We start from the raw sequence: 144,179 nt of genomic DNA, 5'->3' as shown, positions 1-144,179 counted from the left end.
AAAATGCTGACTCACAGCCCTAGATGGAGTTCAAGTAATTCTCCGTACAAAAACTGCCTGAGATGCTTATGGAGAAAGGTACTCCCAAGTTCATGGATGGCAGATAGGGGAAAGCAGGAAAAGTAATAGACTTGGAAATGACTTCACCTTAGCTTTTGATAGCTTTTTTTTTTTTTTTTTTTTTTTTTTTTTTTTTTTTTTTTTTTTTTTCCCCAAGGGGTTTCAAAAGCCCATCAATATACACATTTTATTTTCATGTCTACAATGAAGATAGCACTGTGGTCATCCAATACAGAAGAGTCATCTCCATCCTCTAACTTTTAGAGTGGGACTTGTTGCCAGTTCATTGGTTTATTTACTAAACTAGGCACAAGTAGAATTGTCCTTTACGTAGATGCCTTATGGCTCAGTTTTCTAAGATTTTACAATGTTTCAAACAATATACTTCCTAAATATTTTTCAAAAGTTGGTTTTATTTTTTTTTTATCTCAAGCATGTGTCTATCTGTCTGTCTGTCTGGCTGTCTATAGGTATGTCCACATGAGTGCAGGGGCCCTTGGGGATTGGATGCTCCCCTGAAGCTGGAGTTAAAGGTGGCTGTGCCCGATGTGGGTGCTAAGATGAATAATGCATGCTTTTAACTCCTGAGCCATCTCTCCAAGCACCCCCTAAGTGTTTTTTTAACCTTTCAGTTTAGAATCTAGGACCCACTTGTAGAAAATATGATATGTAAGGTGCAACAGATGTGGTTAATGTCTATAACACATGCATATAAAGTAAAATGAGGGAACTGGAGAGGAGGCTCAGTGGTTCAGAACATGTACTCTCCAAAGACCAGAGTTCAGCTCCCAGCACCCATGTCAGGCAATGCACAGCATCCTGTAACTCCAGCTCCAGGACTCTGCCCTGCACTCAAGCGCATACACACACACACACACACACACACACACACACACACACACACACACACATCATTTAAAAAAACAAATAAAGCAAAATGAAGCACACCTTTATCATTACTTCAGATTATTAAAAGAAGGGCAGAGGCATGCATGCAGTACCTGTACAGGCCATAAAACAGCATCAGATCCTCGAGAATTAGAGTTACAGACGATTATTACCTGGCTGTCAGCCACCATGTGGGTGCTGGGAACTGAACCTAGGTCCTTTAGAAGAGCAGCCAGTGCTCTTAACCCCTGAGCCATCTCTGCAGCCCCACAACCTATTAGTTGATTGAAATAAATGTTTTGAAGTATTATTTTAAGATGTGTTACATTCATTTATGCTGTGTAATATTTGTTTAATGATAAAAAGATGTGTTGCATTCTTTTATGTTGCATTTGTTTAACTCTGTAAAGCTGTGTTACTTTGCTTGTCTAAAACACCTGATTGGAGTGGTGGTGGCACACGCCTTTAATCCCAGCACTTGGGAGGCAGAGCCAGGCGGATCTCTGTGAGTTCGAGGCCAGCCTGGTCTACAGAGTGAGATTCAGGACAGGCACCAACACTACACTGAGAAACCCTGTCTCAAAAAACAAACAAACAAAAAAAAAGAGTAGTTTCTGAAGAGGAAGAGTTACTATTACTAGAAAAGTTTCCTTTTCATTTTGAATACCCACCTTGAGAATGATTTTAAATAGTGTTCATTTTGATGGCTCATATACCTTCTTGGAAGCTGTCTTCAAGGCAGTGTTTCTAGAGCATGTTTTTATGGTACTGCATGGCTTAGAAGCTGTTGTGACTTTATCTGCAGGACAAAGTTTACACTTCGGAGGTTGGAATCAAGGTTCCCGATACAGTCAATCAACCATAGTGAGTTCTGATTACCAAAAGTAAAAATTAACATGACATTCTCTTGTGATAACAGTGTGGTTGTTATTCTCAAAGACAAGTGGTAAAGAATGCTGCAGTATTTGATAATGCCATTTGGTAACTTTTATTCTGTCAGTACGGAGCCAACAGATCATTAATGTAGCCACTATTCCTAAGCCAGAACCTTGGGTAATAACTTGCAAAGAAGGAGCAAAGTCCAAGGGGCCAAAAACTCTAAAGACAGCTGAGAGGTTGAGAGACAAGAAACACCATTGAGCAAAGGTACTTTTCAATACATAAACAAGAGGCCAGCAAGATGGCTCAGGGGCAAAGGTACCTGCTACCAAGCTTAATGATCTGAGTTCAATTCCTGGGACCCATGTGACAGGAGAGAACCAACTCCCAAGAGTTGTCCTCTGGTCTCCACACACACATTGTGACACTTGTACACCCATACACGAAATCAGTCAATAAATAAAATACGAAAAACAATTGAAAATACTAAAGAAAAAAATATAAGGTCAACGGAGAGACTTGTGAACCTAAAAGTAAACAAGTTTTCAGAATTGGCAGTGGTGGTGCACGCCTTTAATTAATCCCAGCTCTTGGGAGGCAGAGGCAGGTGGATCTGTATGAGTTTGGGTCCAGTCTGTCTACAGAGTGAGTTTCAGGACGGCCAGAGCTACACACAGAAACCCCATCTCAAAAAACTTAAAAAAAAAAATTTTTTTCAGAACTTATAGGACAATGGAAATCTGTCTTAGTTACTTTTCTATTGGTTGTAGTATTAAAGCAACTCCACATAGTTAAAAGGGAGGTTTATTTTGTGGGGTAACTTACAAGTAAAGGGATAAATTACAGGATCCGGGAAAGGTGTAGTGCAGTCCAGCGGTGTTCTCTGGAGAACTCTGGTCAGTCTACATCCAGCATCCAGGATCCAGGATCCAGGAACCAAGAGAGCCAGCACATCTAGATCTTGGGTCTTAAGGGCTCCTGTCTCAGTCCTGCCTCGTAGGTGTGACAATTACCAGAAGCCTCAATGGGGGTAGTACTTCCAGGTCAAAGCTGAAACAGCTACCCACTACATCTCCCCCTTTTGTCTAAATAAGAAAGTTCTAACTTAATACAAAACTATATACAATAGGAATGATTATCCAATGTTGTCCAGGAGGAATAAGGAATAATGACCTAGACAAGATGGATCTACAACCAACATGAAATAATATCAAACAAGAGACACATACAAAAATCCAGAGAAGTCTGGAGCATGGGTAGATGGCACGTTACAGAGATCATTCCAAAAGGTGCCCTATCCTGAAGAACCTGAATATGGTGATATTTTATTTGTACTGAAATGTGATTTTATTTGTATGTTAATAAATAAAAGTGCCTCGGGGTCAGAGCTAATAGCAAGCCATAGCAGAAGCTGGAGAGTGGTGGTGCATGCCTTTAATCCCAGCACTTGGTAGGCAGAGCTAGTCGGATCTCTGTGTATTCAAGAATACAGCCAGCATGGAGACACACGCCTTTAATCTCAATACCAACCATAGAAGACCTGGAGGTCTGTACAGACAGGCAGTGACGAGGAGGTCATGTGGTTGGGTTTACAACCAATGAGAAGGCAGAACAGAAAGTCAATAAAAAGGACAAACACACAGGAAGTAGTTCTCTTGCAGAGAGGAGACACAGCAGCAGCAGTGAAGGGTAAGGTTTTTAGCTCTTAGCTATTGCTCTGACCTCTTGGGCTTTTAACTCTGCATTTGGCTCTGTGTTTCTTATTTAATAAGACTGTTCATCTACACCTAAATCTAATACTTAATATGTTCTAGCTAAGATAGAAAATTGCAAATGTAACTGTTAAGTCTTCAATCCCATCAAAGACCTGTGAAGGAATATAATAATCCTGAGAAATGGGAGAAGGACATAAGCAACTCCTACTACACTTTTCTATTGCTATGAAGAGACACCAAAAACAAGGGAACTTAGAAAATAAAGTTTATTGAGGGCTTTGTTACAGCTTCAGAGGTTATTCTATAACCATCATGGTGCAATGGTAGCAGGCAGGCAAGCGTGCTGGAGCAATAGCTGAGACTTACATATTGAGATAATAACCATGAGTCAGAGAAACAAAGCCAACTAGAATGGTATAGGCTTTTGAAACCTCAAAGCCACCTTTAGTGACATATCTCCACCAACAAGGCCACACCTCCTAATCCTTCCCAAACAGTTCCACCAACTGGGGATCAAGCATTCAAACCATCACAGGGTCTTTGCAACAGTAGGGATTCTTATTTCTGTAGAAGATAACATCTCAGCTTGTGCTGGACTCACTGAGGGAATCTCTTGAAATGCAGTTCTAAATCATTTTAGGAGTCAGAATCTGACTAGTCACTTGTCTTCCTGCCAAGTGATTCTTGTATACACCAGAATCCCAGACCCATCCCTCAGAACCAAGTCCATACTTCTAAGGCTGGTATTCAGGCGGTTTGTTTTGGTTTTTCACAATTCTTTATAGTGGGGGGATGCATGCCACAAAGCCAGTGTGGATGTCAAAGGACATCTTGCAGGAATTGATTCTTTCCTTCCATCATGTGGGTCCTGGGATTGAACTTAGGTAGACAGGCCTGGAAGCGAGTGCCTTCATCCATTGAACTGCCTCACCTGCCCTGGTCTTTTGTTTTTTTTTTTGTTTGTTTGTTTTGTTTTTGTTTTTGTTTTTGTTTTTTTTTTGGTTTTTCGAGGCAGGGTTTCTCTGTGTAGCTTTGCGCCTTTCCTGGAACTCGCTTTGGAGACCAGGCTGGCCTCGAACTCACAGAGATCCGCCTGCCTCTGCCTCCCAAGTGCTGGGACTAAAGGCGTGCGCCACCACCGCCCGGCACCCTGGTCTTTTGTAACTTGGCTCCAGCTCACCTTTCAAAACTTTCCTTCCACAACTGACCTCAGAGCTTCCTTAGTATGATGAGTCTAGCATCATTTTTCAGGTCATGCCCTTACCTCACTGCCTACTTTTCCCTTTAAATCCATCATCGTTTGCTCTGTAGCTTCAGGCAGTCTCTTTCAGCCCCACAGTAATTTCTCTTGCCGTCATTCCTCATATTACACTTGGACCATTCCTGAAACCTGTGATGTGTTATGAGATTGTGCTTTTTTTTTTTTTTTTTTTTGGTGTTTCGAGACAGGGTTTCTCTGTGTAGCTTTGCGCCTTTCCTGGAACACACTTGGTAGTCCAGGCTGGCCTCGAACTCACAGAGATCCACCTGGCTCTGCCTCCCGAGTGCTGGGATTAAAGGCGTGCACCACCACCGCCTGGCTTTTTTTTTTTTTTAACATATTTTCTTTCTTTCATTTTGTTTATTTATATTTTATGTACATTGATGATTTGCCCACATGCATGTCTGTGTGAGGGTGTCAGATCCCCTAGAACAGGAGTTACAGGCAGTTGTGAGCTGCCATGTGGTTGCTGGGAATTGAACCTGGGTCCTTTGGAAGAGCAGTCCATGCTCTTAACCATTGAGCCATCTCTCCACTCCCCGAGTTTTTTTTTTTTATTCTAGACTTTAAGAGTATAATAACATGGAGAGACAGAATAATAGTGGGTAGACAGCATACAGTCTGAATATGTTATCCCCTACAGCTTTGCCACAGTGCCGTGTCTGTTACCACAGTGGGTTGTTTTTGGTGAGCTTTGTCAGCGGTACTGGTGGAGATGTGCCAGTGGCCAGAATACTCTTGATTTTGAGCTAATTACATTGTTAGTTCACAGTGGACTTCTTAGTTATAAAGGTTGGAGCCACAAGAAGCAAGTTTAAAATAGCTGCACCTTGCTTTACTGTAATAGAGGGCACCAGAAGGGTGCTGTCCCACAAGAGCAAAGGATCTGTGTGTTGCCTCAAGGTTTACTCTGTAGCGTCTTTCTTTCTACTACAGTACAGCTGTATTTGTATAAAAGTGTTGTCTATAAAGCGGTGTTCAAAACACATCCTTAAAATACGGAGGTTAAATACCACGTAAGGAAACATATTTGAGTCTTTTTAAAATTATGAAACAAAAATGTGTGAATTGGGTTTACAAATATGAATTTTGATGCAACAAGCTTTATTGGCAACTCCCCATCTAATCTCAGAATAAAGCAGCTCTGTGGTATGCAACACAAACAGCAAATGCTGGGATAAACATCATCATTCTTTTTGTTTTAGACAGGGTCTCACTGTACAGTCCTGGCTGTCCTCGAACTCACTATGTAGATCAAGCTGCCCATGAACTCACAGATATACTCCTGCCCCTCTCTCTCAAGTGATTAATAAAGACATGCATCACCACGACCACATGGTCCTACTTTTAACTGTTGTATTTTATTTTAAGTTATGGAAGCATGGATACATATGTTTCACAGGGGGCTCAGGGAGAGAAAGGATTCCCCAAGGAAGAGGTCCCCATCCCAGTTGAACAGCAAGCCAGGACAAGACACCTTGAGGGCGTCAAAGACCAACCATACAGGAGCCTGGAGATCTCCAAATCTAACCTAGCCACACATCTAGAAGGTGGAGAGGATACTGGCTCCCTTCTGGGCGTGGGTCCTCACCCCTGACAAGTGCATGACAAGCCTCAGTAACACTATCGTAGAAGAGGGATGGATGCTAGGTCCCAAAAGGCTCCTGAGCTCACAGCCTCCTGTGGCTGCTGCTGTGAGTGCCTATGACCTGGAATCTCCAGGTAGTCCTTTAAGGCAGCACTAAAAGCTGGTGCGTGCAATAGCCAGAGCGTGCGCAGCTCAGGCTTTATAAGCGTGGGACGGGGTGGGCAGGGATCTCCGCTGGGAGAGCACCAGGCATCTGAGGTCTGTGTGAGAGGCTGAGCCCCAAGGGGAGGGTCCCAGCTGGGCTCTTGAAAGCAGCACAGACCCAATGGGCATGATCTTCAGGTGGGTGTTAGTGCAGGACACCGGTCGTGTCAGAAAGGGGTTGTGCTGGCTGACACTCCGCTTCAAAGGGCCTGAGTGGGCTGGGGGTTTGGTGATTTAAAAAGGAGGTCTGTAACTGGAGTCAGGATCGGGACTGAAAAAAGGAGAAGGTGACGACAGGACTATAGGAAGTCAGTCTGTCCCCTAACGCCCAGGTACCACAAGAATGGACTCCTAGGTCATGGTGGTGCATGTCTTTAGTCTCAGCACTTGGGAGGGAGAGGCATGCCGATCTCTCTGAGTTCAAGGTCGGCCTGGTCTGCAGAGTTCCAGGCAAGCCAGGACTACATAATGAGATGGTGGCTCAAAGAAAAAAGGTGTTGGGGGGGGGGCACTTGGGTTTAAATACAGGTCAAGCATGTAATAAGTGAGAAAATCCACAGAGATGATACCACTGAAAAACTGTGGCTGCTTCCCCGGAACCAAGGAGCGCACTCTGGCCGGATGACTGGAGACGTCCAGAGCCTGGATTCTCCGAATGTGTTCCAAAATCTTTTTTGTCTCCCCACATGGGTTGTGCTTGCTAGTCGTAGATCAGGATGTCCTTCTAGGTGACCTTATGTGACCCATCAGTTCAGGAGGGCAGATTGGGAAGGTCCAGGCCCAGCTTGAACTCACCTGTCAGCCACGGGCTTCTGTTGCTATCAGGAATACTCTCCCTCCCCAGGGTGCATCTCTTCTCATAGCTGGAGTCTATATTCAGGAGTGCGCTGAGGCAGCCCCCAAATGTCCCAGTAATCCGGTGTCATGGACATGGTACTGGTGCTGTGGACCGATCTACCCTTTACTAGATTTTTCAATATGGATTAATTATTTGCACTGTGTTAGCCAATATTTTACGCTGAAGAAATTTAATAAAATTTGGCCTATTAGCCTTTTACCTGAAAACAAAAAGAATTTATGTATTGCATCCTATGTAACAAAACTTGAGAATCATGCCTGTTGTTATATTTGGGGTTGGGAAAGTAATTGTGAAGGTTTTTTTTGGTTTTTTGGTTTTTTGTTTTTTTTTTTGAGATTTTTGTTTGTTTTGAGAAGTTTCTTTTAAAGGCTGTGTCTGACCATACTAGTAAAATGTAATTCTTGGACCCAGATTTGAGGTACTGTTAATTTGAGCTTTGTATGACTGTGGATAAACCGAGGCTCATTTCCTATTTCTGGCAGTCTTTTGATTTTCTTTGAAGTCTAATGTAAGCCTGTTTGTGAGAAAATATGATCATCTTCAAAGCTTAATTCCCTCGGTGCCTAATTATAATCAGATAACCATCCTCGGGGCTTTTATAAATGGAAATTGCACGTGTTTTCTTTTGGTAACCCAAGGTGTTGAAAAATGTTCTTCCAGCTTTTGCATAATACTACATTATGAACAGTTTCTTTCCACTTACAAGTCACAGTTCTGGATCTGCCAGTCAGCAAAGGAGCTGTGTGACATGGTTTCAGACATGACCCTTAACCCAAGGACTTTCTGTCATTGGGGCAGGTCAGACACAGACACACGGGGTAGTATGTGGTCTGGGACATCTGGATAAGCCTATCTGTGGAATGTACAATAACAGAATACTTCTCACTCAGGTGGGAAATCTGTGTGTTAAAAAAGGTATACAGGCCAGCAAGATGGCCCAGCAGGTAAAGAAAGGCATTTACTACACAAGCCTGGGGACCTGAGTTTGATCCCTGGGACCCACATAAAGGTAGGAGAGAACCAACTTGGAAAAGTTGTCCTCAGACCTCCACATGCGTGCTAGAGCATGAATGCACACACACAAATACATACACACACACACACACACACACACACACACACTATAATAAAAAAATTTTAAGTCATGACAATCTGGCCAACCTTTGAAGACTGAAAAGGCCTTCTGTCGGTACTAGGGATGGAGAAGGACTTTCCAGCTTTGGATTAATGGGTTGTAAGATGCCACTGAAAGCATTGAAAGAAAAATGACAGGAGTAGAAATGGCTTCAGGGGCTGGCTCTGAGTTAAGTTCTTGCTGTGAAAGTCTAAGGACCTGAGTTCAGATCCCCAGTACCCATATAAAACCCAGCAGTTCCAGCATTTATAACCTTAGCACTAGTGGGGCAGAGATAAATGGGCCTGTGAGGCTTGCTGGTCTGCCAGATAACCCAAAGGTGAGCTGCAGGTTCCGTGAGAGACACTGAGGATAACATCTTGCTGTTGCCCTCTCTGGCTGTCACTGGCCTCCACGCGTGCCTGCGTGGGTGAGTGCATGTACACGTGTACACTAAATGAATGAAATCTAAAAGCTTAGAAGGATTACCCAGGTTGCAGTACACAGGATTCCAGAGAAAAGAGAATTTAGTGGCAAACAGACATGCTCTTTAGAGTAGATGAGGGACAAGGAGATTAGCGCTCACTTATAATAAGCTGGTGGCTTTCTGAAAGCATAGTAATAAGCATCAATCGGTAGTGACTGATGTTTCAAAGAAAAATATACTTCAGGGCAGCTGGTTGGTTATGAGACTGTATAAAAGGGATTTAAAATCACTCTGAAATTTAATGTATGTGTTACTGGAAAGATGAATTCATATTTTAATCCGTTGGGTTTTGAGGTAGCTGAAAATTTACCCACATAGAAATGTGAAGCAGTGTTAATTATAAAATGATAGATGAAACTAAGACACAATGTAGTCACCCCGTCATCACCAACTGCCTGCTCTGACAAGTGTAAAAGATGCACTGTAAAACCAGAGGCACAAATTTAGTCTCAAGAAGGTTGTAACACGGGATGCCAGAACAGTTAGCAAGGAATACAGAGCATCTAGCTGTGCCAAAAGAAAGATTAAAAACAGCGCTGTAGAGGTGGAGGGGGATTGGAAACCCCAGACAGCAAGATAATCTTGTTCTGGGGATGGAAAGATGAGTACAAGCTAGTTGAACAAATATAGCAAGAGCTAACTGTAGAATCTAGATGGTAGGGGTGTGGGAACCGACTGTATAGCACGTGCTAACCTTTCTCAGAAGCTCGAGCTCTGTGTGAGCCTGCTGCCTGGGCTACCATTTAAAAGACTCATCAGCCACCATGCACTCGCTTGGTAGGAGAGCCTGTCTACTCAGTGGGCCTTTCTATCTGTAAAGTCCACAGTTCAGCCATGGCACGGATCTGAAATCCTAGCTACTGGGAAGGCTGAGGCATGAGAATGGCAAGTGCAGGACAGTCTGGATAACTTAGAACTTGTCTGGAAAAATCACAAAGTGGGCAGAGCCTGGGAATACTGCTCAGTGGTGGAGGGTTTGCCGGGCATAGGCAGGGCTCTGGGTTCCATCTCTAAGACCATCTCCCTACCCCCAAAAAGTCTCAAATGGTAGTCCATAGGACAAATGGCTCCTCTGCTCCCCAAGTAAGGCTAGTTTATGGTCACTGTGATTCTGACCGTGAAAACAGCAGTGTTTTTTATAAAACAGCAGGCTATTCTAAGGGAACTCATGATTTGTACAGCTGCCCAGTATTCGGTCGAAGTACGATCTGAAGATTACCTGAATCAGAAGTTCTTCAAAAACACATTAAATTCAAATTCCCACATCGCACCCTAGATCTCTGAGAGTGGGGAGGAATTCATTTTTTGTTTGTTTCATTGAGTGCTGGGAATTAAACCTATGGCTTCACACACATTGGGCAAAAGGCACTCTAGCACTGAGCCATCTCCCCAGCTCCTAAAGTCTACCTTTTTAAAATTCATTTTTACGTGTATTTATTTACTTGGGAGCAGAATATGTGCGTGCCATGATGTGTGTGTAGAGGTCAGAAGGCAGCTTGCAGGGGACGGTTCTCTCTTCTCACCATGGGGGTTCCAGGGATCAAACTCGGATGGTCTGGCTTGATGGCAAAGACTTTCACCTACTTTCCCACCCTGCCAGGCCCAGAATCTACATTCGAACAGTTAGTTCTCCCTACCAGTGACCCTTACCAGATTCAGATGTGAAAACTGATTGTATTTGGGGTGCCACCCCTGAACCAAGAGTCAAGAGGTCTCTAACTCTGGAGTCTTAGCTTTCCTATAAACTCTATGCTACTTGATGTCTCTAGAATTCATCCTAACAAGAAGGGAATTGTACTTGATACATTATATGATCCCTTTCAGCCTTAACACGTTCGGGGAATTATGAAAACTGAATCGTTTATATTTGGAGTTAGTTGAACTTTAATCAAGTGAACTAAAAAAAAAATGTTAAAATTTGTGTTCATTTAATTCAGCTAGAATGTGAGTTACTCATCAAAATAACTTGTAACTTGTAAATGTTTGTTTGGATTTTAAGGCTGAGCCACAGAAGGAGCTGCAGACATTGCCCACAGCCTTTTGGTGATTCATAGCTCTGTTTTCCTGGTAGTTCAGTGCTCATGTAAGCCAGACCTACAACAAGAGCCAGCTCCTCGGCATTCCTCATCCACTGTTAATGAGATCATTCTCTTCTTCCTCCTGTTTAAAAACAAACACACAAAAACCCTGACTTCTTTTTTCCAGGTCTCAGCAGAAGTCGTAGCAAGTTTTAAAGTTCTGTCGATAAGTGAAAGATGAAATATCTAGGCTGGATGTGGTGCTGCCTACCCTGTTAATCTCAGCACTTGGGAGGCAGAAGCAGGTGGACCTCTGTGAGCTGGAGGATAATCTGGTCTACATAGTAAGTTCCAGACCAGCTAAGCCATGGCTACGTAGTGACACTGTGTCTAAAAAGGAGAAGAGGAAGAGAATAAGACCAAGACAACGAGAAGAAATAATAATGTCTGGTAGTCTTTAAGTCATTATTAAACTTTGTACCCTCAACTACCTTTTCATTGGATAGCCTTTTTTTTTCTCCACTGGAAGTCAGGGCCTAATTTTAGTCTCAATATAAAATATTGTTTAAATTATTACTCAGGAAGATGGGGAGATAGCTCAGTCTATAAGGTGCTTAAGGACTTGAATTCCATCTCCAGAACCCACATTTAAAAAAATCTTGACATGGTGGTGCCCTTGTCATTGGAACTCTGGAGAACTGGAGACAGGTGAATCTGTGGGATTCATGACTCAGCAAGCTCCAGGCCAACGAGAGATTTGTCTTAAAAAATAAAGGGGATGTTTCCATATGGTTTTTCAAATGGCCTACCTACTACTGTAGATGCTTCCTAAAATCTGTACATATGTGAAAGGAATCTAAATGGAGTCACCAAATGATAGGGGAGGGAATGCCCCAACTAGACATCTTATGCCACCAAGTAAAACCTCCAGTGCCAGGAATGGGTTACAATTTGTTGTGTCATTGTCCAAAGGGGTCCCATGGAAACCCCCGAACATCACTGGCTGTTTCCAAGGCTACTGGTTACTCTCCACAACCTGATGATGAGGCCCTGTTGCTGAAGACAATACTTACATATGCCGTAGAACATAGAGAAGTTGAGCTGGTGCCTGACCAGAAGCTTTGTGCCTGCTGGTAAGTGTCCATGGTACTGGAAGATACTCTGTATGCTACCGAAGAAGAGAAGTAATCATCAATGTCTCCAAGATACAATCCCTGTGATTACAACAGTGACCTGCCTTTAAGATATATTGATGCAATAGAAGTACAAGTGTTTTGGGAGTAACCAACCAGGGGATTTATGGCCCACTCCGTGAGATAGAAACCATACCTGACATTGCTAAAGTGGCCAAGAACTTGAGACTAGATAGGTCATGGGCCTCAGGGAAAACCTACTACTATTACTCTTGTAAAGAAACATAGCAGTAAGCCAGGCGGTGGTGGTGCATGTCTTTAATCCCAGCACTTGGGAGGCAGAGGCGGGTAGATCTCTGTGAGTTTGAGGCCAGCCTGGTCTACAGAACAAGTTCCAGAACAGCCAGGACTGTTACACAGAGACATCTTTGTAGATTTAATTCTGAATGGTTTTATTAAAACACAGAACCAAATGCAGAGTTAAAAGCCCAAGAGGTCAGCGCAGCAGCCAAGAGCTGAGACTAAGACCGTCTTCTTACCCCTCGATGTCACTGTTATCCTTCCCCTCAGAAAGAGAGACCTACTTCCTGTGTGTCTTTTTATTGACTTTCTGTTCTGCCTTCTCATTGGTTGTAAACCCAACCATGTGACCTCCTCGTCATTGCCTGTCTATACAGACCTCCAGGTCTCTATGGTTGGTATTGAGATTAAAGGCATGTGTCTCCATGCTGGTGGTGTCCTTGAACACACAGACTCTGCCTGTCATGTGATCAAGATTAAGGGCATGTGCTACCACTGCCAAAATTCTGCTAAATGGTTTGCTATTAGCTCTGACCCTCAGGCACTTTTATTTATTAACATACAAATAAAATCACATTTCAGCACAAATAAAATATCACCATACACCTTCTCTTAAAAAACAAAAACAGAAAAAAGAAAGTAAAAGAAAAGGAGAAAAGAAAAAAGAAATCCGGCAATGAAATGGCTCCTGATGACATAGCCTATATCAGTAACTTGCTCAATCCGTATTAAAGAAGTTTCTTCTTGCAGTAGATGGGAATTACCATAGCGACTCACAACTGGACAGTGTGCATAGAGTGAACTTTGGAACACTCAGTCCTAAATGGGATGTCCTCATCAAAACCCTCCTGTTGGGGCTAGAAACAAACAAACAAACAAACAAACAAACAAACAAAAGATGTGAGTTAAAAATAGAGGACTTGCCAGGCATGGTGATGCACACCTTTAACCTCAGCACTGTGGAGGCAGACACAGGCAGATCTCTGTGAGTTCAAGGCCAGCCTGGTCTACAAAGTGAGTTGCAGGACAGCCAGGGCTACAAAGAGAAACCCTGTCTCAAAAAAAAAAAAAAAGAAAGAAAGAAAGAAAAAGGAAATGGCAGACTAATATTTAAGAAAAGGCTAAAAGACAGTATCAAGAGAATGACCAAAAATATCCAATCCACTGGAGAGTTAAAATAAGATAAAGCCCTGGTAAGGGCGTAGCTCAGCGTCCAGCACTTGCTTTGCATGTGGAAAGTCTGGGTTCACTGTTTAGCATTCAAGAAAGAAAGACAGAAAGAGAGGGGGTAAAGAGGAAGGAGATAGAGAAAACAAGGACACTGGTATTGCTGTTTAGTAGGTCACTGTGAACATTAAGTCTCTTAGAATTATGGAAGACAAGTTATCTTCACAATTAAGTGGAGATTTGAAATTTTTGTAAGTACAGATAACCTTTTTAAGAAGGTAGAAATAAGAAAGTATTGGTAGCCTTTAGGAAGGCAGTACTAATGGGCCATACTTTCAAACTTAAGAGATGTGGGGCTGGAAAAATAGCTTAATAGTTAAGAGCACTGGCTGTTCTTCTAGAGGTCCTGAGTTTAATTCCCGAGTTCAATTCCCAACACCCACATGGCAGCTCAGAACTGTCTGTAACTCCTGTTCCAGGGGATTCAACACCTTCTTTTTCTGACATCAGGCATGTACATGGAGATGGACATATAGCATACAAAACATCCATACACATACAATTTAAAAAATTAAAACTCAGAAAATATGAGCATACTTTCAGAGGAAGAGTAAGTGAAGAAAAATTTGAAGAGGAGAAGCAGTGTGGATCAAAATCCCATATCAAATCCATAGATGGAGAGATGATTTTGGAAAACCTAGGGCAGGCATCCTCTGAGATGGGAGGAGAAGACGGCCAATGTAGGGTAAATAGGAAGCCTTGAATAACAAGTTCAGACATCAAACCTTCTACTTTGGCTGGGAAAACAAAATCAAAACCTCCATCATGAGGGGACAGGAAAGGTAGATTGGGGTACTAACAGGAGGTTAGGAGTGAATTTCTGACATAGCCACTGTGAGATACAGGTAGGTGAGCCAACCAGCTGAGGCTGCGCTATAAATAATGCGGGAATTTCTTGGCAGTCCAGGAGCAGATTGGCAAAAACAGATGGCTGTGCTGATCCCAACTCAGGGATTGGCAGAGATGCAATGCGTTAAGGTCACTGAGTAGAAGAAGCTAAACACTAGTAAAAAAATAAATAAATAAAAAAGAAAGAGAAAGAAAGAAAGAGAGAGAGAGAGAGAGAGAGAGAGAGAGAGAGAGAGAGAGAGAGAAAGAAAGAAAGAAAGAAAGAAAGAAAGAAAGAAAGAAAGAAAGAAAGAAAGAAAGAAAGAAAGAAAGAAAGGAAAAGAAAAACAGCATTGAACAGTTCCTTTCCCAAACCAGACTGCACAAGGAAGTTTAAAACCAGCAAGGAGCTAACAGGCTACAGAGAAAAGGTCAAAGCGCCTGCTGCGTTTCAGAGGTCAGAAGGGCTTCGTTCACAGGAGGGAAAGCAGAAACTTTATCTAGAAGGTAAGCCAGAGGCCCTTCCTCACAAAGCCGGCCTGCAGCCCTCGAAAGTCTCAAGTCCCGTTTCAAGTTTTGGTGAGGCAGCGATTCCTCTGGCAGACGGGTTAGCAGTGCCGAGGAATCCCATTTTGTCCCCCGGTGTGACTCAGAGGGCCGTGGCCAGTTACCGCTCTGAAAGGGTGTCTATTTGTTTGAAACTAACCTACAGGGGGACCTGAGAACAGGGGACAACTCTCAGTCAGGGAGCCTCAATCTAACTTCCTGAGCCCCAGCGTAAGAAACAGCCTTGAAAGCCAGTTTTGTGGATCAGGCTGGCTTCAACTCTGAAAAAGCCAAGATGTACAGGCAGCAGGATGTTCAGCCCAGGCAATAAAGTGTGTAGGGAATGGCAGCCCCACCTTTGATGACTGGGAACAGGCCTCATCAACTGAGAATGACTTAGGAGTTTGGTATCCCTAAGCCTGAATCAACCTCCGGAGCCAACTATCTGTTGTAGAACACTCAGGCCCTGAAGCTACAGTGGTTTTCTTAACATTACTACAGCAACTCCCTCCCACCAGGGGGATTACTACTCAGGAGATCTGGAGAGTAAGTACGAAGACAGATCCTCTGTGCAGACCGCACTTGAGAGACATCCCTCCTCCACCGCTAACCCTACTAAAGAATTAGCCACAAGAGGGAGTACCATCTGGGAAGTCTTGGGAGGAGTAGAGAACTTGCCCAGCCCAGACTACAAAGCTAAATGTGTCCAGCAGAGGCTCCTGGCTCATGTGCGAAGTCTGACAATAAACACATAAAGAGAAGACAGATCTGGTGCACATCAGACGCTTTGTTCAAAACAGACTCAACAGCTTCATAAACCATAGAAATGAAATGAGTTCACAAGTTCAACTGCCCTCCCCCAGTGCAGCCTGCAGACAGTCTCCCATGTCCAAGGACTCAATGATTCAAATAAAAACAGGGCACAGTGGATGGAATACTACGTTCTAACATCCAGAAAGAAAGAAAGAAAAAGAAAAACAAACATGTCTGCAATATTCAAGAACCCTGGGATATTATCAGACCTAAGAATCCTTGGAACACAAAAAAATAAATAAATAAAATTTTAAAAAATAAAAATAAATGAAAAATAAAGGAAAAGAGAATCTATTCAATGAAATTATAGACAGAAAAGTTTCTAAAATTAAAAAAAGAAATTGGCATTCAAATTAAGAATCCTCAACAGACATGACCAAGAAAGACTATCTTGGCATATTAAAGACAAGATGTCAAAACCCAGCGAAGAAACAATAGTAAAAGCTGCACGGGGGGGGGGGGGGGGGGGGGGGTGGGATGGGAACTTACAAAGGAGCAAACATTAGATGTCTCTCCTGCAAGGCCAGGAAGGCATGGAATGACGTATGTCAAGCCTTTGAAATAAGTGCCTGCCAACCAGAATTGCCATCTACAATGAAGCTATCTTTCAAAACTGGAGAAATAAGAGCACTGTGAGGCAAGCCCAAAGTGTCTGTGAACACCGAGCCCGTGCTGCAGAAGACCGTTAAAGGGATACTGCACACAGGAGGAAGAAAGATGGCCTCAATCGCAAGAGCACAGGGAAGGGTAACTTTCTGCAGAGAAATCAATTAACAAAGGAGAACAGGAAAAATCCACGATGTTACAGAACCAGCAAGCTCCTGATCCTAACGGAGGAGAGAGAGAGCAACCCAATCGCCAGCAAAATGTTAGAAATCAGCAAGCATCCCTCAGTAACAACCTTACGCTTAAGTAGCCTCAACTCATCAACAAAAATAGCTGATTCGATTAAGAAAACTAGATCTAGCTTTTTTTCTCCAGGGCACCCACAGACAGAGCGTCAAAGAGTGGAAAACAATCTATCATGTGAAGAGAAACTGAAAACAGACTGGCATAGCTACTCTGAGACCTGATCAAAGTACATGTCCAGCCAAATTAGTGAGGAGAGAGAAAGAAGACTGTTCGCATTAATAAGAAAGGAATTCGTGAAGAAGATGCAATAATTATAAGCATATATACACTGTTGGGGCTTCCAATTTATGCCAACATTAATAAAAGACCAGACAGGTCCTAATATAACAGTAGGCGATTTCAATACTCTGCTCTCATCTAAATACTAAATACTAAAAGCCAAGAAACTTCCACTAAACTACAGTGTAGATCAAGCGGACTGAGCATATGCTACAGGAGACTGGACACAGTCAACAGATAAGGACAACAATCCCAGGGAACTCTCTCTTGAATAGACAACATTCTAGTCCACACAGTAAGCTTTAACAAATGTGAAAGAATAAAAATATTTCCTTACATCTATTAGATTCCAGTAGAATAAACTAGAAATCAGTAACAAGAGAAACTACAGGAACTTCCTAAATACTTGGAGACTGAACAATACACTCTTGAACTGAGTGGGTTGTTGAAGAAATTAGGAAGTTAAAATTTCCTAGACTCGAAAATGAAAGCACAGCACACTAGAACCTTTGAGAGAAAGAAAACTAAGGATGCTCTAAGAATAAAGTTTATGTCTACTGTGATGGCTACTCTCGGTTGTCAACTTGACTACATCTGGAATGAACTACAATCCAGAAATGGAGGGCACATTTGTGATCCAGACCTTGAGGCAGAAAGACAACATACCTTTGATCCGGATCTTGAGGCTGGAAGACACAAGGCTTTGGATCTGGATCTTGAGGCAGAATGACACACACACCTTTAATCCAGATCTCGAGATTGGAAGGCACACCTTTAATCTGGGTCACACCTTCTGCTGGAAACATATATAAGAACAATAGAAAAAGGAAGGGATTCTTCATTATTCGCCTGCTTACCCTCGCCTTGTCAACTCATCCATTTCTTTGCTGGTTTTGGAGCCTACTTCTTGAGGATCCCAGCGTAGACTGAGCACCTACTAGATTCTTGGACTTTCCATTCATGGCTAGCCATTGTTAGACTGCAGCCTGTAAATCATTCCAATAAGTATATATATATACTTATCATATATCATATATATATATATATATATATATATATATATATATATATATATATATAGAGAGAGAGAGAGAGAGAGAGAGAGAGAGAGAGAGATTCATTCCATAAATTCTGTGACTCTAGAGAACCCTGGCGTGCTGGCATACACCTTTAGTCCCAGCATGAATAGAAGGCAGAGGTAGGCGGATCTACAAGAGTTCGACGCCAGCCTGGTGTACAAAGTGAGTTCCAGAACAGCCAGGCCTACTCAAAAAAAAACCTGTCTAAAAAAATTAAATTAAAATAAAATAAGAGAGACCAACACAAGATCAAGCTAGCCAAGATTCTAACATAAATAAGATGGTTGCCCTACTGCCCTGCCCCTTACTGAGAAGCTATTGGCAATGGATAGTTGTTGGGGGAGGAAGAATCATTCCTTTTTGAAGAAGTGGCCGTTGGTGGCCTCCCCACATTTACATAGACAATACTAACTGGACTTAATGAGTTATCAAAAAAAAATTTTAAGACATGAAGTTGAAAGGGGAGCATGCTGGGGGGCATGGAGGAAGTTGGAGAAAACATATGATCATATTTTGTTGTAGACAGGTACACAGGTATGAAATTCTCAAAAACAAAGAAAGAGTAAAAAACAAATGGGGAAAAAAAATGAGATCCCATGATGCATCCAGAGAAACAAAAGCAATCCAAATCCCAAGGCAATAAATGGGAAGAAATACAAAGTAAATCTCGGGACAGAAATGAAATGGAGACTAAGAGAACAAGACACCTAACCAGAGGTGTGGGTCTTTGGAAAAGAGTAAGAGTGACAAGCCCCAGCCCAAGATAACCAAATGAAAAAGAAGATGAATGAATGAAATTCAAGATAAAAGAGAGGTTCTAACTCTGTCCACTGACATCCACAGGCTTCTCAGTCAGCATTTAAGATCATTTATTCCAAATAGTAAGGAAACAAATCTTCCACTCAATGAATGGGCCAATAAACTGAAGATAGCTCTCAGAAGAAGACATACAAGGGGCTAGAGAGATGGCTCAGAGGTTAAGAGCACTCACTGGCTGCTCTTCCAGAGGTCCTGAGTTCAATTCCCAGCAACCACAGAGCGGCTCACAACCATCTATAATGATATCTGGTGCCCTCTTCAGTGCAGGCATATATGCAGACAGAACACTGTATATAAAGGGTTTGGCATCCTTATCTATCAGGGAAATACAAGTTCAAACTGCTTTGAGATTCCATTTCACCCCAGTCAGAATGCTGCCATCAAGAAAACAAACAAAAATGTGCTCACAAGCATATGGAGAGAGAGGAATTGTTATTCACTGCTTGTGAGAATGTAAACTAGTAGAAATCAATGTGGAGGTTTCTCAACAAAACTGAATATGGCCCAGCTCTGTCTAGGTAAGCGTGTGAAGGACTCTTAATCAACATACCTGAGCCACACTTGCATATCCACATTTATGCTGCACTACTCACAGTAGATAAGAAATGGGACCAGCCTAGATGTCCACCAAAAGGTGAGTGGGTAAGGAAAGTGCGGTGCATATTAACAATGGGATTTTACTCAGCCACGAAGGGAAATAAAATCATTATATCTGCAGTAAAACGGATGGAGCTAGAAATTACATAACAAATTATCTCAGCTGTAGAAAGAGAAATACTGCATGTTTTCTTTCATATGCAGATCCTGTGTGTGTGTGTGTGTGTGTGTGTGTGTGTGTGTGTGTGTGTGTGTGTGTGATAAAGCTAGAGAGGACAGTGAAAGGAGGAAATTTTAAGGCACCATTGGTGGGAGGAGGGAATCGAGTAATAGAATACATGTAAGATGAAAGAAGAAGGGTAACTAATGAAGGAGAGGGAAGGGCAGGGCAAGGGCCTGGTGTAGGAAGGGAAGAGGACTGACGAAGGAGGGTTCCTGAAAATTCTGTGATGAACCCCAACTTTGTATGCTAATTTTTATTTGTTTGTTTGTTTTGAGACAGTTTCTCCGTGTAGTTTTGGTGCTTGTCCTGGATCTTGCCCTGCAGACCAGGCTGGCCATGAACTCACAGAGATCTGCCTGGCTCTGCCTCCCAAGTGCTGGGATTAAAGGCATGTGCCACTGTCACCCGACTTGTATGCTAATTTTTAAAACTAATAAAAATTAAGAGAAAAACACATACATTGGAAACAACTGGAAAATCTAGAAAAATGGATAAATTGCGAGGCACATATGATGTATGTTAAGGGGCTATTGACAGATTATACCAAACCATAACAAGCAACAAGAGTGAAGCAGGTATAGATAGATGGATGGATGGATGGATGGATGGATGGATGGATAGATAGACAGACAGACAGACAGACAGATAGATGTGTGTGTGTGTGTGTATGTGTGTGTGTGTGTGCGTGTGTGTCCAAAAATAAAATCTCAAGGCTGAAGGAAGTCTATCAAACCTTTAAAGAAGGGCTAATATGGGCTGGAGAGATGGCTTAGCAGTTAAGAGCACTGACTGCTCTTCAATTCCCAGCACCCATGGCAGCTCACAACTGTCTTTCACTCCAGTTTCATGGCAACACACCAATGCATATTAAAAAAAATATGTAAAATTATTTAAAAGGGGCTAATACCAATGTTCTTTCCTTAAACTGTTCCATAACACAAAAGGGGAAGGAACATTACCAAACTCCATCTATGAAGTTAGCATTACCATGATACCAAAACTGTATAAGAATATACAAAAGGGGCTGGAGAGATGGCTCAGAGGTTAAAAGCACCAACTGCTCTTCCAGAGGTCCTGAGTTCAATTCCCAGCACCCACATGGTGGCTCACAACCATCTGTAATGAGATCTGCCTCCCTCTTCTATATACATAATAAATAATTTAAAAAAAAAAAGAATATACAAAAGAAGAAAACTATAGACCAGTTTTCCTGATGAGCATAGACATGGGCAATTTCAATAAAGTACTTGCAAACCAAATTCAAGCATACCTTAAGATCATATTACACAATCAAGTTGATTTCATTCTTAAGGATAAGTGACTGTGAGTTCTTAGCCCTATATGGGACTTCTACACCAATTCTCTCCCCCAAGATTCAGGGACCATCTCCAGAGGAAGCAGAAGAACAGATGTAAGAGCCCGAGGACAGACAGAGAGGACTGCAGTAATTCTGTCTTTGGGGTATGACACGACCATCATACTTGTGTACTCACAGTAAAGGTGGTTACCCCCACAAGATCAAGCCATTGGCGAATCCGGCATGGGCAGGGGAGGGGCCTATTGAAAGTTGACGGCTACTAGGGGAAGGCTAGGCAGTTTTCTTTGGGCAACTCCTGGTAAGTTGCTTGGGCTCCACTAGATGGCCTCACACCAATGCACAGACAGGAAGTACTAATTAGGTTCAGTGGGTTATAAAGCAAAATGAAGACAGGAGTTTTCAAGGAAGATATGTAGGGAGGTCTATGGGGAGTTGAAGGAGATACTAAGTAGAGATGAATATGACCAAAATTCATTGTATACATGCATGAAATTCTCAAACAGTAAAAATATTATATTTAAAAAAAAAAAAACCCTATGTTCCGCCAAATTGGAAAAGCAAAATGGAGGCATTTTTATGCTTATAATCTAATAAAATTAAACAAAGATGAGATAAAGCATTTAGACAAACCTATAAGAAGCAATGAGATTGGACAGGCAGGAACGCATACTTTTCATCCCAGCACTTGGGAGGCAGAGGCAGGCAAATCCCTGTGAGTTTGAGGCCAGCCTGGGCTACATAGTGGATTCCAGGACAGCTAGGGCTGTTGGAAAGAGCCTGTCTTAAAATAAAAAGAAAAAAAGAAGAAGGAAGAAAAAGAAAGAAAGACAGAAAGAAAAGGAAGGAAGAAAGGAAGAAGGAAGGAAGGAAGGAAGGAAGGAAGGAAGGAAGGAAGGAAGGAAAGAGGTAGCAGCAGCAATGGGATTGAAGTAGATTAAAAATTTATATATAAATATAAATATGTGTGTGTGTACACACACACACACACACACACACACACACACACACATATATATATATATATATATATCCAGGACTAGATGGATTCACTGAAAAATTCTACTATTCTTTCAAATAAGAGCTAACAGGAAAAAGGTATTGTTTATTGTTTTGTCATAAATAATAAATAAGAAAATGTCCCTCTTGATTTTGGTCTCAGAATTTCAGCAAGAAGTAACAACCAAAAGAGAAAATGTACAAGCCAATAAATCACTCTTAATTTGAGCAAGGATGGCCTCTAAGTGGATCTGTGCTCTGCTCTGACAGTGTCTGCAGGGTGGTAAATCGAGTTCAAGAGTGCATAATTCTATTCCATATCATTAACATTTTTTTCTTTTTTGTCCTGATGGATGACTCAGGGTCTACAAATTAGTGTAACCATATTTCATGAGCATCTTAATTTCCAGTTGTTGTTCATACTGGTCAGTTAAATATTCGGGTCCAGATTCAGTTCCTGCCCCTAAGTTTTGTCACTAATGAAGGAATTTGACATATAAACTTATTTTTTATTAGAATCTGCCCCAAGAATAATGAGATCTAAAGAAGCTAATGAGAGATTTATATTCATTAATAAACAGTAGCTTCTAAACCATTGGGTTTGCTCATTGATTTATTCTGTTTTTTTTGAGACAGGGCCTCTCTGTGTAGTCTGGCTGTCATGGAATTTGCTGTTGTAGACCAGGCTGGCCCCGAACTCATAGAGATCCCCGTGCCTCTCTGCCTCTGAGTACTGGGATCAAAAGTGTGTGCCACCATGACAGTGGTGTATTTTTATAATTTTTATTTAGAAAGCGAGAGTCGTGTGTGTGATGTGTGTGAGTATGTGAAGGCACAGCAGATGCATGGAGGTCAGAGGACAACTTTCGGCAGTCCATCCCCTCCTCTCACTGTGGGTTGCAGAGCTGCACTCTGGTGGTCAGACCAGCACAGCAAATGCTCTAACTTGCTAAGCTAGTCCACTGGCCCTAAGCCATAGGTTGTTTTTTGTTTGTTTGTTTGTTTGTTTGTTTGTTTTTCGAGACAGGGTTTCTCTGTGTAGCTTTGCGCCTTTCCTGGAACTCACTTGGTAGCCCAGGCTGGCCTCGAATTCACAGAGATCCGCCTGGCTCTGCCTCCCGAGTGCTGGGATTAAAGGCGTGCGCCACCACCGCCCGGCCATAGGTTTTGTTTTAATTATCGCACAGAGGGAGCACACAGCCCTAAATCACAGGATTTGAGGGATGATGTTTATATACTTTTTCTTTGTATTTGATAATTCGGCAAAAATAAAATTTATATGGGCCCTATCCTAAGTTCAATGTCTGGGCTAGACAAATAAAATTAATAATCTCAAGTTGTTAATTTGATTATGAATTACTTGAGCCTTAATAGTGTCTTGTGTGTCCTTCCGTCATATTTGGTTTTAAGGAGAGGATCCTCTGTCATCGGCTTCATAGTCACACAAATCATCAGCTGGTAAATAAGATTTTTCTGGGTGCCTTCTCGGCTGCTTGTAAAGAATGAAGCACCCTTAACAACAACACTAACTTATTTTTAAGTCGTCTATCTGTACATAAACAAGCAGCTTGTCCGTGGCACTTGCAGCAGAAGCAGAGGGCCTGTGCGGTACTCAATGCGGTCCTCAGCTACAGCTCCCTGAGCGCGTCCATTCCCTGGGTTCTGGCTTGTGTTTCGTGCACAGCGGCAAGCGTTATCGAAGTTTGTTCTTTCACCTTGATAGATGAACTTTGGGACCAATTTGGCACAGGATGCTGCTTCCTGTGGTTTCCATCAGGGACTTTGTGGCAGGAACTAAGTGAAAAGCTGACCAGGACTATTTTCTGATTGCTCTTAGCCCCGCTTTGGTGATCCCCCACAGGCACCGATCTTTTCCCGTAGTCTGCTCTGGATCCCACCGTCCACACGGCTCTCTCTGGCCACTGCGGGTGTGTTGCTGCCAGGTCCTCCTCTTGCTGCTGGAACTTTCTGTCTTGCTCCTTGCCCTTTCAGGGTCACTTCCTCCCCATCCTCCCAGGTACCACTGTCTTAAAGCACTATGCCAAAGACGGAAGTGCTCCTCTCCCGTACTTACAGCATCTTCGAACTGGCTGCCTGAAATCCCCCTCCCTGGTTTTCTGATTCGAACCCAAAGTTGTGAAGCCTGGTATTTCAGTTTTGTGGGGAGCGGAGGAAGCCCCGAGTGAGTACGTTCTAAGCGCATGTGTATCGTGGACAGGGGCAAAGGCATGCTGAGTACTCTAAGGCCTCGGACCCATGTGGAATTGGCAAAGCTGTTTACTCACACGGCCCGTAGAGCAATGGCAAAGCGTTCCTCCGGAGTCCAAGCATGAGTGTCTACGAATGATTGATCACTGTGTGCAAAGCCTGACAATTGTACCTCCCTCCTCCCGGATGTTTATAGACTGCCTTCTGGGTGTTTATAGACTGCTCAGGTATGGAGGCCTCCTACAGACTAGCTAACCCTGTGCTGTACCTAATAAGCACAAAGCTCGGGATGTAGCTGACCCCAGCTTCACTGTGTGAATGTGTCCGTTTTTCTCATTCCCTCTCCACCCCTAGCCAGACTTCCAGGACCCAAGCCTCAAGGGTCACAGCATAGTTTCTTTATGTTGTTCTGATACAAATATCTTGATAAAAGGTAACTTAAGGGGGAAGGACTTATTTTAGCTCACAGTTCAGCGTGGCAAGAACTTGAAACAGCTAGCCCCGGCTACAGTCAAGAGCAGGGAGAAAATGCATGCACGCATGCCTACTGCTCAACTAATGTTCTCCACGCTCCTACAGTCTAGGACCCAGGGAACTGTGCTACCCGCGGTGGGCTGGGTCTTCTGACGCGGATGAACATAATCATGACAATCCCTCACAGACATGCCACAGGCTATCCTGATCTAGGCAATCCCTCATTGAGACTCTCTTCATGGGTGATTCTAGATGGTTGTCAAGTTGACAGAACTAACCATTGTACCATGTATAAGGGAAAAGAGAAAAGTCGTAGCTGATTACAGAGTCATTCTGAAGCGCACCTCACTGTTTGTCAATTATGTGTGTCTATACACAGGAAATTAAGGTTCCCCTCCCCAATATGTTGATGAAATTGATTTAACTTTCCTATCAGGCTCACGTGAATAAGGGCTAGCAACATTATACCCATAAAGTATTGTTTATATGACCAATAGCAATGAATTAACTATGAATCCAAAGTTGATATGCCACATGTACATCACTGTTCACAGCTAGGTAACTGCTGAAAGAAAGCCAAATAAGTGGAAATAATTGTAGAGGTAGTAGGATTGTGTTCAAGTTGATGTTGATAATTTAAAATATGATCCCATACCTATAAAATACTTTTACATGCTTAAAAAAATCTTTTAGTTTAATTTTATTATGTTATATACGTGAGTGTTTTGCAGTCACGCCTGGTGCCTTTGGAGGTCAGAAGAGGACATTGGATATTATGGGACTGGAGTTACAGATAGTTACGAGCCACCATGTGGTGGCTGGGAATGGACCCTTGGTCCTCTTGAAGAGCAGTCAATGTTCTTAACCACTAAGCCATTGCTCCAGGTCTATAAAAGCGTTTTAAGAAGCATTCGTGCAAGACATTTTACAGAATTTTGAATACATGAGCTGTGATAACGTGGAAAACAGCCAGCAGTGATTCAAAAGGCCTGGTTTTAACATTTGAAAACTTCCCTTCTGGAATCTTACTCTAAACATGCACAAATCACTTCTCTAACAAGTCTCTCTCTATTCCACCAGCCAGCTCCCAAATAACAACATAGAGACTTCTTATTAATTATGAAAGCTCAGCCTATAGCTTAGGCTTGTTCCTAACTAGCTCTTATAACTTAAATTAACCCGTTTATATTAATCTACATTCTACCATATGGTATTACCTCTCTTTCATCTTGTACCTCCTGTTTTCTCTCCATTTGCCTGGAGCCTCCACCCTTCTTCTTCCCAAAATCCTCTCTGTTCCTGGAAGTCTCACCCAACCTCTTCCTAGCTACTGGTCATTCAGCTTTTTATTACACCAATCACAGCGTACAAATATCTCACAACAGCTTTCTGGGCTTATTTCTTCAAAATCACAGCTACTTCATTTACCTTATGAGCTCTTCTTGTAAGAGTAACAACAGAAAATGTGATTTTATAAAGTGGAAAGAGGCTCTCTGAGTGTAACATGCTCATTTGCCACAGGAAGAAAGTCCAAAGAAAGAGGTCAAATGCCTTACTTTGAAACAAAATCATAAACTTCATACATGTGTACTCTATTTCTTTATCTGATGAGAGATTGAGGGTTGAGAAGGAACCTAGGTGCCCTTAGGATCAAATGGGAATGAAATTGTGGTCATTTCTTGTGTAAAATACTGTTAAATACACTGTGATGATATTTACCTTTGCTCGGGACACCTGTGTAGTGTTACTAGTGAGTTTAACTGCTTCCTTTGAGACTAAACAACTCAGGACTAGTCACTTGCCATCGCGGGTCAAAATTGATGTTGATATCTTTAGACATCTCTTTGAATATGTATAATGGTGCTTTGCTTACTGAGGGAATCTTACCCGGCTTTATGTTCTTACTGGAAATTTATACAGTTAGAGAAAGAAATGTAACTGTAAGCATGTGCATGAGTATATGCATTCTGATGGACTCCATGACTATGAATATACAAATATTCTCTAACTACATCCATTGATGCAGCCTGAGCAGCAGCAAACAAACCTAGTATTGCAAGATATAATTATCCAGCCAGGCAGTGGTGGCACACACCTTTAATCCCAGCACTTGGGAGGCAAAGCCAGGTGGATCTCTGTGAGTTCGAGGCCAGCCTGGTCTACAGAGTGAGATACAGGACAGGCACCAAAACTACACAGAGAAACCCTGTCTTGGAAAACAAAAACAAAAAAAAGGGGGGGAGGGGGAGATAATTATCCATTAAAAGGAACCAGGGCTTCTCAAGAAATTGTTGCATTCACCCTGGTGAGCCTGGGTTATCTTAGTTATGCCAGAAAGTAAAGGTGTGCCAAGAACATGGAGACATGTCTCAAAGGGCCCAGAATCTGGGTGATTGGTAGAGTGTGTACTTAAGGCTTTACAATGTGTTATTCTTTTAAAATGTTTAGCCATAGAATGTTGGGGAACAACCCATAACACAAACACACAGAAGCAAGAATGAATGAAACTCCTACGGAGAAACTTAGGAGAATTTGATCATAAAAAGAGATGAAGAGCCTGGAGAGATAGCTCCGTGCTGCTCTCGCAGAAGACCCTGGCTCAGTTCCCACATCAGGCAGCTCACAACCACCTTCGATACCAGTTCTCATAGCTCCAGTACTTTCAATTCTGGCTTCTGTGGGTACCTGCATGCACATGGTGCACATAAAGATAAGCACACATACATGCATATAAACAAACAAAACTGGGAGGAGTGGAGATCAGCCCTGAGTAAATGCATATCGCTAACATGGGCATGGCCATGTGAGGACCCAAGGCTCAGACCCATGGCAGTGGCAAAGCCACTTTTGGTTCAAATGTTTACTAATGATTGACCAATGTGCGAAAAACTAGCAACTGCGGCTGACAATGCTGCCCACAGAGGCCTCCTATAAAGACTAGCTAACCGCCCCCCCCCCCCCCGTGCTGTATATAATACATGTGCTGAGGTTTCCAGTGGGTTGTTGCTGCATAGTTGGTGCAACTCCATCAGAATGCTCGTGATCACCTTACCCCAACTTTTCTGCACCTGGGTCCTTTCTTCATCCCCCTCACTACCCCAGTCAGGTTTCTAGAACCAGGCAACATAAAACAAGAAAGAAAGACACTCACTGCTCTTGCAGAGAACCCCAGTTCAGTTCCCAGCACCCACATCAGGGAGCTCACCACTCTGCCTGTAACTCCAGTTCCAGGGGATCTGATGCCCTCTTCTGGCCTCTGTAGGTACTGCATGTATGTGGTGCACATACACACATGTAGACCCACATATACATAAATAAAAATAAATATAAAAGTAAAAGTAAGTAAGTAAGTAATGGAAGCACACTATAATCAGCTTAATGAAGTTGTAACTCTGGATCCGGTGTAATAAATTATGAATTTCTAAACAAGGTTGTTTACAAGTACCTTGAAACAAGATAGCTTCTAAGAGTTTTCCTCAGAAAATACGCATTAATTACAAAGATTGAAAAAGTAACTTTACAGTGCCATTTAATGGGAAGTAATGAAAAACCAACACAGACACAAAAACACAATCACTTGTGAAAGTCCTCAAAGATCCCTAGCTTAAACTTAATCATGCATAAATATCAGGCAAACTCAAAATGGAGGCCTTTCTATAAAAACAATGGGCTAATAAATCTTCAAGTGTCAAGGTTGTAAAAGTCAAAGTAAGGCTAAGGAAGTATTCCAGATTGAAGGCAGCTAAAGATATGAATTGCAAGTATCTAGAATACTTATTTTGGAAAGACCTTTACTATAAAGAACACTATTGAGACAACCAGCAAAACGAGTGTATCACTTAGAGTTTGGCTAAGATAGTTATTAAGACTATGTAGAAAGTGCTCAGGGACAGTGTGGCAAAACGTTAGCAACTTAAATCTCAAAACAGTCAGGCGAATAACGTTTTTGTACTACGTTTGCAACCTTTTTGCAAGCTTGTTTCAAAACAAACACAAAAAAAAATTACGCTCTAACTCCTGATTGTAGTGGGAAAACACATTTCACTCGGGGCCACTCATTCCGTGTGCGATCTTCATACAACCCTTTAGGGTCCCTTCCCCGTGTAAGATTCCATCATATCCTACAGCTCCGGCCCTGCCTGAATTTTTCCACGCTCCTGTAGTGTCTTTGCCTTCTAAGCCCCAAAGCCGCAACCATAGATTCTGGCTGGTGGCGAAAAAAAACAGACAAAAATAGCTGTGGCCGGAATCTCCGGACTGCAAGACCGCTCGCTGTCCTAGACATTGACTTCGGCTCGGGCGCCCCCATCGCTCTCTCGGCAGTGGAGTAGTCACGCCTGCCACAGCGTGCGCTCTCTGGCTCGGCGGGCGGCTGGCTGGCCTGGGCGCGGGAGGGGCCGGGCGCTCCCAATGGCCGCTCCCGCCGCGCTGTCAGCCCCGCCCGCCCGCTCGCTCGGCCCCGCAGTCGCCTGCGGCGAGCCGGGTGCCGCTGTGCCGTCGCGGAGCCGGTAACGTGGCACAGCCGGGACAAGGTGTGAGCTCAGGGCATCTCTGCGGGCAAGCCGGGGGATGCGGAGAGGCGGCGGGGGTGCGGCGCGCTAAGGGGCTGGGGCGGGGCGGCTGGAGCCCGGGTGGCGCGGGACCCCGGTGGGCGCGGTGCAGAGCCCGAGGACCCGGGGCCGGGGTGGGGACCGAGCCGGGGTCCGCGGGGTCCGGGCAGCAGCCCCAGCCCGGACGCCGGGGCTGACGGCGGCGTGGCGGCTCTCCCCTGGGCACAACAGGTAGGCGGGGACCGCCGCTGCGGAGCCGGGACGCGGGAGGGGAAAGTCGGGGACCTGGTCGCCTGCCCCGCGGCCGGGGGACCCGCCCTGCAGTGCCGGGTCGGGCCCCAGCAGCAGGGAGTGGATGCTGCCTTAGGTTGCCAGAAGTTTCCAAGGTCTTCCCGAGGAAGGAAGGAAAGCCTTCGCTGGGGGCGTTCGCGTAGTCCGAGGAAACGTTTGTGTGTGTGTGCGTGTTTTTATTTATTTGCTTATTCTACTTTCCTACACACCAGCAAGGCATCGTTTCAAGACACCGTAAATCTTTAGGAACTTCGTAAAAGCTCTTTGTGGTACTTATTAACCATAACGTGTACCTCTGGCGAGTTAAGGTGATTTGAACGATCAGGTCAGATAAATCAGATGGCTTGCGTTCCTTCAGGTTGTGTGTGTTTTATGTGCATGCTAGGCGCCCTTAAGCAACTTAGAGCCTAGAGATAGCGAGAAGTTTAAGGAAGTAAAAAAAAAAAAAAAAGACCCTATGCAGTTAGGAACTTTTTAAGGAACGAGTCATCAGCAGCGCTGGCCTTAAAATGGATGTGGCCAGAATTGTCTGGTTTTGTTTCCCAAACGTCTTAGGAATTATGTCTGAATGTCTGAGGAACAGGTTTGATTTTACTATTTATGTATTTATTTATTTATTTGAGACAGGGTCTCAAACCTGCCTCTGACTCCAGAGTATTGGAATTAAAGAACTTTGTTTACCTGTTGGTTTGTTTGAGACTGGGTCTCAAACCTGCCTCTGGCTCCAGAGTATTGAAATTAAAGGAGAGCTAACGAGAATGAAATTTTAGATAAGCATCCAAACTGAGATTTACCTTCTTTTAGAACTGTTGACTTTTTTTCTTTAGCAGGTAAAGCCAGGAGTAGTATCACACACCTGTAGTTGTAGTGTTTAGGATGTTGAGGCAGAAACATGAAGAATTCCCAGCCAACCTGGGCTTGTGTAGAGGGATCCACACAGTAGTGAAACTCAGTTTCAAAAAATGAAATCAAGGAGGCAGTTCAGTGTAATACTAAGAGGCAGAGAACCCTGGAGGTTCGATTTGTTGTGCCTTGGAATGCAGTTACTTTACATAGATAGCTGACTTTAACCTTTGGTCCTGTTTATGGATCCTAGATTACGGCGCCTTTCCTCGTTCTTTAGTTATTTTAGTGTTTGACTTTAGTAACAGAAAAGTCAGAATTCCAAAGTAACTCTGGGGGGGTGTTGATAGACATATATGTGCAGGCACTTGCACCCATGAATATATGTTGAGGTCAAAGAGCCTTGCTCCCACTTTCTCCTTTTTTGAAACAGGGTCACTCCCTAAATGGGGAGATAAGGTGGTGGCCTGCAAGCTTTGGCAGTCTTCCTCTCTCTGCCTGCTGCATCCTCTTTTTATGTGGGGTTGAACTCAGGCCCTCATTCTGGCTCAGCCAGCCTTCTTACCTGCTGAACCATCTCCCCAGAATCCCAAAGTACCTCTAAAATTTTTTAATTATTATCTAAAATTAACCTCATCAATTTAAACTAATGAATATACTCTCTGTGGGAAAATTGTCTTCGCCCTGTGCATTTTAATCTTCCTCCTACCCTTCCAGCTTAATGTTTAAAAGGGCAGTTGCTAACAACCTTTATTAGCCTTTCTTATGAATAAAATAAAGGATTAACTTCTGGACATTTTAGATTCAACTATTGTATATTGTTGATAACCTGTTTAATGACATTTAGTCTTGTGTGATGCATTAGCATTCCCACAGTATCACTGAAGAATTTGGGTGGCTTTTCACTGAAACCATAAACAAGCAAAAGAAAAAAAAAAGCCAAAAATTCCTTCTGAATCCTTTGAATTCTGGGTCCAGTGTAGTGTTATTAGGGTGTGGTTTTCCTGCTACAGTTACCTAGTTCATGGTTAAATCATTTCAGCAGCTTTGATCTCTTGGGAGTGAAGAAAAGGGGGGATACTTTTTATGTTTCGTCAACTGATTTTTAGCTTTCCTTAGATCTGGTCTGGTTTTTGTTTGTTGGTTGGTGGGTTTTGTTTTTTAATTTAGCCACTGTCTCCATGTCTCGCTCCTCCAGCCCTGGGAATCTGGTTCAGGGCCTTGAGCCTCATCCCTCCTTTTTAATATAGCAGTCATGACGTCCATCCTCAGTTCGTTTTGCTCTTGACTTTTCCTCTAAACATGGCTAATGACAGCGTTGGATTACTAGATCAGTTAGAATATTATTGAAGTATAGATGTAGACCTGAAATCAAAGGCGTTGCTGTAGCAAGAATCAAATGGGATCGCTTCTTGGCCATTTGGGCTAAGATCAAGGGTAGAGCAGAATGGAATATTAGAACTCTGAGTAAGTACTCAGCAGATTCAAATTGGATATGTCTCCAGAATTACGAGGTGTTTTTTTTTTAAGCACCTGTATAGGTACAAAATCTCTCAATCTTAATTCCAAAGTCTGGAAGGTTGTGAATGTTTTTTTGTTAATCTCATTTGTTAGCATGACTTGAACTAAGGTGCTATTTGTAGTCATTATGTATCTCACTGTATGTGGGTATTCTTTTCTTTTTTATGCTATAGAAATAACACTCAATTTGATGATAGAGGGCTTCCCACATCAATGTGGAGATTTGATGCAATAGACTGTATATTTACTCTGTAAGATGGGTGGGTCATGAGAGAAGCTGCCAGAAGGCAGAGAAACAAGGAGTTATTCCAAGGAGCTGTCATTGCAAAATGAGGCGTCTCACTGGACGTCTGGCAGGGAGTGAGAAGCTCTGACTGCCAAGAAAGCCCTCAGGAAGGTGCGGCTCCAAGAGGCCAGTTGTGTGTGAAGTTGTGTGCTGGGTATTGTGGGCAAGTTGTGTTACAGATTGCACTGTGGAACCATGATATGGAACCACGGAACTGTGGAACCATGAAGATGAGCTGGAGTGCTGGACCATAGTGTGGTAAAGGGTGAATCTGTCAGTGTTAACTAGAATAAGAGCTCTAAACGGGGGGGAAGGGGAAGAGGAATCTAATAGTGAAACGCGGAAGTTCTAGGTGGCAGATTGTGCAAGCAGCAAGTACAAGGATAGAGTTTTTGAAAATGAGTAAGATTTCCTGTCCGAGCTTGCAGATTCTGCTGTGCTTGGGGATGGTGGCATCTCATGTACCTTACAGTGCCTTATTTCTCTGCTTTTAAAGATACCCTTGTTAATAGTGTTCCATCCCTGTTAGCTGGCTGCTCTGGATTATTCCTCCTCTGGGGGGGCTTGCCCTTTCACGTTTAATGCAGCGCACTCTTCCACTCTAGCTAAAATTGAGATAACTGGATCATTAATCATGTCAAAATGGAATGAATAGGCTTTGAAGGATGTATGTCAAATTTGTGCGTTCTCAAGCAATGAATTGCTGTTTAGACCTCTTTGTTTTTTACTTTCTGGTACTGGATATTGAACTAGGTACCAAGTGGCAAGACTGCTGGACCTTGTGACTTTTAGAGGCGTATCGGGGAGATGCAGACAAGGAATGCTTATTTTGCCTGAAAATGTGCCTTTGGGTTCTTGGGTACCCAGAATGAAATCTCCCACCTCAGAAAGAGATGGGAGGGTTTGATATGTGAAATGGAGAATGGTTTGTTTGTTTGTTTTTTGTTTTTTTTTTAGGAATAAATACCAGTAATATGAAAGCTACACTAATAATACTTTAGGTACTTGCTGATCTGCCGTCTGGGTTGAGAAGGCTTTCTGGAAGCTAACGTCTTTGAAAAACCTAGCACTTTAATGAAAAGCTCCAAAGTCCTGGAGACATAGCGGAGTGAGGAGAAAGAACGGCGGATTGTAAAGGTTAAGGTTTGTCAGCAGGGGTGCTCATCGTCTTTAACAGCAGCCATTGGCTGCAGTGTGAGTAGTTCAAGGGACGTAGACATGGAAATGACATGGATGCTACTCTGTTTTACAGAAATAGTATTTTAGCTTTGAGCAGATTGTCTCCCTCTCTTCTGCCTTTCGGGGTTCTTTCTTTACTTCCTTCCTTTCCTTCTTTGTTAGTATGTAAGTGCTTTACCACCGAGGCACACCCCCAGCCTATAGACAGATTTCTTAATCCATTATCTCAGTCTGTAATAATAACACTACTTAGAGCTGGGTCCGGTGCCATGGGTCTGTAGTACTGGTTGCTTTGGTGAGCTCAAGGGAGAATGAGCTGATGAGTTTTTGTCAACTAGACTCACCTGACTAGGGACCCTCAACTGAAGAATTGTCCTGATTACTAATTGATGTAGGTGGCCTCATGGACCGTGGACAGCATTGTCCCTAGGCACATGGGCCTAGGTTGTATAAGAAGGAAGGGTACCTGAGCAAGCCAGTAAGCAGCGTTCCTCCATGGTCTGCTTTAGGTTCACTTCCGGGTTCCTTACTTGAGCCCTTGCCCTGGCTTCCCTTCCCTTGATGACGGCCAGCGGTGGAAGGATGGAGCAAATAAACCCTTTTTAATCCAAGTTGGTTTTGGTCAGTGGTTTGTTTATTTGTTTGTTTGTTTTTCTTTTTCTTTTTTTGTTTTTGTTTTGTTTTGTTTGAGACTGGGTTTCTCTGTGTAGTTTTTGTGCCTGTCCTGGATCTCTCTCTGTAGACCAGGCTGGCCTCAAACTCACAGAGATCCTCCTGCCTCTGCCTCCCGAGTGCTGGGATTAAAAGCGTGCGCCCGGCATTGGTCAGTGTTTTATCACAGCAACAGAAAGTGAGCAAGGACAGAAATTGGTACCAGAGGGTGGAATGTCGCTGGGAGGGACCTGACCTTGTGCCTTATGCCTTGGACTGTTGTGTGGAGGATTTTGGAAGTTTGGGTTGGAGAAGCCATTGTGTGCTCAGACTTTAATGAGCTGTTATGGGAACTTAGAAGATGAGAATGCTGGGAGGCGTGCAGACAGTGGAGGCCTGGCTTCTGAAATTTCAGAGTGAAGTTTGAGAGTGTCTTAAGACTATGAAGGCCATTTGTGTGGTATGTTTGAATTAAGAATCTGTGGAAATAACACCTTTGATTTACTGAGGCAATAGATACTGGTTAGCTAGGGCTGAAAAAACAGCTGTGGTCAACAAGAGACCGGTATGATTGAGGTGAGACTTTCTGGGGAGTATTTCCTTAGGGTCAGCACATAGACTGTGGTTCAGAGGGTTCAAGGCTGCATCTCAAAGTGGCAGCTGAACTTAGTGATGTGTAAGTGTCCCCTGTGTGGTGCTGGTTTTGCAGGCATGGTAGTGCAGGATCGGGGTTCTGGAGAGAAGCTGAGGCTTGGCACCATGTAGCAGGTCCCTGAAGAGCGGCTAGGAGGCCCCTGGTGAAGGCGCAGTCTCTGTTGCAGACCCAGCATATTAGCAATACCAGCACCATGGGGCAACCACTACCAACATCCCCAGGTATGGAGGGAGCTGGCCTGAGCCTGTGAGACAGCTTGTATGTGTTGCAGGTGGCAGAGCTGGAGAAATAGAGCTTCCCAAGCCCAGAAGACTGTGAGTCCCAGATGCTGGACGTGGAGCTGGAGAATTTGCCGGGTGTTGTTTTTGTGTTGACTTCAGTATAGCTAAGCTTGTTTTTTTTTTTTCCCCACTTAGAATAAGAAGTATCTGACTTATTTTTAATTATACAGGAGCCCTCAGTTGAGAATTGTTGGACTTTTTGTTTTGTTTTTGAAATAGGTTCTCCCAATGTATCCCTGGCTGTCCTAGAATTCATTATGTAGACCAGACTGATCTCAAACTCAGAGATCTTTCTGACTCTGTCCCTTAAGTGCTTGACTTAAAGGTGTGTACCATGATGCCCAGCTTTTTTTGAGACAGGGTCTAATAATGTCTCCTTGGCTGTCCTGGGACTTTGTAGTATTTACTTTTCTGTTGCTGTAATAAAACATCACAGCTTAAGACAGCTTATAGAAGGCAGAATTTGTATGGGCTTACAGTTCCAGAGCAGTAAGAGTCTATCATGGCAGGGAAACGTGGCAGTAGCAGCCATGGTGGCGGGAACGGGAAGCTGGGAGTTCACATGTTAATACTAACATGAAGCAGCAAGATCAAACTTGAAGTGTGTGGTGATTTGAAAGAAAATGGCCTGCAAAGGGAGTGGCACTTTGAGGCCTTGTTGGAGGAGGCATGCCGTTGTGGATGCTCCAGCTTCGCTCTGTGTGACACTCAGTCTACTTCCTGTTGCCTGCATATCAACATGTAACAGCTGTTGGGGTCCAAAGATCAACCCACAAAAGACCACCACTCATGTATGCAGAAGCAAGAGCAGTTATTTCTTGAGAGAAGAATTCCTGCATGCGGGGGTCAGCCACACAACAAATGGTGATGGCCTCCAGAGAAGCCGCAGGCTCCTTTTATGGACAGCCAGGAGGGATTAGGTCATCCTAAACATGATTGGCCAAGAGTATGTTTCTGATTGGCTGGGGCTGTAAGTGTGCAATATCTCCTCACCTGCCTTATCAGAAACAGAACTGAGACCTAAACAGGAATTGAAACTCAGGCCTGGTAGAGGCTGGGGCCAGGAGAAGCCCACCATGGTGCTACCGAGGCCTCTCACAGCTGCCTCTCCAGCACCATGACTGTCTGCACGCTGCCATGTCCCGCCATGATGATAATGGACGGAACTTCTAACTAAGTGAGCCACCCTAATTAAATGTTCAGCACCATGCCTTTCTGCACGCTGCCATGTCCCGCTATGATAATGGATGGAACTTCTAACTAAGTGAGACACCCTAATTAAATGTTTTCCTTTATAAGAGTTGCCGGGGTCACAGTGTCTCTTCACAGCAACAGAAACCCCAACTAAGACAAAGGAGCACCAACTTCTAATCTCAAAACCCGTCCCAGTGATGTGCTTCTTCCATCTAAACCTCCCCTGACATGCCACCAGCCAGGACTAAGTGTTTAAATGCCTGAGACTGGCGGGGGGGGGGGGATGCTTTTTATTCAGACCACCATAGATGGGACTGGAGAGATGGTTCAGCTGTTAAGAGTCCTTAACAGTTCAGTGGCTCATGCAAAGGACCTGGGTTCAGTTCCCAGCACTCACATGGTGCTCACAGCCATATGTAACTCCAGATCTTGAGTTCCAAGAAATCTGATGCCCTCTGTGGGCACCAGATATACAGGTGATGCATGCACACACACACACACACACACACACACACACACACACACACACACAGCAAAACACTCATGCACATAAAATAAGTAAATCTTTAAAAAAAGGAAGAGGGGGAGGAAGAGAAGAAGAAACCACCATAGACCCTTAATGTAGAGCAGTCTGGCCTGGACTTCCAGAGAGCTGTCTGCCTCTGTCTCCCCAGTGCTAGGATTAGCACCAGTGGAGATGTTGGATTTTTAAAGAGAACTTGGACTTTCAAAGCATTGAAAATTTTAAAGACTAAGGGACTTTAAAGTTGGAGTGTGGCAGCGGTCCTTTGTGGTCTCCGCTTTGGTTCTCGCCCCAGGTTCTTTATTTGAGCACCTGCCTTGGCTTGATGATGGACTTGATGGGAGGATGAAGCCAAGTAAACCTTTTTCAACCTCTCAAGTTGGTTTTGTCCAGTGGTTTATCGTAGCAACGGAAAACAAGTTGGATAGAGAGGGTCGCAAATCCAAGGCCTGTCTAGCCTACAGGGTTCCAGGCTAGCCTTAGCATCCATGAGACTGCCTCAAAATCAAAATCAAGAGGGCACTTAGTTCAGTGGGTGTTTGCCTAGCATGTGCAGGGTCCTAGGTTCAATTCCCAGTTTTCATTAGTGGTGGTTATACAAGTGTGTTTATTTTGTTTGTTTTAGGTTGTGTTTGTTTGTTTGTTTGTTTGTTTGTTTTCAGACAGGGTTTCCTTGGCTGTCCTGGAACTCCCTCTGTAGACCAGGCTGGCCTCAAACTCACAGAGATCCATCTGCCTTGAGAGTGCTGGGCTTAAGTAGTGCACTACCATGCTCGGCAGGTACAGTTTTTATTTCTCATTATTCTTTCTTAGTGTTGGTTTCTGCTGCTCAGTCTTTCCTCACCCCAGAACACTTCCTTGTGCACTTCGTGTCTTCTGTGTGTAGTCTGGGCAGAGAGAGACCAGAACCCACTGTCCTCCAGTTGGAATTTCCAGTGGCGATCTCTCTTTCTTAGATCTAACTTGCCATTCTCTTACCCAGGCAGTAACATGCCATACTCTGGAAAACCAGGGGGAAGGAAATCCCGTGCCCACCTTTGCCCTTCCTCACTCTAACTTCTTCCCAGTTCTTGGTCCGTGTGACTCCCGTTTCTTTCCTGACCTACCCTGGTTCTCTGCTCTGCGTCCTGTCCCCACGGTTCTTGGGGCATTGTACATGTGCTGTCCCCTTACCTTGTATTGTGAAAGGGTGAGAAAAACATTCTTCCAGTTCCTACCAAGCCTGAGGAAAATCTTGAAATTTCCGTACAGCAAATGAATTGCTGCTACATATGTATGTTTTTTTCATTTATATTAAAATAAGGTTTTTGGCTTTGGAGTTTGGTAAGAAAACATAGACCTATTTGGTTATATGGGTGTATATTCAGAATTCCAAGAATCAAAATTTAAATTTGTGATAACAAATGATTTTCAGTTTGGAGACAGTGTGAACATGCACTTACTTAAAATGGAAATGACGAGATTTGGGGAGATGGAGTAGTAGTTAAGAGTGGACACTGCTTTTGCCCATGACTCAGGTTGGGTTCCCAGCACCCATGCTAGGCAGCTCATAATCATCTTTAATTCCAGCTCCAGGGGACCTAATGTGAGCACCTACACTCCAAGGGTATATACCCTTCAACACACATGCATAATTTAAAATAAGTGTAGACAAAATGGTTGAAGTTGTAGTCAGTTGGTAAAGCGCTTGCCTTCCAGCTTGCTTTCTTGAGACACTGGGCTCAGACCTTAGCACCTAGTAAGAGGGCGTGATAGTGCAGGCCTGGATTAGGAGTGGTGGGTCTAACGCTGTTGGTGCTGAGATTTGTGTAAAATAATTGTCCTAGTAACACCACCATCCTTTGATCGCAAAACATAAACAACTGCAGCTGCGTATTGACAGCTTCTGTATGTATCTAAGTGTATACAGTCTACTTACTCATGATTTTCAGACAAGGGCTCCTGTACCACAGGTTGGCCTCAAATTCTGTGTAGCCAAGTATAACCTTGAACTCCTCATCCTCCTGTCTCCATCTCCCAAGTGTTGGAGTTACTGGGGTGTCCTTCCACATCCAATTCCATCTTTACAGGAGCTGCCGTGGCAGTATCCTCAGATCTTCCACCTCTGTAAGCACTTCTTAGAAACCGCTCAGAGCCGGGCGGTGGTGGCGCACGCCTTTAGTCCCAGCACTCGGGAGGCAGAGCCAGGCGGATCTCTGTGAGTTCGAGGCCAGCCTGGACTACCAAGTGAGTTCCAGGAAAGGCGCAAAGCTACACAGAGAAACCCTGTCTCGAAAAACCAAAAAAAAAAAAAGAAACCGCTCAGAAATTGACTGAAGCCTTAGGAGGTGAGGCAGGAGGATGAGGAGTTCAGGGCAACCCTGTCTCAAAACAAACACAAATAAGAAACTGTCTGAAGTGTCTGGGAGATACCCCTTGGCAAGTTTGCACAGAGTGCATATGACAATATACTGATATCCTGCCTCGTGGCTTTTCAGAGTCTCGTTTATTAGCATGTTCGTATTTTTCCTCATTGAGGCAGTTACCCAGTACCTCAGGATACTCACAGTCAAGAAGACAGCACCTCATTTTTCTCTTGGTGATGAAGCACTAGCTAATGCCTTGTGTGCCTTGGGAGGTCCTGTTCTGTGACCTGCTGTTTTCAAAGCCCTCATCACAAATGGGGGCCTGAGGTTAGAGGACTCAGCTGTGCTGTAGGTGATTACTGTTGATTTGGGGGGTTGCTTCAGTTTGAAAAGCTTAGGTTGGTAAAAAATGGTTTTGTATAGAGTTGGTGTTTGTTCAGCCTTATTTAACAAAAGCAGAGAAACTGAAGACGGAGGCTGAGCTGAAGCTGCTGTGGTGCCTTTTGAGTAGTGAGAATCAAGAAACGTGTTGGAAATTTAATCCAGTGTCGTGCAGGACTTGGGGCACTTGGTCCCGCTGCACTCGGTTCCATTTTCTGATTATTCTCCACGTTCTCCGGGGACACACTGGCAGACCAATCCAGTACATTATCTTGTGTCTCATCTTCTCCTTGTCGTCATTATTTTCTTTCCTTCAAAGTAGTTTTAAGAAACCAAAACGACTAAAAAGATTGTATGTGTGTTTAGGAAAGCTGCCTCATTTTCCACCTTGGTTTTCCCATTTGTAAGAGAAGGCAATAAAAATAAGCACTCCAAGGGCTGGAAAGCTGGCGTGGCGTGTAAGAGCACGTACTGTTCTTGTAGAGGAGCTGAGTTCAGTTCTCAGCACCCGGGAAACTTAAAATAGAAAAAATGAGGGGTGAGGAGGTGGATTGGCGCTTAAGAGTGCATACTGCTCTTGCAGAGGACCCTCGTTTGGTTCTCAGCACCCGCTTGAGACAGCTAAAGCCACCCATCACTCCAGCTCCAGGGGATCCAACGTCGCCGGCCTCCACAGCATTCATGTGTACACATAGACTTAAAAAAATAATAATAAATTTTTTAAAAATAGCTACCCTATCAACCTTTTTGAGGTTTATTTAAGAAAATAAATGTGGCCGGGTGGTGGTGGCGCACGCCTTTAATCCCAGCACTTGGGAGGCAGAGCCAGGCGGATCTCTGTGAGTTCGAGGCCAGCCTGGGCTACAGAGTGAGTTCCAGAAAAGGCGCAAAGCTACACCGAGAAACCCTGTCTCGAAAAACCAAAAAAAAAAAAAAAAGAAAATAAATGTTACACACTTAGAGTGTTGCCCAACTGCCATAGTAAGTAATCAGATATTAGCAGCCGTTAAAATTGCTGCTGGCATTAGAGTTGGAGCAGTGGTTTTGTGAAGTCATTTTTTTCAAGCAACTATACTTTGAGAAATAGATCCCACCTAGGTGTGGTGCTGCCTGGCTATCGTCCGAACTACTCAAGAAGCTAAAGGAGGAGGATTGCAAGTTTAAGGTTAGCTTAGGTAGCATACAGCAAGACTCCATCTTACAAAAGGAAACCTATGTCTAAACAATGCTATATGTGTTCACTTTCAGTAGATAAATCAGTTCCTCTCTCAGCAGAAATATGAGTGGAAGAGGAAATTAGCAAAGTGGAGTTCTTCAGTGTATGTAGGGTGTGGCTGTATTACAGTTTGCAGGAGGCAATGCTGAATCTGCAGCCATCTTCCTAAAGCCAGACTTAAGTCGGAGCCTCTGTCTGCAAAGTGTGTTCGCTTCTCGCCTTCAGAGTGCGGCTGTGTGGGTCTCAGGTGTGGCCGGCCGGAGGGGGAAAGGTGAGATCGCCTTAGGAACTGGCTGCTGCCCTTGAGGAGAGTGCCTTATGGGGACTGCATGGGAAGCATTAGTGGGAACTTTGTGCCCTGCTCTTGGGCTCGAGCTTTTTTGCTGAATTATTTATTATCACATTGTATTAGCTATTTTGCTTCTTGATAGATCATTTTACACCACAATATTGCTGCTGTCTAAGGAAGAAAAATGTCTTCTCAGCAGCACCGTCGGCCTCCTGAAAGGGTAATTTGATCCTTAAGATGGTCATTTGCCACGGTGATCACAGAACATTTATTTATTTTTCCCTCTAGAGTCATAGATACTGAGGACAAAAGTACTGTATGCTTAGTAGGTTTCTTCTAAAAAAGTGTACCTCTAGCATTTCTGAATTCTGTCCTTAATTGTGAATGTTTCAGCCAGTTCATTTTTCTAATTCTTTTTCCTTGTGTGTGTGGCGTGCATGCATATAAGCTTAAGACTGGGGGACATGCGTGTAGGGGCTGTACAGACAAATGCCTGAGCATGCCGTGAAGGCTGAAAGTTGGCCTCAGGGTTCTTCCAAGTCGCTTTCTACCTTACTCACTGTGGCACGGTCTGTCAGTTGAACCCAGAGCTCCTCATATGGTTAGTCTGGCTAGCCAGCTTGCTCCAAAGATCTCATTTCTCCCTCCCAAATGCTGGGATGATAGGCAGGTTGCCAAGCTCACCTAGCATTTACCAGGATGGGTTCTAGGCTCTTGACTCTGATCATTACTCTGTGTGGCAGATTCACTAGCCACTGGGCCATTTCACCAGCCCCATTTTGGTAATTCAAGAAAGGGAAAAGCTTTATAAATAAGCTATAATTCATCTTATTTCTGCAAAACTCTTAGAAGCATTGTGTTATTCTTTGGGTTTGATTGTTTATTTGTTTGGAAACAGGGTTTCACATAGCCCAGGGTGGCTTCAATGTCGATGTGTGTCTAAGGATAGATAATCCTTGACTACTGTCTCTACCTCCCAAGTAGCGGGTCACTAGCCAGGTGATGCCTGGATGTTTGTCTTGTTCTTTGCCCCTTAAAGGTGACACTTCTGAAAGAAACTAAGCTGGGTTTTGAGTGACTCTAGGTGCCCTGTCGTGGACAGTACTGGGCATGTTGGCAGAACTGATTAGGAAGAAGATGGCTGCAGCACAGTGAGAAGCCAGTTAGAGCTGGACAAAGGTGGGTTTTGGTCAGGGATAGGCCCTGACCTATAGACGTGGGTCCATAGTAGCTGACATAGTAAGATACGGTGTGGAGTCTTCCACGGGCCTTCCAAATGTCTAGTAATTATGATGATGTGGTAGTGTAAACATGTTATACTAGGAAGCACCCAGAAAGAAATCAAATGAAATAAGAACCTTCCTACATCTCACACCTAATTTTCTAATATACCTTCCTGGCTTTTCTATTGAAATGGTTAGTTTTGCTTAGGGAAACGCAGAGCATGCTTTCCTGATACTTTAATTACCTGTAGCAGTCAGTCATTTCTCTTTGCTGCCTTAGAGAACTCGTGTGGATGTGTACTCCTTTGCATGTGCTCCGTGCTCTGGATGGCAGCTGCGTCTCCTGGAAGCTGCTGTGGTTTTGTTTCCTAAAAGGGGTCTTGCTGTGTTCCTAGGCCGGCATCTAGGCGCAAATGATCCTGTACTTTCAGTTGCTTCAGTAGCCGGACTAGAGGTTTGAATCATCACACTGCAGTAGTAGTCTTTTTTGTTCGTTTTATTTTGTTTTGCTTTTCAGCACAGGGTTCCTATGTTTAGCCTTGGTCATTCTGGAACTCACCCCATAGACCAGACTAGCCTTGAACTCTCAGAGATCCACCTGCCTGTCTCCCGCGTGCTGGGATTACAGGTGTGCACCATCGTACCCAGCCAGAGTAGTAGTATTTTTAATAAAATTAATTGTATTTGGGGTGTGTGTGGGTGTGGGGTGTGTGTGTGGGTGTGGGTGGGTGGGTGTGTGTGGTGTGTGTGGGGGGGTGTAACTCAGAGGACAGCTTGCAGGAGTCCGTTTTCTCTTCCTACTACGTGGGGCCTGAGACTTGAACTTACACTGTCAGGCTTGGTGGCACGTGCCTTTACTTGCCGAGCCATCTCTCTGGCCCTCAAATAGTATTATTTATTTATTTTGTAGACAGCTTTTAAAAATTACTTGGATAATTTTTCTGCATTTTATTGTGATCTTTTTAAAAGTACAAAAAATATAGACTAGTAAAATGACCCCTCTCGTGTCCACCGCTTATCTGTTAATATTTTGCCGTATTTTATGGTTGAGTTGATCATTTAAAAATATGTTACTGCAACATACTTAAACAAAGACTTCCTTAAAAATAAAATATGGGCACTGTCCCATGCTCATATCACCTGTTAAAATTAGTGTGAATTTCTGTGTTCTGTGCAATCTAGAAAGGCTCGGTGCACAGAGATGCTGGTGAGTAGACCCATTATTAAGGCTACAGGGTCTGGTCACACAGATGTGATCCATGCCTTACGGTTCTGGAGAAATCCCCCACGAGCCATCAGAAACGTGTTCACAGCTGAACTCCAAAAAGGTGACTCTGCTGGTGAAGACGGGTGGTCCTAAAACACCTCAAGCTGCAGATGGTTCTTGATTGGACAAGAGCAGTCGCTCCAGAGACCCAAGCCAGAGTAGGGAAGTGGTCAGGTTCTCTACAGGGTTTTAGTACGCTGGCTAGCTATTTGGTCACTTGTTAAAATACCTATGACACACTTTAATAGAAAGGTATTTAGGGTGCAGTGAACACTGAAAATCTAACATTGACCTCATTAGTTGACCCTGAAACTTGGAGAACTTAAGTGGATTATCTCTTGGTTTTAGTGATTTTGTTTTGTTTTTGCTTGTTGACAATCTGCCCTGTTTGGCCCGCCTGTCCTTTTGAATGGGAAAATGAATTTGGGTCAGCTAACTGGAACTTACTATTGGGACCTTTCTGGGATTCACCCTGCAGCAGTTCTAAGGATATATTTAGCCATGCTTTTACTTCTTATAGAATTTTCCAGCAATCCGATCGCCTTTCACAGTGTCTTGCTCCCGTTGCAGGTTTTGGTCCTTGGGTGTACTGACTGCGTTTATAAATGAGAAGACCTGTGACCAGCTGAGAGAATTCGCTGCAAGGAATGGAATTAGCTCACAGCCTGCTGCTCAATGAAGAAGCGTCTAGTCAGCTAGGTGAAGTTCAGAAGGCTGAGTTTATTTTCGAATGGCTGAGATACTTGGAGAAGCTTTTGCTTGCAACCAGCAGGGTGGGTAACATCACAGAAGCTGGTTTGTTCCATAATGTGCCAGGAATGTTTGGTTCCATTTGTTCGTTTCTTGCTTTGTCTATAGTCTATATTAGTTTGTAAAAGGTACAGTTTCTTAAGACTTAGCAATGAAATGTGATAGATTCCTTGCCGCTTCTGAAATGTCACTTTTAATTTTACAAGTTCAAAGAAGCAGAAAGCCAATGTTTGTTGTAGTACTTTAAAAATACATGTAACACTTGGACTGGAAATATAGCTCAGTAGTAGTGTTAGCATGCATGAAGCCTTGAGTTCAGCTACCAATACTGCAGAGCTTGCGCGCGCACTTAATCACAACCACAGTGTATTATGTTTCATCTTCATTTATCTTTTGCATCTTGTGTTTCTCCAAATACATGAAGTCCTGATGTCCTATGGGGCTAAACAAAATCCCATTGGAATTTTACTTTCAAAAACTGTAAGAGGTGTCAGAAGAATATGAATTGATTTTTATATTCCCTCTCATAAAGCTCATGAAATAGATGCAAAGAAAGAAAACTGATTTCTCATATTGTGTGCCTACACCTTTGGCCGTGTTGCATTCATGGACGTGAGGTAGCAATTCTGGACACTCTCGAATCCATCTAAAATGAGGACGTTTATATAATCACAGTGTTGTACGTAATACAGCACCCAGGTGCCATTAGCGTGGCAGTGACTGTTTCAGAGCGCACACAGGTAGACTAGAGCGACACTGTTAGCATTTGTACACATTTACTTGTAAAAAGAAAATGGTGCTGGTCTTAGGAAGCCACTGCAGGGTCAGCTCTTGCTTTGGGTTATAGGCCGCTGCCTTACACTGCTCACATAAGTGAATGGGGGAGTTGGCTCAGTCAGAAGCTGTGACATCACAAGTTGTGTGTCTGTCAAGCAGACTTAGAGGAAGTAGAGCCCTGTCTTTGTGAGTGGACTGCAGTGTGTTTCAGAGTTTCCTTTTTGGTGACAGCAAAGCGAAGAACCACTTGTCAGTATAGCACAGTGCCTGAGTCTCCAGCTTGCTTGTGATCCGCACTCAGGATCACCTTGGGTTTTCCTAGGGAAGGTTTGTACTGTGCAGTCACGGGTAGTTATTTTAACTTGCCGTTGTCTGTTGTGTCTCCATTTGTAGAACGACATAAGGGAGAAGCAGAAGACTCTGGTTGGACAGCTCTTGTCCTTGCTGAACAGCTCCCCGGGGCCTCCCACTCGCAGACTCCTGGCTCACAATCTAGCCACACTTTATAGTATTGGAGACACATTTTCTGTGTATGAGACAATTGATAAGTGCAATGATCTTATTCGTAGCAAAGATGACTCTCCAAGTTACCTTCCCACCAAACTGTAAGTTAAACATTGGAACCCAACAATACAAAATACTGTTTCCTTGTGTGATTTTCTAAAGTATATAGATATACTAATAATAGCCTATTTTACACTCGTTTTGAAATTGAGCATAAATTCATTTTGTTTTGATTTTTCTTTTATTATTTTTTTCTTTTATTTTATGAGACAGGGTCTCTCTAAGTAGTCCTGGCTATCCTGGAATTCCTTATGTAGATTTGCCTGGCCTTGAACTCAGAGATCTGCCTGTGTCTGTCTCCTGAGTTCTGGTATAAAGGCGTTTGCTACCGTGCCCAGCTTGATTTCTAATCTATGAAAACAAAAGCAAAACAAAACCGAAAAAACAATTTTTATCTTGGCAACGGTGGTACACACCTTTAATCCCAGCACTTGGGAGACAGAGGCGGAGGCAGGCAGTTCTATGAGTTTGAGGCCAGCCTGGTCTACAGACCAAGTTCCAGGACAGCTGGAGCTACACAGAGAAACCTGTCTTGAAAAACCAAACCAGCCAAACAAAAAAACTCACAATATCTTCCTGTCAAGAAAGTCCTTTTAAGCATATTTTAGGGGAGCCGGAGAGATGGCTTAGCCGTTAAGGTCCTTGTTGCTCTTACAGAAGACTCAGCTTCAATTCTCAGCATCCACATATTTGTTGGCTCACAACTACCTCTAACTCCAGTTCCAGGGAATTCAGGGACCTCTTTTCATCTCCACAGACACCAAGAGTACATATGGTACACATACACTCATGCAAGCAAAACACCCATACACATAAAATAATTTTTAAAAAATTTTAAGAATCTATAACTCAGTAGTAGAACACTTGCCTAGCATTCAGAAGGCCCTGGATTAAGTAACAATAAGAGTAAGATGGAATGTCACTCATGGCCTTTTCTTTAATTCCTGATACTGTAATTAATAACAACAACAACAATAGCAAAGACTAATTAAGACATAGTAAGTCACTAGGCAGCGGTGACCCTTTAATCCCAGCACTCGGGAGGCAGAGCCAGGTGGATCTCTGTGAGTTCAAGGCCAGCTTGGTCAATAGAGTGAGATCCAGGACAGGCACCAAAACTACACAGAGAAACCCTGTCTCAGACAAAAAAAAAAAAGACAGGATAAGTCTAGCTTTGAGATTAAAAACGTCTTCCTAAGTTTTTGGTAGGTGAGTGTTTAAGAATGTGTTTTCAGTTCTTCAGATTTTGTTTATTCTTTTATTAAGTTCTTAGTAAACTAAGACAAAAAATATAAGTGAATGATACTTTATCACAGTTAAAAGCATTTTAGGGAGGTGGAGAGATTCCTCTTTGGAAGGCCTTAGTTAGATTCCTATCCCCCAGGGTCAGGCCGCTCACGATTCCTGTAACTCTAGCTCCAGGGCAAATCTGATTTCCCCCGTGGCTTTTGTGCACACTGCTCTCACATGTACAAATGCAGACACAGGCATACATATACCAGCATCATTTTTAAAATTTTAATATCTGAGGATACTTCCTAACAGTAGGGCCACCAAGAGTGGCAGAAGTTTTAATAGTCACGTTTACATAGTACTAAGATGTTTATACCACCACCCCTTCTTGGTCGTGACTTCGTTTCTGATTTCAATGTTGTTTCAGTGCTGCTGTGGTGTGTTTGGGTGCCTTGTACAAGAAGTTGGGTAGGATACTGGCTAATGCCTTTACTGATACAGTGGGGAATATTCTTAAAGCTATGAAGAGTGCAGAGGTAAGTGCAACTGAAGAATTCCATGCTCACATCTTACGTGTTTGTGTCTTCTGCAGTTAGTAAAAGGTTTACATTCTTCAAGCATGCAGAGGTATCTGTGTACCTTTATCTATAAATTAAATATATCTAGACTGCGTGTAATGTTGGAAAATAGATTAGTTATTCTCATTGGAAAGGAATAAGCAGTGTGTAGCTAGAGGTAAGGCATGGGGGTGGGGGACGAGGACCTAGAGGGCCTTTTAATGCCAGGCCAACAGTATAGTCTTGGCTTTTTCCTCTTGATACTGCACATTACTCCCTGGAGCACCTTTTGTTTTTAAGACTGATTTAATTTAACTTCCAAGATCCTGTAAGCTCTCAACAACTATAGTTTTACCAGTTTTTAAATTAAACCAATATGTTAATAAAAAAATTTAAGTCTTAATATTTAGACTAAATATTAAATTCCTAATATTTAGGAATAATGCTAAAAGATCACAACAGTTGTTCTTCTTTCTTTCTTTAGAGAAGCAGTCTAGAAAATAGCTCTGAAGTCATTTATAGAAAGATAGGCCAACTTTGCATTTCTGAAATGTTACAAGAGAAAACATAAGAAAATTAAAAAGAAACCCCATTAAATTTAAGATTTGTATTAGAGTAAAAAACCTTCAAGGTCTGAAGTCTGCACTACTGAACTGGTGAGGGACCAGTCGTGCAGAATTCTTCTCAGCAGTATTTTCCAAAAGATTGTTGATGTTTGGGAAGGCTTTCTGCATCAATAAATTTGGTTTTGCCCATGGAAGGGGAAATTCTCAACAAGCCCTACCTCCAGAAAAAGAACTGCACACAACCTCTGTGTTTTGAATTAGTACTCACCAGTGCTGAGCCCCTGTTTGTTATCCAGTACAAGTGGTCAGCCCTGAAGTCATTCATATGAGCAAGCGCGAAAAGGACTCAGCAGGGTGTGTGTGTGTGTGTGTGTGTGTGTGTGTGTGTGTGTGTGTGTGTGTGTCTGAGTTTTTTATTTTTATTTTATGTGTATGAGTGTTTTGCCTACATGTATGTATGTGTACCACATGCGTGCCTGGTGCTCCTTGGAGGCCAGAAGAGGGATTGGATCCCATGGAACTGGAGTTACAGATGATTGTGAACTGCTATGTTGGTGCTGAAAACTGATCCTGGGTCCTCTGCTAGAGCAGTCAGTGCTCTTAACCGATGAGCCATCTCTCCAGCCCCCCCTCCCCCTTTTTGATGATGAGATTGGATGCAGAGCCTGGTGCATGCTAGACAAGAGCTCTCACTGAGGTACAGCTATGGGTCAGGTTTGAGCCTCACAGTACTGGGATTCTGTTATAGTGAGATGTAATATGTACAGATAGTACTTTTTAAATAGAAAAGTAAATGGTTAGTATTTGTTTTGTTTTGTTTTTGTTTGTTTTTTTGAGACAGGGTTTCTCTGTGTAACTCTGGCTGTCCTGGAACTTGCTCTGTAGACCAGGCTGGCCTTGAACTCACAGAGATCTGCCTGCCTCTGCCTCCTGAATGCTGGGATTAAAGGCATGTGCCACCACTGATGGTCAATGTTTCTTAATGTCAGAATAAGTTAGTCAGTACATAAAGAAACCTGAATTTTCTTCCATCTGAAGTAAGCTCAGTGTGTAATGCTGCCCTCTCTGTGGACTTTCCACTGTTCTTTACATTGTTCTTTTCTTTCTGGCAGTCTCAAGGCCGCTATGAGATCATGCTGAGTCTGCAGAGTATGCTGACTGGACTGGGTGCTGCTGCTGCACCTTGCCATAGGGATGTTTACAAAGCTGCTCGGTCCTGCTTAACAGACAGATCCATGGCTGTCCGCTGTGCTGCTGCCAAGGTAAATATCTAACTGCCACTTGCCTAAGCCATGTACGAAGAGAGTGAGTCCCCTCTGAGCGCATTAGGCTCAGCCACCTGATGTCAGAGCTGTGGCCTTGGAAATTAGCTCATGGGGTCTGGTGCTGACGTGTGTGCAACCACAGGCCAGAGAGTTAGATGAGTTTCCCAAGGTTCATAGCTGTATCGTATGCATTGCCAGGATAGGAAGGGCAAGTTTCCACACTTCCAGATGCATTCTGTTTGCCGTGTGTTCCCTCTGTACATGTGTGAACTAAATGTGTATGTTAGAGTTATTATTGTTCCAGATTAGTTTCATTTTTTTTTAATTTATTTATTTATTATGTATACAGTGTTCTGTCTGCAGATATCCCTGCAGGCCAGAAGAGGGCACCAGATCTCATTACAGATGGTTGTGAGCCACCATGTGGTTGCTGGGAATTGAACTCAGGACCTCTGGAAGAGCAGTCAGTGCTCTTAACCTCTGAGCCATCTCTCCAGCCCCTAGTTTCATTTTTAAAAAGTTATCCTTGACACAGTTGACTGGGCAGTACAGTGAAGTCACTTGTTATTGCTGGATTTATTACCACAGTTGTCATATTTAACAGGTTGTCTCTAAAGGTGTTGTTTTAATGTGCTCTGGGAAGTAGAAGGGGCTTGTCCTCTCACTTTTCTTGTTCTTATGTATATGGGTTTTAATAGTTCCTGGTTGTTCCTGTATACATATAAAATACTGTGAAATTGTGGTTTTGTTAGACCATTATATTTCTACAACTTAGATATGCACCTGACATTTATATTGTGTTTTTTCATTATCTTGTGTGTACATTTGCATAGTGTCTTCTTGAACTCCAGAATGAGGCCATCTTTATGTGGAGCACAGACCTGGACAGTGTGGCCACACTATGTTTTAAGTCCTTTGAAGGTTCCAATTATGATGTGAGGATTTCAGTTTCAAAGCTACTGGGCACAGTGTTGGCTAAAGCTGTAATTGCTAAGCATCCAGGAGCAGGTAAAGTTATTTAATTATTTTCAGAGCGTCTTCTTTAACTCTCCTCTGTTGATAAATACATGTAGCATTACAGCTACCCATTCTTAATATTTGAAAAGCAGAATATGAGTCAGTTGCCGTTCACAAACATTGCTGTAGGTCCTAAAATGTCATTCTCAAATGATTCAGTAAAAAAATTAGAGGATAAAAATCCAAACAATTCTTGAAGTGTAGTGTGCTTTATTCAGTTATTGTCTTTTTAAAAAATGAATTTTGGCTGGGTGTGGTGGAACCACACCATTAACCCCAGCACTCGGGAAGCAGAGGCAGGCAGATCTCTGATTTCGAGGTCAGCTTGGTCTATGAATCAAGTTACAGGACAGTCAGGACTACATAGAGAAACCCTATCTCAAAAGAAACAAAATAAAACAAAAAAAGAATATTGATGTAATTGTGGTATTTCAATGAGACATAAGACCAAATTTTGAAAATTATTTTAAGGCTATATTTTATTACATTTCATTTGTTATTTTCTAGGTTGGTATAAGGGCATAGCTGATATGGATAATTTCAAACAGATGTGTGGAATTTATTCTTTTTGGACAGTTTTGTTAGTTTCATTCCCTCTTTATAGTCTCTAAGCAGTAAGCGAGGAAGGGCCATTTTTAAAAACAAAGATTCCATATTCAGTATGTGTAAAGCACTGATGGATAACTGAAAACTTTGTCCTTGTATCCTCAAAGATAAAAAGCTCACACAAATGAAAACATAACTTCTCTTGATCTTGGCTCAGATACCCTCAGACCAGAAGGCATAGCCTGAGCGATTTTAAGATGTGCAGAATCCTAAAGCCCATCTAAATTCTTACTTCATCAGTTGTTTCATATAACTTACGTGTACATTATTTGAAAAACATTACTATAGAAGTGATGCATTGCTATCTAGAGGAAGAATCTACTGTTCCTCTAAAACATTGCTCCTCGACTAGGGGTGAGAGAGGACGGAAGTGACAGCATGTTAGGATCCCGGAGGAACAAGGTCCAACCTTCTCCTTCTCCAAGTGAGACCCACAGACCCATAACCTAAAGTTATGACAGGAAACTTCATAGTCTTGTGATTCACTCAGATGCTCTTATTTGGAGGGGGTCAAGCGGCCTATACTGAGAAGAACACACACACACACACCCCAAACCAGGAAAAAGAGAATTGCATTTAAAAGGTAAAAAAAAAACTTAGTCACCTAAGAAATTGAGATTAGAACCTATGTTTATTCAAACTCTCTTAAAAATGTCATTACATACCTCCACAGATTGTCTTTGCAGTAGTACACAGATGGACTGAAAAGCACAATGTAGAATTTCATAGTAAAAGTGCACAGTATTTAACCTGTGCCGCTTGTAGAAGCAATGAAATAAGACTACACAAAGGAAGAATCAGCTGTACTCTCAGTGAAACTTTCTCCTACTCTTTTGTTTGAGACTCATTTTGTGTCTTTAAATTCTACCTTGTTGTGTAGCTACAAGGTGATCTACAAGTCATAGTAGTGTTATGTTTTTTATTTTGTTTTATTGAGAGTATCCCAGGCCAGCCTTGAACTTGTGATGCAGTTGAGAATCATCTTGAACACCTGATTCTCTTCCATCACCTCCGAGTGTTGGAATCACAGGCGTGTGCCAGCATGCCAGTTCCATGCTGTGCTGGGGATCAAACCCAGGGCTGTGTGCCCTTGAAGAAAGCACTTTACCAACTCAGTAGCTTCCACAGCCTAGCTCACTTCTTACATGATGTTCTTGAAATCTATCCATGTTTTATCTTACATTCCATAATTCCTTTTTTGAAAGAATCAGTATTATTCTGTTGTGTGCATATGCTATGTCTGATTTACCTGTTGATGGTCATTTAGATTGTTCCCACATGTATCTTAGCTATTGAGAATAGTATTGCAGTAAATACGAGAGTACTAACTTCTCTGTGTGTCTGTCAGGTTCTCTAAAGGAATAGACGTGATAGAGTAAACATATATATTAGAGTGGCTTACAGGCTGTGGTCCAAGTAGTTCAACAATGACTGTCTCCTGACAGAAATGCCAAGGCCCTGGTAGCTGTTTGGTCCACAAGACTGGCTGTCTCAGCAGTCCTAATCTGGCGTTATAGTCCCATGGAAGGTCCTAGAGAGCTGCCAGATTTTAGTCCGTGATAGAGTCCTGAAGGTTCTAACAGCAGTGAGGGAAATGGCTCAGCAACAGAATAGATGATCTTGTCAGTAAGAATGAGGACAGACAGACAGACAGACAGAAAGCAACAATTTCCTTCTTCAGTGTCTTTTTATGTGGGCTTCCACCAAAGATGTGGCCCAGATTTAGGGTGAGTCTTCTACCTCAAAAAATCCAAACAAGAAAAATTCTAACAATGTAGCCAGAGTTTTCCTGTCCTGCCAGCTGCTCCCAAATAAACACACTGAGGCTTATATTAATTACAAATGCTCGGCCAATAGCTCAGGCTTGTTATTAGCTAACTCTTTCATTTAAATTGACCCACATTTCTTATCTACGCTTTGCCACATGGCTTGATACCTTTTCTCAGTACAGCATGCCCATCTTGCTTCCTCTGATGACTCTGGGCTCCCCCATTCTTCCCCCCAGCATTCTCAGTTTGGCTTTGTCGCCTAACCTTATTCTGTTTAGCTATTGGCCAATCAGCTTATTTATTAAACCAATCATAGTGACATATATTCACACAATGTAAAGAAATATTCCACATCACAAGTGTGCCCAGCTGCTTGGGTTTTAGTTCATTCCAGTTGTAGGCCAGTTGACAATCAAGATTAGCCATCATACCTTGGAAACCTGGTTTCAGTTCTCTTAAGTAAATATTCACAAACGGGATGGCTGTATCATTACAGTGCTTCTAGTTTTAATTTTTTTTCCTTGGGATTTGTAGGTTTGCCCCACCATATTCAGTTTATACACACTTAGGGATAAAACCCAGTGCTAGCCAAGCACTACATCCCCAGAGCGGAGCCTTCCTTCTGGGTACTTATTCATAGGTCTCCTGTGACTCCTCTGGCACTTAGCATCTGTCCAGCTGAGCTATAAGTATATCCAGTTGAGGGTCTGGAGCATGCTCAGTTCTGGGTTGGAGAATAGAAAGTTCAAGATGAGCCTTGAGCATCTTGTGCCAAAATCAGGGAGCCTCTGTATTGCAGAGAGATGCCTCCTGGTCAGATCCGGGGCAGGGTTATTATCAAAATGACAGAAATCTTTATAACCTGCTGAGTAAAGGGATCTGTGTGTCCATGCTGAGTCTAGGGAGGTTGGGAGAAGGGAAGAGCTGCTTTCACATGGTGGCATGGCAGCTGGCCGATACAGAAGAAGGAGGATGGAAAGGACCTTTGTGCAGTTGTAGTAACAGTCTACACAGGAGTTCCCGGTGGATTGTGGGTAGAAGTTGTCTAGTACTTTCAAGTAATCTCATGGCAGATATGTAGAGAAGGCTAGCCTTACTCAGATGTTCAAAGCTGAACTACGGAGAGAGGAACTGTGTCAGTTAGGAGGTTCTCTGCCAGAATTCTGAGAAAATACCAGACTCATTGAAATCAGAGCCAGTCTATGAAACAACTGGCCAAAATCTAGTCTTCAAAATGAGAAAGAATGAATTATGAGGAGCCCAGGTACAAAGTGTTTGGGAGTTGACTGTACCCTCCTGCAGCTTTCCTTTCTTTCTTTCTTTTTGATTTTTGTAATTTGAGAGATTTTAAAAATCAGAACATCCCAGATGTAATCTTCTGAGACCCACACTCCCCTTCCCTGACTCCCCTTGGTCCCTTAGCTTGACTTTCCAGTCACTTGTAGTGGCTCCGTCTCGACTGTACCCCTCTACTCTGTTGTCGCCAGAGTACCAGAAGAACAGATTTTACGTCCCCTTCTCCTGGCGGTCCCTTTGGCTCTCACCTTTACTGTGATGACCTACAAGGTCGTTGTATTCTCTCTCTCTCTCTTTCCATGCCGTGCTCTCTCCGTCTTCTCCCCTAGCCTGTCTATCAGCTGACTGTCATGGCTGCATCCACACTGCTCTGCTCCAACTCAGGGGCACTCAGCATTGCTCTTTGAAGCCTTTTTGAAAGAAAAGGCCTAGACACTGTTTCCAGACGCACACATGCCTGGTCCCTGCACTCTGACCTTGTTCCCATCGCCCTTCCAGTGAGTCTCTGAAACCCCCTGCATCATGCACAGTGTCCCCACCTGGTCTCTACTCTGTGCCAGTCACTGTCCAGTGCACTGCTGATTGTGTCCCCGTGTTCACTGTTCACCTTCCTGGGATGTGGACACGGGAAGAGGTTTGCACTGTTCACTAATGTTTCTCCGGGATCCAGCAGATTCTCATTTTCCAGGTAGTTTCCTCTTCTTTAGACTCTCAAGTAGATTTTAATGGAAGTTAATTTCTCTGCTACTGTATAACTTGAATTCATGGGAGCTGAGCTTTTTACCACTGGTTTTCAGATGGTAAGAGAAAAGTGAGTCTTTCTTTAAGGTTTTATTTTCAAGATGTTCATGATGAGAAATTCAGAAATATCAGACAAAAGACAATCTTGATCTCCTGCCCTAACTGGCCTTTTAACAGTTAAAGCCTAAGAGCCAATTTTAGTAGTTGTAATGATACTAAGATTTTATTTAAGAGACTGACAGAATAATAAAAGTTATACTTGCCAGTTGAGAAATTTTAACAGGAAAACATGATGGTTACTTTATGTAAATTTCATTAAAAGTTATAGAACATTTGGAAAACTTCGTGTTTTAATTTCTTCAGTATTTCTGTTTTTTTAAGATTTTTTAATTTTTTTTAACCGTGTGTTGTATATGTGTGGGAGTTTGTGCCTATGAGTGCAGTTCTTGCGGAGACTTTGGATCTCTTGGAGCTGAAGTTCCAGCCACCTGAAGTGCATGTTGGGAACCACTCGGGTTCTCTCCTACAGCACTGTGTGCCATCTCTCTGGCCCCTCTTTAGTGTTTCAGATCTTCAAAGCACTGTTGCATTTCTGTTTGTGATGGCGCATTTTGTTTTATGTTTTCTCTTATTTTGAGAGTATGTTTGCCTTTTCGTTTCTTTGAGGAAAGAAAGCAGGGGAGCAGGGTCATGAAGTGGAGTGGACTTGAAGATGTCTGTGCAAGGGCACTTCCGACTCTTTTTCCTGGGGGCTAAGGATTGAACCTACAGCTCTGTATGTTCTAGGCAAGCATTGTACTGCATGGTACATCTCCAGCCCTTCCGGGGCTCATTCTGATGGACCATTAAATCATCACGTGACTTCTTTTGTCTAGTAATAGAATCTCCTGTGGTTTTCCACTGCATTTGGATTTTTACTTTTTCTGTCAGTATGCTTGCTTTTGGCAAATGGAGACCACGTATAAATGTGTCTGGAGGTGTAGCTCAGCAGCAGAGCATGTGCTTAGCATGCCTAGATCCCTGGATGGGTCTCCAGCACTAAAATGTGGTCTGCAAACTATGAATTGCTGTTTTGTTCTTTGTCATGGCAGCCTCGAGGCAAAGTGCTCGCAGAGTCTCTCTGGAGGAAGTTCTGGAATTGCTGGGAACGGGCTTTCTGCGTGGGAGTTCAGGATTCCTTCGAGCCAGTGGAGATATGCTGAAAGGAAGCAGTTCAGTCAGCAGGGATGTTCGGGTTGGAGTTACTCAGGTCGGAATCACAAATCGGTGACCTTCGGGCAAATCCCACTGGCCTGTAGTGAAAGTTTTAGTGTCTGACTCCACAGTGCAAGGTTGCTAGTTGTGCTCCTGTTTACAGATAGATATGGTGAAGCTAAAATATTTTTTGAAAACAAGGTTACACGTTGAGAGACTCTTGTAACCCAAATGTGGTTTTAATTTTTAGTAAGGGGTTTTACTGATTTCCTTTAAATCATAATCAGTTTTTCCTTTCCTGGTGCTGTTGTATGTCTGTGGCTTAACATCTCTTCCACTGTGTTTATGTACGCTCATGCAGTACAATTTAAATATTAGTACTTATTATTTAATGTGTCATATAACATCTTATAAGATTTTAACTCCTACAAAAGATTATGGCATGCAGTCTATATTTTTGCCGTGTAATTTTCCGTCCTAAACACAAATTTTAAAGCAAAATTCTTGGAAAGGTTTCTTAGAGTCAAACAATGTAAGGCCACTGCATGCTCCTCCTAAGCCGTCTTTTTCCTAAGTGTTAGGAGTCAGCACAGGCAGTGCGTTAGGGACATTGGTGCTGGGCTGGAGGTGACGCTCACCCAGCAGAGCATGCCTCCCATGTACAAGATCCGGGGTGGACCCTAACATTTACTAAGTCCAGCCAAAAAGGAAGTCGGTGCATGCTGAAGATTTTAAATGAACAATTTAAAATAAACGAAAAACCCACCTGCTTCCTGATGGATTGTGCTGTATGACTAGTTCGTGAATGTGTGTGTGAGAGATTCCCAATGTGACTGTATACTGTTTCCTTGTCCGTATTGCTTGAGAAGACTGCTGTCTTTGCATCTGCAGTAAGAAACCATTAGCATTCGTGGGGATAAAGAACAACAAGATGACTGCAAACTCCTTAGTGTCTAGAACAATCTTTGGGGTTACAGTATTGGAGGGTAGCTAATAGATTTTGTGCTCGTGTATCTGAATTCGGCTTGCTTGTTCAGAAGGTCGAATGGCTTCAGGCCTTTGTTCCCGGAAGCCAGGGACACATTTTACAGCATAGCTGGCAGTGTCTCTCTGCTGAACATTCAGCAGAGCCTGACCAAAGTAGAACAGAGGAGCAGCCTGGGTGGAGTCTGCATCGACAGGCTGTAGCTTCAGTCTTGCCACAAACAAACAAGAACTACCGCTGCAATAACATGTACCCAGACTAAGTCAGAAAGGGATACAGTGTGTAGGGGAAATTCTGCATGGTTTTGTGAACAAAAATAAAATTGATTTGCCCCTGAAATGATGAATTTTGAAGATGAAATTGCTTTCTTTTTAGGCTTACGTGGTATTTGTTTCAACATTAGGAGGAGCTTGGCTAGAGAAGAATTTTGCTATCTTTCTTTCTCATGCCCTAAGCCTTGTATCACAGTTGAATTCTAAAGCCACTCAAACCCAGATTGATGCTGTCTGCTGTCGCCGGTGTGTTTCATTTATCCTCCGAGCCACTATAGGAGGCCTTCTCGGAGAAAAGGCTCAGATTGCTGCTGCAAAGGATATTTGCCAGACCATCTGGAAGCTGAAGAAAGTTATGGGTATGGATCTACTGAAAGAGTCTGGCTTACCAGTGTCAGAACCACCCCTTTGAAAAAGCGATCCTGCTGTATTACTATAGAACAAAAATACTTTTTTAAGTTTATTATTTATTCATGTGTATATATGGCCATGTTCATGTGTGCTGTCTACACACATGCATGTTGAGTGCCCAAGGAGGCCAGAAGGGGGCATCAGATCCCCTGATTGTTGTGAGCCACCCAACTTGGGTGCTGGGAACCAAGTCCTCTGGAAGAGGGGCTAATGCTTTTAACCATTGAACCAATCACCTCTCCAGACCCCTAACAAAAATCTTAAAGCTGGTCATGACAGTTGCTCAGAATTCATGTTATGGTTCCTATACAAGTTACGATTGCTGTTTTTAAACAGGCGATTTCAGGTTATATATTGTCCACTCTAATCACTCTGAGTATTCTTTCACTTGGTCTTAGCTAAAAGATGGAGAAATGTTAATCCAGAGTTTTCTTTCTCATTGTCCATAGCTGACAGAGTAACAAGGGATCTGATCATGTTGCTTGAATTGAATCTTAGTTCAGGGGCTAGAGAGTTGGCTCAGTGGTTAAGAGTACTTGTTGTTCCGACAGAGGACCTTGATTCAATTCCCAGCACCCACGTGGTGACTCATAACTGTCTGTTACTCCAGTTCCAAGGGATCTGACACCTTCATCTGACCTCAGGCACCAAGCACATGTGTGTTGCACATACATGCATACAGGCAAAATGTTCATATGCATATGATAATAAAATTAATGATCTAAAAATATTTTTCAAGGTATTATCTTAGTTCAAGGTCAGTTCATTCTCTATGCAATTTTGAATTTAAACATTCCACTTACCACCCAAGGGTTTCCTATTGATCAAGTGGATGTACTGTATTCACCTTGGCCCTTACGTTTTTCTGCTCCTAACACTGACTTCCTATGATACATGTTTATAAAAGTGATGCATCAGTAATTCCTGTGTTTCTCCAGATGCTGTATTGAGTGATGGTAATTTGGAAACCCGCCTCAGTTCCACGGATGTAGCAGCCAGCCAACACACACTAGTTTGTGCATTACAGGAACTTGGAAATCTCATACACGGTCTTGGCACTACAGCCGCACCTTTGCTACAGGATTCCAGTACAGGTAGACCTGTTGTTTGTGGCTGTCTCAATACTCTATTTCCCTTGTACTTGAGGAGGGAATCCCCTTCATATGAGTAAGCTAGAGCAACCGTATCTGGTGGCTTACAACCACCGGTTAACTCCAGCTCTGAGATCTGATGCCCTCTTCCGGCCTCCACGGGCACCTGCACGTACCCTCACACATAACACACACGAAATAAATCTTAAAAAGATGGATGGATGGATGGATGCATGGATGCATGGATGGATGGATGTCTGGATGGTTTTCTGGATTTGGGGATTTGGTGGTTGGTTTGCCTTTCTTCCCTTTTATAATTAAAGATTGTTCTCTGGCGAGGTGTGATGAGGTGCACACCTTTAATCTCAGCACTCAGAAAGCAAAGGCTACCTAGTGAGATTCTCTCTTTACAAAAAGCTGAGAAAGTTGTTTCCTAACTCTCCTCATTCCTCTTTCTGAAGACGTTTATTGTAGTGGAAAAACTTAGAAGTAAGCCTGGACCTCTCCCCTGCAGTGGAAACCTCACTGTCTGTAGGGTATCTGTAATCATTGCCTCGGAGATCTTTATTTAATAAGTAGCCTTTATTTCGTTCTGAAGACAATTTTCCACCTTTTAGAATAATTTGTCAACAGTGTGACGTCCTCAGATAGCAGGAAGTTCACGCCTTTAAATCACACAACTCAATGGTTTTGAGATTTCACCACCCCGCTTAACTGCAGAATGTTTTAATCACCACGAAAGAGTTTATCTGTCAGTGGCCGTGCCTACTTGCCCTTCCCAGCCCGATGACTACTCATCTACTTCCCAGTTCTGTTAGTTTACGTACTTAAGACGTTTCGTGTCAATGAAACGTGGTCTTTAGTGGTCTTTAGTAGCTGGTGTCTTATTTATAGTCCTTTCTGTGGCTTCGTTCTTTGTCATGATTCCTGCTAACTGTGTACCTTTGTATTTACATAATATTTGTGTTTTAGGCTCTTTAAATGTCTATAGCAGTTGGCAGGAACTTCCATGTTTCAAAGAAGGTCTGCCTTGAATCATAATAAAGAGAAACTTTTTTGCTGTTCACTGTACTCTATCATGTTAGTGAGTTAGTGGGTTAGACCACTGAGGTCCTGGTGAAATCTTGATTTTAGAATTTGTGCTCAGGGCTGGAGAGATGGCTCAGCAGTTAAGAGCACTGACTGCTCTTCCAGAGGACCTGGGTTCAATTCCCAGCACCCATATGGTGGCTTACAACCATGTGGGACTCCAGTTCTAGAGTATCTTCTCTGGCCTCTGGGTCCTGAGCATGTTTGTGCACAGACATATATTCAGGCAAAACACCCATACACATCAAATAAAATTAAAAAATAAAAAAAATAAAGAATTTGCTCTCAGATAAGGGCCACGCAGTAAATAAGAAGTATTTTACTGTGTCTGTAATGTGCTAAAGAGATGTTTTTAGAGGAGCAAGTAAGCTGTAAAGATGGCTTAGAGGTTCAGAACATAACCCTGAGTTCCAACCCAGCACCCATGTCAAGCAGCTTACAACTGCCCGTAACTCCAGCTCCGGGCATCCAGTGCCTCTGTCCTCTGCAGGTACCCACTCACATGAACATACGCATAGTTAGAGTAATAAAAGTCATCTTTCTTTAAGAGGGGGTTAAAGGTGGTTTTGTTATGTATTGGTAATTTTAGTTCCTGGTACAATATTGAATTAATGATCTCAAGGTAAAATGTGAGAAACACCAAGAAATAAAAGCTTTCTTTTGTGTATTGATTTAGCATAAGCCCATTTTAATGAGCTAATGCTAGTAGTGACCTCTACATTAAAAAAATAAAAACAGGCCAGTGGTGGTGCATGCCTTTAACCCCAGCACTCAGGAGGCAGAAGCAGGCAGATCTCTGAGTTCAAGGCCAATCTGTTCTGCAAAGTGAGTTCCAGGACAGCCAGGGCTATTACACAAAGAACCCCTGTCTCAAAAAACAAACAAACAAAAAACAAACAAATTGTTTAACTGTCTCACCTTCTTCATTATAATTTGGCTTTCATAGAAGTGGTATATTTTGTATAGAGGTGGCTGTCATTCTTTTGACTGTCGTGCAGCTTGAGTTCTGTCTGTTTATAAGTGATTGCTTTGCTCCCTTGCAGGCCTTCTGGACAGTGTCATTGCGGTGGCCCTGCACCCTAGCCTTTCTGTCCGACTGGCAGCAGCGTGGTGTTTGCGCTGCATTGCTGTGGCCTTGCCTTCCCAGCTGACGCCTCTCTTAGACCGGTGCCTAGAACGGATTGCAGTACTGAAGTCTTCACCAGAAGCAGTGACTGGCTTTAGTTTTGCTGTGGCGGCTTTGCTAGGTGCAGTGACGCACTGTCCTTTAGGAATTCCTCATGGAAAGGGCAAGGTAATGATTTTATTCTCTCTGGAGAGATGTGTTCAGATTTCCCTGAAAGTGGGTTGCTGTTGGTGTGTTCCCCCAGTTAAGGTCATGTGGGACGGCTGTCTTAAGCAGTTGCCTGATTATTCCTCATGTTGAACACTAGCAACTTAGTCTCTCTGGAAAGTGATGGTTGTCCTCCCTTTTCTCAAGGAGTACTTCTGACCGAGAATGCATAACTCACAGATGAGTATAGTGTGCACAGGTCCTGACTTTGACCCCACCGGGGTCAGGAAAGGGACACTTCCCATGCTTTTATTAGAAGGATCTCTGTGTAATAACAGAATTTGCAGTGTATCTAGCCTCGCCATGTAATCTATTTAAAATCCCACTGAACACTCTGGTTTCTCAATAGTGTATATGTCTCTTGCCCTTTAAAATACCACTACAATCCTGGCTGTGCTCACCTGTAAGGATCAGGAGTTGGCGAGTAGCCTGGACTTATTTAGTGGAACCCTGTCTCCAAAAAGGACAAATAGATTTAAGAAAGAAAAGTTTATGCCATTCAATAAACTTAGTTATTGTCAATATTGGTGTTTTTACTTCTGAATTAGTTTACATATGGTTGTATAAAGTAGATAATTAATATTTTTAGGAGCTGAGATTTTCCATATAAGAAAAAAGAGAGCTATAGTTATAGAATCAAGAAAGTTAAATAAGGGGCTGGAGAGATGGCTCAGTGGTTAAGAACACTGGCTGCTCTTCCAGAGGTCCTGAGTTCAATTCCCAGCTACCACATGGTGGCTCACAATCTAGAATAGGATCTGGTACCCTCTTCTGGCATGCAGGTATACATGCAGACAGCACTCATACATTAAATATATATAAATAAATAATTTTTTAAAAAAAAGAAAGTTAAATAAAAGCCCATATGTTAAATTGAAATTATCACTATGAACTTGTAATTTTATTTCTTCAAAATAAATACTTACAGCCTTATTCTTTCTATTAAAAGCAGTAATTAACCAGTAATAGGGAATATCTTAATGATGAAACTGAGACTTTAAGTGTCTTTCCCCCTCCCTGAAAAAGAAATCAGAGTTCTCCAGGCCGTGGTCATACACGCCTTTAATCCCAGCACTCGGGAGGCCGAGGTAGGCGGATCTCTGTGAGTTTGAGGCCAGCCTAGGCTAGAGTGAGTTCCAGGACAGCCAAAGCTACACAAAGAGACCTTGTCTGGAAAAAGCAAAAACAAAAAAGAAAAAGGGGGAAAAAAAAAAGGAATCAGCCTTCTTATTAAGGAGTTACATACATAACTTTATTACTGATTTTTATAACATATCCTCTATAAAAATTTCAGAAATTCCAAACGTATCTTTAGCATTATTGGTGTGTCATTATAGTAAACTAGGTGACAACGTGGAGAAGTACCTTTCATCCTATTTGTGTGAGTGTTCTGCCTGTGTGTGTCTGTGCACCGCATTCATGCCTGGTGCCCACCGAGGTCAGAGGACAATGGTGGATCCTATGAAACTGGAGTTATAGATGATTGTGAACCACCATGTGAGTGCTGGGAACTGAACATGGGTACTCTGCGAGAGCAGTAGGTGCTCTTAGCTGCCGCTCCATCTCTCCAGGCCCTCTTTTTAGTTACAGTCAGAGCTAGCATGTTATCATTGTTGTGTGCATTAGTAAGTTTGTCCTCAAATCTCATTAATTCTGACCTCATGTGAAGTTTCTTCTGAGAAAATGCCGCTTGTCCGGTTTGACTGAAATGGTTGTTCTGGCCTTCCCTTTTCTAGGTGTCGTCTGTCCCTGTGAAGGCTGTGCTTAGCCTGTAGGGACTGTCCTTGAGGGACTGTAGATGCATCTCTCTCCTAAGCTTGCCATCTGTCCAGGGCCAAGTGGTAGCAGATTCTTTCTCAGACTCGGTACTCTTTAAACATACAGGATGCACACATTTGAATACCTGTTTATTTCTCTGCTGTTCACACCATCCATTTTAGAGACTTTTAAAATGTAACAGTGTATGGAATCTCATCCACGGCTTTGGGGGGCCATTATATGAGCCTTTAAGGTATCAAGTGTATAGAATCTTATAAAGGGAAATGTCTATGATGAACCTTTCTGATGAGTACTGACCAAAGAGGTTAACTGCTTAAAGCGAAGTGAGTGAGAAGTCTAGACAGCTGCATTCTGAATAGCCTGCGGTCCTGTCACTGTGCCTGCCTGTGTACAGTTTCACCTTGTAGTATTTCACCTTGAAAACTGGCTTACAGTCTCTCCTGTGTGCTGTCCTATCATGTCCTTCATACTTCACTATACATAAGAGCCAGGTCTCCAGAGGTTGTGATTCGTTTCTTTCGCTTGCCTACTGATTGGTGACCTGACCCCTATTACGTTGTTCTCTCCACAGGTTGTCATGGCATTAGCAGAGGATTTGCTGTGTTCTGCTGCTCAGAACAGCCGCCTGTCCCTTCAGCGCACACAAGCGGGATGGTTGTTGATTGCTGCTCTCATGACGTTAGGTAACATTCCATAATAGTGAAATGATTCTGTTTTCTGGATCTAACGGTTGCTTTTACTGTATATCAGAATTTAAATAACCACACAAACGTTTATCTTGTGCTGGCTTTAAGAAGATGCCCGGGCCGGGCGGTGGTGGCACACGCCTTTGATCCCAGCACTCAGGAGACAGAGGCAGGCCTTTCTCTGTGAGTTCGATGACAGCCAGGGCTTCATAGTCCCAGGCTAGCCAGGATTTCATAGTAAGACCCTGTCTGAAAGAGCACCACTAAAAGGTACCCTGATACAAACCGGTCACTTCAGCCTAGAAGTAGCCTAAAAGTTCAACAAGAGCCGGGGCAGCATAGGGTGATCTTGCCTCAAACATACAAGAAACCAGGCGAACATTTTCTACTTCCCTCCCTGAAGTATCAGCCGGTTTCTCTTCTGAACCCGCCTTCTAACCCTTAAGTGAGATGAACACGTTGATTAATTTTTTCAAGCATAAAGTGATTCTGACATGTCTCAAAATCATTCGTGCCCATCTTTATAAGTTTCTGCAGTTAGAAGGATAGGCAAGAAACCCTTTCATGGCCTTGCAAATCCAGCTCTGTGATTGTTTTTAGGTGCCTAACACCCAGTGAGGTTCTGTGCAGTATTAAAGGAGTTGGACTTACTTAAGTTCTGTTTATTAAACGTCAGTAATTGCTCTATGGGCATGGCTACTTACATCCAGTAACTATGAGACTTTAAATGTTACTACCCTTGGCTGTCCTGAAACTTACTCTGTAGACCTAAAACTCACTCTGTAGACCAGGCTGGCCTCAACCTCAGAGGCCCACCTATGTCTGCCTCACTAGTGCTGGGATTAAAGGCATGCACACCACCACCTGGATATATGTCCTCTTGATATAACATGGCATTCTTTGGTTGTTGGCATTATAAAATGTCCTAGGCATTGTACATCTCCTTCCCAAAGCTTACAGTCGATACTTTTTTTTTTAAATCAAGTCTTGATTCTTTTATTTTTAATTATTTTACTTTGGGTGTGATGCTGTGTTTATCTTTAAACCCAGCACTCAGGAGGCAGAGGCAGGCAAATCTCTGAGTTTGAGGCTAGCCTGATCTACGTAGCAAGTTCCAGGATGGCCTGGGTTACATAGAGAGATCCTGTCTCAAAAAACCAAAAAACAGAAAGCAAAATGCCAAATCATCATCATCATCATCATCATCATCATCATCATCATTGCACTGGATGTTACATAAATGAGCCAGTACTACTATTTACATGAATGTGTAAGTCTCAAAAACTGTCCTAGGAAGAAAATACTGTTGTTTCTCTTACCAAAAATGAGGAAACTAAGGACAAAAAAGCTAAGTTATTCATCCAAGTTTACATATCTAAGTGGGCAGAACCAGAATTAACCTATGGAAGTCTCCCCCAAAGCCCATTGCAGCTCTTCTCCATGTTCACAGTGGACGGAGCACCTACCCACAATGTCATTCACACAGTGGAGGGAGCACCTACCCACAATGTCATTCACACAGTGAAGGGAGCACCTACCCACAATGTCATTCACACAGTGAAGGGAGCACCTACCCACAATGTAATTTTAAAGAATACTGTTTAGGAAGAAAAGCTGGGAGTTTTTAGTTTTTATGCTTTCTATGGTGTTTGTTTTGTTGCTAAATGATAATATTATCATTGTATATTGCCATAAACTGTTTTGCTTTATTACTGTGAGGAATGTGCATGTGTGGAGGTCAGAGAACAACTCTTTGGAGTTGGTCCTTGCTGCCTCCTTCGCTTGGGTTTGAGGATGGAACAGTTCTTGTGTTGCTGTGTAACAAGCACCTTCACCGCTGAGCTGTCTCACCAGCCTTTTGTGGCTTCTGAACTTGGACCTGGAGCAAGTTGTTGTCAGCACTTAACCCTGGGAAGCTTGGCCGTGTGGAGCATACCTGCATCTTAGAGCACCAGGAGACGAAGGCAGGAAGATATGAGTTCCAAGCAGCCTGAGCTCCCAAGTGCACCACAAAAAATAAACAGGCAGGCTAGAGAGATGGCTCAGAAGCTAGGAGTTTGTTGTTCTTGCAGAGGTCCCTGGTGCTGTTCCCAGCACCCACATGGTGGTTCACAACCATTTGTAACTCTGTCTTAGGGGTTTCTGTTTCTGTGGTAAAACACTGTTAGCAAGAGCAACTTGGGAAGGAAAGGGTTTCTTTCAGATTGTAGTTTGTAAGGACCTGGTGCAGAGGCCATGTGGAGGAGTGCTTCTTACTGGCCTGCTTAGCCTGCTTTCTTGCAGTACTCAGGACCACCAGTCTAGAGGGGGAACTGGGCCTTCCCACATCAGTCGTTAATCAAGAAAATTTGCCATAGGCTTGACCACAGGCCAGTCTGGTGGGGACATTTTCCCAGTTTAGGTTCCTTCACAAATGACTACCTTGTGTCAAGTTGATGTAAAACCAGCCAACATAGTCCAGTTCCAAATCCTTTCTGACCTCTACGGGTCAGCAGGTTCTCACATGGTACACATACATACATGCAGGCAAAGCACTCACACACAGAAAAATAAATACATCTTAAAGACTTTTAAATAAACAAACAAACAAAAATAGTCAGCAGTAGGAGCCAGATGTGTTAGCACATACCTCTAGTACCAGCACATGGAATAATGAAGCAAAAGACGTTTGGGACTGGAGAGACGCCTCAGCATTTAAAGGCACACAGGGACTGCTCTTGTGTTCACAGGAGACACTGTAGCTCAGGCTTTGCCGTTTCATTCCTCATTCCTTCCTGTACTCCAGCACTTCCAATAGTGATTCGTTCAGTAGTAGACTCATTGGGAACCAGAAAACAAGACACAAAACAGGTGAACTGAAATATGTTCACCTTAAGAGCTTTAGAGTCACTTTGGGTTCCTTTTGCAGGCCCTGCGGTGGTCAGTTGTCATCTCGCTCGAGTTCTGCTCCTGTGGAAGTGTGTCTTTCCAGTGTCTCCCAAAGATCTAGAGACAGAAAAAAGCCGAGGAGATGCGTTTACGTGGCAAGTAACCCTGGAAGGCCGTGCTGGTGCTCTCTGTGGTAAGTTGACTCCTCACTGTCCTCGTCCCTTGCTTCCCCTCTCTTCGTCTGTGTGTGGTCTGTGTGCTTCTTCTAGTGTGAGCGCACAGGGGTCTGACTAGGGTCTCCATACTGGACGTGGATAGTTAGCTGGGGATGACCGAGGGCCAGTGAGAGCCAGATCTAAGAGCGGTGCCTTAGACTCCTCCTTACCGCATGTCAGAAATGACAACATTGCTTCAGGTCGATACTCCTCAGAAACGGAAGGATTTGATTTCATTAAGCCCTGAAGATGCATGGTTCCCAGTAAGTGTGATAACCATGTATAGGCTTGGAAATAACGTTAGGAAGTTTGAGCTAAGGAAAGATGGCTTTCCTAGGAAGACATGGAAGCACATATTTGTTTATTTGTAGCATTTTACTCTCAAAAAAAAACAAAACAATTTTTATTAGTCTAGTTTTAAAGTATTTATTTTAATCCCCTTATGAAGCAGTCTGAGTTGAATAACTGTGGAATCCCTGCCTAGAGTCTCTGTGGTTCTGTAGAATTAGTGAAAAATTGGCATACTTGGAAGCCTAGGCTGTTTTTTTTAAGATTTATTTTTAATCTTCATTTATGTCTGTGTGAGTGTCTGTGTGTGTGCACCGTGTGTGATGGTGCTTGTGCAGGGCAGAAAAGGAGTCTGAGCCTCCTTGCACTGGACTCAGAGTGACATGAACCAGAGGCGGGTTCTACACGTTCTCAACCACTGAGCCATCTCTCTAGCCCTGATTCTCTTCCTTTTTAAATTTGAGACAGGGTCTCATTATGTAGCCCTGATTGTCCTAGAACTCACTTTGTAGACCAGGCTGGCCTTGAACTCACAGAGATCTGCCTGTCTCCCAAGTGCTGGGATTAAATGCTTGGGCCACTACGCCCAGCTTTGACTTCTTTTTTTAAACTTCTGAGCTCCAGGGCTAAGTGCAACTCTAGGACAACAGCATTTTGTTAATTTACTAGTCTCTTAGCAATCCCAGGAAAGTCTGTTTTTTTTTTTAATTCTTCTCTTATGCAATACATAATGGCTATAGCTCCTCCCTCCCCTCCTCCATTTCCCTCCAGAAAAGAGCAGGCCTCCCGGGGTATCAACAAAACATGGCTTAACAAGCTACAATAAAACTAGGCACATACCCTCAGATCAAGGGTGGACGAGGCATCCCAGAAGGAAGAAAAGGGTCCGAAGAGCAGGCAACTCCACTCCCACTGTTGGAGTCCCACAGGAACCCCAAGCTAACAACCCTAGCATACATACAGAGGAACTAGCACAGACCCATGCAGTGGCTCCATGATTGCTACTTCAGTCTCTGTGAGCCGCTGTGAGCCCTGCTGGGTGGATTCTGTGGGCCATGTTCTTGTGGTGCCCTCAGCCCCACAAGCTCCTACAATCCTTCCTCCCTTTCTTCCCTGGGGTTCCCCCAGCTCCGCCTAATGTTTGGCTGTGGGTCTCTACTTCTGCTCCCATCAGTTGCTGGATGAAGCCTCTCTGATGACGATTGTGCTAGGCACCTCTCTGTTCTTCTGACTGACGGAAAATTCTTGAAAAATGTAGAGATGGAAGATACTAGCTTCCTTTTTGTCATGAAATTTCAAGCTGATTTTTGTTTTGAGCACACGTCTCCGTAACATTGCTGATGGTGTACATAATTGAATGTTCCTGTCTCGTAAATGTCTGTTCTCGTTTTCAGCTGTCAAGAGCTTCATTTCCCACTGTGGTGATCTCCTTACTGAGGAAGTTATTCAGCGTCTTCTGCCGCCACTTCCCTGCGCTGTGGATTTGCTGACTCAGTAAGGATCAGCCTGGTAGAATTTTCTAAGAGTACTTGGTTACCCTCTGTATGCTCTCCCTAGATACAGTGATAAGACAAGCTGATATGGTTGGTTCTTTTGCAGAGAAAGGCAATCATTTAGATGTGTGACTTTTCTTTTTTTTTAGGCTAGGATCTTGAGAGGAAATGCATATTAAAAGGGAAGGAAAATTACTTGGTGAATAATATACCTTCCATACAGGCAGATTTAACAAGAGATTAAATCCTAAGCCTGCTAACCTTTGCAGGTATGCATTGTATTGGTTTGTGAGTGCTGTTCTGTGTTCCTAAGAACTAGATGCTTATTAACACTTCCGGGGCTCTGTGTGTTTATACTTCTCCTAAGTTGATTTCACATCTCTCAGGGAAAGCACACATTTTAGAGAGAGAGAGAGATTGTGTGTGTGTGTGTGTGTGTGTGTGTGTGTGTGTGTGTGTGTGTAAAACTTACAGTCATAAGCACTAATTTCTAAATTAATAAGGTATAGTGAAAAATCTTTCCAAAGATTTTTAATGATATACCATTTTATATATAAAGAAAATATATTTAAGGCATGGCCTGTAAAAATATAATAGAGTAAACATCATTGAGTCAAACATGGGTAGAGCAGGGGCTACAAACATTTGCTATTAAGGGCCACAGTAAATATTTTAAGCTTTATAGGCTGTGAGGTCTGCATTGAAATGCTCAGCTCTTAGAGCTCAGAAGGAATCACACATGTTAGGTGAGTGGGGAGGCGGATGTGGCTGTATCCCAGAGTGACTTGACTTACAGAGACAGGCATTTGAGCGTGAGCGACCAACATGCCTTTGATCTGATGGCTTTTCCTTTGATGCGTTGTTTTCCTTTTAGGTTGATTATAAGACTTTTTACATATTTGCAATACTATACTATTACTGTTCATTAAAATACTAAAATATTTTTTATTAAGATGTTCTCAACTTAAACATCACATCTTTTATTTTTTTGGTTGGTTTTTGGGAGGGAAGGGGTTGGTTTGGGTGTTTTTGGTTTTGTTTTTAAGCAGAGTTTCTATGTATCCCTGGCTGTCCTAGAACTCTGTGTGACCAGACTGACTTTGAACTCACAGAGATCCATACCTACCTTTTCTCTTAAGTGCTGGGATTCAAGATGTGTGCCACCACCCCTTGCCCCCATCTTATATATTTTTGCTTTGGTTTTTTTATATTCCAAGTTTTATTTTTTATGCTTAAGTCTTTAATCCGTCTTAAGTTGGATTTTCTACTTAGAGTGAGGTAGAAGTCTGTCTTAGTGTATTTATACTGCTGTGACAAAATACCTCAGACCAGGTGACTCATAGAGAACAGAAATGTGTGTTTGCAGTTCTGGGGACTGAGAGTCTAAGATGCAGGGCTGGCAGAATAATATCCGGTAAGAGTCTGCTCTCCGCCTCCAACATGGTACCTTTTCCCTCGTCCTTTGAGGAGGGTAGATGATTGATGTGTCCTCCTGTGGCAAAAGGGAACCAGACTGCCTTCGTCAAACGGTTTCATAAAGTCACTAATCATTCATGAGGGAAGGGCAGAAGGCCAGCCATCCAACACATCGGATTAGTGGTTAGTTTGATTAGTTGATTTCTTTGGATTTAATGGATAGCATTTAATCAACTACCTCTGTGTGGCTTTAAGTCACCAGGACACATTTAATCTTCTCTCACCTCTTCTACTGGAAAATTTGGAACCAGAAGTGCTGAGGCATGCCCTAATCCCAGGGAGGCAGACGTAGGTGGATCTCTGAATTCAAGGCCAGCCTGGCCTGCATTGCTAGTTCCTTGTCAGCCAAGACTGCATGGTGAGATTCTGTCTCAAAACAAACAAACAAAAACAAAAAAAAAACCTAGAGAAAAAAATTGGACCTGACAGTGAGTCTGCTTCTGGAGCTTCCCCTTCTCTGGAACTTTGCAGAAGTTTGGTCACGCTATATCAACAGTGCAGGAACCTCCTTTCTTGTTTTTGGTAACATTTGCCCTTATCTGCTCACTGACCAGCACCCACAGCTTACTGAGGCTACTGGCAGAAGCTGTGGATCCTCAGCAGGAATGCCTCATAGCAGCTTTCTCAAAGTCACCTGGCTAGCACTTGTCAAAACTGACCATGTGATACATAGCATCCCCCCAGCACCTGGTTGCTTCCGGTGCTTGCAGATGTGGCTGAGGCCATCTTCATTCTGGATGGCATGTCTACTGCTGAAAATGTTCAACATGTGAGTTTTCAGGGACAGAAAATGTAGACCAGACCAAAGTCTGATTTCATTTTCTTTTTTCATGTGGAAAACTCACTGTCTTGTGCTTCACCTTAACAGTCTACCCTTCTGTGATTACCATCACTTATCTCACGTATTACATCCCAAAATATCCGTGATTCTTCCTTTGTGCCTATACCTGTGCCAACACATCATCTTTATAATGAATTACACTCTTTGAGCAAGCCCTTCGGCCTTATGTTTTTGGCATTCATACGATTTGGATCATCTCCTGTTGGTGGAAGTTTCCATCCTGCCCACCAGTTCCCAAATAACCTGCAGCCACTTCCCAGATAACTGATTCAGAGACTTAATATGAATTACAAATGCTCGATTGATAGCTCAGACTTGTTACTACCTAACTCTTACATTTCAATTAACCCATATTTCTTTTCTATGCTTTGTCATGTGGCTCATGGCTTGTTACCTCATTTTCTACACATCCTGCTCCCTTGGAGGCTGGCTGGCGTCCTCTGACTCCACCCTTCTTCCTCCCAGCATTCTCAGTTTGGCTGTCCCACCTATACTTTTTGCCTGGCTAATTGGTCAGTCAGTGTTTTTTTTTTTTTTTTTTTTTTTTGGTTTTTCGAGACAGGGTTTCTCTGTGTAGCTTTGCGCCTCTCCTGGAACTCACTTGGTAGCCCAGGCTGGCCTCGAACTCACAGAGATCCGCCTGGCTCTGCCTCCCGAGTGCTGGGATTAAAGGCGTGCGCCACCACCGCCCGGCCCAGTCAGTGTTTTATTAAGCCAATCTGAGTGACAAATCTTTACAGTGTACAAAGGGGATATTCCACAGCAATCTCCTGTTGAAATTTGTTTATAACTGAATCTATACATAAATTTGAAGAAAATATAAATTTTTATAGTATTATGAACATAATATTTCTCTATTACCAGGGTGTTTTACAAGATACAAGTGTTATACTTTTAAAAACTCAGTTCCCAGCTACTTTTTGTTGTTGCAGTCATTAAGTAAGTGGTGTATGTATATATGATCTGTTCATTGCTACTGTATAAGAATGGAACTGAGCCAGATGGTGGTGGCACACGCCTTTAATCACAGCACTCAGGAGACAGAGGCGGGTGAATCTCTAAGTTTGAGACCAGCCTGGTCTACAGAGTGAGTTCCAGGTCAGCCAAGGCTACACAGTGAAACCCTGTCTTGAAAAGCAAGAAAAAGAATGTAACTGGCTCTTTGCCAACCACCTTGCTGACCACGTCCATGTTAAAGTTGAGTGTGTAGGACTGGACGGATACCTTGGAGGGCGAAACACTTGCTGCATAAGCGTGAGAGCTAGAGTTTGGATCCTCTGATTCCATCCTAAAGCTAGGCAGGCACACCCAGGAGACAGAGATGGGGGAGTCCCTGCATCAAGTTATCTGGTTAGACTAGCTAGAACTGACAAGCTCTGGGTTCAGCATTAGACCTGCGTCAGTAAAGAAAGTAAGAAAACACTTGCTGTCAGCTTTGGGCCTCTACATACTCAAGTACACACATACCAGTGTACCCCCACATGTGCTGACACACATGCACACACACACACACACACACACATACACACACACACACACACATAATTGTGAATCTAGATTTCCCCCTCACGGCCCTTATTGTCAAATTCTGTCTCTTAAGTACTTATTTACTCTATAAGTCCACTTTACCCCTTCATAGAAGCTGTATAGACTTATAGGTAGAGCATACCTATAATTCCAACACATAGGAGGCAAAATGATCATCACAAATTCAAAACCAGCCTTGCTACAAAGCAAATTACAGGCCATCCTGGCCTACATAGTTGAGACTCTGTCTCTAAAAAAGCATACAAGTGGGCTGGAGAGATGGCTCAGGGGTCAAAAGCACTGGCTTCTTCCAGAGGATCCAGGTTCAATTCCCAGCAATGACATGACAGCTCACAACCATCTGTAACTCCAGTTCCTGATGACTTGATGATCTCTCCTGGCCTCCACAGGCACCAGACACACACCAGGTGCACAGACTTACACACAGGTTTAAGTTATCTGTTTAACACAGATTTCGCATGCAGTGCACATGCGTGTGTCCTCAGTCACTCAGGAGATTGAGACTGGGGGGTTGGTTGAGTCAGGCCTGAGCAACAGAACACCTCATCTCTTTTTTCAAAAAGCCCAATGCGATGAACAGACATTAGGGAAGTGGAGTCTGGCAGAGACCACATTTGAAGCCAGCCTAGAGCCTCTCAAAAAGTAAACCAACAAGAATCCTGAACCGAAGGTTTTCTGATATTTTTTATTTGTTTTTTTTTTTTCCAAGACAAGGTTTCTCTGTGTAGTTCTGGCTGGCCTCGAACTCAGAAATCTGCCTGCCTCTGCCTCCCAAGTTCTGGAATTAAAGGTGTGCACCACCACCTGGCCTGATATTTTATTCTTAACAGTGATATTTGCTATAGACTTTTTTTTTTTAAAGTATGTGCTATATTAGGCCTTGGTTTTTGTTTTTGTTTTGGTTTGGTTTTTTTTTTTTTGAGGGGGGGAGTTTCGAGACAGGGTTTCTCTGTATAGTTTTGGTGCCTGTCCTGGATCTCGCTCTGTAGACCTGGCTGCCTCAAACTCACAAAGATCTGCCTGCCTCTGCCTCCCGAGTGCTGGGATTAAAGGTGTGCGCCATCACTGCTTGGCTGTTTTATTTTTTAATATGAGAAGATTTTGATTTGTATCAAATTGTGTGATGTGATAAACTTTAAGAAACTTATTTCAGTTTCATGAACTTCTGCATGTGGTTTTGTTATGGGTTTCTTTCTATATAGTCATAGGTATTCTGTCCTATTACACTATATTTTTCATGAAGTATTGAAATTGTTTTAACCTCATGGAATAAGGTTTCATCAGGAGAATTTATGTGTGATTGGAGTGATCTGCCACATGAGACTTTCTGAGACCAACTGTCTGAAATTTCTATGTGATTTTTTTTTTAAATACTGTAAAATCCATTTCTTTGTTTCTGATTTTGTGTGGTCTACTTGGGGGATGTTCTGTGCTCATCTGTTTAAGTAAAATTTGGCAAGTAAATTTTTCCAAGAGTTTTCCTAATACATCCTTATCTTCAGAAGTTTTAGCATGAACTTGTTCTTAGCAGTGTCACTTAAAATCCGACCTTTAAAGTTTTCTATAACTATAGTGCCCCTTCATTCTAGAGAAGTTTTAATTATGCTTTTTCTTGTCTTTCCTATTGAGTCTCATTAAGGGCATACCTGTTAAGCTTTGTGAAAAATAGCCTTGTTCATGTTAAAATTCGTTTTTTATGTCATCATTATCTATAACCTCTTTTTCTTAAATTCTTGTTCTTTTTTAAAACCTTACATTGACTATCCAGCTCTTAAATTTCTCAGTTTTCAGATAAAGATTTATTGCGTCTTGCTTGCCCTTTTGAACTTGTTGGGATTTGCTCTGTGACACACAGAGTTTTGACACGTCCTTTTGAACTTGTTGGGATTTGCTCTGTGACACACAGAGTTTTGACACGTCCCATTGTGCTGTCTTTGCTAATTCCTATTTCTGAGCCTGCCAGTTGACAGCCTGTCCAGCTGCCACTTTGATTTGGGGCTTGTTAGATTCTTCCTATAAGATTTTCATCTTGGGGCTGGAGAGATGGCTCAGCAGTTAAGAGCACTAGCTGCTCTTCCAGAGGTCCTGAGTTCAATTCCCAGCAACCACATGGTGGCTCACAACCATCTGTTATGAGATCTGGCGCCCTCTTCTGGCCTGCAGGCACCGTATACATAATAAATCTTTAAAAAAAAAAAAAAAAAAAGATTTTCACCTTAAGCTGGGCGGTGGTGGCACACACCTTTGATCCCAGTCTTGGGAGGCAGAGGCAGGTGGATCTCTGAGTTTGAGGCCAACCTCGTCTACAGAGTGAGTCCCAGAACAGCCAGAGCTACACAGTGAAATCCTGTCTTAGAAGAAAAAAAAATTTTTTTTTTCATCTTTAGCTTTTTATGTTCTAAAATTACTTAATTAGGTAGGTATATAGAAGCTTAGAATTGTTCTTTCCTGATTGAGTTAATCTGATATGCTTTGCAGGGGCATAGACCATGTTAACCCCTTTTAAGAAGGCCTCACTCTTGTCCTTACCTTACATGGGTGCAGACCAGCCTCAGGCCCTTACGTTAGAGTTTGTGTCCTGCTGCATCAGCTCAGGATTTATATCATGCTTTTTACATGTCTGTATTATCTGTGTGAGAGGGTGGACATCAGGGCAACCGTGGGGAGTCAGGTCGGTTCTGTGCTCTTACCGTGGGGCTGCAGGGTCACACTCGGGTTAGGTTAGGGTGTTAAGGATTGGCAGCACCTTTTTACCTGTTGCCATCATTCAGTGGCTCTGCTCCCACCCTCCATACACACTTATGGTTAATGTTAATCCACCATTATCGGATAGGAAGCGTTTAGCCTTGAAAAGTACCTTTCTTGGGTATAACTGTAAATTTTACACTTTTATCTGTACTTATGTAACTTATTCCTTGTATTTTTGTGGAAAAGTTAATTAGAAAATAACCTTTCCCTCCAGTGGAAACAAAAACCAATAAAAATGGTTTCCTAGAGCCTCATTTTGTTCTAATCATCCTAGTTTATATAAGGAAATAACTCATACTCCTGAACTAAATATTATGTATTTAGACCAAGTCAATGATGCAGAGTTCTAAAAATATAACTGATCATTTTTAACATGTAAATATGGATAGAATAGTTTTCATATGTTAGCTATAATTATCTGATCCAGCTTTAAGGAAACACAAAAGTGTAATGGATTAGCTTAACTTCTGTAACTAAACTATTCTACATGGGGTTTCAGAATTGTTCTGTTGTGATTATCAAGCTGAAGTTTATCAAATAGAACTAGTGTTTAATTTTAGTTTATTTATTGAGTTAATTTTCTACCTAATAGATTTTTGTTTCTGGCAAATGCCAAGTTGTAACTTTTGAAATTTCATACTAGAGTTTAGGGTTTTAGTTATAATAAATACTTTATGGCCTTTGAAATGAAACTGACTTTATAGGTTCACTTTATGAAGTATGTCGGAAAACTTATTATTGTCATTGTCTTCTTGGATTGTTTTGTTGGTCTGATTGCAGTACCAGTAATGAAACCCAGGCCTCATCTGTTAGGCAGGTCTCTACCTCTGAGCTACATTCCTAAAATCCCACGTGGACATAGGATGCCACCTTACTTTAGAAACCTAAATTAGCACTAATGTTCGTTAGCTTGTGTTTATATGCTGCCCTGTTCCATGTTTGTACATTTCCATATAACATACACACTTAAGATACACTTTTTCTTTTGTTTTAAGGCTTTCTTCAATACTAAAAACATATGGAAGTTCTTTGAAAACACCATCAGTAGTTTATAGACAGAGACTTTATGAACTACTAATTTTATTACCTCCTGAGACCTATAAAGGTATGTGCCTTAGACCAAAATGTTTTGTTGTGACTAGTTTAATATCTAGAAATCAACAGCTGTTAAATGATTGACTGAGTGAATGAATATTGATGATTAGTGTTTGTTCTTATATGTTAAAGTACTGTCTTAATCCTCGTGCTCACTGCTTTATATGAAATATAATCTGTTCTTATAAACCTGACTTCTTGCCAAGTGTGACAATTACACACCTGTAATTCTAGTACTTTGGAGACTGAGGCAGGAGGATTGTTAGTTTGAGACCAGCCTGGGCTACATAATGAGTTCCAGGCTAGTGTGAATTACACTGCACAACCCTACCTCAAAGGAAGAAGAAAGGGAGTCCAGTTCTTATATCTTTTCATGTCCTGCTTACATCTCTTTTGGGGGAAGTACCTGTGGCCCTACTGTGGACAGACCTAGTCACAGAGACTCCAGGGCTTTTTGTTTGTTTATAGATTTTTATAGTGTGAATCTATTATAAGTTTGACTCTTGGTTTCCTTGTAGAATGCTATTTATAGTACACGTTCCTTTCCGTTATTCTATATAATATTCCTAACTCTGCCAGTGCCAAGATGAATGTTTACTACTAAGCCACCAAGGTAAAATTGATTTTTACAAAGTTTATAATGTAAGTTTTGTTCTTACTATGATCAAAAAGCAACTTTATATGGGTGGGATTCTGTAGTTGATAAGGTTACTTTTTTTTTTTTTTTTTTTTTTTTTTTTTTTGACAATTTCATATAGCCCAATCTGGCCTCAAACTTGCTATGTTTGTAGCTGAGGATGACCTTGAACTCCTGACCCTCCCACTTCTGCTTCCTGTGTGCTGGGATCACAGGTTTGTACCATTGTGCCTGGTGTAAAACATGGTTTTAAGATAATCCATTGCTGCTCTAACTGAATAATTGAAGGTTTATTCTAGGAGTTGAAACCTGACATTTGTACTCTCTGGGACGTCTGTCTTATTCTTAATACTTAAGCCATGTTAAGTTGCCTGTGACTTCCTGTATTTGTTACAGAGCTACATTTTTACGCTCGTCTCCTTTTACACATTAAAGTAATACAACATATGCCACATTAATTCAGAATATTAATATACAACTCCCTGTCTTGGCTTTTGTTATTATGTGAATGACATTGTTCCCACTGACTCTTTTAAGTTCATGTATGTATGTACAGAAGTGTTTACCATCACCATGTAGGTAAATGTCCTTAGAAAGAACTGCAGAGTATTAGTTCATCACCGTTACTCAGGAGCTACCAACTCATTGCTATATGTTAAGTGCTGCTCTAAAAATAGCAAATAACAATGACTTCATTTATCCTGGGATAATGTGATGATCTGGTTACACTTGCCTTTCATGGAAAAGGCTTAGAAAGTTTATACGTGAACTCAAACTCATATCTAGTAAATAGAGGGGTCAAGGCTGATCTGTGAATCCCTCAGCTGGGCTTAGTGGCAACATTGTAATCCTTGAACTGGGAGGATTAGGAAAATTGTGAGTTCAAGGCCAGCCTGTAATGCGTGGTGAGCCCTTATCTTAAAGGTTTGTTTTGTGCTGTCCTGCCTCCACTAGAAACCTAAAAGGCCATCCTTGCTTAGCCCTAGGTCCTTGTCACCCTGTCCTCTCCAAAGGTGCCTTGTCAGGGGACCTCAGAACACGCTGGAGACCATTTCAGGGCTGCAGTTAGAAGCCTAGGCTGCAGCAAAAGCAGCTGTCAGGATTTGTACTTTAAAATTCCTACACTAGAATAAAATGACAGGGTTGAGTTCTTAAATGTTTAGAAACGCAGGAATATAAACTTACAATCTACAGGCTATTTTCTGATAAGTGATGACATAAGTCGACCTTTGCAGAACTTTAAGGAGAAGGAAAAACCTTGAAAAAAATTTTTTTTTAATTTGTGTTTTCTTAGAATGGGAGTTTAGGAATGCAATTGGGAATAACACATTTTTATATTTAAAGCCAATTCTAGGATGTTCCTTAAGAAACACCATCAGGACCAGTGAGATGCCGCAGTGGAAAAGGCACTTGCTTCCAACCTGGCGCCCTGAGTTTGATCCCAGGCCCACGTGGTGGAAGGAGAGAACTGGCTCCTGCTGGTTGTCCTCTGCCCTGCACACCAATGCTGTGGCACATGCATGTGCACATACAAACACACATAACAAATAGGTTAATCTGGATTCCCTACCTGGAAAGGAGGGCACAGAACCCCGAAGGCTGTAGATGACCACAAGGAAGCAGTGTGTTCTAGACACAGTCGGGCAGCCTCACATGTGAGTGCACATGGGTTGTGACAGCGTGCACAGGATCTGCACAAACTCAAGCCAGACAAAACCGTGATGTAGCAGAAAGTGGACATGAAGTGTCACCCCAAGCTGAGGATCTGTTGGTAACTGACAGCTGCCAGGACAGGAAGACTTAGTCCTTTTTAAGGCTGGGACCCCTGGGAGGTCTAACTCTGCAGGTGGTACTAATGAGACTCAATGGATTTTTTTTTTTAATAAGGACACAAAGTTGAGTGGGTGTAATGGAGCATAGATTGGGAGAAGATGAGGGAGACAGATGGAAATGTTCAAAAGACAAATATGAAATTCTTGAAGAGTTAATAGAAATATTTTTGTTTTATTTTGTTTTTAAAAGAAGCTGAGCATAGCGGCACTCAGGAGGCAGAGGCAGGGGGATCTCTGTGAGTTTAAGGCCTGTCTGGTCTACAGAGTGAGTTCCAAGACAGCCAGGGCTGCATAGTGAGACCCTGTCTTGAAGGAAGGAAGGAAGGAAGGAAGGAAGGAAATCAATCAATCCAGGGACCTATTTTATGAATTTCTTCAAAAAACAAATTCTTAATTTATCCTCAGTATTCTTAAAGTAGACCTACTTTTCTAATGTGAATTTTAAAAAATTATAGAAAATTATATGATGTACTGTTTTCATGTTTTAATAAAAATAGAATATGCTCAAAGTATATTATAGACTTGTATGAAAATAACCTTATATAACCTTGACTAATAATTTAACTCAAAAAAGGAAGGAAGAATTAGAATTCAAAATGAACTGAATGGGAGACCTTGAACAGTGTGCCTACGATTTGAGATTCGGTGTTCTCAGTTGTAAAACAGTAACAAAGAATCATGTGTATATTACGAGGTCATGAGGTCAGAAATAACACATGCTAAGTGGCCAACAATCCCTGGTTCACAGTTGGGTGGTGAGAAGTTACATCTGTTCCCATTCTCTTTATCTTATTTTTATGGACTAGTTGATGAGCATGGCTCTGCTGGGGCGATAACTGGGCACAAGCTCAGTGCTATTGTACCAGCATTGTGAGGGCAGATGATCACCAAACCCTCTCCAGAGAGTTCCGACTTGAATTCTCCAGCTTGAGTTCCCTCAGATGAACCCAGTTCTACTGGGTAATGTTTGAGGAGAAAAAATATTGAATATATTACTTTATTATCCTGCCTGTTAATATGTTGTTCTTTGTACTTTTGAGGTTGTTGTAATAATAATTTGCCATGTTTTTTCATCTTTGGAACCATAACAATAGAAGTAAGGGTTTTCTTTTTTCCTTAAGGATTTTTGCATTTGAGAAAAATTTGTGTTCAATTTAATATATTTGTATAATCCATGTAGAGGAAAGTAATTAAACTTTATCATCAAATAGCATGACTAACAAGTACATGTGAGGCCCTGGATTCAGTCCTTATTATCATGATAAAAGTTATACAAGTACATGTCTGTTGGATTTGGCTTGGTTGGTACTTACCATGTGTGAGGATCTGAGTGTGGATCCCTATCTCCCGTGAAAAAGCCTGACAAAACAGCTTGCATTTTAGTGCTGGCAGGAAGAGACAGGTAGATTTCTAGAGCTCATTTCTCAACCAGTAGAGCTGAGTCAGCAAGCCCCAGGGTCAGTGAGGCCCTGTCTGCAGAAGTAAGTGGAAGGCCGGGTGTGGTGGTGGCACACGCCTTTCAAGGTCTGCCTGGTCTCCACAGTAAGTTGCAGGGCAGCCAGGGCTACATAGTGAGACTCTGTCTCAAAAAAGAGTGAAGTGAAGAGCAATTGAGATAGATAACAGTGTTGACCTCTCCAACACTCCCTTGCAGCACACATGCATGCAAGAGCATGCCTACCTACATGCATCCATACAAACACATATACCATACACACAAATCTATTGTCTTTTTAAATGACATAACTCATAGTACAATAATAACCTGTAATGACTTCTGATTCTTTAACACAGAGGAAAGTAGTCTTCAATGACAACGTTTGGAGAATAGTATTAAGATAGCTGTAGAGCCAGTCCTGGTGAGGCACCCCTTTAATCCCGGCACTTGGGAGGCAGAGGCAGGCAGAGCTCTGTGAGTTTGAGGCCAGCCTGGGCTACACAGAAAAACCTTGGCTCGAAAACAAAAACAAAAGGAAAGAAAGAAAAGAAAATCGTTGTGAAGTTCTAGTTCTATCAGTTGTTGCACCGTATCACCAGATGTTGATCTTGTAAGACCTGTAACTAAGAACTTGCCTTTTACATAGAGAGGTCTTTATGTTCTTAATGTGTAGGGGTGTTTTGCCCACTTGCATGTGTGTCTGTGCACAGATGTGTGTACCTGGTGCCCAAGGAGACCAGAAGAGGGCGCCAGATGCCCTGGATCTGGAGTTAACAGACAGTTGTGGGCTGCCATGTGAGCACTGGGACTTAAACCTGGGTCCTCTGGAAAAGGGCTGCCTGGGCTACAGAGTAGGGCTCTAACTAGGAGGAGGAGGAGGACAGAAACAGACTGACTGACTGACTTAGTTTTCTAATGGTTGTAAAATAGAATTTTGAGTTCTTAATTTTTATTTGCTATCTTAGGTTTGATGTGGTTGAGTACTTTTCCCAGAAACAATTATGCAAGGAATCACTGTAACTGAGAAATGTTTTCACACTGAAGTATAGCAACAAAAATAACTTTGTATGTGGACTTTTTGTCAGGACCATTGGCTCCCCAGTAATGACATGGAGGCTTATTATTAATTATGAAATCTTGGCCAATAGCTTAGGCTTGTTTCTAACTTACTCTTGTAACTTAAATTAATCCATATCTTTTAATCTATGTTCTTTACTTTGTAATACCCATGCTGCTGAATCTCTATCCTGGAATCTCTGCCCTTCTTCCTAGCATCCTCTGTGCCTGGAAATCCTGCCTAGCTATTAGCCATTCAGCTTTTTATTAAGCCAGTCAGAGTGACACATCTTCACTGTGTAAAGGAATGTTCCATAAAAAGCTTTTGTGTTGTACTGGCAACAGAATCATTGTACTGAGTGTCATATGCTGGTAGTTAAACTCACCAGCGTTCCTTTAACCAACTCGGATTTGTTCTGCTAAGCCCTCGTTGGTCCCTCTCTACCCTTTCTGATTCTGTCTATAAGCTTAGTAGTGTTTCTGTTTCCATCTTTTAGGGAACTGCTTCCTACCCTCATATGATAGCTGTAGTTATAATTCTGTCAGCCCTGCCTGCTTGCACAAACCTGTGAAACTGAGTCAGGAGGGTCTGGGCTATAGATTATAGTCATGCTAGCCTGAGTAATTAGTGAGACCTTGTCTCAAAGTAAAGTAAAATGAGGTTGGGGCTCTAGTTAAAGTGGCAGGTTTCTTAGCTGGCTTGTGCAGGCCCACCCTGGGTTCAGGTCCCAGCTCTGCAGACCGGGTGGGGCTTCCCCACGGCACCTGCAGTGCACCTTCCAGAAGTGAGCTTTGAGCACATTGGGTAGAAGCGTGTTCAGTCAGGCTGCATTAAGACCTCTGGCAGTCATATCCTGTTCCTGAGGTCAGCTTATCTGACCTCAGCACATTTGTTAGGACGTTTTATAACACCTATTGTTATGCTTAGTAGTACAGTAATGTTTTTAATGTTTTAAACATAATCTTACCATCATAATTTCATGTTTTAAAGATGACTAAATGTCATATCTATTCAGCGTCCAGATTTCTAACTATCTCATAAATGCTTGTCTGCAACAAAGAACTGCCCATCACCTCTACCCAGAAAAGAAATGCTACCTGTAGGTCAACCACCCAAAACAAAGGATAACACATTAACACATTGTTGAATTGTACCAGAGAGCTATCATCAACAAAAGCCAGACTGTTGAAAGTTCTATAGAACAGATAATTTTGTTTCTTCAAATGACTTGCAATGAAGTGACACACAAGAAGATAAGGGATCCAGATACTTGATCTATCAGCTGGCTGCAGCAGGTAGACCGTATGTAGATCTGTGTTCCACCATAGAAACAAACAAACTTCACATTGCTCAGACAATTGCAGGTTTGGGTACAGAGTAGATATTTGATGGTTAGTGATTTAGATTATGATGGTGAGATTATAGTTAAGATAAAACATTCTAACTTTAGTGATCACATGTTTGTGGATGGAGTGTTACACTGTTTGGGATCAGTTCAAAGTAACAGAAAGGATGCAGGAGATGGCTGAAATAAGATTGCTCCGGCTGGTGCAGGGACGTGGGTTGTACCACTAGTGCCTCCTTTGATGCTGCTGATGTTTTCCATAATTAATGTGTAATAGTTTCAGTCTCTGCTTTTCGTTAAACAAGTCTCTTCCTGCCCATCTGCCTTCCTTTTTCTTTTGAGATGAAACTGTGATATGATGTCCGGGAAGGCCTCCGTCCAGGTCCTGGGCTCAAGCAATCCTCCTGTATCAGCCTCCTGAGTAGATGGAACTATGGGAGTATGCCACCTTGCTGGGCTAAATTTTCCTTCCCTTGTGCTAATGAGTGAACCTAGGGACTTAAACACGTAGGGCAAGTGTTGTACTACTGAGCTACATACCTAGCCTTGTTTAGTTGTTCTATTTTGTTTGGAGACAAGGTCTCCATATAGGCCTGGCTCTCCGAGAGCTCACTATGTAGACCAGGCTTGCCTTGAACTCACAGAGAGCCTCTTGCCTCTGTCTCCAAGTGCTGGGATTAAAAGCATGTCCCACCATGCCCTGTTTAAGGCATGAAAGAATTGGACTCATCTACTTTTGTATTTCATGTACTTTTATTTTAAACAGTGGTGACATGTACTTACTGCTGTAAGTGTATATTCACATTGTCATTTCTCTGTCTGTTCTTAGCCTTGGGCGTAGCTGAGCTGTTCATGTGGGTTCATGTGGCGTGCAGTTACATAGAATCAGACTTCAAAGTCGGTCAGCCTGAGCTTTCCCTCATCCCCTACTCTTAAGTACAAAAGCCAGTACTAAATTGCTAATTGTTCTTTTTTTCTCTGACTCAACAGGGAACCTCAGTGCTATCCTCAAAGAGCTGGCTGCTGACCTGACTGCCCCTGATACCCAAGCAGCAGCATCTACGTGTTTACTTCCAGCCCTTTGTCACCCAGATGACCTTCTGATACTAAGTCCTTTGCTGCAAGAGACTGACCATCGGTTTATTGAAGAACAGGTATAGTGGTTTTAGAATAATTTCTGAGGAGACTTTGTCTTGATTTCCAACCCTCATTTCCTTTCTCCCTGCATCCAGCTCCTGCTTGGTAATGGCGTTGCTTGTGGAAGTCTAGAATATGACCCCTACTCTGTCTATGAGAAGGACGTAGGAGGAGACTCGGTGCCTAAGCCGCTGCCCCCAGCCCTGTCACTTATTAGCTCTGCATCCAGGCTCTTTGGGGTTGTCTGCGCTAATGTGCAAGAAGCCGAGAGGTGAGTCTTCACAGCTGCTTATCCTGAAGCAGAACTCCATCCAATGAACACGTTGCTGGTGGGTGAGAGGGTGCCGTCAGATGACCTCACTAACCTAAGAGTGTCCCTGGGACAGGTGAGCTAAAGTCGCTTTTCAGGTAGCTAATAGTGATAAGAAACTACTAAATGCATCTGCCGTAATCCCGGCACCCAGGACGCGAAGGTTTTGAAAATACCAAAGGCTAATTAATGATTTCTTATTTAAGATGCCACGTTCTTACCTGATGACCTGGACATAAACCTTTGTTAGGGATCAAAGCCCACTACTTAGGAAATACTGTTCTCAGAGAAACTGCATGGCCGTGCTGATCGAGAGTTTAACTGATCGGGATTTATGGATTGTCCCCGTTTATCCACTCATGTTCTTTCTCCCTCCCCCTTTTCCCTGCCGTTCTCTCTAGACCACAGCGCGTTTGACTTAGATCACGGTTTTTATTCTGTCATTTCATCGAATCATGTCTCCTAGTGGATGTGGATAGCACTTTGGTAGGAATTTCACCTTTGTCCCTTAGTGGAACAATAGTCTGGTTGTGAAGTTGTTTCTGAAGCAGGTTTGATACAGTTTGCTTATGAATAGCCCACTTTCTTCTTTATAACAGAACTTTCTTTCTTCCCTTTGTAAGAGAATGGCTTTTTCGTGTAGACAAGTTTCTGATATATTGTCTAGTTAGGGTTTCAAAGAGATTATTTCCTTTTTTTTTTTCAAGAGGGGATTTCTCTGTGTAGTTTTGGTTCCTGTCCTGAATCTCACTTTGTAGACCAGGCTAGCCTCGAATTCACAGAGATCCACCTGTCCCTGCCTCCCAAGTGCTGGGATTAAAGGCGTGCGCCGCCGCCGCCGCCGCCGCCGCCGCCGCCGCCGCCGCCGCCGCCACCACCACCACCCGGCAGAGATGATTTCTTAATTTTATTACATTTAATGAAGTTTAAATTGTGCTCATCATTTTCCCTACCTAGGTTATAATAATATAATGAACATTCAAGTACTTGAAAGGAGGTTTTATTTGTTGTAATGTTATTAAAATGTTCAGGCATAACAAAAACAAAACGCATTACTCTGTTTTGATTTTTTTTTTCTGTTTTGGTTTTAAGTGAATAAAAATGGTAGGTAGTAGTTTAAAGGGGTTTTTTTGTTTTTGTTTTTTAAAGAAAATGGCATTGCAGGATTCCAGAAACAGAAAGTAAGTCATTGTAACTCAGAGGCCTCTTATGGGTGTCACTAGAGAGCCGGAGGAGAGAAGCTATGTGAACAGAGTTTCTAGTCTCCTTTGGGCTCTTCTTCATGACAGGTCTGTCTGGGTTCGTGTGTGTATAGGTGCATGTGCATGCATGTAGCGGCCAGAGGATAACTACCCTGTCATTTTTCGGATCACAGTCTACCTTAATTAAGTCTCTCACTGGCCTGGAACTAGCCAAGTTGAGCAGAGACCTCCTGTCTCTGCCTCCCCAGCACTGCGATTCCAGAGCCACCGCCATTTTATATGAGTGCTAGACATGGAATTCAGGTCTTTTATCCTCACTGCATATACTTTTTCTTTGTGTGTTCTGTTTTTAATTAAAGTATCCATGCTTAGCCAGTATGGGGTGCAGGCCTGTAATCCCAGCACTGGAAGACTGAGGCAGAACAGTCTGCAGGAGCAGTGGAGCATGAGCTAGACAGGGAGACCCTCTCCCCACAAAAGTACCAACAAACAAAATGAAAAAAGAACAGTATCCTTTGTTCAAATGTTTCAAAGCTTTTTATTGGTACTATTATTGGTGTTATATTTGAACAGTTCAAATGACACCTTTTAAGAGATTATTCTGAGTTTAAAATAAATTTTTTAATATATTTATGTATTTATAATTGAAATTATATTGGGACTGGAAAGATGGCTCAGAGATAGAGTGCTTATTCCTCTATTAGAGGACCAGAGTTTGGATCCTAGCAGCCACATGAACAGCTCACAAACACCGAAACTCCAGCCCAGGAGTCGGAAGTCTGCTTCTGGTTTCCCTCGCGTTCATACGTGGACACGCACACAGGCACTCACAGGCAAAACATATGCAGACATGTATAAATCAAATCTGTTTTATGGTTGAGGACAGTTTGCAAGAGTCACCTCTCTCTTTCCACCCCGTGGGGCTGAGGGATTGAACTTGGTTTCTCAGACTTAGTGGCAAGCACCTTTACCCACTGAACCATTGTACTCCCCAAGCTCTTTTTTTTTTTTTTTTTAGAATCTATTGTTATTATTTCACTTAGTTAGTTGTGGGTGAGGCATGTGGGAATCAGCTTCTCTCCTTCTTCGTGTAGGTTCCAGGGATCAACTGAAGGCAACAAGCCTTACAGCAGTGCTTTTCCCTGCTGTTCATCTCTTGGATTAGGTGATTCTCCACATTCTGACCACAGAAATCCACAAGTGAAAGTTTGCATGCTAGATTTAAGCACAAATGTTTATGTTTAAAGGGATCGTGGAGTGGTTTGTAGTGTTCGTTTTGAGAGAGTCTTACTGTTAGTCCTGGCTGACCTGAAGCTTACTGTGTAGCCCCAGCTGGCCTCAAACTCAGCAGTCCTCCTGCCTCAGCTTCCTATGTGCTAGGATTACAGATGTGTACCACCATAATAGAGCTACCACATTTTTTAATAAGAAAAATTACAAATGGCCTCAAGGTCTCAAAACGTTTCTCTGCAATTTTTAATAAAATAGGGAAATGTGTGGGACCATGCTTAGAAAGAAAAAAGACAAGTGTAACACTGAAGTACAATGTAACCCAAACTTTCCGAAAACTATTTCCATAATCATGGAGTGGGGGATTAAAAATGAAAACAAAGATTCTGAAACCTCTGTGATAGCTTTTTCTAGCTGCTGGGTTGTAAGTGAACTTTGGAGTAGTGAGATTCTCTCAACCCTTGGTGACCTGCCATTTTTATTATACCTTCTTTGTCCAACTTCTTGCACTATTGGACTTAAAAGCCCAAAGGAGCAACACCCACATCTCCTTTGCTTTGGTAACAAAATTGCTACTGGACAAAACTTTCAGCCTTGTGGCCTCAACACTGTGGTAGAGATCTGGCCTGCAAGGTGGCCCTTGCTGCCATGCTGACAACCTGAGTGCCATCCCTGGGATTCATGTCAAGGTGGAAGAAGAGAGCTGAAGGGTGTTTCTCTGGCTGTGCACACGCTGTGACATACACATGTACTCCCTCGTAAACAAATACATGGGAAGAAAAAAACTCTTAAGGAAGAAGGAGAGAATTAGCCCCATAAAGTTGTCCCTGACACCCCGACACACACACACACACACACACACACACACACACACACACACACAAATAAATAAATTGTAAATGTTAGAGATCTGATTCAGCGCTCGGGGACATTGGGAGTGTGCTGGGGTCACGTCAAGGGTGCCCATCTGCCCCACGCCGCGGCGCCCACCCCCCACCCCCCACCCCCCACCCCCCCCCCACCCCCCACCCCCCACCCCCCCCACCCACCCCCCCCACCCCCCCCCACCCCCCACCCCCCACCCCCCCCACCCACCCCCCCCACCCCCCCCCCCCCCCGTGCACTGTGCAGCTGTTGTTGGGTGCATCTCCCTGCCTGCCACACACCTAACACAGGGTATTTCAAGGTACTGCTGCTGCCCCTAATTCACAGCCCACCAAATACTCGCTAGTGTTGTTTGTGCTTTCTCAGTTTACAGGGAGAGAGGAGGTATTGACCTCAGGAGCGGTATCTTAGGGGGAAATTGGTAGGATGGTGATGTGGTTTGTCTCACAGGTAAGTGTCTTGAATTTCAACAGAAGGAATTAAAACCTCTGTTTTTAAATGGCAAAAAATAGAATGCCTTGAACTTACTACCCAGCCCAGGATGGCCTCAAACTCAGGATCCTCCTGTCTCATCCTCCTGACTATTAGGGTTGCAGGCTTTGTGCCTCTCTGCCTGGTTTATGGAAGCTACTTTGTAAGAAGCCAAATTCTGTAATATTAAAGAGGTCGTATATTACAAATTTTTGTGTAATTGTCAACATTGAATATGTGAATTAGGATATTCTCAAATAATAGTATTCCGTTTGTCAGCTTTCTGTCAGTCTAATAAATACCTGTGACAATCAGTTTATAAGAAAAAAACATTTATTTTTGCTCACAATTCAGAGGTTTCAATTTCAGTGAGTGGTTGAGTCAGTGGGTACGTGTCACATTGGGACTGCCTGCCAGGGCAGAACCACCTACCTCACAGCCAGGAAGCAAAGGACATGGAGACCCAGGTCCCCAGTCCTTAGTGGAGACACCCAGTGACCCAGAAAAGCCTCAGTAGTTCCCACTTCGCCTAGGCTCTAAGCTAGGAACCACAAGCCCCTTCCACGCAACCGTGGAGCGCTCACTCCTGGGATGTATTCTCACAATTGCAGCTGCCTCCAATAACTTAAGGAACATAAAATGTGAGTTTGAAAATGTTAAGGACTACCATTTTTAAAGAGTTTTTCCCATGTTTCAGGAAAAATAGACTGGAAGTTATAAGAACTGGGCAAAAAATTGGATATAAATTACGGGTACTGAAGTAGCTGAATTTTGTTGTTGGGGATTTTTGCTCTTTTTTGGAAGTGGGACCTACCACCCAGCTCCCAAATAAATCCACACATGGAGGCTTATTATCACTTATGAATGCCCGGCCTTAGCTTGGCTTAGTTCCTAGCCAGCTTTTCTTAACTTAAATTATCCTGTCTACCTTTTGCCTCTGAGCTTTTCCCGTTCTCTTATTTCTGTATCTTACTCTGCTCAGTGGCTGGCCCCTGGAGTCCTCCTCCTTCTCTGACTTCTTCATCCTAGATCTCAAATCCCACTTTGATTTGAGTTCTCCTTCTATATGTCCTCTGTGGCTGCCAGCCCCACCTATCATTTCTCCTGCCTTGCTATTGGCCAGTTCTTTATTAGACCATCAGGTGTTTTTAGACAGGCACAGTAACACAGCTTCACAGAGTTAAATAAATGCAACATAAGCAAAAGCAACACACCTTAAAATAATATTCTGCTACAGAATTTTCCCCAGGAAAAACCTCTAGGAAAGACAGTTGTCATTTTTTTTTTTCATAAAACAATGCTTTCTTCCCTGCTGCTGGAATGGCCCTTAATAAAAGTACTGTTCTATTGGTTACGGTGTATCTCTTTTTCTTAAAATGTCTCAAGGTGTTGGCTAACAGTTTCTCCCTTTGGCAGTGTAACAGGAGAATCAGCAGAGGTGTTGGACTGCTCCATAGCTGACTGACTGACTGACTGACCGTCCAGTCTTAGCTTCGTTTAACTCTCGTGGCTTCTGATTCCAGGTTTCTGATACTGGAACAGCTTTTGAACAGTGTAAAGCACACCAAAGGAGCTCGTCAGCAAACGGTTCAGTTGCACGTTGTTGCTGCTGTTTCTAATTTAGTGAAGGTAATTTTGCTTAAATTAATATTTACTTGCTATTTTGAAATTAAGTTTATAACTAAGTAGGTTTTATGCTGATGCTTCTAGAGAAATTTATTACTCATTTTTCTTAATCTCTGATGAAAATGTCTTAGGACTGAGAGGTGTCCTTTATTTTTTCTCCATATAAAACTTGTTAGCAGCTGGCCTTGGCTTAGTACCATGCTGTAGCACACTAAACCTGATATCCTAGGACAGGCATCGGTGGGCGGGGCCCTGGACCAAATCCAGCTGCTGCCTTTATAATGTCTCACTGTTCCTCAGTAAAACATGAGAGTGTTCATTAGTCGTTCATTTTATGGACATCGTGAGTAATGATTTCTGTGTTCTGTGTTTTTTTAAGTGGTGAACATACTTGATTGAGAAGAATATATATTCCAAACTAGATCAGAACACCTGCTGTAATTGTACATTTTAATTGTTTTTCATGTACTTTAGTATATGGCTGGCTCTAAACGAAGTTTGGGTCCAGAAGTAAGAAGACTTGTCCTTACATTAGTGTTGGGAGCCCTAGAAAGTCCCAACGCCCTTTTGAGATGTGCCGCTTCAGAAGCATGGGCTAGACTGGCCCAGGTGGTTGATGATGGAGTTTTTACTGCTGGATTAGCGCAAGTTAGCTTTGACAAGTAAGTGAATTTCTTAATGTTCATGGGCTGTTAACAAAATGGGATATAGTTTGCTATTTAATGGAACTACTAAGAATGTTGTTCTACAATTTAACTCAAAAGGAAAGTTGACCGTGTGAGTGGTTTAGATGAAGGAAGCCCTGGTGGTCTGAGGACTGACCACTGTTAGGTGGGTGTTACATTTGGCCATATATAGTCAATGGGGAGACTCTAGGCCAGGGGGAGTTCTGTCTGGTAAGTACATGTGATACGTAGCAGAGCAGTCTGTAGGAAGGGAAAGCTGTAGACTGCAGCCCACAAGACCTCCGGAACCTCGGAAAGTCGCTCCATGCCTCCAGCCCGTTGTCTTAAATTGTTCTGAAGAGAGGTCAGTAATATGGTCCTATCTATTTAAGACTGTTTGAGAGAAAGGGGTACAATTTAGAATATAATACCAAAACAGTTATAAATAAAGTCCATGATTATACCTGGTATGGTAGCACATACTCATAAACCTCAAGAAACAGAAGCAAAGTTGCCACTGGTTTCCTTTCAGACCAGCCCCAGCCTGGGTGTGGCTTGAGCATATATGACCCTGTCTCCAAAGCAGTTCATGGTTTATTGTAAACATTGGTTATTAATTGTGATGGTAATGTGAGCACTTTGGCCCTGGCTGAATCTCACTGCCGTATTATTCTGTGGGACTCCACTGTCCTCTTGAACTCACCTGTAAAGTGCAGCAGTGATGGCATGACCCTGGGACTGTTGGGAGGAGCGAAGAGCTGAAGTTCCTGAAGAGCTCATAGGACAGTCCCAGTAAATACTAACTTCTCTTCGAGTTTTAGTATCAAAGTCCTGAAACTCAAGTGAGGAAATTAGAGTGTAACCTAATAATAAAACAGTATTAATGCCGACCTTATAAACTGTGTGTATGTGTGAATATGTCATATATAATGTAGGTTTGTATATATGTGGTATGTAGTGAGTGTATATATTTGTCATTATAGTATATGTGCTGAATAGTAGGTGTATATCTCTGAAATGTTATGGTGAGAAAATGGTGGGGTGTAGTGGTGCACACCTTTAATCTCAGCACTTAAAAGACAGAAGCAGGTGGATCTCTGTGTGTTCAAGGGCAGCCTGATCTACACAGTGAGACATCCCCCCCTCTGTCTGTCTGTCTGTCTGTCTGTCTGTCTCTGTCTGTCTGTCTGTCTGTCTCTCTCTCTCTCTCTGGCTTTTTGAGACAGGGTTTCTTCATGTAGCCTTGACTGTCCTGGAACTAGCTTGTAGGCTAACCCTGAGTGCTGGGATTAAAGACATAGGCCACCACTGCCCCACTTGAGACCCTGTCTTAATTTTTTTTAGAGGAAAAGGCAATGTCTTAGAGTTTAAATTGCTGTGAAGAGACACCATGACCACAGCAACTCTTATAAAGGAAAACATTTAATTTGGTGGCTTACAGTTCAGAGGTTCAGTCCATTATCATCATGGTGGGACATGATGGTGTTCAGGCAGACATGGTGCTGGGGAGGTAGCTGAGAGCTCTACATCTTTCAAAGGCAACAGAAAGTAGTCTCTCTCACTGGGTGTGGCTTGAGATATAAGACTTCAAAGCCTCCACAGTGACACACTTCCTCCAAGGTCACATCTAATAGTGCCACTCCCTTTGGGGGCCATTTTCCTTCAGACCACCACAAGAAAGATGCCTTTCTACTTTTCTAACTATGCTTATGAAAAGTTTTGCCTATGTAACAAGTTACATGTATTGAAATATTTTTATTTTTCATTTATTGTGTATATTTGTACATGTGTGAGTGGTGCACATGTATGTTTGTGGTTATGTATGTGTGTGAATGAAAATGCAAGGGTGTGTATATATGTATGTGGGTGTTCCTGTCTGTGTGTGGGTACACATGTGCCACAGCATGCATGTGCGTGCAGGTAGACCGCAGAAGACAATTTATGGAAATAGACCCTCTCCTTCTATAGGTTGAATCCTAGGGTTGGACTTAGATGGTCAGCCCTTACAAACTGGGCCCTTGCATGATGAGTTTTGTTGGGGTTTATCTTTTTTGTGCTTGTTTTTATTTTTATTTCTATAATTGCAGGTTGAAGTCAGCAAGAGATGTGGTTAGCAGAACAGGCCACTCCCTGGCTCTGGGATCCCTGCATAGGTACTTAGGGGGCATAGGTCCTCAGCACTTGAGTTCCTGCATTGGAGTTCTTTATACTTTGTCTCAGGACAGCACTTCTCCTGATGTGCAGGTGAGTCTCCTCACGTGACACCTTCCTTGAAATCTATGACTTGTCCATAATTCAGATTCTGTATTCACTAACAACTAATACTCCATGTTAAATGTCGAAGCTGTTGTTAAGTTTGATAGATTTTAAAAATTCAAATCTCTCTTCCACTCATACTCCTGAGTGCCTAAAGTCAATCACATTCGGTATCTTTTCTGAAAAATGGACCACTCTTTCATTAGACTAAAGCATCTGAGCTTGTTAGGTACTGGGCTCTGTATAGTGCAGTGTTCTTCCAAATACACTGGCACAGTTGGTCCTCCTGATGATGTAGAGCAGGAAGTCCTCAGAAGGGATCTGAGACTTTCAGAAGCTAAGTACTTCTTCATAGCTGAGAAGCTAATTGTGAATGAGATTTCAAAAGCAAAAACAAAAAACAGATTAGAGACTGAAAACCCACTCTGACCAGTAAGCCATACATTTGTGTGTGTTACCCATTTCTATCAATTTTACCATTCCTCTGGCATTTTAATTAAATCTAGAGTGATTTCTATTCTCCTAATGGTTGGTTTTTGTTGTTGTTTTGTTTTTGTTTTTGTTTTTTGAGGCAAAGTTTCTCAGTATAGCCCTGGCTATCCTGGAACTCACTCTGTAGACCAGGTTGGCCTAGAACTCAGAGATCTACCTGCCTCTGCCTCCCAAGTGCTAGGATTAAAGGTGTGCATGATCACACCCAGCTTGATTGCTTTTAAGACCATACTTCATTCATATATCCTTGGGGTTTTTTGTTTGTTTTATTTTCTTACAGTAGTCTTACTACATAGCTCTGGCCGGCCTAAAACTTGGAATCCATTATGCTGCCTCGGCCTCCTAAGTATTCTCCTATTTTACTTATTTTCCTTAACTCTTCCTGCTTGTACATATGCCCCTAATTTTTTACAGTAGCCTCCTGAAGGACCTTACTAATTTTTAATTACTTTCTTTCCAGACCTTTCTGAATGTGAAACCAGATTTGTCTAAAATGTTTTATTTTGCAACCTCTCTGCTGAAGAGTTCATTAGGCTGCTCATGGCTTCTTTTGGTTTGTTGATTTGGTTTAGTTTGGTTTCTTTTTTTTTTTTCAGGACTGGGGAATTGAACCCAGAGCCTTGTGTATGCCAGCAGCCAAGTCCTCTACCGATGACCCACATCCCCAGACTCTTGTTACCTTTAGATAGGGAATCACTAGGTTCCCTAGCCTGGCCTTGAACTTGTTACGCAGACTGCCTGAGCCACCTGAATAACTGAGATGACAGGCCTGTGCCACCACCCTGGCATTTGTTTCATTTCACTTTGTCTTATTTTGAGGTGGTCTCACTGTGTAGCCCAGGGTGACATCAAACTCATGATCCTCCTGCACCACCATGGCCCTCCTAAGCAGCTTCCGAGCTGACCCAAGACCATCTCTGCTACTGTCCCCCAAAACCGACTGCCTCTGTCCTTCCCTTCTCTTCTCTTCGAGTTCTCCCTTGTGTTCTTCCTCCTCTTACCTGAAAGTCCAAACACTAGTTTCTATTGCTGTGTGTTAATCCCATATCACGATTGCTTTGTTATGACACATTTCAGTTTTACACAGGGGTATAATGTGTGTTGATCATCTTCGTCTCCTTTACCATCTCCATCCCCTCACTGCTCTCCTTCCTCTGCCCAGCTAGACCCCTCATGTCCTCCTCCTCTTTTCCTCCTCCTCCTTTCTTCCTCCACTTCTTCTTTCCTCTTCTCCCTCCTCTTCCTCATCTTCCTCTAAACGACCAGAAACAGTTAGGTTGCTGGCAGGAATGGAATGAAGGCTGTTACAGAAGGATGAGCAGCTTACCTGGGGATAAAGTGTCTTTTCCTCCCCAGTAAAAATGAACTGCCTGTAGAGACTCGTGGAGGGATGGGAAGTCCAACTTAACTATCTCATCAAATTTCAACATCTCTATTCTAGTTAGCGTCCATGCTTAAATTACCATATTTTGTGTAGAATTCTCCACAGCATTTAATGTTTAGCTGAATTGACTCATAAACTTTCCATTTTTCAGCCATCTATGTAGCCCAGGCTACCCTTAAACTCCTTGTGTAGCCAAAGCTGATCTTGAACTGATCCTCCTTGCCTCCTCCAGTGCTGGAATTACAGGTGTGTGCTACTACATACAGGTCTTCCACCGTCTTCAATTGCACCTCTGATCTTGGTGCTTGATCATGAGTTACAGGCCAACTTAGACTGTATAGAATTTAAGTTCATCATGGCAGCAAGACTCTCTTAAAAACACCAAAGCACAAATGGCCAGGCTGGATAGCAGGTACTTAGGTAGATTCAAGGCATGCGTGGGCTACAGAGTAAGTTCAAGGCCAACCTGAGCAACTTGGGGAGACCCTGAGTCAAAGGGGAAAAGTAAAAAAAGAAAGGTTTAGAGGTGTAGCCCATTCACAGAGTGTCCGCCTAATATGTGTAAGGTCCTAAATCCAATCCTTAGTATTACCACAAGAAGAATTAACAATATTGTGTGTCTTATCTGTTAGAATCTCCTTCTCACTTTCAAAATATCTGTTCTAATTTGCATAGTTTTATACTGATTTTATATGGCTTGTTGATTAAATTAAATGCTTTTTCCGTGACTTCTGTTGCCATCAAACTTGGGTCATCTTTGGGCTATGTACAGCTCATTGCTAGAGTGCATCTGTGTACAGCTCATTGCTAGAGTGCATCTGTGTACAGCTCATCAGTAGAGTGCATCTGTGTACAGCTCATCAGTAGAGTGCATCTGTGTACAGCTCATCACTAGAGTGCATCTGTGTACAGCTCATCACTAGAGTGCATCTGTGTACAGCTCATCGCTAGAGTGCATCTGTGTACAGCTCATCACTAGAGTGCATCTGTGTACAGCTCATCAATAGAGTGCATCTGTGTACAGCTCATCAATAGAGTACATCTGTGTACAGCTCATTGCTAGAGTGCATCTTTATCAAGCACAAAAGGAAGCTGAGTCTTGATGGGTTGCTCTTATCTCCCAACTAACAGATAGGAGCTCATTTTTGTAGCACTTAGGTTTTGTAAGAAATACACATCCACTTGGTGTGATGATGGAGGGAGAAATGTCTCGTTCACATCTAACGGCACTCTTTGTTTACTTTGTATAATGGAACGTCAAGCATTCATAAAAGTAGGGAAATCCTGTCATGTACCTACATCCTTATAATTCAACTTCAGAAGTTGGCAGGACAAGACCACTTTCAGTTCTCCTGAACCAGAGTGTGAGTTGTTATATGTAAAGGTACTTCACTTGTTCTAAGTGTACATGTCTGTAAAGAAAGTGCGTAGACTGAAAAACCATCACAGGCACCTGGATCAAGAAGCTAAACATGGCATACCCTAGACACTCTGCTGATGCTCTCTTATAGTGAACTGTCCGCCCCACAGAGATAACTACTACCCTGGGACAGTACAGACTAAGTTTATTGTCTTTTATATTTTACATAATGGAATTATACAGAGTATATTCTGATGTCCAACTTTCTTCATTCATTTTTATTATTTATATGAACAGTAAACAAACTAAATTTATTCAAACTGCTAGCCAAAGTGTCATTGTCTTTGATATTCTTATTGCTCAGCTATCTTTAGATATATCATTCTTAATTTGATGATTGTCTGAGTTGGTTTTATATTTGATATTTAAAGATAAGGATTTTCTTGACTAGAGAGATAGTTCAGTGGTTAAGAGCAATTGTTTTTCTTGCAGAGGATCTGGGTTCAGTTTCCACCACTCACAACCATCTGTAACTCTAGTTCTTCTGGCCTCTGTGGTCACCGGGCATGCATGTGGTCCACATACATACATGTAGACAAAACACCCATGTGGTGATATATTGTATACCCTAATAAACTTATCTGGGGATCAGAGGACAGAGCGAGCCACTAGATCAGACAGTGGTGGCACACACCCTTAATCGGGAGGCAGAGATCCACCTGGATCTCTGTGAGTTCAAGGCCACACTGAGAACAGAGTCAGGCAGTGGTGGCACACGCCTTTTAATCCCAGCACTTGAGATCTATGCCTTTGCTTGGAAAGCACACATGCCTTTAATCCCAGGAAGTGTGGGTGGAGAACGGTATATAAGTCGTGAGGAACTAAGCAGCAGTTCAGCTGAGATCCTCAGGAGTGAGGACTCAGAGGCTCTCAGTCTGAGGATTCGTGGAAGCAGGATCAGCTGTGGAGTTGGTGAGGCGAGGTTGACTTTGGCTTGTTCTGCTTCTCTGTTCTTTCAGCTTTCACCCCAATATCTGGCTCCAGGTTTTTTTAATTAATAAGACCATTTAGCAGTTTGTGTTACACACTCACACACATGATATAAAATAAATAAATATTTTTAAAAGGATTTTCTTAAACTCGTAGGGCTCACTTACTCTCTTTCCATATTAGTAGAGACGTATCCACTTCTTAATTTCCATTGGTTTTTAATTTGCTAAACAAAGACCGGTTTAATGCCTTTTATGTTTTGTGATGCAGCTGTGACATATTTATTTCCTTTTGTCTTCACAGACCTGGGCGCTTCACTCTCTCTCTCTGACCATTGACTCTGCTGGTGCACTCTATCACGTGCACGTGGAGCCCACCCTGTCACTCATTACCATGCTGTTGTTAAGTGTGCCTCCAACTCACGCCCAAGTTCACCAGAGTCTTGGCCGCTGCTTGAACGCCCTGATTACCACGTTAGGCCCAGAGCTACAGGGTATGCAGAGGCTGCTTTCGTGGTGTTTTACATGAGGATGCACACATGGAAATAAGTTCACGTCTTAGTCTCTGTGCTTAGCATGTAGCAGGTGTTCCATATGTCTTGTTAAATGAAAGTTTCAGTTTGATCAGCCTTGAGTCTCCTACCTTGGAAAGATAAAAGTGCCATATTTAGAGAGATGGGATTTGTCCTAAATAATTAAAGTGGCAGACATAAAGTATAGTAGCATAAAGAACTCTGCTCTCCAAGAAATAAATAAATCCAAAGTTTCGAATAGTCAAACCTCTTCAAATCACATGGTATATTTTGATTTATATACCAGCAGAGCTAAGTTGATTGGCAGTTTCTAATTCTACTTTTCACCAAATTTTACTTTTCATGAATATTTACTGAAACCTGCAAATAGTTTTGGATTCTTCCAATAAGCACTTCATTTAGAACAAACTAGTTGGGCTGATGAGATGGCTCAGCAAACAAAGGCACTTTGTGCCAAACCCCCTAGCTTGAGCGCTGTGATCCGTGTGGTGAAGAGAGAGCCAACTCCTGCCAAGTTGTCCTGACCTCCACACACCCACGGCTGTGTGCTCACCTACCCACATAGATACACACAAAATAAGTAGAGAGTCATTTTTTAAAAAGACTTAAGAAGAAGATAATCTCTCAGTGTGGCACCTTACTGTTCTTCCCCTGCTGTGTGTGTGTGTGCACACGCGCGTGAGTGTGTCATACAAAAGGCCTCCCACATGCTAAGCATATGTTTAGCCACTGACCCATGCCCCAGTCCATATCTCTGTTTTTGTGGTAGAAATTTTACTTGACAAATCTATGAAATAATTTTAATGAACTTTAAAGCCTATATATGTTTAAAGACTAGTGGTTTTATAGGCCACTGGTTTTTAATGACTTCAGCTTTTGGCTTTTAATAATTTCAGGTAACAATACTTCCGTGTCCACCTTAAGGACTTCCTGTCTGCTGGGTTGTGCAGTGATGCAAGATAACCCAGGCTGCCTGGTCCAGGCTCAGGCCATCTCTTGCCTTCAGCAGCTTCACATGTTTGCTCCACGACATGTCAACCTGTCTAGCCTGGTCAGCTGCCTCTGTGTGAGTATGAAAGCAGAAGTGTGTTCCTAGTTCCTGAGACCTGAGTTTACTCCAAATTAATTATTTCCTAGACTGTGTACAAAGTAAGCTCTATGTATGATTGTAGTCTGTTTTAGAAAGGGGAAGGACCACTTTCATACATCAGCCTCTCCGCCTCTCATACATGGATTCATTTTCCTGCTAGTAGCATTGAGCATAAATCCTGGCCTATCTATTCCTGACTCAAGACCTTACTGAGTGCTTGTACTGTGGAAGTCTCTGTCTACGTGCTGGGGGACCTGCAGGTGTTCTGTGTGTCCTGTCTGTTCTCCTTGCCCTCCTGCTCTCATTACATCCATCAGAAGTTCCTTCCCAGGTGGATGAGTGAGTTTGGAGACGGCTCAGTGGGTAAGACGGCTCAGTGGGTAAGAGTGCCTGCTGTGTGAGCATGAGGACCTGAGCTGAGCTCGCAGTGCCCACATGCAAGCATGGCTGTGGCTAGGGCGGAGAGACAGCTAGGTCCTGGGGGCTCACAGCCACCAGTGACACTGACACGTCAAGCCCCAGGGAACAAGGCAGAGAGTAGTAGAGTAGGACATTGGGAGCCATCTTACGACCTCCACGGCTCCTGCAGTGGCCACACACACTATCCACAGAGAGAGAGAATGAGAAAATACCTTTCCTTAGCATTTGTATGGAACACATCAATGTCTGGGTCTTATAATGTATCTAACAAATGTAGACAAGTAAAGCCAGCCGACCAGAAGTTCTCATCAGGTGGTTCATAAACCGTATTCACTGTGATGATTTTCCTGGGGCCTGACCAGTGTCTGTCTAGACTTGCCACTGAAGTTGAGTTCCAGAAGATCTACAAACATGGGCCAACACAAAATTGTAAACCTGCCTAGAATGTTACTTGTGGGTTCTTTTTGTTGTTGGAAGGGTGTTGTCTGTTACTGTTTTGTTTTTAACTTGATTGTGACATTCTCCAGCATGAATGATGCTGTAGGTGACGTGTCACAGTGACAGCCTGTTGGACAAACATATGGGAAGTCCTTTAATTTTATAGCTTGAGGCAAGAATTATCCCATCTTTTGTATCATTAAAATAAGTCTTTAAAAGATAGTCTGAGGCCGGGCAGTGGTGGCGCACGCCTTTAATCCCAGCACTCGGGAGGCAGAGCCAAGCGGATCTCTGTGAGTTCGAGGCCAGCCTGGACTACCAAGTGAGTTCCAGGAAAGGCGCAAAGCTACACAGAGAAACCCTGTCTCGAAAAACCAAAAAAAAAAAAAAAAAAAAAAAAAAGATAGTCTGAGGACCAGCATCAGGCAATTTACCGAATACAGTCATGGGTTAGTGTAATCTCTCTCCTGAATTCCTTGCCCAATTGCCCTCTTCCTTATTTTATTACTGCCCTTGGAAGTTTTGTGGCCTGATCGTAGCCATGCTTTCGTCACTTCCTAGTTGGGTGATCTCCCATAACCTCTTCCAGGCTCGGCTACATCATTTGTTAAATCCAGGATTACATGGATGCTGATGTAGTGACACATGGACCACACGTTGAAATAGCATTGACATGTCTTAAGCAGTACATAATATTAATTATTGATGCTGACTGCCATATAAAACTTTAAAAAGATGATATAGCTAGCTATAGTATGAGTCTTGTTATGTGTTAGGGGGAACAGCAAGGGAAAAGTTTTTTATCTTCATCACTCAAAGGTAATTTCTCTCATGATATTAATTTCTACATCTGAAGAATTTTTTGCAGAACTCAGTTACTGAAAAAACTATTCCATTCTATTGCAAGTTGATCTGACTTTTAAGAAAATAATTGTGCTCCTGTATTTAAATGGAGAGTAAGTCTCCCTGCCTGGTATGTGATCTCACTTTACTAAGAAACAGAGTAAGATTAACACCCACTAATCCATGACAAATAAGATCTCATTTATTACCTTTTTTCTTTCTCATGTCAAAAAAAGGCTACATATGAAAAATAGAGCCTGTGACATTTAAAATAGAAATCATATTTTAAAATGGTTTTCATTATATTATACTAGAATATTTTAATAATTTGATTAGCAATTTATTCTAAATTTATAGATTGAGTTTATTGTATTTTACGGTATTTCCCTAAGTAAAGAAATTGTATGTCATCATTGGGCAGTAATCATACACTAAAGGCTCCCTGCTAGCTGCACACTGTCTCGCTTCTGTCTGAACTTGGACTTAGCGACACTAGCAGTTCTGAGCACTCTGTTTTAAAATCAAAAAATCTATCATTAACGTGTGCTGAGGTGAAGTGTGTAAGCACAGCCCAGCTTGCTCCTCCCACAGATATGTCTACTGGGCCTGCTTTGGATCTGAGGCATAAGAAGAGCTTCAAAGAAAGCCTCGTTAGTCAGGTGGACATTCAGTCCTTGCCTGGTTCATACCTTTACATCCTGAAATTTGTAATTCAGCTATTTTCAAGATCTTAGCTCAACTCTCATTTTATCAAGTTAGAAAATAAAATGTTTGTAACTATGTTTTTAGATTGCAGCTAAGCCAATTTGAAGGATAACTCTCAGCCTTTATATTTGAATGCTTAGCTGATTGTTGTCATAGTCGTCCTAATATTTATCTTTGGATTTTGTCATGACTGGTCTGTCATTTGTTTTTTGTGCAGGAGATCTTGTTGGATAATTCTGTGTTGGTAGGTCCCTGACCCCTGACTCCTAACTTTGTTGAGGTTTGCAGTGCTGTTTTTCATACTGTTTTTGGTTGCAGATGTTTCTCTGTGTTTAAGCTAACCGTTAATGCACAGTCAATATGCACAGCATGTTTCTTGGTGTTTATTTAATACTCATGCCCACAAATCCTTCCTAACCTTCTCCAGCTGGTGCACTTGCTCCTTGCACTAAAGTTTGCAATGTTTTCGTTTAATACATTCATTTCAGAAAGACATTGTGGTTACGGTTTGATTGCTGTCTGTGTCTTGCCTGCTTTGTCTGCCTGCTCTAACCCAGCCTCCATTCCTTTTCCTAGCTGACATGCTGGAGAGTGACATGGAGATGGGAGGCCTCCCATTTGCTCGGTGTGACAGCCCCCAACCTCTTTTATCAAACACGTGAAGAGTACTTCTAAGCATGCTTTTGCTTATAAGGATTGTTTAACTGATGAATGCTGCACCTTCCTTGTGTTACATGCTTGTAAACTTCCAATCAAAATAACTAATGGATTATTCATTTTTATTTAAATTTTTCATGTAGAATGCTATTTTTAATCATTGACATTAACTACAGCACTAATCCTGGGCACGAGTAGACTTGCTCTTTATGTTTGACCTTCTGTGTGACCCCATATACTAGTTTCTAACAATAGAAGTCTTCAACCTGACTGTGGTGGCCTTACCGTGAGGACTCTGTGAATGGCGTTCTTCTCCCTCCACTTTGGAGTGTGAAAGGTGGATGTCTAACAGAACAAACTTACAAAGCAGATTCTTCCTCGTGTGTCACTGATGACCTCCCCGATAGCTTTGACTCATAAATTTAGAACCCGGCCTTTTTTGCAAGTGTTCCTTATACAGTGGACAGTACCCGCCACCACCCGTTTTGTTTTTCCTAAAATTTAGCCTCACTTTCTGCAAGAAGTTGGCCTACTTGAGTCCTGTTTTTCCCATGTATCCCAAGTCACCAGCTCTCTGTCATAGCTCTGCCATGTTGGTCCAGTTTTAACTTGAAAATCACTATGACAACGCATAGTGGGCCAAGGGAAGCCATGCAAGACTCGTGTGAGGCTTTGGGTCCAATCCTTCTACTCCTCAAAAAAACATGTAAATTATTGTAGGCCATGTCAGATTGGTCTTTGTTATCCTAGTTAAGGAGAAATAAATTTTATATCTCTAAATTTTATATTACTTAGGAGATCATTAAGTAAGAATTTGTGTCCAGGATCATCAGGCCATGATAGTATATGTCTATAATCAGGAGGCTGAGGCAGGAAAATTGTGAGTTTAAGGCCAGTCTAGGCTACATAGCAAAATTCCCACTCAGAGGAAAAAAAAAATTACCCTGGCAGTGATGGTGCACGCCTTTAATCCCAGCGCTCGGGAGGTAGAGGCAGGCGGATCTCTGAGTTCAAGGCCAGGCTGGGCTACAGAGCTAGTTCCAGGACAGCCAGGGTTATACAGAGAATCTCTTGTCTCAAAAAACAAAAAAGTTAAGAAATTTGTCTCTAGAAGTACACTGCCAAGCTTATCATTTGCTACAGATAAAGCTGCTGCCAAACCCATTGTGATTTACATGTATTATGTGTAGACATATGTTACATGTATGTAGACATGTATGTAAAAGTTGCTGTTTTTTAGTGTTACTAGAGAATTTTTTGTGAGAAGCTGGAGAGGTGGCTCACTGGCACTGAATGCTATACCAGGGGACCTGGGTTCAATCCCCAGCACCCACGTGGCAGCTCACAGCTGTCTGGAACTCCAGTTCTAGGAGATCCAACACCCTCACACAGACAGATGTGCAGGCAAAATACCAGTGCACATAAATTAAAAAGAAATCAGTCATTTTTGAAAATATTTTTTTTAATTTAAAGAATGTTTCTGATCTTTTTTCTGGGTGAGATTTATTTGAAAGTATACTTTGTAATCTTCTGAGTGAAATACTGTCATGAGGAGCCACACCCATAAACACTGGTTGTCCCTGTTTGTGGGTCCTGGGGTCGGCGCTGGGCGTGGCACTCGGTGTTAACTTGGCAGTCGTTCTGTGGAGGCTAAGATCCAGGGGGCTGAACAGCTTGCCCACGGTCGCAGAGCCAGCAGGTGATAGACAGGGCTCCCCCTGCGGCTTTCCGACTCCAGAGCTTCCGGCTGAACCCGTGCACCGTTTGTCTGCATCACTGTGACTGCTCATTTCATAGAGAACCGTGAGCATCGCTGCATGAGGACAGGGTGTGAGGCCTTCCCCTGTGTTTCCTTATCTCAAAGCTGTTTTCTCCAGACTCTTGGTCTTCCAGCTTTGTCAAAGCCTTGCTTGGATGTGTGTGTGTGTATAGTACATAACTTAGTATGCGTATTGTTCCTTGAGCCGTTTCTACTTGTAACTCTGTGTTCAGGAACAGTTGGAAAAGTTTCGCTGCATTTGATAAGTTGTGTGCAGCCTACTAATGAGCTAAATAGAACCAGGAGAAAGTCCAGTGAACATGTACTGAGTGCCACCAAGAGTCATATTGTTAGACCTACTGAGTGCCACCAAGAGTCATGTGTGTTAGACCTACTGAGTGCCACCAAGAGTCATGTGTGTTAGACCTACTGAGTGCCACCAAGAGTCATATGTGTTAGACCTACTGAGTGCCACCAAGAGTCATGTGTATTAGAGCTACTGAGTGCCACCAAGACAGAAAGAATCTTTCTTAGCTTTCATTCCCCACATCTCGTCTTTCAGGTGAATCTGTGTTCCCCCTACCTGTTGCTGAGAAGAGCAGTTCTGGCTTGTTTGCGGCAGCTGGTGCAGAGAGAAGCAGCTGAAGTTTCAGAGCATGCTGTCCTGCTGGCCAGGGACAGCAGGGACCTGGCTGCGGGTGATTCTTTTCTTCAGTATTAAGAATTTCCGTGTATACATGAATTTTTAAATGTTAAGTGTCTTAGGGTTTCTGTTTCCTTATAAAGGAAAACATTTAACTGGGGTAACTTGATTACAGTTCAGAGGTTCAATCCATTGCCATCATGGTGGGACATGGCAGAGTGCAGGCAGTCGTGGTGCTGTAGCTGTGCTGAGAACGTTACTTCTTACAGGCAACAGGAAGTGGTCTGAGACACTGGGCGGTATATATGAGACCTCAAGGCCTGCCTTTGAGTGACAGTAACACAGTTCCTCCAACAAGGCCACACTCTGCATAGTGCCTCTCCCTTTGGGGGCCATTTCCTTTCAAACCACCACAACTTGTAAAGGCCGGGCGGTGAGGGCACACGCCTTTAATCCCAGCACTCGGGAGGCAGAGGCAGGCGGATCTCTGAGTTAGAGGCCAGCCTGGTCTACAGAGCTAGTTCCAGGACAGGCAGAGATGTACAGAGAAACCCTGTCTTCAAAAACAAAAACAGCCCCCCAAAAAGCTAAGTAAATGTGAATGCGTAGGGTCTTGGAAACGCGCTGCAAAAGTAACCCCTAACCGTCACCATGTCCCCTTGTGACAGCAGCGGCTTAGAGCAGTGATTCTCAAATGGAGGCTAACTAGCAGTGTTCATGCATTTGTGAGAACTTGTTAGAAATGCCTTTTAGTTCTTGGCCCAGCGAGCTGTCTCCATGAGCCGTTTTGACAGCCCTTCATTGGTAGTTCAAGGATCCAGGCTGACATCAGGGTTTGTTCACAGCAGCAGGCTGTCTGAGCAGAAGGCACTTGCCGCCAAGCCTGTTGAGCCACGTTTGGTCCTCAGAACTCATACAGCGGAAGGAAACACTGAGTCCCCCAAATTGTCCTTTGCCCGCCACACGTGCACAGTTGTATCCATCACCACTAAGCAAACACACATTTAAAGAATTTGTAAAAGGAATTAGATTTTGTCCTAAAGTAATTTTTCATGCATGCTTGCCTCCCACCAAAATAACATTTTAACAAAACAGAGATGAATCCTGCTATATGTGAAAAGATTTTTTTTGTCCTTTCTCCATTGTAGAGCAGAATTCAATATTGCTCAGTAAAATTTGTGGGTTTCTCTTCAATTATGCATGCAGATGTGTGCCTGTGTTTGGGTGTTTGTACGTGTGGGTACCTGAGGAGTTCAGAAGAGGGCATCAGATTCCTTGGAGGTAGAATCGTAGGTGGATGGGAGCAAACTCAGGTCTCTAGAAGAGCAGCAAATGCTCTTAACCACAGAGCCTTTTCTACAGCCCCAGTAAAATTTAAATATATGTCCAGTTTTATTTTGTACAATGCTAAGAATTGAACCCAGAGCCTCAGGCATTCTAGGCAAGGGCTCTATCACTGAGCCACATTCCTGACCCATATCCCTTCATTTTAAAACTAATAAAAGCAACTCAAACTTCATGTAGTTTTAACTGTAAGTAATAATGTTACCCTATTCTTGTATGTATAATTTCCAAAATACTATCATACTTTCAGAAAGTCACAGCTTCTGCAAAGCTCCCAGCTTAAAACTTTCAGGTCCATAATGTGTCAAAGTCTTTCCAGTTTAGGTTATTCTCTTAGTACATTAAACCTGTGCTGGGTGAAGGTAGATCTGGAAAGAATTAGGGGGAAGAGTAGGAAGGTGAATATGATCAAAATCCTTGTATGCATGTGTACTGGCTAGTTTTATGTCAGCTTGACACAAGCTAAAGTCATCTGAGAGGAGGAAACTTCTCAATTGAGAAATTGTCTCCATAAGATCAGGCTGTAGGCAAACCTATAGAGCATTTTCTTAATTGGTAATTGATTGGGGGGGGGGCTCCACCCATTGTGGATGGTGCCATCCCTGGGCTCGTGGTCCTGGGTGCTATAAGAAATCAGACTGAGCAAGCCAGTAAGCAGCACCCCTCCATGGCCTCTGCAAACCAGGTTCCTGCCTGGTTTGAGTTCCTGTCCTGACTTCCCTTGATGATGAACTGTGATGTGTAAGTGTAAGCCAGGTAAACAGTTTTCTCCCTAAGTTGCTTTGGTCATAATATTTAATCACAGCAATAGTAACCCTAACTAGGTCAGCATGTCTAAAAGTCTCAAAAAGTTAATAAAAATACTAGAAGAATCAGTGCTGGCTTGGGTTAGTCAACATGACTGTTGATGCAATAATCTCGTAATAATGTCCCATGTTTCCCAAAGGAACTTTTAAGTTTTCATTCACAACCAAAATTATCTGTATCTATTGCTTTAGATTTTAGTGGTGTAAACATGTTCTTAGAAGTGTTGAGTTACACACACACATACACACACACACAGAGAAGTAAAAGAGGGAATAGTTAGGAAGTCAGCTTTTTTTGTTTTTCAAGACAGGGTTTCCCTGTGTAACAGCTCTGGCTGTCCTGGAACTCGCTCTGTAGCCCAGGCTGGCCTGGAACTCACAGAGATCTGCCTGCCTCTGTCTCCTGAGTGCTGGGATTGAAGGCGTGGGCCACCACCCCTTCTCCCCACTCCCTGGCAATGTTTTTAAAGATGTACTTACTGTGCTTTATTTTGTGTGTATGCATGTGAGAGCGAGCATCTGTAACCAGAGTTACAGTCGTTTGTGAGCTGCCGAGTGAGTGCAGGGAACTGAACCCGCATCGTGTGTCCGAGCAGCCAGCACCCCTAACCTGGGAGCCATCTCTCCAGCACCCTCAGTTTCCTTTAAAGTTTTGAACACTTTTTTAAAATGCTTATTGGTCAGGAAAAAATAAAATACCACATCAGCTATGTGAGTAAAATTATAGTGAAGAACTCGCTGTCTTACTCCTTTTAAAATGTTTAATACTCAGTGCTGCAGAGATGGCCAGCAGTTTAGAGCACTTGTTCTTACAGAGGATCCAAGTTCAGTTCCCAGCACTTACATGGTGACACACAGCCATCCATAACTCCAGTTCCAGGGGACCCAGTGCCCTCTTCTGGCACCCATAAGTGCCAGGCAGACATGTAGTGCGTATACATACACGCAAACAAAACACTCATACATATAAAATAAATATTAAAAATGTTTTAAATAAAAAATATTTGATACTCATTGAAAAGTTGAAAGAACTGTGCAGCGAATACATAATTCGCCTTATCTAATATATTTATGATGCTCGTTTTATACATGTCTCCATCCATATTGACAGCAATTAATTTTTGTCATGTCATTTCAAAGCAGGCTGTAGACCTCACAGTTAAGTCTACATATGTCAGCTTGCATTCCCAAGAAGGACATTGCCTTCCATGCCACAACCTATTTTCCCGCCCAGGGAAATCAGCAGTGACTTAGTAGCATCCTGAATTCACAGTCCTGAAGCCCCAGTCTATGGCTGTCTTAACGTTAGTTAGTATAGCCTTTTATTGTTAATCTGAAGCATCCCTACTGCTCCCTTCTGATCTTTAAAAGAGAATTCTACTTGTAGAATATGAACAGTTTCATAAATGCCAATCTTAAAGAGAAACTGTACTGGGTTTTGACGTTTCAGAGTTAAAGGAAGTAGATGGTGGATTGAAGCCTTTTTGCCCCTCTGAGTTGCTTTATTACTCTTCAGTGGGAATATTGTAAAATGGTGTATGTTAACTCAGAGGTGGAACTCTAGTCACCAGTCAGTAGTTGTTTTCTGTTTAATTTGTTTAAAACAATTTAAGGGACCAGCAAGATGGCTCAGTACGGGGAGGTCCTTGCTGGAAGCTTAATGACCTGAGTTCAATTCCTAGAACCCACAAGTGGTCATCTGACCTCCACACATGTGCCTTGGGATGTGTGTACACATACATACTAATTTAAACTATTTAGATTCTTTAGCTGGGTTTGGTGATACAGGCCTGTAATTTCCCTGCTTGGGAGACTGAGACAGGAGGATATGTATACATCCTATATTGCTGCATTGAACGTTGATTATATTGATTAGATAATATTTATTTATCTAATTAAGGTGACATTAACTTTTTAAATTTTTCATTGTGTTTATTTATTGTGTGTGGGTTTGCACACGTGTGGAAGTCAGAGTAGTCAGTTGGTTCTCTGCTTTCCATCATGTGGGTTCCAGGGTTGTCAAGCTCTTTATCCACTGAATTGTCTGGATAGCCTGATATCCTTAACTCTTAAAAGAGTTACTAAGGTTCCTTTTTTTTTTTTAATGGCTGTACAGGATTGTAAGTAACCCCAGAGGTCAGCTGTGAGTTAATCTCAACTTCAGTAGATGAAGCGCGCGCGGTATCTAGGCTAATCTTTGAAGTACATTGATATGTGGTATTTAGTAACCACTGAACATGTGTGCTTCTCACGTGGCAGTTCCGTTTCCTGTGTGACTTAGATCCTCCATTTTCTTCTTGCCAGATGCTAACATCAGAGAAGTGGGCCTTGAAGGGGCACTGCTGGCCTTACTAGATAAAGAGACAGACAGAAGCTTATGCCAGGATATCAGAGAGACTTTACATCACATGCTGACATCCATGGCAGTGGAAAAGCTCTCCCTTTGGTTAAAGCTTTGTAAAGATGTGCTAGCTGCATCGGCTGGTGAGTACAACAGTAAAAGCAGAGGAAAGAAACCTAGTAGGGAATGGTTTGCCATGGACAACTGGTTTACTTAACTGCTTATTTAGTTATTGTGTGATCACTGCTTCCTTCAAATGAAGATGCTGCTCTATCTTATTAGAATTTTCTTGGTTTTGCACAGCATAAATGTAATGATTAGGCTGTTTTGTTTTGTTTTTGTCTTAAATAATTTTTTTCTGTAACAATTTGGGATTTTTTTGTCTTTTTGAAAAAAGATTTATTTTTGTATGTGTGACTGCATGGGGATTTGTGTACATATGGTTACAGTGCTCTCAGAGTCCAGACAAAGGCATTGCGTCCCCTAGACTAAGATTCTCTGTGAGGACAGTATATGCTCAAACTGCTTAGCTTCTCTCCAGCCTCTTGTTTTGCTTTATTTTGTTTGTTTGTTTGTTTGTTGTTGGCAAAGTCTTACTCTGTAGGCTGGTCTCACAGAGATCTGCCTGGTTTTGTCTCCCAAGTGCTGGGATTAAGGGTGTGTACCATCACACTTGTCTTTTTGTTTGTTTTGTTTCATTTTCAGGTTTTTTTTGGGTTGTTTTTTTTTTTTTTTGTTTTTTGTTTTTTTTTTTTTTTTTGGTTTTTCGAGACAGGGTTTCTCTGTGTATCTTTGCACCTTTTCCTGGGACTCACTTGGTAGCCCAGGCTGGCCTCGAACTCACAGATCCGCCTGGCTCTGCCTCCCGAGTGCTGGGATTGAAGGCGTGCGCCACCACCGCCTGGCTTCATTTTCAGTTTTCAAGACAAGGTTTCTCTGTGCTGGAACTGGCTCTGTAGCCCAGGCTAGCTTCGAACTCAGAGCTCCGCCTGCCTCTGCCTCCTGAGTGCTGGGATTAAAGGACTGCGCCACCACACCCTGCAGCTTTTTTGCTCTTTGAAACAGGATTTCATGTTCCACAGGCAGGCTTTCATCTGTGTGGCCCAGAATGACCTTGAACTCCTCACCTGCTCCACTTCCTACATACAGGGCTATAGGAGTGCACCACCATGCCCAGTTCTTCTATAAAGAACCAAATAAAATGTAGTTATGCTGTGAAAGGTATTACTTACAGTTTGTCTTAGGGTTTTATTGCTGTGAAGAGACACCATGACCACAGCAACTCTTGTAAGGGAAAACATTTAATTGAGGCTGGCTTACAATTTCAGAGGTTTAGTCCATTATCATCATGGCAGGAAGCATGGCAATGTGCAGACAGACATGGTGCTGGAGAAGGAGTTGAGAGTTCTACATCTTGATTCGCAGGCAGCAAAAGGAGGCTATGTGCCACAATGAGCATAGCTTGAATATATGAGACCTCCAAGCCTGCCCCCATAGTGATATACTTCCTCTAACAAGACCACATCTACTCTAATAAGGCCGAACCTCCTAATAATGTCACTTTCTATGGGCCTATGGGGGCCATTTTTTTCAAACCACCACATAGTTATACCATTTCTTTGCATCTATTATAATTGAATGCTACATGTCAACATAATAGAAAAGTTACCATAGTTGACATTTTGTGATGCTGAGGCCTTGTGATAGACAGTGAGGTAACAGTACCAACACCCTAGTTGACGTTTTGAGCAGTCTGGTATCTCCACAGTTAATAATGTTCATTTCAAATGGTGTTAGATGCTGTATTAGTCAGGGTTCCCTAGAGTAACAGAACTTGTAGAATGAATCTCTAAATATGTATACCTACATAGGGAATTTACTAAAATGACTTACAGGCTGTGGTCCAGCTAATCCAACAATGGCAGCTTGTGAACCGATAGTCCAAGAATCCAAGAATCTGGTAGTTGTGCAGTCTGTGAGGCTGATATCTCAGCTGGTCCACAGTATATGCTGGAATCCCAAAGAAGTAGCTCTAATGCCAGTGAAGGAATGGACTTGCTAGCAAGGTGAGAGCAAGCAGGAAAGGAGCAGAAGTTTCCTTCTTCTGTGTCCTTATGTAGGCTGCCAGCAGAAGACATGGCCCAGATTAGATCTCAATTAAAAGCTTGTCTTCCTACCTCAAAGATCTGGATTAGAAGTAGATAATCCTTCTTTGAATTAAGCAGAAGTCCCTCCTTTTTTGGGTTTTAGTTAATTCCAGATGTAGTCAAGTTCACAACCAAGAATAGCATCACAGATGCCCAATGTAGGCTGCATGCCTGTGATCCCATTCCATGGAGATACTGGCAGAAGGATCAAGAACTCAAAGCCAGTCTCATTCTTACTGCATAGTGAGTTCGGGACCAGGCTGGGCTATGTAAGACCACCTCAGACACAAACAAAACTGGTATGATGGCATGTGCCTGTAATCACAGCACTTGGGAGAAGGGGGCAGGAAGATCAGAAATTAAATGTCATCCTTAGCCAAGTTCGAGGCCAGCCTGGGAAATATAAGAGGTCCTGTCTTAGGGAAAAAAAGAAGTTTAAAAATGAAATTAAAGAATTCAATAGTATTGAAAATCATGTTATTTGACTAATGCCTTCGCCTAATAAAAAGAACGTTTGAGGTCTTAAACTGTGTCTTCTTAATTTAAGTGAAAATGAGAAGAGAAAAAGCAAATTTCATTTCATGCAAAGTGATTTTTTTTTTTAATTTTATGTGCATTGGTGTTTTGCCTGCGTTTATGTCTGTGTGAGGATGTCAGATCCCCTAGAACTGGAGTTACTGACAGTTGTGAGCTGCCATGTCGGTGCTGGGAATTGAACTTGGGTCCTCTGGAAGAGCAGTCAGTGTCCTTAACACTGAATCATTGCTCCAGCCTCAAAAGTAATTTTTTTAATCTGACTTAATCTTTTAACTCACCCTCTGAGTAGGCTGGATTATCCTTTTTCCCAAAGAGAAAGCTGGCTTGAAGAGATGGGTAACTTACCTAGAGACACAGATTCAATTCTTACCTCATCAGCTTACCTTTAAAATCTGCATATCCTCACAAGGTTTCAGTACCTTCCAGTTTCATCGACAGAGGTCTCGGGTGGGTGAACTATGTGGAAGGAAAAAGTACTGTGGAATTCCTAGAGGGTTTGTCCTGTTTCGTCTGATTTGACTTAGTGGTTGGTCCTTGTACCATCTACTGTCTACAACTTAAGACTTAATGAGGACTTCTGCTTTAAAAGAAAATGTAGCTCTGGCTTGGGATCTAGTCAGTGATAGAGGATTACCTACCACATGTGAGGCCATGAGTTCAAGCCCCAGAAAAAGAAGAAAAGACCACCTCTAATCCTGTGGAAACAGGATGATTCAAAGTTCAAGTTCATCCTCAGCTACATAGAAAATTCATTGTCAGCTTGTGCTTAAATGTGTTCATAATTACCTTGATTTTTTTTTCTATTGTCTTTCTTATTTAAATTTTGTTTCTGCTCTCTCTGCCTCCACTCCCTCAGTGCTAGGATCCTAGGTGTGCACCACCATGCCCAGCTCTTTTTTTAACTTCACATTCGTGCTCCCTGAGGCTCCTGACTCACTTGTGTTTCATCATTAATGTTTCATTTTGTTTGCCTCTGGCACCTCCCTGACCACAACTCACAGAGAAGGATCCCATGCCTGGCACTGGATTTCCATTCAGTAGCCCATGGCTTCTAGGAGCAGTATCATCCAATACCTAAACAGGTACCTTCATTCAGAGGCCTTTAACACACACTCACACACACACACACACACACACACACACACACACACACACACGCGCGCACGCTTCAGTTAACAATTCAATGAAGATCATAAATATTGACTATCCCTACTTCATCTCCTTTACCCGCCGTATTTTTCACCTCTACTTTCATACAGCATATGTCTCACTCTCCTGCCACCCTCTGTGGGACCTTTCTGGGTTCCTACCTGCCACAGGCACTCCAAATTAAACATACAATCTTAAATGTGAAACTAGGATCCCTGTGAGAGAGAACACGAGCCATTTGTCTTTCTGGGCCTGTGTCAACTCAGTATATTTTCCAGTTCTGCCTTTCCTTCTGCAGATTTCACCATTTCATTTTTCTTTCCAGCTGAATAAAATACCACATTTTCTCATCCATTCATCAGCTAACGAATAGCTGGGCTGACAGAGCAGCAGTGAGCATGGATGAGCAGGAACCTCTGAGATGGGATGTGGAGTCCTTGGTTCTGGGCCTAGGAGGGGGATAGCTGGCTCATCTGATTGTTCTCTTCCAGCTTTTGAAGAACTTACATGCTGATTTCCATCATGTCTGTACCAGTTTTGCCAACAGTGAACAGGGTTCCTCTTCCACACATGTGTGTAAGAGTGGAGATGAAAAAATGGGAGCAAATTGCTGGCACGCGGGACTAAAAGACAAGGTTCGCCGGGCGGTGGTGGCGCACGCCTTTAATCCCAGCACTCGGGAGGCAGAGCCAGGTGGATCTCTGTGAGTTCGAGGCCAGCCTGGGCTACAGAGCGAGATCCAGGAAAGGTGCAAAGCTACACAGAGAAATCCTGTCTCGAAAAAACCAAAAAAAAAAAAAAAAAGACAAGGTTCTAGGCTGTGGTTCTAGCAGACCGCACTTGGTGTGTGAGGGGCTGTGAGGGCCCCCGTGTTCACTGTGTAGCCTCCTTTTCTTCCCTGTGGTTCTGGCATGTGGAGCAGGGGGATTCTAAGTCCTTTCCTGGTGGTTTCTTTGGACCCCTGCATTCTACCCTGACCTCTTCTGATCCTGCAGGTCTGGTTTAGTTTGTCGTTGCTGTTTGGGTTTGTTTGTTTGTTTGTTTGTTTTCTGGTTTTTTTGGTGTTTTGATTTTATTAATACTCTATAGTTTGACTCCATCCTTTCTTATTGGGAGACTATCTTTCAATCTCTGTAGACTTTTTCTTTTTTCTTTTTTTTCAGTTTTATTTTTTTAAGATAGCTCTTTACTATGTAACCCTGGCTGACCTGCAACTCTCTCTACTGATCAGTCTGGCCTTGAACTCATCTGCCTGTCTGCCTTCAGAGTGCAAGGAGTCAGAGTGTGCATTACCACATCTGGTTCTGTAGACTTCTTATTCACCGTGTATTCTTTGGTAAAACTTCGTTAGTGAGTTCTTTACTATCCTAACACACACCAAAAAAAAAAAAAAAAAAAGTTGAAAATATTGACATACAAGATAGTAAGATTAACAGTTAACGAGTTAACAGGTCTTTAATCCCTACACCCTACAGGCAGAGGCAGGCAGATCTCTAGGAGTTCAAAACTAGCCAGCACCGACCCTGTCTCAAAAGAAAAAGTTAATGGTTAATAAGAAACATTTCCCTAACTGGTAGCTAGAAGTATAACTTTGAGACTATAATAATAGCAATGAATGTCCTAACAGAAATATTTTTTAAGTGTGTGTGTGTGTGTGTGTGTGTGTGTGTGTGTGTGTGTGTATGTTTTCTGACTATTTCAGCAGGTTCAAGAACTTAAATCCACTTAAGGCCTTATGTTAATTGGGGTTTTGTTGTTGTTGTTTTGGAGATCAGAGTGACAACTAATACCAGTTGCCAGTTGTTAGGAGACCTAATTCTTTTCTGTTATCATAAAGGTGTATGATTGATTAATAGTAATTCTAGTCTGCATGTGGAGTTGTGTTTGTGTTCTTTCATAGCTGTGTCTTCCAGTTAATTGTAATTGCGTATGTTTCCCCTTGATAAAGATTTTACAGCTGTAACTTGCGTGGATCCAATGCAAGAGGAGGATGGAGACAGAGGAGATGATGCCTCCGTCTTGACCAGCAGAAGTGACGGAAAACCACACCCGTTCAGTAACCCCCGATGGGCCACCAGAGTCTTCGCTGCTGACTGTGTCTGCAGAATAATCACCCAGTGCGAAAATGCAAACAGCGCCCATTTTGACATTGCTTTAGCACAAGAAATGAAGAAAAGTGATTCAAGAAGTAAGTGGCCCGGGAGGGGAACAGCCGAAGGGTGGCCGTGCAGTGCTGGCTGCTGTGCTGTGCTTTTCCCTTTGAATAACGCTACAGCATTGACAGGCCTTCTTCTAGTTGGACAAGCCCACCACCTTCTTGCAGTATACTCAATGGGTGTTAAATAATAAAATGTTACGGGTTCGGTTTCCGGAACCTGTAAGGTAGAAGGGAAGAGCCACTTCCTGGTGCTTGCACACACTGGCACACATGTGCACATGCACACACACACATATTAGTAAACATAATTTTAAATTTTTTGTAAATCAAAATGTTGGTATTGCCAGTCTGAATATACGTTGTGTTTAATAGTTTTCAAGCAAGCGTTTATTTTGATGCATGTTTGGGATGAATATCATTTTAGACACTAATGATAGAAAATCAGTGTGCCATTCACTGTCTCCTTGACTCCATACTACAAATCAAGATTGTAGTTGGCTTTTACTAAGATGTGGTAGTTTTTACTATGTACTCTGATACTGAGTTTGTTGTGTGTTTTCTAGGTAAACGCTGATTTCCTAAGCACTACTAGAACACTGTTAAATGATTTTCTTCTCTCTCTTCTCAGAATTTTTATAGCAAGAATATGTTTTAGGAATGAAAAGAATTAACATTTTTCATTTCTGTAGCTAGAGTTGTTTTTATATATTCTTGTGTTTGACAAGACGTGAAAAAAAAACATAATCCATATAAAGATCTACATGGAACTTTTTTAAGTCCCCTGTCACCAACTTGACATAAGGAGAATAAGTTACTGCCGAGTTCGTCACGGCCCAAGCTCTACGAAGCACAGTTAGTGTGCTTTTCTCAGACAGCCTGGACGAAGTGTTAGTGGAGACACCGCTAGCACTCGTTCTAAAGATCCTCAATTCTGCTCTGGGCTTTTGAAGAGCTGTATATAGAGTTGTTTCGTTTCAGATGGCTTGTGTATATTTGCGTGTGCATTAATTTGAGCCTGAAAGTCTATTTTATTAACAGGATGGAATAGAGCAGTAAGTCTAATCAGGAGGGCCTGAAAGGAGGAGTGGGGGCTGTGAAATGCAGAGAGAACGTTATCACATAACGTAAATCTTAGTGTCAGCCCATTCCTTTTCATGATAGTACATATTTTCCATCTTCTAGATGATTTCTTGGTGCTTCATCTTGCTGACTTAATTCGCATGGCTTTTATGGCTGCCACAGACCATAGTGACCAGCTCCGTCTCTCTGGCCTTGACACACTCTTGGTTGTTATTCGACGATTTGCAGATATCCCAGAGCCAGAGTTCCCAGGTCATGTTATTCTGGAACAGTATCAAGCCAATGTAAGCATTATCTGCTAGAACTCTCTGGTGTTACTGTTAAGCACCACTGGTAAAGGCTATGAAGTCTGTCTGTCACCTGTTAGTTCATAGAGACTCTGTCTTCTGATCCATGGCCCTTACCCTCTGTGCACAGAAAGTACACGCATTTGTAGGACAAATCTGATAGCTAGCATTTTATAAAGCGCTGAGTAAAAGCAACATCATATGTTAAAACAGTAGCTATACCCTCCAGGGTTGATTTTATAATTAAAACCTTTTTAATGTACAGCAGCAGTAAATAATCAGGCTGCATACATGCTTTACCCTCACTGCTCCTGGATTAGAGTGTTGCATGTGACCTCCTTCAGGATGTTCTCTAGATCTAGGGAAGGACTTGGTTTTATGGTCTTTCTGTGTTTAATAGTCCCAGGATGGAAGTAGAACCATCTTGTGACCTGTCTGTTGATTGACAGGCAGTTTGTGATGGATGGCAATAGGAGACCTCTAGAACAGTTCTCTAGTTGGTTGGCCAGCTCCATCACCTCTTCCCAGCAGACAGAGCCAGTGTGTGCATGGGGATGTAGCCGCAGGAGGGGTGAAGCTCACGGAAATCCCATATTGGAACAGATACTTTAACAGCTTGGCCAGGCTGAGCTCTTGTTTCTGCCCTCATAGAACTGCCGGTGCAAGAAACACAGCTGGGCAAGAAAATGGGGCTCTCCACACTGGCTCTCCTCTGAGCGCCACCCCACACACACACCTCTGATTGGTAACAAGGTGATTCTTCCCACACTCAGGCCTTTACAGAGAAACGGCCCCTCTCCAGCAAAAGTCTTGAGAGAGATGGTTCTCTGGAGCCAGTTACTAGCTCCACAGCAACTCCACAGACTGAGAGTTCTGGGGTGGGGCTGCTTCCCTGGAGGCAGAAGTGTGCTGCCATGCAGGACAGACAGACGTAGTGGGCCGGGAGACCTGTTCTTAATGGATGATTTCCATGACGTTAAAGTAGTGCTCCCTTGTTGCTGTTTGATGTACCGTGTGATTCCTTGTCAGGTTGGAGCAGCTCTTCGGCCAGCCTTCACTTCAGAGACACCACCTGACATAACAGCCAGAGCATGTCAGGTAAGTGGATCCAAAGGCGAAGCTTAAGAGACGACCTGAGCAGCCAGGCACTGGGGAGGCTGAGGCAGGAAGCTTGCATGAGCCAAAGCCAGCCTGGGCCACATCCTGAGCTCCGTTCTCAAGGTTCTTCTTACAGTTTCACAGTCACGTCAACAGCACACCCTTTTCCTTTCCTTCTGACGTTTGGGAACAGCCTGCTTCTTACCCACAACTGCCTGGTGTCCCAGGCTGTGAGAGTCGCGTTTACTAGAACAGTTTATACTGATGGGCTTGTCGGTGTTTCTTCTGTCCCCTTGACAAATACGGCCACAACTGAGTGTGGTGACACACGCCTTTAATCCCAGCACTCGGGAGGCAGGCAGATCTAACTCTGATTCGAGGTCAGCCTGTTTTAGGACAGCCTGTCTTGAAAAACCAAAAAATAAAATAAAAATATTGCCACATCGAGTCATCCTACATAGGTCCTTTCACTGAATACACTGAATTGGTGAGTCAGAAAAGGAATATATTAGAGGAATTTGCCAGATAAAGCTCATCCCAGCAATGTATGCAAATACCTGTTTTCCCACATTATCAGTAGCATTATGCGTTACCAAACTTTTAGACTTTGATTGACTAAAAATGGTGTGCCAGGAGAGCCCAGGTTGGCATTTCAAGCGAAGTGAATCATGTTTTACATGTCTCTAAGAGCTGTGTGATACATTGGAAACAGCCCGTAGGTGTCCTGGGAATGCATTGGCAGGCACTCAGTGGCCAGCCCAGTAGGTGACCTGGAGTAATAATTCATAAACAATACAGAAAGAAACCCAGCTTGCATCAGTTCTTTCATCTTCCCTTTTCATTGTTTTTAAAGGGTGTCTGGTGCTGCAGTTGAGTGCAGGGCCTCATGCATGCCACCTGAAGTGTGTGCTCTGTCGCTGAGAAGCCTTCCCAGCATTCACCTTGTTTTTACCTCGTTGAACTTCGGAACTGTTTGAGTGCCGTCAGTATCAAGAGAACTGTGTATAAGGGACTTTTGTCCCAAGTCCCAACTTAGCATCTCTTTGTATGAGTGTTCTTGCCATAAACCACCTGAAATCTTAGCAGATGAGACAAGATTTAGACAAATAGATGTAGGTCAGGAGGTGGCGCACACCCTTAATCCCAGTGCTCAGGAGGGACAGGTTCTAAAGTGGCACAGAGAAACCCTGTCTTGAAAAACCCAAAATGAATGAATGAATGAATAGCTGTTCTTCTCTACTTAAAATGGGGTTCTGTGCTGGGCAATGGTAGCACACACCTTTAATCCCAGCACTCAGGAGGCAGAGGCAGGCAGTTCTCTGTGAGTTTGAGGCCAGCCTGGTCTACAGAGTGAGTTCCCGGACAACCAGAAAGAGCTGTTACACAGAGAAACCCTTTCTTGAAAAACAACCCCAAAAGCATAGGGTTCTGTGTCAGTAAGTCTGTGTAAGTAGAAGGTACACGTGGTGCTCCAGTACCAGCCACTGCTCCTGGGCACCGTAGCAGCTGAGTGGCTCCCTTGGGATGGTGTGCCTGAGCAGGACTGTGGCTCTCCGCCTCCTCCCAGAATCGCAAGAGTGGGTTTGGACTCCGTGTCAGTAGAAAGTCCAGCTTTTCCTAACTTACTGCCTTTGCAAATAATAAAGTTTAAAAATAGGAGGTCAGAGGCCAGCTGTACATGGACAAGGGCAAAAGTATTTTTCTCTAGAAAGAGAGCTACCATGGGATGTGGAAAAGTACAGAGTCCCTAAAAGTTTAGTAAACGTAAGGCATTGCATATTTTACAGCCTTTGGTTTAGTGTTGTGATGGGTTTGTTGGTTGGTTAGTTTAGAAACAGGGTCTCACTCTGCAGCCCTGACTGACCTGGTCTCACTATGTGGGGTCAGCCTGGCCTCAAACTCTCAGAGATCCTCCTGCCTCTGCCTCCCGAGCTCTGACATTAAAGGCGTCTCTGCCACATCCAGCTTCCCCTTTGGTTTTCAGGGACTGGACCTGTTGTAGCCCTGGCTGGCCTAAACTAGCCAAGTCTGTCCTGGAACTCCTGCTCCTCCTGCCTCTGCCTCCCACTGCTGGGCTATGGGCAGAAGCCACTGTAGTTGGCCCTGCATTGCGAAATGGGAATGGTGCTCTGTGGTGGTAGTTTTGATTTGTGTTTTAGATAAAATAAACTTATTAGAAGGCTCAAAATCTTTCTTAGAGACTGGGAATGTAGCTCAGTAAATACTTGCCTGGCATAGTGAGATTCCAAGTGCAATCCCTGGCACTGCAAAATAAAATAAAACCTTCCTTGGAGTGTTTTGTTTTGAGACAGGGTCTCACCGTATAGTTCTGGATAACCTGGAACTTGCTATGTAGACAAGGCTGGCCTCACAAAGATCCACCTGCCTCTGCCTCCTGAGCACTGAGACTAAAGGCCTGCACCACCACCCCCAGCTTCATGGGGTTCTAAATGTTAACTCTGGGTCTTTTAACTAACCACACGGTTGGCTACACAGTCTCTTAATTTTAAATAATGAGATAAGACACTCAGATTAGAATGTAATTTCAAACATTTATCCAGCAGTTTATGGTTATGGACTCACAGTTAATTCTTCCTCTTACAAACTAAAGAACACTGTTTGTTTTATTGCTCTAGCCTTAGTCTCTGCTCATTTTTGAAGTTCTGGCTTTTAATTCTTTGCTGCATTCTATTAGGTTTCCTGGTTAAAAAAAGAAAAATTATTTCTAGGCTGGAGAGATGGCTCAGGTTAAGAGCACTGGCTGCTCTTCCAGAAGACCTGGGTTCAATTCCCAGCACCCACATGGCACCTCACAACTGTCTGTAACTCCAGTTCCAGGGGATCTGACATCCTCAGATGTCATGCATGCAGACGGAACACCAATGCACCTAAAATAAAAATAAATAAATCATTTAAATTTTTTTTAAAACGATTATTTCCATGGCTAGATTCCTAAGATTTTGGTGGGCTCTACTAAACTCACAAAGAACTACAGAATTTTTCCATCGAATTTTTGGTTTTCTCAAAACCAGGTTTGCAGTGCCTGGATAGCAAGTGGAGTTGTAAGTGACCTCGGTGACCTCCGCAGAGTTCATCAGCTGCTTGTCTCATCGCTAACAAAGATCCAGGCTGGAAAGGAGGCTCTCAGTCACCTGTATAACGAAAGTGCTTCTACCATGGAGATCTTGGCCGTGCTGAAAGCCTGGGCAGAGGTCAGTGCTCTTCATTGATATGGGAATTATGGAAGCCGTTAGACACCAGAAACACCGTAGGCTGTAAAATACAATTATACGGAAGTCTTGTTGGCAGGGTTTTTGTTAGTCTGCATGTGTTTGCCAAGGATTGAACTCAGGTCCTTGATTGAACCAGACATGGTAGGGAAGGCCTGTAACTCTGAGCCATACCCTAACCTTGGTTATTGTTTGGTTGGGGTGTTGTTGTTGTTGTTGTTGTTGTTTTGAGGCAAGGTCCTCCCATGTAGCTGAGGCTGGCAGTGAAGTTGTGATTCTCTTTCCTCACCTCTCAGATGCTGAGACCAGCTGTGCCACAGTGCTAAGTGGTGGTCTGTTTTCAAGATAAACCAAAGATTCCAAGTGAGATTTATTTATACATGAATTGACTTTGGACAAGCAGTCTAAAGAGTCAAGCAGGAGCAGTTATGAATTAAAGAAGCTTTATAAAGCTGGGCAGTGATGGGCACACACCTTTAATCCCAGCACTCTGGAGGCAGAGGCAGGTGGATCTCTATGAATTTGAGGCCAGCCTGGTCTACGTAGTGAGTTCCAGGACAGCCAGAGCTACACAGAGAAACCCTATCTTGAAAAGACAAAAAAATAAAAAATAAGCAAACAAACAAAAAATCATTTTCAATAAAACTTTCTATTCACATGGTGTTACTTGTAATTTAAATCTCCTTGTTTTTCATTAAACCTTCTCTTAGTTTTTCCCCGGATAATGACTGATCAACATATTCTATGTAATAGAGGCTCCTAATCCCTATCTGAAATTCCTGGAGCCAGATACATTTAGAATCAAAACTAGGGCTGAAAGTAATCCAGTGTGTGTTCTACTCATGTGTCTGAGAAGTCAGGGGCAATAACAGGGACCTTATAATCAAGCACATTAGCATATCCAGAGTAAAGTATTTGAGTATTCATACTGTGCTGTATATAAAAACTGAATTAAATTTGTCCAGTTTTGCCATTGTCTTAGCTTAACACAACATACATATTTCAGAGTTTTGTTTTTGTTTTGTTTCAAAGTTGGCTCTTTTAGGTTTTAGAGTTACAGGACTAAAGTTATTCTTTAGTCCATGAGTCTATTTAAGTAAACCTTTTTATAGTGGCTTAGTGGTAATTCTACTAAGCATATTTTTGGTACCCGCAGTTCAGTTGAGAAAGAGCTGTCTGCAGCCACGTGGTGAGGTGGATTATTAGGTTACCCCAGAGTGCTGCTGCTCGCAGCTGCCATGGTGTTGAAGTGCAGAGTGGCAAGATGTTTCCCAGTATTTGTTATCTCCGAGACAGCTCAGGGGAGGGGGTTTTTTGTTTTTCTTTTTAGATTTATTTATTTTATTATTTTATGTATATGAATGTTTGCCTGCATGCCTGTGGAGGTCAGAATAGGGCATCAGATTCCCTGGAACTTGAGTTACAGATGGTAGTTTGCAACCATATAGGTGCTAGGCATTGAAGGTCCCCTGCAAGCAGCCAGTACTCTTAATTGCTAAGCTGACTCTTCTTCCCCAAAGATGATTTTTTTTAATCTTTCTACAATCTGTATGTGTTTATACATACATGCCTTCTTTTTTTTTTAAATAATTTTTAGCACTTTATTTTTAACTAGTTTTATGTTGTGTCTCTTTTGAGTGTGTGCTGTGCATGCATGTGTGGGTGGTGTAGATGCCAGAAGAGGGCATGGGATCTACACAGTCACGCCACTGCCGCTTGAGTTACAGGCAGTGGAGAGCCACTTGATGTGAGTGTTGTGCATTGAACTCAGATCTTCTAGAAGAGCAGCATGTGCTCTTATCCGCTGAGCCATCTCTTCAGCCCTACATGCCTTCTTGATACCACAGTGCATTTCAAGTTGGATGTTCTCAAAGGCAAGCCTGTGTCTTCAAGGAAGCATAAAAACATTGTATGTTTCATCAGACACAAGATTTTCCTTCTAATTATAAACTTTTAACAGGTCTACATAATTGCTGTGCAAAGACATAAAAATCACAAACAAACTTTGAAGACTACTGTTAATTCAGAAGACGGTGTGAGAAGTCGGTCCCCTCCAACTGATGGTCTTCTTGACTTAGTCTGTGCAGACCTGGGCACACTAAGCAGACTCTGGCTTGCTGCACTTCAGGATTTTGCTCTCTTAACTTTGCCTGCAGAATTTGCCTCCCAGCTTCCTGTTGAAGGTAAGGAGGAAAAATAAGTTAATAATTTCTAGAGTGACAGTGACTTCTATTCCAAGATTTCTCCTGTAGTATGTTAGTATGTGATGTTTAGCTGAAACATTTTCCCCCAGAACAATTTTTATTCATGGGATAAGCAGCTAAGAGTTGCATTAATGTAGACAACTAGACATTTTCTTGTTTCGTTTTTGTTTTTTGAGACAGAGTTTCTCTGTGTAACACCCCTGGCTGTCCTGGAACTCGCTCTGTAGACTATGCTGCCCTGAACTCACAGATTCGCCTGCCTCAGCCTGGGATTAAAGGCATGGGCCACCATGCCCGGCTTTGTTCTTTTTTCTTGAGAACCAGAAATTTTTAATTCCCTAGGTCGTAGTCATCTGTCCTCACAAGATAGGGTACTTCGAAATACTTCTCCAGAGTAGCCTTAATACCTTATGTGCGCACCAGTGTGTTTTTTCACACTCTCCAACTTACCATATTGTTTCACTTCTGCCAATCTAGTGGAGCCGGGAGGTTCCTCCGGTCCCACCGGGCCCCACAGTCCTGCAACTGCTTATAAAGTAATCATTCAGAGACTTATATTATTTACAAACTGTATGCCTATGGCAGGCCTCTTGTTAACTAGCTCTTATATCTTAAATTAACCCATTTCTGTTTATCTGTGTTTTGTCACATGGCTTCATGGCATTACCCATTCTCTTATATCTCGCTTCTCCTGGTGGCTGAGGGCGGCTCTCAGCATCTCTCTCCTCTTTCCTTTCTTCTTCCTGTCTCTCTCTTGGATTTCCTGCCTGCCTCTAAGCTGCCTTGCCATAGGCCAGTGCAGCTTTACTTATCAACCACTCAGAGCAACACATATTCACAGCATACAGAAAGACATCCCACAGCAATCTTATGAAGTTACCTTTAATCAGCCCTGGGGCCCAACAGCTATAATGCCAGGAGAAGTCAAACATTAGTAACAGAACTAAGCAATTTAGTAACATGAACAAAGGTCCAGAAATGTGGGGCACAGTAAGATGAGTCACGGACAGACAGACTGTAGAGAGGGTTCATGTATGTCAAGCCCAAGAACAAACAGAGCTCATCTGTGCTGATAACATCGGAAAGCACTTGCCTGGGGGGGGGGGGGGGGCGCCTCAGGGGCTGCCTGGAAGGGTTCCAGATGCACTTTCTGAACACTGGAAGGCCATGTCTGCAGTTCCTACTGACTGCTTCCTCCTCTGGTAGGCGGTGCTTTCTACACAGCGGAGACGAGCGACCACGCCAAGCTGCATTACCACAGCTCCTGGGCGCTCATCCTCCACGCTGCCGCACTGTGGCTCACCAGCACAGGCTTCGCTGACCCGGAAGAGGAAGCTGCCAATCTCTCAAGGCCTGTAACTCCGACTTCCATGTGCCAGGGCTCATCATCGTCTGGGGCTGCAGTGAAGTCCCCGGAGGATGTGTACACCGACCGGTTCCATCTGATTTTAGGTCAGCTTTTCAAAGAGCTTAACAGTGCCAGCGGGCTTATCCTTGAGTTGTGCCTTACTGCCTGCCTCCTCCTGGGGACTGTCACCTCATTCTTTGCTGCTTGTTGGTGACATCATTAGTGAAACTAAAATATTACAAATTGTGTTATACTAAGTCTAGAATCCTGTCACAAGTTGGCTTCACTGTCAAGTTGATCAATTACAGAATTTACAAGAGAAGTTTAGTCCCTTTCTACAAAAGTTTTGTTTGATTGGTGGGCGAGGGGCTTGTTTCGTGACAGGATCTCAGAATGTAGCCCAGGCTGGCCTGGAACTTCTCCTCACTCCCAAGTCTGAGATTACGGAAGTGTGCCGCCACATCCAGCTCTCCATGATTTTGTTTGTTTTATATGTAGGCATGTGTGCCCACTGTGTTTGTATGTGCGTGTGAGTGTAGGTGCCCGCTGAGGCCAGAAGGAGGCTTTGGTTCCATGGAGCTGCCAGTGTGGATGCGGGGAGCTGAACTCGGGTCCCCTGAAAGAGCTGTATGTGCACTTAACCACTGAGCTGTCTTTCCAGCTGCCCCACAGGTTTTAGAAGATGAGGCTTCTACAGATAGATGTTCTGAATTTCCTACTATATACGTTTAAAAAATAGGAACATGCTGGCGTGTTTTCATTACGTTGTTCCCAAAAGTTGCAGGTTTCAAAAAATGTATGTTCAGTGACTTTTTAAAAGGAAAATCAGGAGACTCCACAGTTAAGAATTGTTGCTGCTCTCCCAGAGGACCTGAGTTCAGAACCGACGTCAGGCTACTCACAATCACCTGTAACTCTAATCTCCAAAGATCCAGCGTCCTCTACTGGACTCTGTGGACACCTGCGTGCACATGAGCACACACACACACTTTTTTAGTTTAAAATTATTATTTTATTCTATTTGTATGGTGTTTTGCTTGCATGTATATCTGCCCACTACTTACATGCTCCATGCCCATAGAAGCCAGGTGTCATATCCCCTGAAACTTGAGTTATAGTCACTTGTGAGCTACCATGTAGATGCTGGGAATCGAACTCAGGTCCTCTGGAAGAGCAGCAAGTGTTCATTAACCACTAAGCCATCTCTTCAGCCACTACAATTATTTTTAATTAAAAAGAAAGAAAATTAGTCGAGTGTGGGAGCATATACTTGTAATCCCATCACTTGGGAGGTAGAGACAGGAGGACCAAGAATCCAACACAAGTCCAAGGCCAGCCTTGACTACATGAGTGTGACTGCATGGCGCGCGCGCACACACACACACACACACACACACACACACACAACTGTATTATCGTTTACTTGCGCTGTCCTCTGCGAAGTCGGTATGGTTATCTTATCGCACTGACTTATGTAACTAAGGATCTCAGAAGCCTCTCCTTGGCCGTTCGCAGGAATCAGTGTAGAGTTCCTGTGTTCCCTGCGCTCCGATGCGACCATGGAGAGCATCACCGCCTGCCTGCATGCACTGCAGGCCCTTCTCGATGTTCCTTGGCCCAGATCCAAAATCGGCAGTGATCAGGTGATGTATTGTGCTTTGAGTAGGCTTCCATGGCTTCAAGAACAGAAATGTATTCAGGTTCCTACAGTGAACAAGACTGAGCAGAGTTCACAAAAGAAAGAAAGCGCCCCAGCCAGCCCCGGGATGCGCTGGAGTTTGGGGACCCAGCACAGTAGCCATCGTTCCATGTGGCGATAATTTCTTTTCTTTCTGTGAACCCACTCTTTGCACTCATCTCAGTCTTATTTTGCATTTCTCCCAAGAGACAATGGACTTGATGTATACCACTGACCGTGACCAAGTCTCCCTGTGGTCTGGGCTCTCCTCCTGGTCTTCAGTCTGGCTATGGCACAAGGATGGCTGCAGAGTCCAGCACCTCCTCTGACAATTAGAGGAAGTGGGGGTCAGGGAGGTGCTCCTAGCAGCCTGTGTGGTTTGTCCTGTCGCTGACTCGGGTTTTAAGGTCAATGGGTTCTGTGATTTTCTAAGCTCTTATTTAATTAGTACTATCACTGATTAGACTTAAAGCATTAGTTGGAGTTTTATCTGAGTTGAATTGACCTTAACTAAATTATAAACTGTGTTGTGATTATTTCCTTTTTCTTTTTTGGGTGGGAGGTGGTTTTTTTCAAGATAGGGTTTCTCTGCGTAGCCCTGGCTGACCTGGAACTCACTCTGTAGACCAGGCTGGCCTGGAACTCAGAGATGCACCTGCCTCTGCCTCTGCCTCTGAAAGGCATGTGCCTCTACACCTGGCTGTTTTCTGTGTGCGTTCTTGTGTGTATGGTGGGTGTATTTGCACATCCATGAGGGAGCCCTCAGAGGTGATTCCTGGAGCTAGTGGTTTAGTTGTGAGTGCTGGGAACCAAATTCCAGTCCTCTGCAGTGACAAGTGCTTTCAACCCCTCAGCCATCTCTCCAGCCCACAGATGAAAGAAAGCAACCAGAATGACCAATGAGAAGAGAAGGGAGGCAGCGGGAGAGGTGGCTCAGTGGTTAAGGGCAGAGGACCCAGGTTCGGTTCCCAGAACCCACATGGTGGCTCACAACCACCTGTAACTCAGTTTCCGGGGATCTGATGGCCTCTTCTGACCCCCTCCACCACCATACATATGTTCAGGTGAAATATTCACACACATGAAATGAAAATAAATAAAATCCTAGAGAAAGGAAAGGGAAATGGAGTAGGGATTTTCCGGGGTACTTTAAAGATCTACCTTAATATTACTTCTCCTCCTTCCTTCATCGTTACAGGAGACTTGAATATTAGTCATAGAGTCTACCTGTCAGCCTTTATGCCTTTTTGGCTCTGTCTCCAATATCATTTTAGAATTTGGGTGAAAATGATCCCTTGTCATAGTACCATCTCCCACCAAAATGAGCCAAGAAATGTTCTGGAATTGGTTAAAATGTTACAAGCCAAGCATGGTGATACACACCTGAAACTCCAGCATTGTGGGGCAGAGGCGGGAGGATCAGGAGTTCGAGGTCATCCTTGGCAAGTTTGAGGCCAGGCAAGTCTACTAAGACTGTCTCAAAATCAACAAAAGAAGTGTTGATATATACCATTATTGCTCTAGCAAAAATTTATTTTTAAAAAATAATTTATTAAATTCTCCTTTTCTGAATTTGTCATGGCATTTAGCATTGTTATGTTGACACACACGAGTGTAATTTCCAATAGTGTCCACTCCGTGTTTTCTGACAGGACTTGGGTATTGAATTGCTGAACGTCCTACACCGAGTAATTTTGACCAGAGAGTCTCCTGCCGTTCAGCTGGCTTCACTGGAAGTGGTGAGGCAGATTATCTGTGCGGCCCAGGAACACGTGAAGGAGAGGAGACGGAGCGCGGAAGGTGAGTGTGAACTCCTAATGACATAGCCGCTCCTTACCCCAGTTCTGGAGACCAAATCCACGGGACTTCTCTGTGCTCAGACACTGTCCACTGCACACTGAGCACACTGCGGGCATCCTTGATTTAGAGTACTGCTCAGTGTGGCTATGCAGTCTTGATACTTTCCTAACTAGGGCAGATGGAGCGTGTGTACGTAAAAGTAAAAGTGCAGAGGTGGGGACGGGGTGCAGTTTCTGATGCATCAGGGACCTGGGTTCTGATCTTAGTGCTCAGCCACTGTCAGCCTGTAAGGTGACAGTCACTGTGGGAGCTACTGCTGAGAGAAGTTTAACCAGCACTAGTTTAAGGCTGAATGGACTCTAGGGTTGTTTTGGTTTCTTTTATCCATTGCATGGGAAGTCATAGTAAGACAGCCACCTTTAACTTGAGAACCGCCTTTTCCGTCAGCTCTTCACAGCCCACACTTGAGCTACTGATGCACGGCCTTCTGGAAACGAGTCACAGTGCCGTCTACTTGACCCCACACAGCGGCACTGCTCCAGCATTGTTCCCTGTCTTTCAGTTGACGATGGCGCCTCTGAAAAGGAGACCCTGCCAGAGTTCGGTGAAGGAAAGGACACAGGAGGACTTGTGCCTGGGAAGTCGTTGGTCTTTGCAACCCTGGAGTTGTGTGTCTGCATCCTCGTTAGACAACTCCCGGAACTAAACCCGAAGTTGACGGGTAGCCCAAGAGTAAAAACTGCGAGGCCACAGACCCTGTCGGAGGAAGGAAGCAGACTGGTCACCGCTGCCCTGGTCATCCTCGCTGACCTTCCTGCGGTGTGCTCTCCTGAAGGTATGCCATGCGGGGCAGTTGACCCGAGAGCAGTGTCCTTGACCTTCCTAAAGCTGCGCCCCTTAGTACAGGTCCTCCTGGTGTGGCGGCCCCCAGTGAGGCCATGACCCACAGGTTGAGAACCACTGCCCTAGAGAAATAGCCTAGTTGCTGGTTATTTTTCCATTGAATGACTACAGACCCAAACATTTGAGTACTTTTTATAATTCTGGAAGATTAGTTTTACAGTCTAGTGTAATTTGTTCCATGAAAAAGGTGAAAGTGAAACATGACAGATGAACACACTTTCTGTGATTAACTCTGTTGTTCCGTTTCTAGGTATTGAACCCAGGTCTGGAGCATGTGAGGGTGTGCCCTGACCATCTCTTTAAAATGTTGTCTCTAGCTGACAGTGTTTTAGATCAAGTAGTAGTGCTTGGCCGTTTTTCCTCTGTGCAATTTCTGGTGGATAGTTCTGGCTCCGTGATGACAAATTTGTCCTGATGCCCTGTTCTGTTGCAGACCAAATCCATTCAATTCTTTCAAATAGCTGTTAGGGCTCTGTGTAGGCTCTGCTGAATCCACTGCTTCCCAGAAGGCTTCCTGTTCATCCTGTTGTTGGCAGTCACTCGTGCTTTCTGTGAGCTGAAGTGACCTCATTACCTCATTCTGGGGCAGGGAGGCCCACTCTGCCACCACACGTGTGTTGGTCAGAGACAGCTTTACGGGTCGGTTCTCCCTGCTGTTTGGAGGCAGCGCCTGTTGTTTCTGTCACGTGGTGCATCCTGGGCGTGGCTGAGCTGCAAGCTTCCCGGTGATTCTGCCTCCCGTCTCGCCATAGGGATGTTAGAATTACAGATGTTCACCACTGTGTCCAGCTTTTGTTATGGTTCTCGGGATAAATTCCGGTCATCAGGCTCCTACAGCCCATACTGCACGGATCCAGCTTTTTCAGTGTTTTCTTCTTGCAGAGTTCAATTCCAGTCTCCCCATATCAGAAAATGTTTCCCTAGAAACCTACTCATACTGAGTTTGGTTTGTTCATGTATATGCACTGTTTCTAATGAAAATCTATAGCTTTCTCCAACATGTAAATACATTATGTGTAAGTAGTGCATATAAAGATAATATGTGTGTAGATGTATCTTATTTCCAATTAAAATATGTGTTCTGTACAAAATCTAGCACAGGAGCTGAGAAGATGGCTCAGTGGGTGCAGTGCCCACCATGCCAGCCTGAGAGCGGAGTTGAGAAGCACTGAACCCTCCTAAAAGCTGAGCATGCGGTGCACATCTGTAATCCAGTGCTGCTGGAGAGGAGAGGGCAGCACCAGTGATCTCTAGAGCTCCTGAGGCAGCCCTCCCACAGCTGAGGAGCTCCGGGTTCAGTGAGAGGCTGTCTCAGAAGATAAAGTGGGGGGCGGGAGGGAGATACCCAGTGTGACGTCTGGGCTCCACATGAACGCACCAAAAATATTTTTAAAATCTGTCACATGGTGTTGGTAAAGGTGCTTTCCACCAAGCCTGACAACTCAGAGCCCAGTCCCAGAACCAACATGGTAGGAGAGACCTAATTCTTGCAAGTTGACCTCTGACCTCCATACGCACACGATGGTGTGTGTGCACCCCTACACATAATAAATAAGAAGGAAAGATTTCTTATTTTGAAGATCTAAGGGCCAGGCAGTGGTGGCACACGCCTTTAATCCCAGCACTCAGAGGCAAGTGTATCTCCAAATTTGAGGCCAGCCTGGTCTACAGAGTGAGTTCCAGGATAGCTAAAGCTGCACAGAGAAACCCTGTCTAGGAAAACATAGTTTTACTAAGTAATAGCCAGGAAAATTACATTTGTTCCCCCCCCCCCCTCGGTACTATAGGGCTTCATGTTTTTGAGACTGGTACCTGATCGTTGAGATATATCCCTGCTCCCCCTCATCCCCCCACCCACACCATTTTTTTTTTTTTTTTAACTTACATTGTGACAGGATCTCACTAACTTGCTTATGTTGGTCTTGAACTTTTTCTCCAGCTTAGGCTACAGAATGATTCTGCTACCTCAAGTAGCCTGTGCCGCCAGGTGTGGCTTCCATGTTAACATTAGACTTACAACTGATTTCAACCTCTTTTTTTTTTCTTTTTCTTTTTCTTTTTCAAGACAGGGTTTCTCTGTGTAGCCCTGGGTGTCCTGTAACTCTCTCTGTAGACCAGGCTGGCCTTGAACTCACAGAGATCCACCTGCCTCTTCCTCCCGATTGCTGAGCTTAAAGGCCTACACCACCACTGCCTAGCACTGATTTCAACTCTTTTAATGGTCATGAAACTTTTGTTTCTTTTTTGTTTTGTTTTGTTTTGTTTTGTTTTTGAGACAGGGTTTCTCTGTGTAATCCTGGCTGTCCCGGAACTCACTTTAAACCAGGCTGGCCTCGAACTCATAGAGATCTGCCAGCCTCTGCCTCCCAAGTGCAAGGATTAAAGATATGTCACCACTGTCCAGCATTTTTTCCCTCCCAGACAGGGTCTTGCTATGTAACCTAATGTCCTCCGACTTGAGATTCCTCTACCCCAGCCTGCCTCCTAAGCTCTGGGATCCTGTGTATACCCCTCATACCTGGCTCCATGAAAACGTTTTTAGTCATGTCTTTTGTGCGGTATGTGCACATGAGTGCAGGTGCCTGTGGCCAGAGGTGTCAACTCCCCGGGAGCTGAGTTATGGGCAGATGTGAGCCTCCCAACATGGCTGTTGAGAACCGAGCTTAGGTCCTCTGGAAAGGCAGCAAATGTTCTTAACCACTGAGCCATCTCTCCAGCCCCTCCATGAAGACTTGTACTAAATTGTCACAAGTGGCCTTCTACAAATTCCATGGAAAAGAGTTTAATATAAAATAATTTAACAACGGGGCATGGTGCCGCACACCTTTAATCCCAGCATCAGGGAGGCAGAGGCAGGTGGATCTCTGTGAGTTTGAGGTCAGCTTGGTCTACAGATCGAGTTCCAGAACAGCCAGGGCTGTTACACAGAGAAAAGCCAAAAAATAAAAAATAAACTAATAATAATAAACAAATAAATTTAAGTGTTAAATAAAATGCCTGTCACTAAAATGTAAAGGTCTGAGTTTGGATCCCCAGTGCCCACTCAGAAGCCGGGAATTGTGGTATCTTAGTTATTGCTGTGAAGAGACACCATGACCACCACAACTCTGATAAAGGAAAACATTTAATTGGATGGCTCACTTACAGTTTCAGAGGTTCAGTCCGTTGTCATCATGGCAGCATGCAGGCAGACATGGTGCTGGAGGAGGAGCTGAGAATTCTACATCTTGATCTGTAGACAGCAGAAGCACTTGTGTGCCACACTGGGTGTATAGGAGACCTCAAAGCCCACTCCCACAATGACATGCTTCCTCCAACAAGCTCATACTTTCTAATAGTGCCACTCCCAATGAGCTTATGGGAGCCAATTACAAACTACCATAATCTCCAAAACAAAAGATCTTGTAAAAGTATTTTAAATAAGTAGAATAGTCATGAAACTTACATCACATTGTGAATATGCTTAGAGCTCTTGGATTGCATACCTGAAAATGTAAAGATAGGCTAGACATAGAGGTGCACACCTGTAATGCCAGCACACCAGAGTCCAAGACACAAGAGTCAGGAGTTCAAACCCAGCCTGGATACACAGAGATATCCTGTCTCAAAAGCAACAGAAAATGAATAAACTAGAACAAGTAAGATAGGATAGGCTTAGCTGTTCGTGGTGGCTTACGCCTTTAATCCGAGCACTTGGGAGGCAGAGGCAGGTGGATCTCTGTGAGTTCGAGGCCAGCCTGGGCTACCAAGTGAGTTCCAGGATAGCCAGGGCTACACAGGCAAACCCTGTCTCAAAAAAAAAAAAAAAAAATGAAAATGGATAGATCGATGTCAAAAGTTTAATGCTAAGTGATTCAACCAAAATGACATTTCCAGTTACAACTATCAGAATTTGACCCAACTGTATAAATCTTAATCAAAGGGGAGATGGTTCAGATGATGATTGATCGCCTTACAAGCTTAAGGACTTGAGTTGGGTCCCAAGAACCACGTTAAAAAGAGCTGGGTGGGTATGCTGGCACACACTTGTAGTCCCAGTGCTAGGAAGGCGGAGAGGGCTTGGGCTAGCCAGTGTAGGCTAATGGGCAACCCTCAGCCAATGACAGACTGGTTTTGTTTTTTTAATTTAATTGAGCTACTGAACTCTCTCAATAGTTGTAATTTATAGGAAATGCTCTAGGGTTTTCCTGTGGGTGGTGTTTTGGGAAGGATGAGTTGGTGCTACCGAATGAACCCACAGCACGTGTGCAGTAGTGCGGGGCTGTGCTCTGAGCCCAGAGAAATGACAGCAAATGCAGCAAGTCTCTAACCCTGTTGCACTCCCTGACAACTGACTTTTTTTCTAGCTGTATTTATTTCATTTTATGTGTATGAGTGTTCTGCCAGAACATATGTATGTGTAACGTGCATTTCTGGTTCTCACAGGGGTCAGAAGAAGGCATTACATCTTCTGAAACTGGAGTTATGGTCTGTTGTGAGCCACCGTGTGGATTCTAGAGATCAAACCTAGGTTCTCTGCAAGAGCTACAAGTGCTTTTAACTGATACGCTGTTGCTGTTGCTAGAGTTTTCCTGCCTGGCCTACAGTCAGGACAAATCTCTGTCACCTGCCAGTCCCACAGCCACTCAGACCCGACCGAGTAAACACAGAGACTTATATTGCTTACAAACTGTATGGCCGTGGCAGGCTTCTTGCTAACTGTTCTTACAGCTTAAATTAATCCATTTTTATAAATCTATACCTTGCCACGTGGCTTGTGGCTTACCGGCATCTTCACATGCTGTTTGTCATCATGGCGGCTGGCAGTGTCTCTGACTCAGCCTTCCACTTCCCAGCTTTATTCTCCTCCTTGTCCCGCCTATACTTCCTGCCTAGCCAACGGCCAATCAGTGTTTTATTGACCAATCAGCAACACATTTGCCATACAGAACATCCCACAGCAATACGCCATCTCTCCAGCCCTCCTTGAGGACTTTAGAAAACACACCTGCTGGGGGCTGGAGAGATGGCTCAGAGGTTAAGAGCACTGCTTGTTCTTCCAAAGGTCCTGAGTTCAATTCCCAGCAACCACATGGTGGCTCACAACCATCTATAATGAGATCTGGTGCCCTCTTCTGGCCTGCAGGGATATGTGCAGGCAGAACACTGTACACATAATAAATAAATAAATCTTTAAAAAAAAAAAAAAAAAAAGAAAACACACCTGCTGAAGTGCAGTTTGACTTCTGTCTTTCAGGAAGCATCTCAATTCTCCCTACTGTATTGTACCTTGCGATTGGAGTCCTCAGAGAAACTGCTGTGAAGTTACCTGGGGGCCAGTTGTCCTCAACGGTCACAGCCTCCCTGCAAGCTCTGAAAGGAATCCTAACCTCTCCAATGGCCCGAGCGGAAAAGAGCCATGCAGCTTGGACCAGCCTCCTCCAGAATGCTCTAGCAACCGTGCTTGACTGTTGGAGTCCAGGTCAGCAAGACTGGTAGCGGGTTCTAAAGTGAGAGGCACAGCTGTTGTTTCTAGGATGAGCTATTCCGTTGTCCTATTTGGTAGTCTGTCTGTGTACCCAACAGATGTGTAGAGAGTTCAGGTAGACCTTATCCCCGTCTTCCTTGTCCTGTTTACAGTTGGCTTGATTCACTCAGTTTGAGTTTGTGCAGCAAGAGTTTGTGCATCATGATGGGAAGAGACTCCAAAGAATTCAGTCACAGAAGCCTAAGAAAAGAAAGGCAGTGCACGCCGTTAATCCCAGCACTCAGGAGGCAGAGGCAGGCGGATCTCTGAGTTCAGAGGCCAGCCTGGTCTACAGAGCAAGTTCCAGGACAGCTAGGGCTACACAGAGAAACCAAAAGAAAAAAATAGAGTCATAGTAGAATGGTGAGCAGGGAGTGCTTTGATACAGTTAAGAGCTAAAGACACCAGTCTAGATGGGCTCCTCCTGGAAAGACAGACCTCAGGAGGAAGTACAGATAGGGTCGAGGTATTATTGTTTTCCCTGAGACAAACAGAATCTTGCTGTGTAGCCCAGGATTGCTTTGAACTCAGCGTCACCCTGCTCCCTAGTGCTGGCATTACAAGTCCATGCCATCGACTGGCAAGAAGATTTTGTTTTCAGAGCCCCACTAGTACAAGTCCACATTTAAAAGGAGGTGGAGAATGTGCAGAGTCGGGATTAGACAGCAGATGGACTAACGGACAGCACAGTTTGAATAAACTTACAGCATGGTTAAATGTGTTAACCTCTGCCAGCGTAAGGGAGGAAGAGGAGGAAAGATGGAGAAGTGTTGGTTTTGATGGTGTCCATCATAGCGAACTTCCTGGTCTTCACAGATGCACAGTATGTGTGCTCTCAGTGTGTGTCAAGAGGACTGAGATGTTACAACATTAACGTGAGATAATCAGCTCCTGCTATGGTAAATGGTAAACGTTTGCCGTGTAACAGGTTGATAATCAGCTCCTGCTATGGTAAATGGTAAACGTTTGCCGTATAACAGGTTGATAATCAGCTCCTGCTATGGTAAATGGTAAACGTTTGCAGTCTAACAGGTTGATAATCAGCTCCTGCTATGGTAAATGGTAAACGTTTGCCGTGTAACAGGTTGATAATCAGCTCCTGCTATGGTAAATGGTAAACGTTTGCAGAGTAACAGGTTGATAATCAGCTCCTGCTATGGTAAATGGTAAACGTTTGCCGTGTAACAGGTTGATAATCAGCTCCTGCTATGGTAAATGGTAAACGTTTGCAGAGTAACAGGTTGATAATCAGCTCCTGCTATGGTAAATGGTAAACGTTTGCAGAGTAACAGGTTGATAATCAGCTCCTGCTATGGTAAATGGTAAACGTTTGCTGTGTAACAGGTTGATAATCAGCTCCTGCTATGGTAAATGGTAAACGTTTGCAGAGTAACAGGTTGATAATCAGCTCCTGCTATGGTAAATGGTAAACGTTTGCTGTGTAACAGGTTGATAATCAGCTCCTGCTATGGTAAATGGTAAACGTTTGCCGTGTAACAGGTTGATAATCAGCTCCTGCTATGGTAAATGGTAAACGTTTGCTGTGTAACAGGTTGATAATCAGCTCCTGCTATGGTAAATGGTAAACGTTTGCTGTGTAACAGGTTGATAATCAGCTCCTGCTATGGTAAATGGTAAACGTTTGCCGTGTAACAGGTTGATAATCAGCTCCTGCTATGGTAAACATTTGCTGTGTAACAGGTTGCCTCCCAGCGGGCCTGATGCTGCCTGTTATCCCAACATTTGGCAGTAGAAGCAGGAAAATCAGGAGTTCAAGGCCATCCTTAGTTACATAGTGAGTTCGGGGCCAGCCTGGCCAGGCCATACCCTCTCTCAGACAAACAAACAAAAAACCTTAGTGGCTTAAAAGAGAAAAACATCCCAGGACTTAGCCTGTCATGAAATTACTGCTAGGACGTTGGCCAGGCTGCAGCCAGCGGATTAGATTCCGAGATGACTTCCTCAGACAGCTGTTGGCGAGGGGCTGTTCTCTACTGCCTGGGCCTCAAGTGCGGCCTGCTGCCCAGCACACTTTCATCCATCCCCAGGAAATAAAGGGGTAGTGAAGGAGTTTTAGGAGAAATGGGAAGAGGACCCAGGCACGTGACCAAATTCCCGTTTCTTACACATGAGATGCTGCTGCCAGGGTAAATGTCTGGCTAGTACAAAGCACTCCGGCACTGCTGTGTGGTTCACGTGGTTACCTGTGTGCCAACTCACTCATCCATAAATGCCCGTTCACCGTATCTCCTCTCGGTGGCACCTCAAGATTTTCCATCCACCAGTGTCGCTTGTCCTGAGTCACTGTCTATGGCGTTTTGAAGAGTTTTGGTTTTTTATTTCTGTGATAGGGTCTTATGTAGCCCAGGCTGATCTGGAATTCTCTTGCAGAGGATGGCCTGGATCCCAGACTCTCCTGCCCCAGCCTCCCCAAGTGCTAAGATCACAGCTTGAGGCACCACATTCCTGCTTTCTGTGGTTTTGTTGTTGTTTGTTTTGATTTGGTTTGGTTTGGTCGGTTTTTCAAGACCAGGTTTCTTTGTGTAGCCTTGGCTGTCCTAGAACTAGTTCTATAGACCAGGCTGGCCCCAAACTCACTGAGATAGAAACTGCAGGGTGTTTCTGATTTTTTGGTATGTTTTTATAGGCACCGACCTTGTTCCCGGCTGAACCTAACTAAATTCTGTATGTGATCCCCACTTGATAGTGAAGTGTTCTCATTGCCAAAGAGGGAAGGCTGGCACATGTTTTTAAGTACTTAGTGAATTAATATGACTGGTGTCATTTGTTTATAAATAGCCATTTTGTGGGCTGGGGGTGGAGCTCAGCTGAGAGAGTACTTGTCTAACATGCACAAAGCCCTGGATTCTGTCCCAGCACCACACACACTTGGCATGGTGGCTCAGCCTGTAAGCATAGCCAGCACTCAGGGGCTGCAGGAGAGGAAACATCATCAGCCACAGAGCAAGCTGGAGGCCAGTCTAGGCTATGTGAGATTCTGTTTTCTTGTTTTGTTTTGTTTTGTTATTGTTGTTGTTGTTTTTGATTCATATCACTTGATCTTAGCCAGAAGCCCAAGAAGAAGCTTAAAAAAAAACCGTAGTAAGTTGAGTTTGCTGCCTTTCCCTTTCAAAATAATCCATAGCTACTTCATTAAAAATAGTTAATTAGGGCCGGGCGGTGGCGGCGCACGCCTTTAATCCCAGCACTCGGGAGGCAGAGGCAGGCGGATTTCTGTGAGTTCCAGGCCAGCCTGGGCTACAGGCTGAGTTCCAGGAAAGGCACAAAGCTACACAGAGAAACCCTGTCTCGAAAAAAACAAAAAACAAAAAAAAAAAAAAAAAGTTAATTAGAATCACTTTGGAAAATGAAGGTAATTTATTTCAAATAGAAAATTTGATACACACTTGTAATCCTAATCCAAGCACTGGGGAATGAACAGGAAGACCACTGAAAACTGAAGCCAGTCTGGTCTGTGTATATGAAAGACGTAGACCACCGATGTACCCTAGTAGGCTAGCATGCGTGAAGCCCTGGGTTCAGTCCCAGGAACACATAAACCAAGTGTGGTGGTATTATACACTTGTAATTCCAGAATTTGGGAAATGAAGGCAGAAAGATCAAAAATTCACCCCTTTAATCCCAGCACTCAGGAGGCAGATTTCTGAGTTCGAGGCCAGCCTGGTCTGCAGAGCGAGTTCCAGGACAGCCAGGACGACACCAAGAAACTCGGTCTTGAAAACCCAAAAACAAACAAATAAACAAAAATTCAGGGTCATCTTGAGCTATATAGCAAGTTGAAGCCAGCCTGGGCTACGTGAGACCCTTGCTTCAATAAAAAAAAATCATTCAAACCGAGGTGGGACCTCCACCACACTCTTCAGACTTTGAGAAGTGTGTAGACAGAGTGCTAATGTTTACCTGGCAGCCATATGAACAAAATGCAGAGGAAGAATAACAGGCCAGTGGTGTGAGCACTCCATTGCACCTAAAGCGGGGACAGCAGGCTGTGTGGAGCACTGTGTGTGCACTAGGAGCTGGGCAGGGGGTGAGCAGGAAGATCTGCTGAGGCCAAGAGTTCAAAGGCCTACATAGCCAGTCCCTGTCTCAAAACAAAACAAAAAATGACATCATAAAGCGCTAATACCTGTGAAAGCCACGAGTAACATGTATCCTAAATGCCTAAAGGTTAGCTCACCCGATTCTCATGCCCCACTTAATGTGAGAAAACTGAAGATATTCTTACATGTCCAGAGTCAGCCGGTCTCACATGTGTGCAGGTCCACCCCCACTGCACACCTGAGAGGCTTGAACCTAGAGCCTTCCATGTGCCCGGCAAGTTCTTCACCACTGCGCTGCATCCCCAGCCCTCAGCGGTTCTTAAGAGTCGGCTTGTCTGTAGGGGGAGCAAAAACATCGCTAACCAAACTAAAGAGAGCTTCACAGCCGGGCGGTGGTGGCGCACGCCTTTAATGCCAGCACTCTGGGAGGCAGAGGCAAGTCTCTGTGAGTTCAAGGCCAGCCTGTCTCAAAAAAACAGAGAGAGAGAGAGAGAGAGAGAGAGAGAGAGAGAGAGAGAGAGCGCGCACTTCATACACACAGATGCAGCAGTAAAAATGACCCTTCTACTAATCATTTCTCTTCAGTGGATGGAACACATCAAGAACTTGATGAAGTCAGTCTGCTTACAGCCATCACAGTATTTATTTTGTCTACCAGTCCAGAAGTGACGACCATCCCCTGCCTTCAGAAGCGCTGCATTGAGAAATTTAAGGCTGCCCTGGAGAGCAAAGACCCTGTGGTAAATATGTTTTAGTAGAGAGCTCTTTGCAGTAGGAATCTGTTTAGACTTCAAACCTTTGTCTTTATGATGATCATACATACACTGTACTTTGTGATTTTGTTTGCTCCTACAAAAAGTATCCTGGGACTGGGTTGTGGTTGAGCAGGTACGTATGTGCATGCCTAGCGTACAGAGGCCCTGGGACTGGGTTGTGGTCGAGCAGGTACGTATGTGCATGCCTAGCGTACAGAGGCCCTGGGTTTGCTCCCCAGTGCTAAGGAAATCTAGCATGGTCGTGAGACTTGCAATCCCAGCACTAGGGACTAGAGACATATATCAGAGTGAGTTTAAGGCCAGCCTAAGCTACATGAGACTCTGTCTCAAAAAAAAGGAGCCAGGTGGTAGTGGCGCACGCCTTTAATCACAGCACTCAGGAGGCAGAGACAGAAGGATCTCTGTGAGTTCAAAGCTAGCCTGGTCTACAGAGCGAGTTCCAGGATAGTCAGGGCTACACAGAGGGACCCTGTCTTGAAAAAGAAAACAAAACAAACACAAACAAACAAAAAATTGGTGTAACTTGCCAGAAGTGGTGGCCACACCTGTGATCCCAGCACTGAGGACACAGGGTAGGAGGAATGCCCGTGGGTCCGAGGCCAATCCCATCTACATAGGTGATTCAGGCCAGCTAGGACTCCGGAGTGAAAACTGTCCAAAACAAGGAGAGATGCCTTAGCAGCTAGTAGGAGCACCCCGTGCCCTTCCGGAGGACCAAGTTCAGTTTCCAGCACTCACATTGGCAGTTTACAACCATTTGTAACTCCAAGAGGTCTGACGCCCTCTTCTGGCCTCCATGGACACTTCACTCGTGTGCCCATATCCACACACTGAAGCACACACACACACACAATTAAAACAGTCATTCGTATGGCTATAGCACAAGGGATGTTTAGGATCATTTGTAGATTTTCTTTAAAAAAAAAATAAGGAATGATAGATTAGATTAAATGTTTCTTTTTTCATGTGATATAAAATTAGTTTGGAGCCCATACTCAGAAACATTTCTTACTCCCAAAGATATAGGAACCAGATTTTCTCGAGGGAAAAAAAATACCAATGCTTAAAATACTACCACGGTTTGAAGAGGCCATGTCTGGATGAGGTGTATAGCCGTCTCCTTTATCCTTTGGTCGGGGTTGCCGTGGCTGCCTGCACAAGTGTGTAGCAGCTCCAAGTGGTGACTGTGACAAGTGATGACACCTTCTTAGTGTGGGCCAGGTGGAGTCCTTGAACCTTGAGACTGTGACATGTGGATAGCAAATGTGTAGAATTTCAGTGTAAAACATTTTCTGAAAAAACAAATGAAGTTCAAATTTGTCTCGATTTTGTTGGTTTAGGTTGTTGGGGGGCCGGTTAACGTCATTGCTAGTTTTACACATAACAGAGAGGGACCAAGAGGAGAATGGGCTGGAGGGAAAGTGACCATCCACGGCTGCCTTCCCCACGGTGCCCCTCCACACTGTTACAACCGCTGTTGCTGTCTGCTCCCTGTCGGCAGGAGGACTTGCAAAGCCAAAAAAAAAGGGGACTGAATATAAAAAGTCTGCAAGAGCATTTGTCCTCTGTTTCTTTAATGTGCAGTTTATTCTTGTCTTCCCTCATTAGGTCCAGATGAAGACCTATCAGCTCCTACATTCCATATTTCAGTACCCGAATCCGGCCATCTCCTACCCGTACATTTACTCTTTAGCGTCTTCCATTGTGGGGAAACTGCAGGAAATAGACAAGAGAAAGCCTGAAGACACGGCCGAGCTGCAGATCTTTCAGGAAGGAATAAAGGTCTTGGAAGCGTTGGTCACCATTGCCGACGAACAGCACCGTGAGTGTCAGTGCTGGGTCCTAACCCCTCCCCAGTGTCTGCCATCAGGCTCTGTCGGTTTCGGAGAGGCCGCAATGGTGTCCTCCAAGGCTGGTTTCTCAAGCGCCTGGCAGGGTTTGCAGGGCCCTGTCTCAGAGACAGCAAACAAAAAGTATGGGGGCACACTGCTGTGGTTCCAGCACTCTTGAAGTGGAGACAGGAGGACCACCATGAGTCTGAGGCTAACCCGGGCTACAGGGTGAGACTGTCTTAAAAGAGAAGAAGAGGCAGGAGAAAGTCATGAGACTCAATTCTAGATGGAGAGCTACAAGCAACTTACAAGTGCTGAGAGCGTGCGCTCAGTCTCCCTAGAGAGGAGCCCCAAGTGTTAGTTATCCTAAAACATTGGTCAGCCCAAAATTGTAGACATAGGAGCATCATTAAATGGACTCAGCAGGTGGTATTTATTTTTGTATGTATACACACAAAACAATTAAAAAAAAAGATGTCATGAATTTGAAAGAGAGTTGGGGACCTGGGAGGGGCTAAGAGGGGGAGGGAGAGATGATGTGAATGTACGAGACATATATGAGATTGTTCAATTTAATGTTTTAAGAAGGGGGCTGGAGAGATGGCTCAGTGGTTAAGAGCACTGGCTGCTCTTCCAGAGGACCTGAGTTCAATCCCAGCAACCACATGGTGGCTCACAACCATCCATAATGAGATCTGGTGCCCTCTTCTGGCATGCAGGCACATATATAGACAGAACACTGTATACATAATAAATAAATAAATCTTTAAAAATAATAATAATAATAATAATAATAATAATAATAATAATAATAATAATGTTTTAAGAAGAGAGCTGGAGACAGAGCTCAGTCATTAACGTTCTTGCCTTGCCAGCATGAGGACCTGGCTTCAGTCATCACAACCCAGTAATCCCAGCACTCAGGAGGTAGTCTAGATAAAATAAGTTTTAAAGTCATCCTTGGTGAATTTGGGGCCAGGCTAGTCCTAAAAAAAAAGAAAAGGCTGGGTGGTATGTTGGTGAAGGATGCTTTTAATCCCAGTGCTAAAGAATCAGAAACAGGTGATTGCTGGGGCTTCCTGGCCAGCCTAGCCTGCATGGTGAGCTCTGGCCTCCACCTGCATGTGCTCCAAACACAAATACACACGCGTGCACACACGCACACACACACATACACACACACACACGCACACGCACGCACGCACGAACTCACGCATGCACGCACGCACGCACACACGCACACACTAAGCAGGTATGATGATAATCCCAGCTATAGGTAATATAATGTGAAGAATGTACTTGAAGCTCATTAACCTCTGAACTCTGCCCTTTCTCACCCCCAGGCTCTCAGCTGGTGGCCTGCCTTCTGCCAGTCCTCATCTCCTTCCTTTTGGATGAGAACGCTCTGGGATCAGCAACTTCAGTTATGAGAAGTCTACATGACTTTGCTTTGCAAAACCTCATGCAGATCGGGCCTCGGTATTCCTCAGTGTTCAGGAATGTCATGGCTTCGTCCCCAGCCTTGAAAGCCCGGCTGGAGGCTGCCGTGAAGGGCAATCAGGAAAGTGTCAGAGTGGAGACGCCTTCTAAACATGCCAAGAACCTGGGCAGGAACTCAAGCATCCAATTAAAGACGAATTTCCTGTGATGCTGCTCCTCTGGGACACTGGGCACCAGATGTAACCCTTGGTTGTCTCCTTGCCTTGGGGACAGAAGTGAAACTTGAGACCCAAGTGCAGTGGAGATCTAGTTGATTGTTCTAATTTTAGGAGTGATTGAAAACTTCACATTCTTGCTCATTTCGCTTTTGTTTTGTTTCCTTTTACTAAGACCATGGAACTGTCAGAATTCTTGCCAGGCATTTCAAGAAAGTGCCAAAGATCCCAATTTACTAAGTAATCCACTGCTTTGAGAATGACGGCATTTCCTCTGAGGGTCTGTGTGTTCGACTCTGACAGACGTCAGTGTGCTGTAAAGTCTCTGAACTCACACCGCATCCCAGTTGCTAATGTAAAATCCTGCCATATTCTGTAATAGCATCACAATCTTTGCATTTCTCAAGTGACATCAGTGATTAGAGCAGGGAAGGGGACCTGAGGAGACCAAGGCAGGATGATCACCAAATTCTACACCAGCCCGGTCTACATAGCAAGTTCCAGACCAGCTAGGATACATGATAAGACTTCTCTCAAAAAGGAATTAACTAACAAGCAAGCTAATTAATAATGCCAACAGTAAATAAGTGATTGGAACAATCTTTAAGAACTGGATCTAGCTGGGCAGTGGCAGTGCACACATTTAATCCCAGCACTTGGGAGGCAGAGGCAGGCGGATCTCTGAGTTCGAGGCCAGCCTGGTCTGCAATGTGAGTTCCAGGGCAGCCACGGCTACACAGAGGGACCCTGTCTTGAAGAAAAAAAAAAAAAAAAAAAAAGACCCAGATCTAGAATTCCCCAACATGCACTAAGACAGCCAACGTCAGCCTCCCCGTATGCTTGAGGCTGTGGTCTTTAAGGGAGTTTATGCTGAGGGCACACAGAGTGCTTTTATAGAGAACAGAACGTCTCCATCCTACTGTTCTTCAGATGGATTTTCTGTTACCTCAGTTCCATTTTGTTGTTTTTATTCATGGAAATGATTCATACTGAGAGCTTAATGGAGATTTGTGTCTATATCGATAGATTTTATGAATGTCAAATTTAGTACAACAGATTTAGAACTTCGGTGAATACAAATATGTTTTTTTAACACAGAATGTATTTTAATATAAAAATCTAATGATAAAGTCACATTGGTTGAAAACTGTTTTGGGCTGTGTTCACGATCACTGACTTTCCCGCCGCTTCAGTATTGCCCTGTGTGACTCGAGCACTGTGTCTAAGCCATGCAGCTTCCTGTTGGCATTCACCACCTGCAGGGACAAAGGCGTGCTCAGAATCGAGCGAGCCCTGATGGGAGCAGGAACCGCGCTGGACTCTATTTTAGTACGTTTGTATGTAAATACTATTGTAAAGCTTTCAGAGTGGAAAACATTTGACAACCTCTAACACTACAATCAACTTTTCTATATTACACTATAAATAAAGCTAATTTTCTTTAATGTTCTTGTATCTTGAATTATTTCGTCCAGGAAAGGTGAGCACTTTTTCTCACAGATTCGAAACAGTCCCCTTAACTTGGCTTTGGTTCTCTGGCACATCCTCCTCAGTGGTTTCGAGTGTCCTCCTGTAGGCTTGAATATGTTTTCTGTTGTTCTCGTCTGAAATGCCCTTCCCTCTCCCTGGTCCTTTCTGTGGCTGTGGACTCCATCTCCTTTCAGGCCTGGGCCAAGCTTGATAACAACACGTTGTACCACCAAACTGAACTTCTGCCTCACTCGTCTGTGTAGCTGTCGGTCACTACTACAGCGTGTGCCTAATACACCCGTCAGTCCAGTGTTCTGCCGGCTTACCTCCCTTTAGGTGGCTTCCAATGATCTTGCCTCTGTGCCATCGACTACAGGCATCATCCTGAGTGATGGATGACCACTAACAGCAGCTAAGTTACTCTGGTGTGAGCCAGACTTGGACTCAGGAGCATACCCCTTTACCAAGGAAAATGCAGCCCCGTGCTCTCTGGATATAATCTATTCCTTTGACTATTAGAGGCTGTTTTAGTGACTGTTCATTTGCTGTAAAGAGACACCATGAGCAAGGCAACTCTTATAAAAGAAAATATTTTATCGGGGGCCTGTGTACAGTTTAAAAAGTCCTTTAACCTCCTGACAGGAAGCAGATAAGCATGGAACTGGAGCAGTAACTGAGAGCTACCTTCTGATCCCCAGGCATCAGGCAGAGAGACACAGGATCAGGATATGGTGTGGACTTTTGAAACCTCAAGGCCCACCTCCCAGTGACATACGTTCTCCAATAAGGCCACACTTAATCCTTCCAAACAGCTCATTGACTGGGGGCTTAAGTATGTAATATATAAGCCGTGGGGTGGGGGGGGAATAGGGACTTTTATTGTTTTATTCATTTTTAATTGTTGCATTTGGTTGTCAAGATTAAGATTTCTGCTCATTTTGGTGGCATAATTTATTTTTAAAGATTTATTTATGTGTATGAGTGCCCTATCTGCATGTACCTCTTTATGCCAGAAGAGGGCATCAGATCCCACTATAGATGGTTGTGAGCCACCATGTGGTTGCTGGGAATTGAATCCAGATCCTCTGGAAAAGCAGCCAGTGCTCTTAACCACTGAGCTAGCTCTCCATCCCCGGCATAATGTTTTTAAATCCATCATCTTATTTGACAGTGCTAAATTTTTAGATTTTTTTTTTTCCCACACCAATTTTTAGATTTTACCTGAGAAGATTACTGATAAGAAAACTGCTAGCCAGGCGGTGGTGGCGCACGCCTTTAATCCCAGCACTTGGGAGGCAGAGCCAGGTGGATCTCTGTGAGTTCGAGGCCAGCCTGGGCTACAGAGGGAGATC

General features: G+C 43.2%; 2 protein-coding genes across 2 annotated transcripts in view; both read left to right on the top strand.

Annotated features, from left to right (window-relative positions):
- The window catches only part of Dtd2 (D-aminoacyl-tRNA deacylase 2), an 8,752-nt gene extending 8,579 nt beyond the window's left edge, over positions 1-173 (top strand). Inside the window, exon 3 of the mRNA XM_059279225.1 lies at positions 1-173. This exon is cut by the window's left edge and continues 1,226 nt beyond it. The gene's annotated coding sequence lies outside the window, so the exon portion shown is untranslated.
- Positions 174-29,201: 29,028 nt separating this feature from the next.
- Heatr5a (HEAT repeat containing 5A) lies at positions 29,202-142,802 on the top strand. Its single transcript, XM_059279247.1, has 36 exons — positions 29,202-29,297; positions 44,031-44,233; positions 45,381-45,592; positions 47,212-47,320; positions 49,020-49,169; positions 50,006-50,180; positions 55,693-55,850; positions 57,156-57,411; positions 58,402-58,557; positions 60,687-60,937; positions 63,327-63,438; positions 66,350-66,502; positions 68,207-68,306; positions 75,914-76,023; positions 83,313-83,476; positions 83,555-83,730; positions 89,081-89,186; positions 89,658-89,845; positions 91,936-92,092; positions 96,634-96,823; positions 97,759-97,928; positions 103,337-103,472; positions 107,872-108,051; positions 113,690-113,929; positions 115,082-115,263; positions 116,296-116,364; positions 119,397-119,576; positions 121,555-121,777; positions 123,005-123,250; positions 124,662-124,789; positions 126,477-126,624; positions 127,187-127,459; positions 132,764-132,988; positions 137,680-137,834; positions 139,479-139,692; positions 141,046-142,802. Exons 2-36 carry the CDS (start codon positions 44,108-44,110, stop codon positions 141,348-141,350), a joined length of 6,123 nt encoding a protein of 2,040 aa, XP_059135230.1. The 5' UTR covers positions 29,202-29,297; positions 44,031-44,107; the 3' UTR covers positions 141,351-142,802.
- Positions 142,803-144,179: the final 1,377 nt, after the last annotated feature.

Source organism: Peromyscus eremicus, chromosome 14, assembly GCF_949786415.1.
Source record: "Peromyscus eremicus chromosome 14, PerEre_H2_v1, whole genome shotgun sequence".
NCBI classification, from domain to species: Eukaryota; Metazoa; Chordata; class Mammalia; order Rodentia; family Cricetidae; genus Peromyscus; species Peromyscus eremicus.
This window is presented reverse-complemented; position numbering and strand designations above follow the sequence as displayed.

Excerpts from the sequence above, each read along its gene's own strand:
- Heatr5a (XM_059279247.1), top strand. The coding sequence starts at position 44,108 with ATGGAATTAGCTCACAGCCTGCTGCTCAATGAAGAAGCGTCTAGTCAG. Across the intron at positions 83,477-83,554 it reads ATCGGTTTATTGAAGAACAG|CTCCTGCTTGGTAATGGCGT; the intron begins GTATAGTGGTTT and ends CCCTGCATCCAG. Across the intron at positions 92,093-96,633 it reads GCACTTCTCCTGATGTGCAG|ACCTGGGCGCTTCACTCTCT; the intron begins GTGAGTCTCCTC and ends TTGTCTTCACAG.